The following is a 121,896-nucleotide window of genomic DNA, read 5'->3' on the forward strand; positions in this document are numbered from 1 at the left end:
GATGATATATTTCTTTTTGGGATTATCTTGACCTAATCTCTCTTGGCACAAGCACATTACAAATATTGCTTCCTCTGCATCTAAAAAACTTGATTTTCTCTTTCGTTCTCCGTGTTACCTTTCTTCTGAACAGCTGTTCGCTCTGTATAAATCGCAAATCTGCCCTACCATGGAATATTTGTTTCCACATCTGGGGTAGTACCCCCAAAACCTCTCTCTGGCTTCTAGATTCCATTCAGAAGAGGGCAGTTAGGTTAATTAATGACTCATCTCTAACAGAGTCTCTCCACTCACTGTCTCATAGATGTACTGCTTCTGCTGCATGCCTTTTCTACAGATACTTCCATGGGCCCTCTTCTTCTGAATTGGCTTCTATAATTCCTATTCTCTCTTTCAAAACAGTCCGAACATGTGCTGCCACCAGCCAACATCCATTTACTGTCCAACTTCAAACTCACAGAACCAACTTTTCATTTTCCTCGTTTATTCATTCAACTGCCATTTTCTGGAACAACCTTCCTTCACATCTTTCCTGAAAATTACATTCTACAGAAGTTCAAGTCTAATGTCAACAAATATCTTCTCTCATCTTCTCAACCTCCAACCCAAGCACGGTACTAAGTACTATAGGTTCTAATACCTTTCATGTTTGGGGTTTTCATATAAAAAAAAAAAAAAAAAAAATTGTGAATTAATTACACAATATGAGAGATGCTAATAGGTGTAAGAGTTTTTGATCTAAGTATACTTTAAAGCTTTAAGAGGAATCACAGCAGTTTGTTATTTAAACCATATTAATTACTTATTCAACATGGCAATTCAGTTCTATATTCTATTCATATGGCATGAGGAAAAAGGCTACTTACATTACTTTTTTCTGCACTGTCAAGAAAATTAATGTAAGTTGAATTACTGAGGTCAAACAATTACCAAAATGTTTTCAGTAATTAAATTTTATAAAAATAATACAACTTTAATATATGAATGTATACCAACAAGAGTAACAGAATATGTATATCAAACGTGATTTCAAAAATACTAATTTCAGATTTCCTTAACATTACAGCGCAACTCATGTCTTCTAATAATTTTATTTATAAAACAAAAACAGCACATCAAAACCAGCTTATATTTTATTTATCATCTGAAAGAATCAAATAATTTTATTCCAATAGATAAATGAACTAAAAGCTTTACTTCCCCAAACTCGTAACTGTATGATTACAAATATTTATTATTTTGTTCTGCATATGAACATTTTAGCTACTCAAATTTAATTGCTGTGAAAATAAATGTAATGCATAACTTGCAAATGATAGTAATGCATAATAAATCATGATAATAAAAATGTTTCTTTTAACACAAAAACAGTTTGGCAAATCTTTAAGGTTAATTTATGTTCGCAGGAAGTTTGTTGGCTGAACATAATAAACATTTTCCATAAAAAAAATATTATACATGAAAAATGCTCAATTTCAAACCTAATTACTAAAAAGAAAATTCAGGTTATTTTCTCCATAGTGATGTAATGATATTTACAATGAAAAAGTCAACATGATATATGTTGTCAGCATGAAGGGATATTAACTTTAAAAATAACGATCCTTGTTTGCCTGTACAAACAACTCCCCTCACAATAACATATATACTTTGTAAAGCAGACTATTTAAAAACAAAGCTAGTAATTATTTGCAGCAGGAATTTTGCAAGTGCTTTCATTTCAAATAGAATGCAAACAGGATAACATTATATTCAACAATTTTGCTTTCTCACTAACATATTTACTCAATAAAGAAACAAATTTTACACTGATGTTTGATTTCTAGGTCACATTATAAGTTAATCACAAAATATTACGCTAAAACACTGTAATAACCAATTGCTCCACAATTTTATGGTATTCATATCAATTACCACATGGAAGATTAAATGCAATTAATATTTTTGAAATTAAATTTAATTTAATAATAAGAACAGTCATTCTAGCCACTGTAAAAAATATTCTATCATATTTCACTTTTGAGAAACAATCTTTAACAAAGGATATACAAAAGCATTCATTTAATATAATGAAACTTCATCAGTGCAGTACTATGATGTTAAAATTAAGATTTTAATAAGAGAGAAGGGTTTAGAAAAGATATTCTGACATCCAAAACAATTTCATGAACAACTTATTAATATTCAAGATTAAAAAATTAGAAACCTTTATATTTTCAGATCTATGCAGTCTGAAGTAAAAAAATTCTGACTATGCAACGAAATAATTTAAGGAATGGGAGTTCTAAACAAAATTTCTGTGGCTAAAAATAAAACATTATTAATATGAGCATTCAAGAATTATTTTTTTTAATGTATATAAGGAAAAGGAATGCAGTTTTAATTAGATTTATCAGAATTGTAATAGGTTGAGGAATTTAAGTGCTAAAATGGACCAAAAATATATTAAAAAAATAAAAAAAATTAATAGAACAAATCAGTCCATACTCAAACTGTAATAATTACAAAAAATATCGAGACAAATGAAAAATTTTATTTCTTTACTTATATAGTCACAAGAAAACTTCAATAAGAAGTTTAAGGATACAAGCGAAATATTTAAGATGAATATGAATACCACATGAATATTAAGATCGTTTATTTAGCTAATAACTAACTGTATACATTAAGGTAACATTTTGGGAACCTTGGCAGAACCTATCCCCAGAACATGCATAGGCTGGGAACAGTCTATGTATAGTCTGGTGTTCCTGAAGGGTTTAATTTAGAAAACTTCATATTCCATAGAATGCTTAAATATTTGTGAATAATTTTCAGGAAGAATTTTCTTAAGATATTCTGCAGGGTAGATTCTGGGAATTCTTTAGGTTCTGGCAAGGTTCCCAAAATGTTACCTTAATGTATAGAGATTTAGTTATTAGCTAAGTAAACTATCTTAATATTCATGTGGAATAAGAGTGGTCATTATAGAAAACTAGATTTCATTTTAACCATTACATATCATTCTTCTCCAACTATATTAAACAGATTTTTACAGCAGCTGATTTTAAAGTAAAATATTTTCAAAATAGCTGACTTGACGAAAATCCTTACTTTTTTCAAAGCTAACCAAAATTTTGCAATCTGATTTTGATCATTACTGATTTTCCAACCTAAGAGAAAGAGATTTTCCATTGTGAGTGAACTGCATGATATCATGGTTTCTCCCAAGATTGCTCTGGGCCCCAAAAGCTAACTACCATTGAAGGATGGAAGCGTACAGGGAAATAGATACATAAAATCCCTTGCATCAAATGAAAAAATTTTTCTTATTTTTAATTGAAAATGCTATCTTTGTATAGATACAGTTTGTACAAAAATAACATCTCTCACTGTGATAGCTAGGTTACCTTTAGGACGTGGTTATCATCTCCCCCTCCCTCAACAAAAACCAACCATTTTAATTAAATAAGTCAATCATGGATCTCAAGTATATATAAGACAACTGCATTAACAACTTCATTTGTAACTCCTTAAAGAACAAATAAGAGCAATAAATGATTTTTTTTTTTCATTTGTTTAACCTAATGTAGTGAAAGTACGATGTAATGAGTTAGGCTGTTTAAAGTAGCTATGGAAATTGCCATTTGACATCAATATATATATTGCATGTATATATGTAATGCCTGCAAATTGTATATATTCTAGGCTGTTTAAGTACTAGAGAAAAACCCTACTTCTGCCCTCAAAAAATGCCTTATACAGAATAAAGGTAATGTATATTATACAGTAAAACATCAGTATAATGAAATACCAGAGTACAAAATATCATTTAGATGTTATTTCTGTATAGACAGTGTCTGCTCAAAATAACATCACACAGTGTGATATAGTTGAATCTCCCAAATCTGGCAAGTTCAACTGTATCATATTAATTATCTCTTGAAAAGAGCCATTAAAAATACTGCATTTCTGTGCTGTAACATTGAAGTGGAGCCTTTTTTGAGATCATTAACTTTTGCAAAGAAAACTTTGTAGAGTAAATATGTAGATAGAAAGTAATGTAAATATAAAGTATATATATATCACTGAATAATAAAAATAAACTTATTTTTTTCCCCAAAATCCTCTGCTGTTTTCGGCAGCATGTGGATGAATGTGCATTGTCGATGACATTTATAAGCAACAAACCTAAATGAAGAAGACATGTTGTCTAAATCAAATGAAACTCAAAAGCAAATAACCCATCTATTACTATGCATCACCAATCTCGTCCATGTTGAACAAATAACTAATATTAATATTAAAATAGTAATTAGACAAATTCATAACCTAACATTTCTCAACATTGTTGGAGTGTGGTAAAAACTTATTCCTCTGAGACAAAACCTTGCACAATCAGCTGTAAATCTGCTTTGAAAAATGGGCAATCCAAAAACTAAATTTTCAGGTGTCTTGCCAGATTTGCAGATTTTCCTAATAGCTGGAAAATGGATAGTGCTCAATAATGGATTGTCGTATTCAATTGTATTGAAGTTTTCTCCAGAACTACTTTGGGGCCACTCTTCCTATAAGCTAGCAACTATTTCCTAGTTTGAAGGCATATAAAAAGATAGATATGAGGCAAAAAAATAAAAACATGGCTTGTTGTCAGAAGACTATGGTATTTCATTGTGTTTGTGTGTGTGTTTTTAACTTGAGAAAAATCACCAGAAAGAGAGAGGGGGAAAAACACCGAACATATCCACAGCACTAGCACATCTCTGAGACATGCTTTGGCTTGAATTTTAATCAGTTCAGGTTGCAATGCAGGATAAAATGTTTTTTCAAGCAGCCTTTCACTGATTCTCAAAGAATCTTAAAACAACTTTAGAAGAGAAGCCAAATGAATATGAAATGCTTGCTTGAATATTTCTTCTGTCAACAATAAATGATACACAAAAACTCTTCATGGCTGAAAATGTATGTTTGCCACTGATGGTTTACAATTAAGTTCCTTTTAAGCTTTATGTTTTATTTATTGTTTTAGAATAAACATGCCATTTACAACAACTTTATAAACGCCATAACATTAACTCTAATTGCAAGAACAAACCTTATAGCTGCTACAGTGGTAGCTACATTTATTATATTCCACTCCTTAACTTCAAGAATATGGTGTTGCAGACTGGGTTATTTGCTTAGTTCAACATTAATTACTATCCTTTTAAATCATATCTTCACCCAGCAAACATTTTTCATTTCAATTAAAGAAGTCGTCATGGAGGACTTCAAGCAGATGTAAGAAAACTCCATTAACAACTTCATTTGGAATTTGATCAATGTAATGGAATGTTTATCTGTAACCTCTTAAAAGAACGAAGGATAAAAACAATAAATAATTTTGTCTCACCTAAGTCAGTGAAAGTTCAATGTAGTAAGTTGGGCAGTTTAAAGTAACAGCCAGGGCAAATGGTATTAGACATCAATGTGTATGTGTGTGCATATACACATTGTGCTTCAAAATTGTGTATATTCTAGCACGTTTATGTATACATAAGGAAATCCCTATTTCTGCCTTAGATCAGCTAGGCACAACATCAAAAAAAAATTTTATGCAGAATTCAAACAATCCTCAATGTGATAAAGGTAATTTATCATACAGTAAAAAGTCAGTATAAATGAACACCAGAATAATAAAATATTCAGTGTAATGAAATCACTCCCCATCCAATTTACTATGTATTCTTAGTATCATTGTTTAATTTTAATGAATATCATCATAAGAAAATATCAATTTAGCACTACAAAAAAAAAAAAAAAAATCATAACAAAATTAGTAAAAAGAAAGTCCTTAAGCGATACCAGGTACACTTTTCGATGTTTGGTTTTTAACAGCATTTGATCTGTTTACCTTCCTAACATCTAAACTGAATAATTTTGAAAATAACAAGGATTGTTTTGTGTTGTACAGTTATTTACACTGTATCATTTGAAGACTGTGCTTTTACTTTTTTCTAAATTTAAAAATGGAAAACGCTGTAGTGTCATGTTTAATGGGATTTTTCTTTTTTTTTTTCCAGCCAGAATTAACAAGTTTTGTTTCATTGAAAATAACAAACAAACACAAAATTCTTAAATTCTTCACTTAAAAAATATAAAATTGCATTTAATAAGTACGTTTGGTTAATATTACGTAATTAATTAATTTTCTTTACTGCATTTCCCTGCAATGAAATTTTGGAAGCAGAATTCTTCTGCATTTAGAAGGGAGAAAATTTTTTCGCTGTCAAAATGTTACCATCAAATTAGTCTTCAACTTTAAACTCCCTGCTCCAACCACAGTAATCTATAACACATAAGATTACTGTGGTTGGAGGTTGCCCTTCTTTGAACCCTCTTAAAAGTTGTTATTTTTTTAGGTGTAACCTCCATACCTGAATTGAATATTCCAAGTATGGTCTCATCACCATCTTATATAGAGGAACAATGATACCCTCCTCCTTACTTGAAAGGATCCTATAAATAATTGATAAGGACACCACATGCCTTACCATGCCAATTGACTCTGCATAGCAAAATTTCACAGATTACAGTATCGTAATCTCCAAATATTTTTAAGTCATAAACTACCATGAACCCTCTCCCACCCGAACTTTAAATTAATCCTAGGTTTTTGTTCCCTAGGTGCAAAACATTACATCTGGAAATGTTAAACCCCAGTTGCCAATTTTTTAGATCATTTTATAAATGGTCCAAATAACTTCTAAGTAACATAACCTGGTTCTCACTGTCATCAGCAAACTATTCTGACTTTTCCCTGTACTCCCTTATCAATATCATTAAGTTAATAAAATTGTTTAAATATGTAATTATAATTAAATTAGTAATAATAAAAATCAGGGTGATCCCACTGGACAAGAAGCACTACTATTTCTCACCATCTATAAGGGAGGGCTGAGAGAGGTGATAAAAACTATAAACAAATGAGACCAACTTCAGTGGTGAGAAAGATCAGAGTCTGGTTAAATTCATGCTCTATAGTCCACCATAAAAATTGAACCCTAAAAGGCTAACAGTATGGATTTGTGATAAGTGGAGGTGCATGCCTAATATGGTTAATAGCTATGAGACCATAATGCAGTTAGATACAAAACACAACTTCGTCATTAATTTTATACAAAAACCCAACACAAAAAGGTATTAGAACCTATAGTTTTTAGTATACTGCAAGGATTGATAGATGAGAAGACTGAAGATACCTGCTGATATTACAGTAGGTATTGAATTTCTTTAGATTGTAATTTTCAGGAAATACATGGGGATAGAAGTTATTCCAAACAAAGAAACTGAAAGGATAAAAGAGAAAGAAGAAAAGTTGTTTTTGTGAGCCTGAAGTTGAACAGTAAATGGATGCTGACTGGTTGCAAAAATGTTCAGAAGCAAGTGAGTAAATTATATATGTGAATTCAGAAAAATATAGTGCCCATTGAAGTTTCTATAGAAAAGACATGCAATATAAATGTATTTTCTATGAGCCTGAAAGTGAAGAGATTTTGTAAGAGACTGATCCTAAATTAACCTGAATGCTTACATTTAAATGAAATCTAGAAGCCTGAGAACAGTTTTGGGAGGACCATCCCAAATGTGGGAACAATATTCCATAGTACAGAGAATGCAGTTGTTTAGAAGAAAAATAATGCTAACAGTGAAAGAGAAAACCCCAGTTCTTTAGATGCATATGAAAAAATCAACAAAGATGAGCATAGGAAAATTAGCCTCTTTTCTAAAGCGATTTAAAACTGGACTGGCTTTAGAAAGATTGATATCAACTAATAATGCTTGCAACATTGGAAATTTACCTGGAGATCAGCATTTAAGGAACTGGCACTGGATATTTGAAAAGTTGTGGCTGTTTGTGTAAGGAAAAGTTTGTTAAACTAGAAAGGGAAACACAATGTGCTATCATCAGCAAAACTCTGGATAGAATTTCCAATCAGTAGTAGGTCATTAACATACAAGAGTGGGAGAAAGAATTGAACTGTGAGGAATACCAGCATTACTGGAGAAGTTAGAAGAATGCAGGGCATATGTCTAAAAATTTTCTTTCAGCCAGAGAAAGTGATTGTGTAAATAAACTTCAATCTGTTTTTGTGGAAATGAGTAATTTGAATAACTAAATTTAATAGCTAGACAAATTATTAAGAGGGGCGTGGACAGGTAAGGTAGGTAGCATTTCTTTTTTTGGCTGATGCTCTATAAGCTTGCTTCCTTGTATCATCTACCACTATTAGAGACAGTAAAGCTCAATACAACAGACAGATTTTTTGTAAATTTTTAATGGCCTGTTCTACCAAACCAATGCTAACTGGCTGAGCAATATTACTGTCTAAAACTAATCATATTTTATATTCTGCAAAGTGCAGTAATGCTCAGCCATTATTCAAATATTTTATTTTCATCACTAAAATATCATTCAAAATGTTTCTTAATTCATACTGTAGAAATAACTGAGGGTGATCCTTATGTAAATATTTGCAATTGTAAAAAAATTTTAGTGTTTGCATAGAGGGAATTAACAAGTTGAAGTAATCATAATGAATGGTGCAGAGGATATCTGTTCTGGCTAGGGATGTTGGAGAAGGACTCAAAGATCTATAGGAATAGCTGCATAACTGGAAGAACTGTCCAGTAATCTAAATAAACTTCTTTGTCAAGAGGAGGAGGAAGAAGAAGCATGCCAAACAACTATTTATGGATAATCACATAGAGAATTGAAAATTTATTGATTAAATTAATGTTTATGAAACAGTGTAACTATGAACAAAAAAACCAAGCCATATATTCCATATAGAAATTAATAATAATGAACAGGTCTTGAATTTGTTTCTATCTTTATTGCATCCATTTCTTCTATCAACTAATCATCTTCACAATCTCCAAGGTGTTGATTCCCACGTGTGGGATTTTTATAATTACAGTTAAAAAAAAAAAAAATTTTTACAGCTTGTTATAATTCAAGTTCAATGGAGGAGGATCCAGGCAGTCAGTGGAAATAACTATCCATATAGTAGCCAGCCAATTAGTAATTCTCAGAACACCTGAACTCAGTGAAGCCACCTGCACTCTTTGTGACCAAGAATTCAACTAGCCAATAACGTATTTTCCAATTTTAATAATTGGAGAGTTTAAATTTAAACAAAAAAAAAAACACTTTAAAGAATCATATATATCTGTGCTTAATCAAATTTCTATGGAGAAGGCTTACAGAGATCAGCCAGAACACAACAATGACATACAGTTTAAATCTGTAAGCAATTAAACTTACATTTAAAGCAGTACCTAAGTGTAATCACTTGAAAAATTTGACTACAATGCAGCTGAATTGTTCTTTATATTGAGCAAGTATAATTTACTCACTGAAGGCCTTTTTTCCTATTCAAAAAAAAATTTTGCTGATTAAAGAACAATGATACGTTTTTGCAGTGAGCTTTAATTTTTGTTTGTGATGATATCATTTGTAGTGTATGCAAGAAAGTTTTCCCTTTCTTGCATACACTACAAATAAACAGCACATAAGGAAAGTATAATGCTATCTAGATTTCTATAATGACCACCACTCTTATACGACATGAATATTAGGATAGTTTATTTAGCTATTAACTAAATATCCAAATATTCACGTGGCATAAGGGTGGTCATTATAGAAATCCAGATTCTGTGGGAAACCACCACATAATATCCTTCTCCAACTACATGATGTTATTTATTCATAATGCAGTGTTGTATGATGATGAGAGGGTGACTTCACTAAATATCCAAATATTCACGTGGTATAAGGGTGGTCATTATAGAAATCCAGATTCCATGGGAAACCACCACATAATATCCTTCTCCAACTACATGATGTTATTTATTCATCATACAACATCAAACGCCCCGATTAAAGTAACGACTGAAAAAGCAAAGTAAAGGGGTTAAATTTTATTATTCTCTAAAAGCGAATGGATAATATGCTTGCCTTCCAGCAGAATTTTTTTGTTTAGTGTTATTCTCTGACTATGTAATACTGAAGTAATGTTATGAATAAATATCTTAAGACAGAATAAGAACTTATGAAAGACAAATTTTATAACATGGGTGCTACATGAAAAAAATTCCCCATTATATTTGCAAATGAGCAGAGTACAAAGGCATTTAAGTATCCCAACATTCACTAATTATAAATCCATATAAATCTTTCAAATATTAGTAGTAGCAGCAGAATGACATGTGACAAAGTGTGCTGTTAATAGGTTTAATGTAATAACTAGATATCAAATCTACAAGTTCTTGTAAAATGAGAGAGCACATCTATACACTCCAAACAGATGATAATCACTGCTCTTTCAGTTTGTAGAAAAAGGCACGGACCTTTTTAACATCTTGGCTGAGTCAGTTAATCTCGGGCAAGAAATGCATAGTTTTTGTTTCCAGAGATCCAGATTTATTTTTCTTCTAGACGGACCACACAATGCATGCACTTTGCAGGCAATATATACAAATGTTTTTAAGTTTTTGATATACAAATATATCAAAAACTGTAACCTACAGAATTATCTGTAGGAAAGTGTAATTTTAAATATATGAATAGAAAGAAATGCACATCAAAAATAGGTACATTTCAAAATTCATTCAGCTATAAAGAGTACTGAGTGAATTTTTAAGTTTTTACAAAGGCTCAAACTGAAGGTTTCCAATAAAAAGTAGAACCAAAACTAAATACCATTACAGAATTTTATAAAAGGCCTTCAACATATCCCTTTCAAAATTTCCAGAGGAAAAACCCTTGTACCTAAAACAAAAGCACGGAGGGATCTTTTACATCCAGTAGCATTTATACAAATGAGGATCTTTTCACAATTTCAACAAAGAAACATGGCCACATTTTAGTTACTACCTACTTAGCTGCACTGTCTATGGGACAATATAGGCTAGATAAATGAGATTTTGGGCTAATGAGCGTAATTTTAATAGGTTTTAACTATCTTGCTGTGACATTTTTATGTTGCAGAAAGTTATTACAAGCCAAACTACACAAAGATTTTGATTAGGTAGTGCTTGGGTTTACTTTATTTAATTCTATTTAAAGAAAAAGGAATCAGAGAACTGTACTGAATTAAATTTAAATTAAGTGATTATTATTTTTTTTTTTTGGTTGATACAGAATAAGTTTGCTTCTTTGAATCATTTGGCATGATTAATAATAAATAACCGAACTAGATAAATATTCCAAAAACATTTTCGGGCAACAATTTTACAATCAAAAATACAATATATTGTATTATTTTTTTACTGAGAAAAAGTAGAATATTAATTAAACATTCTTCAAAATAAATTTATACTATAGATTTTTGCACTACCATAATTAAATTTGTTTTAGTACTATACTTAGGAAATGAGCTTCTCACTCCTACATTTAAGCTCTCCTTGTTGCTTGCCATCACAAAATAGATAACTGCAAGAATTTTAAAAGAGCTAGGCTGCAAGAATTTTAATTAATTTATTTGGAGTTCATGTCTAGTAGTGATCACTTTTAAATGATATTACAAGCCTACAGCAGCAAGAGTATTTGTAATAAAAATTATCTTTTTCATAACATTTAACAGCCTAACAAACCAGAGGTTGATATCTGTGATAAAGACTGGCAAACCACTTAATTCAAAAATACACTTATTTTTTTTGCTTCCAGACCTTTGAATTAATGATTAAGTTTTGTATGTCTAAACCATTTTACTAATAACTGCAAATTTAAAATTTCACATATGAATTAAGAAATTAAAACTATAAAATTAAGAAAGGTAGTTTTAAAAAAATGAAACAGATGTATGCAAATAATTTAAGGAAAATGCCACAACAATAAATTTTAAATAAAAAAAAAAAAAAAAACACACATCTCAAATAATAAATATAATATTTTCTGTTATGTTCATGATTATTTTTCCTATTAATAAACAATAATCTGAATAAATTTGGGAGGGTTATTTATTATTTTTTTTTTTTTATAAAAATTGAATTTAAAGCTTTCACTACTTAAGATGCAATTCTTAAATAGGATATAGTTATATATGTGTGCATGTGTAAGTTGATTTTTCTTATTGTCTTTATATTCGCCCGATGCTGAACAAAAAAAAAAAAAAAAAAAAAACCTACCTAACCATGAAGAATGCCTGAGAATAAATTTATTAAATTTCTTCACAACTCCTACAATTACATGTAAAATGTTTGTTTTTTTTCTCCACATTGCATAAAATATTTCAACATAAACAGATTTCTAACATGTGTTTTTATATATATATAAAAACACAACTGTATAATCAAAGTTTGATATACAAACTTTGGCTATATATTTTTTATATGATATATCCATTTCCATTCATTTGGCAAATAAACTAATCAGCATTGCAGTGCAGAATACTATGATATTGTATCTACCAAAATTCCATCTTATAAATAATAAAAACTGTTCAAAAAAAAAAAGCGAAAACAATCTCTAGATAAATTTTGTATAAGTTAATGCTGCTATTAATGTCCCATATAAATTTAAAATTTAATGACAAAATGTCTATAGCAAAAAAATGTTTCAATTCACATTTTAAAAATATCAGTCAAAAAAGTTAATTAAACAGAATGCAGTTAATTAATATTTTTAACACTAAATGAAAGTGAAAGCCTTTTAATAAAAATAGATACTGGAAGAATTTCATGTAATTATATATAGTAACTTAATCAGATATGAATATGAATGATTTTTTTGTATATGTCAGAACAACTATTAAAAATTTAGTGAATTTAAATTATAGCATTAAGAAGACATCTGAAATGATTTCAGAAAAGGTTATGTTAATAAATAAAACATGATATAAAGGAAAAGACCAGCAGGTAAGCTGTTTTGATAGGTCAATAGGTTCAGTATCCATTGATGCAAAATTGGGAGATATTTACACACAAAAATAGTACATTATAGGGAGGGAAATTACAGCAATGTTTATAGGAATAACCAGATGCATAAAGAATATAAATAATTCCTTTTGAAAAAATGAATTTTTCCCATATTAAAAACCAGTATATTACATCTCTATACAAAATATATAAAACTCCTATTGCCTAAAGTTAAAAATGCAGAATTCTGTTTACCTACACTACACAATTAGTCTGAATGTGGGAGGAGTTGTACACTGACAAACAAGGTGATCATTGTCATTCGATACCATGAGCAAATATCATGACTAATCCAGGTTCTAAAAGCATATCTTCATTCATATGATGATTATCACAAGCCATGACTACAACAGCCTGTTTTCCGGGTATCCGCTTACATATATAGTTCTCGTAATAGCGCCGATTCATTTGGCGTGTTTCTAAAGTACTAAGTCCTGGTGGCCACCTGCGTTCATGTGCATTCTCCATAAGCTCTGTGATTATGTGTGGAGGACAGCCACTTTCACTTAATGCTCTCCTAACCATGGCCTGTAGCACAGAGTCAGGTGTAGATATCATTCCTCCCCATCTTGTCACTCTAGCCCTCTGTAAGGAACTTGCCCACCTGTAAAATAAAAAATATATATATAATATTAAAGTTTCGATCAAGTTGCTTAATTACATATACACAATTTTTTTTTTCATAATCAAAAATTTTTACAATATGCAAAGAGAATACTGTAACAGGCTATACTACCTGTATTTTTCTTTCATTTATTCAAAGCACACTTAAAAACCTGCATTTGGTGAAGGGTTAAATTCTTATGGAATAACTTTTGCTGTTTAACTTTTTAAGTTGTTTAACTTTTGCTTAACTGAAGATCTAATGAAATTTCAGAAAATTTAAGGAAGTAATACCAAACATCCAATACTGATTCATATCACTGTAAGCAATTATTAAATACTGAATCTCAAAAAGGTCAATAATAATGAATGTAAATGTTCCTTACTTTTATAAATTTGGTTATTATCACTGATGAGGAAGACAGCATTCTCCAAAAAGGTTTAGCATTAAATTGATATATGTAATTAATGTTTCTAATTTAATAATGAATCAATAGTTTTTATTGATTTCAAAAAAAAAATAAAATAAATAATAATAAAATTATTATTATGTATTATAATGCAATGCAATTAGTTCGTAAAAGCTTCTCACTTTTTGAATAGTAGACAGAATACAAGACACCACTGTAATAAGTTTATTATCACCACATAAGGATTATCAAATCTATGGTGAAAGAAAATGTGAAACCCTGCTGAAATTCTAAGCAATATGCTGAACAGATACAATGATATACACATATGTATGATTAGTACAAGTTTTCAAAAAACCACAAAGCAGTCACCATCAACTATTCACTGTACTGAAAACTCATTTTTGAAAAGGGAGAGTTACAACGAGCAATATTGCATCCAATCTATGTACAAATATTGAAAGTGTAAAATAAATTATCCATGGCTGGATAACTGATAAATTATCCATTGCTAGTCAAAAATGTAGACAGTTTATTTGAATTGAAGGGAGATGCAACCCTGTAGTAGATACCAATTTCTGGTGAGCATAGGTATAGATCACTTCACTTCCTGAGTCAAAAGAGACCAGCATAGAATGCAAAATGGCTCTCTGCCAACAGAAAACAAATCTATTGTTTTTTTGAGATGTAGAAATAATCCCTGTCAATTTTCTGCCATAACATTCAACAATTAGTACATCATACTACAGTAACTTGATAAGTAAGTGCCTACAAAACTGTCAAAGCAGATCATCCTATTGCATAACAATGCAAAACTTTGGGTAGGGAATTCACGGACTATCCCTCCTTAACATTACAGATTTGTCTGTCTCTCAGTGGTTTTTCACCTTTTCAAGCCTGGTAGGGCAGAAATTCCAAATAAATAAAGAATTTGATTCCTGTCCCTTCTCAGTTACAAGCATCAGTGCCTTGCAATAATGTCAGTGAACCTAAATAATTAATTGTAGAAAATACATTTTTTTAAGAATCACAAACAAGTCAAGATTAACTTCGAACAACCTCTTATAATATGAATAGTACAACATATGCATTAGAATAGTGATAGCATTTCTTATGACATTTGTTTCCATGACAATGGAGTTCTAGTCACAGCTTATTTAAAAAAAAAAACAACCCCCCCCCCACAACAGTTTTTAAGAATCACAAACAAGTCAAGATTAACTTCGAACAACCTCTTATAATATGAATAGTACAAGGTATGCATTAGAATAGTGATAGCATTTCTTATGACATTTGTTTCCATGACAATGGAGTTCTAGTCACAGCTTATTTAAAAAAAAAACAACCCCCCCACAACAGTTTTTAAAGTTTATTAAATATTATTATCATTTGTGAACCTGTGAGAGGAGTGTCTACAGAATTTTCATACATAGCACATTCAAAAAATTTCTGGGGATGTTCCTTTTTGAAGGGTAAATGAAGCAATATATTTCTATTAGTGATTGCAAGGTTGTTAAAACAATTCAAGATGCCTCTTTATGCCACTATTATTATCGCTGTTGTTTGCAGAAATTGCAAACTTGCACTCCATTAGCAACTGCTGAAAGGTAGCAGCATGCATCAACTCAAAAAGAAAAAAAACTACAGGCAGCAAGAACTCGTGAATAATGTAAATGCTTTAATACTGTAATAAAACAACATTTATTGAAGGTGAAGTTGTAAAAAAAATGTTTTACAACTTCCATAGCAATTTTTTTTTTTTTTTACATTCACTCTTCAATGATTGTTTCCTCAATATGAATTTAATGTCTCCCTGTTTACATCAACCTAAAAAGGTGAAAATAGCTCCCCCCCCCCCCATTCAGTCTGCCTGTAGATTCCTTAAATACTTCAATCATATCTCACACAGATGCCTAGTTTCCAACTTTGCTCAAGTGAATTTCCACCTTTACTAAACAAATTCCTTCCACCAATTAGGGTTGACTGTTCTGGGAAAAATTTATTCCCATAAGCTTTGCAAAATAACATTTTGGCCTATTTTGCGGCATCTTTCAATCATTACCTTATATTCCATGGCACAAATGGTTACCAACACCAATTTTTGCACCCGATAGACATGTGGTGGCTCTGATTCAGCATTCTTTGTTAGAAAAAATTGAGAAAGATGAATCAGAGATCCTAGTTTGCCTAACAACCGAGTCCCACAGCTAAAATTACCTCATTTGAAAAAGAAAGCAATCCGTGCTTAATGATTCATACTTGAGGCCAACCACCAGTTTTATTACTGTCCAGACACCTTGCTTTCACAGATTTAATCTCCTCCATAATACACCAAGTTTTGACTTTTGATCATTGCACTTCCTACTTCTAGTATAAAAAGTATACTATATAGTAATACTATAACTGCATTAAGAAATGCATTTTCATTAGCTAAAGAATGCTCTGCACATGTGCTACAGTGAGTACAAGCAATAATAGCATGACACAGACAGGTGAATCAATAACGAAAGTTCCAAGTCATGCTATATTTACAAATTCTAGAAGAAACCATATTTACCTCTAGACAATATTAAATTGAAAATACAAGATCAAAACCATTCAACAAAACACTAATTATAATAAATTAAGTACCTCAAAAATATCCTACATTACAATTTTAAAAACAGTAATGTAGATTAATTATAAGTCATTGTAAACTCTTTCCACTAATGATTATCATGCTTTTCATGACTGTGTGAAAGATTTAACTTTTGAACTAATTATCTAGTTTAAAAACTAATATAGCTATATAATCAGCACAAGAAAGGAAATGAAATACCAATAAAATACCAATAAAATTTACTAGAAACTCACCACGTTTTTGCCAAATACTCTGAACTTAGAAAAATGTGGCTGCATCCTTCAGATTCTTAGACTAGATTCAATACATAACCAGAGATGCTGCTATTATGCTCTACTACTAGCTGCATCCAACCCTGATTAATCTGAAATCAAGCAAATAAGATGGCCAAAAAAAACAAAAAAACTTGGGCCATTTTATTTACAAAAGATTTTCCTCTTTGCCTTAAAAAAGAAGTTTGTCGAAAAGTCTGGTTTCAAACCTGAATACTATTATACTACTGCAGTCACACTTGTGTTTCAAAGCTAGAAAGCATCCATGGCTACCAAGCATGAATTAACTGATGCAATAAAATTTCAAACAGTAAATAATTAAAATTAAAGAAAAATTAGTGCTGCTTCATTGAGTGTTCTCATTATGACCCCTTCATGCCAAACTATTATTTCAAAAGGTATCCGGAGTAACAACTAATCATGTCCTCATCCCAATAAAACAAACTGGAAGGAAAAATAATGAAAGCACAACCAATTTTACCAGATACATATGCATAAGGAGCAATGTTACATGAGAGAGATACTAATTGTATATTAATGAAAAATAACAGAATTTCCTATGCACATTTTATTTTTTAATTTGTTATTAATTTTTTAAATGTCTTTAATTATTTGGGGATTTTGCCATATTTCTGTGGGAATCAAACTTTCTTTTATTTTGAGATAGTACCTGTGAGCTCTGAATATACAATGGATAATAAAAACCCAAAACAAATGAAAGACTAATTTTCCTGCTTCCTTTAAAATGACTTAGGAAGGTAATCTTATTTACTATCAAGTGTGGTTTCCAACTTTCCCTTCTTGGTTTTAGTTTTTCCATGCATTAAATGCATGCTATTAATTTATTACTCATTTTAAAAATGTTATGGCTATTGTACTTGAGGATAACTGAGCAGACAAAATACAGCAGTGGTATACCACAACTACGAGTCTGATTTATTTGGCAATAAGGCAGTTCACAGTAAGAGCACACAAAGTCAAGGCATGCAGGTCAGATAGTTTAGTGCACCTAAAACACTTGCTCTTATCTGAAGAAACAGATAAACTGGAGAGTGTCGGTTCAAGTAAACAAAGGATAAGAAGGTGCAGTAATAACTCTGATGGAGGAAACAGAATTACCTCATGTGTCTTCAATGCTGATCACAGTCATGCCATGGAGGGAACAGGCTACTGCTATGATTATCAACAAGGCCGAAACGTTTGTGGAAGCCTAAAAGGAACCGAGTACAGCCAAGTCAGCATAATGAAGTCAGAACAGAATCTCTTCTAGGAGAAAATTGTAATACATTCAGAGTTGTACTCACTATGAGAGAGTAATTATGGGATGTGCAACTAAATGCAATGATCAAGGGTAATCATAATAAGCTTACAAAAATATTGTTAATGTACATGAGGTGGTGAAAGCCCCATTTGCAAATGCAACTAAAAGCAAACTAAGTTTGCCACAATATGCATCAATTTCAACATTGTTAAGCAAGTAAGCACAAGGCCTTACACTTCAAATAACTAGCAGTGCTTAAGGATCACAGTAGAGCAACATTTCTCTTAGGGAGAAATATATTGCTCTGCTATGATCTTTGAGCACTACGTTTTTCTCAGAAAGGGATAATATCTTGTCTTAAAGCTAAGAAAATGAGCAAGTCTTCCTACATTAGAACAAATTTATATTTTATTTCATGCTATGATTCTCTATTCTTTAGTGTATTGTTGCAGCCTCTTTAGTTAATTACAAATGAACTCGCACTGAAAATGACAAATCTGTATTGAATTTCTTAAGAAAAACAGTTCTAATGCAGGAATAAGCATACATTTTCTTAAGTTTAAGGCAAGAAATATGTTGCTAATTATTGAAAGAATTTGGAAGCGCTATGGCCTCAATCTACAGGAAATTCACTTGACATAATGGTTAGTGCAATAACATCGTTTTTATCATATCTCATATTGTGAATACCTTCATGAGTTGCCTGATATTACACTACCTCAAATAAGCAACACTTCACCAGTGAAGAAGTCTGTTGTTACTTATTCTCAGTGGATACCACCACCACCACCCAAGATGGCCAATTCAAGGCTGTTTGGCCTCTCATCGGTAGGTGCCCTGGTGTTGCAGTAAGTGACAACCCAGTTATGAAGTATAGCTTCACAATATGAGAGATGCCAGATGGTATACAACAGTATAGACTGAAAGAATTTGGAAGGGCTGTGGCCTCAACCTACAGGGAATTCACTTGACGTAATGACATCATTCACTTACGTATAACAATGATACTATTGCATTAGCCATTACGTCAAGTGAATTCCACGTAGGTTGAGGCCACAGCCCTTCCAAATTCTTTCGGCTATACCATTGTATACCATCTGGAATCTCTCATATTGTGAAGCTATGCTTCACAACTGGGTTATCACTTACTCCAACACCAGGGTACCTATCCACCCACCAATGAGAGGCCAAACAGCCTTAAAATGGCCGCCTGAGTGGTGGTATCCACTGAGAATAATTAACAACAGTCTTCTCCACTGGTGAAGTGTTGCTTATTCAAGGTAGTGCAATATCAGGCAACTCATTGTGAAGGTATTCACAATGAGATATGATAAAAACTATGCCATTTTAACCATTTTGGTGATTCACTTACATATAATGATGCTATTGCACAAACCATTACATCATCACTAGTTATTTCCAATGTGTATCAATACCCAGGTAACCATTTCAGAGACTATTGCCTTATTGGTGGCTAACTAGGTATTGCCACTTACTTCAAAATATAAGACATACTTTTTATAGCAAATATAGTGGCTTTTAGCTAGGTACACAAATAACACTTTTGCCAGGTAATGTAAATTATTTTTTTATAGTTCTTGCTTTCCCAAAGTTTCTGCTTTAAATTTACTTGCATTTAGAAATATATTCTAATGGATTAGTTTCTTAATTAATTGAGGGATTTTGGTTAAATTTTGATTTATGTGGTGGTAAGGTTACTTTTTCTTTCTGTCAATCATGTGATCCTCAAAAAAAATATATGATCATAGAAGATAGCAGTTAATTTGTAATAGATACATAAAAACACTTAACACAGATATAGCACCTATATAAGTAAACAAAACTGATTAATTCTTTTATCACAAAATTTTCAAACCTCACACAACAGGAGTGTACTATAAATTTTTATATACTATACATATCAATGTGCATAAGATATTACTCTAAAATATTTAAAATTAATATGGGCAGTTTACTTTCAATGTTTCAAAATACTAAAACAGCAGATATATATATATTAATATATTATTGTTAAGAATGTTGATAACAAAAGAAATTGCAATGGAGGATACCAATGCTAAAGATCAACCATTGGAGGTGGTAGATGACTTTCATCAACCGGTGCAATACCACCACTTTGCTTAATGGAGGCTTGAAGTGGTGAAACTCATGTTTAGTCTCTAGAGCAAAGTTTCCGGCATCCCCCTCCCCCCATACTTCTCCTTCAACCCATGCACGGTACTAAGTACTACAGGTTTTGATACCTTTCGTGTTTGGGGTTTTCATAAAAAATAAAAATAATAAAAATAACATAACAAAAAAAATGCTTGATTGATTACACTTGCCCATATTAATTTTAAATGCAGTCAATTTTTATGCATAGATTTTAAAATTCTTCTTAAAATTTCACATCACATCACAATTTCTATAAATACAGGTTTTTGTGTTTACCCATAATATGTATATGTTACTACAACTTAATATGATATGATACTTATCTGTTGTATTACCTGCAAATAATAATGTTCAACCTTGTCTGTATGATTCCTACCTCTGCCTTTAAGTAACAGAAAGACTGTGGGTATATGGAGTTTATCTGCATATCTATTTCATAATTTTTTTTTTTTTTTTTTTTTAAACAACACAAAAGAAAAACTTTCTATTGTGTTGTTTTGCTTAGCATTGTATTGTTAAAATGTTTAGGCAAAAGCAAAGTATATCACTTAGTTTGTGTCTGAATCACCCTGACAATTTCTGGTCATCTGAGTATAACAAAAACTGAGGGGAAGAATGCATACAACATTACTAACCATGCATATTCTTTGTACTTTGGTTGCAAGACTGGTGATCAGGACAAAACATTAGCTCCACATATGTGGAGCTGTATTACCTTCATTACAAATTTTAGGATGTGGTTAATTTGGAAAATTAAAAGTATGCCTTTTGCAGTTTCTGTGCTGTGGAAGGAACCATGTTTACAATGGCTATTTCTGCATGACAAAAAAATCAGGCATGTCCATAAAAAGCACAACACCGAATATCCTAACATATTATTTGCAATAAGGCCTGTTCCAAATAATGAAGACATACCGACACCAGAGTCCCCCCCCCCAACCAAAATCATGGAATGTAGGAAGCAGTGATGAACAGAATGAGGATTCTTGTGCTGCAGATTCTGTGAACCATCCACTTCATGAGATTTGGACTATGAACCAGAAAATTATAACAGGCAGCACCAAATTAAGAAGAATTATATCACTTAGTTTGTGTATGTAAATGCAATTTAAGAGCAAGCAGAACGCCTTTGTTCTACGTTACAACAGTGGAAGTTACTTGAAGCAGAAACTAAAATTACAGTACATCAAAAATGCAGTGTTTTGGAAGATGGTATGTGTTTCTTTAAAGATGTTAGTGGTCTTCTGAACAAAGTGGGCATTGAACACAATACTAATGAATGGCATATATTCAATGATGCCTCAAAATTAAGTTTAAGGGCAGTTTTTGTGCCCAATGAAGGGAATTTCCACCAGTTTCTCTATGTCATGCTCTTGTCTTGAAAGAAACATATGAATGTATGTAAAGATCCTGAGTGCAATAAAGTATCATAACTGCTTGGAATGTCTGTAGTGATCTTAATGAAAATGGATTACTCACTGGTCTATAGGAAGGTTTCACAAAATACTGTTGTTTTCTGTTTGTGGGACAATTGCGCAACAGAAACACATATTGCGCAGCTATGGGAAAAGAGGGAGGAATTTTACTAGGGAGAAGTAATATAAAATATTTTCCACTGGTTGAATAAAAAAAGGTTCTTCTTCCACTTGGATTAATGAAAAAGTTTGTTAAGGCTCTGGATAAAGAAGGAAGTGCTTTCTGCTACCTAAGGGAGGTGTTTCCCAATTAACAAAAGCAAAACTGAAAGGAGGAATTTTCACTGGGCCTAAAATAAAGAAAACACTTGAAAGATGATGTGTGTGAAACAGGATACCAACTTAGCATCTTCATAATCATTTAAAGCAGTTGTATTGGATTTCTTGGAAGAAGGAAAGAAGATAATTATAAATCTCTGATGTCAACTTTATTGGGTTGCTGAATGTCTTTTACAACTCATTTCATTCATTCTCATCCCAGTTTTTTCCCCCTCAATTTGGAGATATAAATGTTAGTAAGGGGAATGTTTTCATCACGACACATCAAAATTGAAAACAATACCAACATTGCTGAAATAGCACCATGATGGGAGTTTACCGCTAGTTTCTTAAGAGGGAAAGAATAATGGACTATAAGAAAAACTCTGAGTAGCAAACATTTCTAAGGAAATAATAAGTATGGGGTACATTATACTATTGATTAAAGTATTTCAAAATGATGTACAACTTATTTTTAAGATAGCATATATATTATTGTATGATATTTGAAACTGGTTGTTCATTAAGTTATTTAAATTTATGTATATCTTTCAATGAATAGAGTCATTATCACTTCACCACTGTATGTGTGCAAGCATTGTCCTGCTGGAAAAGTATTTTGTGTGTAACACAGAAAGGGCAGAAGCTGTTCTTAGAATGATTTCAACATAAAGTCTTGCCATCAATGTGCCACCATTAACAGACATGAATGGCTATGTAACTAATGGCTCCCCCATACCATGATTCCATGTATTGGCTCAGTATGCTACCTGATGCAGGCTGGATTACATTCATCCCTGGGCATATCTTCAGATGCACATCACTGGATCCCACATAGAAGCATGATTCATCACTAAAGACATGATACCATTCCTGTCACCAAAAACTTTCCTCTGCACAACTGCAGATTTTGAATTTATCTGATAATGGAATCAGATGATGAAAACGTGGGGGTCTCACTTCTTGCAGTTGTTTGCTAATTGCCCACCCACCATGGGCATGAATGAGGATGGCATTATGATGTTGGAAATCTAGAGGACTATGGCAGCAGAACTGTTGTTACTCAGTGGATTTGTGAATCTTTATGTTGTGTTCTTCTGATGCCAGCAAAACCCTGTTTCCAAGTGCCTTCCTGAACCCACTGTGACAGAAGCATCCAATGGTTTGGGCACTGCAACATACATAAATTGAATGACAAGTGCATGTTAAGAGGAACTGCACACTCTTACATGGCAATTTCCTCTCCATTTTGTTTGCCTGCTGCTCACCTTTTTATAAAAACGTGAGCAGAGTCAACCCAAAAACTTTTAGATTTCTATATCAGACATCAGGGTGGTAATATATGAATGTTATTGCATGATCAGCAAATGCTCAGAATGATAAACAACACAAAAAAACTTTCAGTACATATGATACTGTCATCTTCACTTTCAAATGGCACATCTATTTTTTGCATTTCTTTCTTCTTACCACAGTGTTCTTATCCTTATTTACTTGAAAATACCTTATTACATTATATTTCTTGCCAATTATTAAAAATCGCATCTACATATAATTTTTATGTATAACAAAACATGTATAACATAACTTACATGTATAACAAAAAAAAAAAAAAAAAAAAAAGCAAAAATCTTTTCCAGATTTTATATGGAAAGTCTGGGATATATATACAGGAAACCCTTGATTAATGCGGTTTTGAACAATGCGGTTTTAATTAGTGCGCAAAATTTTTTTGATACTATCCCCTTAATATATGCGTTATCAAATTTGATTAGTGCGCTGTTTTTTTCTTGCGGTGCTTGGCAACTCACAACGTCGCCTAAAGCGGCAAATACGTGATACGCACTCACCAGGGTCTTCTAACTTAAATGAATGGGAATCGACTCCAAAATGCTCGACAGCAGCACCCCATACCACTCTGAAATTGAAATTTGCTCTGGTAACTCATATTCTTTTATTATTAATATTAAACTTCTTTAATATTATGATATTAAAGAAGCAGTTGAGAACATACACAAATCGTGGGAAGAAATGACGAACAGCTGCATGAGAGCTGTCTGGCAGAATCTTTTGCCTGAATGCGCAAATGATTTTTGCGGTTTCATTAATCCTGTCAACAAAGTTATTGATGAAATTACTACAATTGGAAAAGACCTCGGCTTTGAGGAAGTAGATTCAGAAAACGTTAGAGAATTATTGGAATCGCATTCAAAAGACTTAAGTAACGACGATCTTCTTGAAATTGAGCATCAACATGCATACGAGGAAGAAGACGAAAATGAAGCAGAAGAAAAGCAATTTGCTCCCAAAGAAATTTCATTCAAAAAACTTGAACTATTTAATACACTTTAAAAAGCAAAAGAACTCATACTAGAGATTGATCCAGATGCAGAGAGAAGCATGAACGTTCGTTGAGGGTTAGATAAGCAAATTGATTGTTATCGCAAAATCATGGAGGAAAGGAAGAAAGCTACCACTGTTCAATTGAAGTTAGATAAGTTTTTTTTGCAAAAAATAAAATTTAAATCATACTATCTTTTTTTAAATTTATTCCTTAATAATTTAAGAACTATGCAGTGCATTATAGGTACGTATTGAGTAAGAAAAAATATATTTTTACAATTTCATAATTTTCAAGGATTCATTATAATTATTCCCATTGTTTCTTAAGTTTGATTAGTGCGGTATATTTCAAGGATTCATTAACTGCACTAATCAAGGGTTTCCTGTATATATATATATAAATATATATTCCTAAATACTAAATCATTTCTTTGGCATATTGAAGGCAATTCAAAATCAAATTTAACCCCGTACAACACATACACAAAGAAAATGGAAAATGTGGTTTAACAGGAGACATAATAACATGAAGACACATTTAACATTTCATTCTGCATGCCATACATTTTATGCAAACAGAATAACACACCTGATGGTCAATTCACTTACCAGAAACAAACAGTAAAATTTCATGCACAAATTTGCAGGGTTTTTTTTTTTTTTTTGTATAAGACAGGGAGAAAAATTGTCAGATTATTCTAATTAACATGTAAGAATACTCATATGTTTGATATCTGCCAACTCACAAGATTTATGACAGTCTCTAATACCATTCAATATAAAAAAAAAAAAAAAAAAAAAAACTGCAGTCACTATCAACCCACTGCAGGATGGAAGCCTCCTCCACAAAATATGTTGAGGGAAATGGACCATAATCTGCCACACTAGTCCAGTGCACGTTGGCAGATCAACCATATTTAGCAGTCAGGGGCCTGAACCCCGGTCTACTCAAGGAGCGTGTGCTACTGCACTCCCGCTCCAGACCACTCGCTATAATATATCCCTTTAAAAAAAAGATATATTGAATGGTGTACAATATTCTTATTCCCACTCACGTAACACCTTTTTTTATCCAAAAAAAGCTGTCACTGTTGACACTCTTTTGTACTTAAAATATACAAGTTTTCAAATTATATGCCTTGTACTACTAAAATAATAGGTATTAAACTATTTTTATCCTATTTTTTTTTAAAAAAACTGAATAGTAACCTACATGTATTTGAATGGTGAACCTACATGAAACTGAACTACATATACCAAAACATTTGCTGGCATGCTTTTTACATTTGAGAAGATTGCTTAATGGTTAAGAGAAGAAACATCTGCTACTAAAACTGCATGGATGTGGCGAGGCATACACTCCACCAAATTTATATAAATTTCAGTCATGATTCACTCATTCTGCTGCCAAACAATCCAAAAATTAGTAAACAAAGAGTCAAAGTGATATCTCTTTCCAGCTTTAGAAGAAGTTCTTGTGTCTGATGGCAGACCTAGGATCTAGTCTGCCATCAGACAAGCTGTTTGTTTTGTTTATTTGGTTTTTAGGAGCATTAGCAACTAAGGCCATATTGCTCCGTGATATGCGGTGGTCATTCCCTGGCCTTTCCGCATCCTCCGTATTTGGTGGTGACTGGTTTGAACCCCGGTCTAAACAAGAAGCGTGTTCTACGCACTGCTGCTCCTTCCCACCTGGCTACGGAGGCACCCATCAGACAAGCATGTAAAATTCCATGCCGGTCTGATGGAAAATTCCATGTCAAGCCAAGTAAAATGGCCACCATCAATCTGATCCTTTTTGAATTGCATCATAAAAAAATAAAGTGGGCATTAAGTTCTTATGGGGTCCAAATCTGGGATCTAGAGTGACCTAGGCATAACCATGCTTGTCTGATGAGAAATTCCATGTCAAGCCCAGTGAAATGGCCATTTTCAATCTTTTTGATTTTCGTCGTAAAAAAAAATCATCGCAATCAGACTCCACCTCAATGCAGTTTTGAAAGCCACACAAGAATACAAAATGAATTGTTATTCATTTTATACAAGACTTGAATACATTTTCCCAATTATAGCCCTCCGAGTCAAAGATCCAGAGTTCTACGAATAAAATTAGGAAAAGTGTGAAATTTTGAAGTTTAAATAAAATCTGTATTTTACAGTCTCTAATTAACACGGACACTAACGGTTTGCATCACATTGAATCTACTGATCCACATGGTCTGAATGATGCAATGTCTAAAAATTGGCATGTCCAGGATCTGGAGACTGCCAGTTTTTGGATGATAAATTTAATCATGCATGAAGTGCCAAAATCTGAGCACAGGGAAAGAAAAAAAAATGTAATGGCAGCTCTGTCAAATATTTTTTGCCAACTAATTTATTTTTTCATAGCATAAAATAATATGCTATGAAAAAATAAGTTAGTTTTTTTGGTCAAACTCTGCAAATGAGAAACTCAAACACACAATTATGTTATCAAAGCATCTAAAAAAAAAAAAAAAACCACTTAAGTCATGTTTTATCAGAAGAGATATATAAGATAACTAGCAGTAAAAAGTCAATTAATTAATAGAAATAAATACCACATGAGGTAAACTCAGCTGTAACATATTTCCATGAAATTAGTTTCTCTATAAAAAATTCAACTTGAAAAACCACATAATACAAAATGCTGTAAATAACACATCTCTTGATGAAGTACCAATTTAGCCATTTTTCAAATAACTTTATCAATAAATATATATTTATTTAAATACACTGACAATGTATTGATCAATTACCATGACAAACAGATGAAAATTTAGTTTATAAATATTTTATGGAAGTACAGAATATTGCTATATGTATCTGTATATTATTTATATGCATTTAAAATAAGAATTCCAACTTAATTCAAATTACCTTACAACTTCATCTTGCTCGATAGATTCAACAATGGCTGGTACAGAAGGACTGGATAATCGTATGGCACGTATACATTCCTGGAGGTTACATAAAACAAATTAATTCAGATTACAAGATGGACACTATAAATCTGTCAGTATATTACTCATTAAATAACACTTAGATCACTGAAATTATTATTATATTACTTTAATAATACAATATAGGCAAGAATTTTAATAATTTGAATTTTAATTCCCATATCACCAGTCCTGGGAAAATATTTGCTTTTATAATATAACATAGTAAACTTCAAAAATCCAGCTCTAAACACCAATTTCTTTCTCTTTTACATATTTTCTAGACTAATTGTTAGAATATATTTGCAATGTATAAAATCATTCATTTTGCAAGGCACTCAACAGTTCACAGTATAGAACTTAATAGTACAATACTATGTATTTAGTTTTTAAGACAACTTGATTGCTGAAATTATAATCACACTATTTATACCTAATATTAAAAATTATTGGATAATTGCAACATTAATACTGGAGGCATCATTCGTAACCACAACCTTTATTCCTTACACAAGTACATTACCCTCTGACCCAATCCAGCAGTATGGATTAACATTTTGGCTTAATGCTAGCAACTATCATTCTGTGGAGATTATGGTTTTGGAATAATAGTATTATTAGGTGTAGTGGCAAATGATGCAAATTTACCGGGCATTTAAAAGAAAAAAAAAAAAAAAACACACAGAAACACTTCCCATTTCACCAGTCCATCTTATTCAAACTAACCACTTCTGAAGCATCAGATGGAATTTGCAAATGCCTAACATGACAAATTTGAGAAAAGCAAATCTATAATCCTTGTTCTGACTCATTAAGTACGTGAACAAAAACGTGTGAAGTAAAGGGTTTGTGGCATGATACTCATTTATTAAAATTATTTATCATGGTTTTATAAAGTGTTTAAACAGTTTATTTCTAGTTTTCAAGATGTGAGTTTTTTCCAACAATTAACCTACCCCAAGAGATTTCACACATCTATCCAGCAACTAACCTGCCTCAGCAAGAGGAAGGATCTCATCAGCACTGATCTTACGCAATCAAATTTCTCACAAGTGCCTAGTCTCCAAATGCTGCAATTTGCAGAGGTGCAGCCTTTCTTGGTAAGAGCAACCTTTTGTTCTCCTCACTAATCTTGCTAGTCTTCTTCTGCACCTGTTCCTTCAAATCCACATTTTTCCTAAAATTAGTCTTCCAGACCTGTGTGCGGTACTGAAGATGAGGACTAACCATTGCCTTATACAACGGGATAATCACCCCTTATCTCTGCTGGAAAAATTCCTGTATATTACTGTCATGAGCTGAGGAGCCCATCTGCAAAGCTCAAAGGACTTCATATCTGACTACACAATTATCCCACAGATCTTTTTCATTCTCCACTATTCTGAGCTTGGTACCACACAGTTCGTACATTATTATGAGATTACCATTACATATATGCAATACCTTACATTTCTTAATGTTATACTTCAACTGCCAAGAAGTGGCAGTTGAACTGGTCTTAGCAGCATACATTGATTATTGTTATTTTAATCCTGCCAGCCTTCATGGCACCTGAAAATTTGATATTGGCTTCATCAATATCATTAATAAATACAGAGAACAACACTGGGTCCAGCAATGAATTTGGAGAACTCCAGTAATAAAAGTAGCCCATTGTTAACCATTCTCTGTCTTCCCCCACTCTCCTATATATATATGTATATATATAGAACTTACCCCTAATGCCACCCTGCTCCAATCTGTACAGCACTCTTTTACATGCAATATCATGTTATGAAATCTAATTATGTAATGTTAGAATCATTATTTTGCATCAGTTCCTTTGTTACTGTATCATAGCTTACAACCATGCTATGGCATTATCATAATTTACAACCATGCTATGACATTATCACAGTTTACAACCATGCTATGACATTATCACAGTTTACAACCATGCTATGACATTATCACAGTTTACAACCATGCTATGACATTATCACAGTTTACAACCATGCTATGACTGCAATATAACTGCATTCCTGTCTAGACAATCTTGCATTACTTCTTTTATTTTTCCTGGAAAAGAAGTCAAGCAGTTTTGTAATTACTCATGTCGCCCTTGATCCCCTTTGTGATTAGCATCTCTACAGTCCAGACTCCCTCAAAGCAAGAATGTTCCTATAATGTTCCTCCTTTGCTACCTCGCTTAATATAATTGGATAGATTCCATCCACTGAAATCTATACAATGGATGGAATCACTGTTCACAGTGATTTATGTTTAGTTTAAACAATTTCTCTTCCACTTTCTTCTCAGTATCACAAAATCAATTACTTCCCTTTTAGAATTTGATACACATCCTATCCCTAAACAGTTCTTCAAATAGGCCTCTGGGGTTGGGTATATTCATACTATGATTTTTTAGTGTTTCTCACCATCCATTGAAGTAAAACGAAAGACGGAAAACCAAATTCTTAAAATTTTTAATATTTACAATAAATTTACAAACAAAACAAAATACCATATTACTGATGATAGTAATTTTAAAATAAGACAACTGTGATATACAGTAAATATACAAATACTGAATTTAAAATACAATAAAATATACTAGGTTAAAAGCGCTAAAATATAACTGAAGCTTTCAAAGGCTTCTGCCTTCTTTCTCAACAGTGTACTTCTATTCTGCGGTGCATGATTAAATACCAGCAGGTTCACGGTGCGTATCTCACGTAAACGTATACTGTTCCCGTCGGAACCGGAAGTGGCTCGGGAGCGTTTCAGGCAAAAACGTTCATCCCCTCCAAGGATTACCGCTTACCGCCTCAAAGAGGGGATGAATGCATGTGCCCCTATCTCTATTTATATTATTCTCAATAGAACTAATTCGTAAGCTCTCGAGCCACTTGCGGTCCCAAAATCTATGCGCCCGATCGGTGATGACAGCTTCGTCTGGGGAGATTTGATGTTGCTTCTCCCAGAAATGTTCAGCTATGGCGGATTTACCATAGTCTGCATTTCTTATTGCATTTGTGTGCTCCCCCCAGACGATCTTTGAGATGCTGTTTTGTTTCTCCCACATAACACTCCCCACACTCCGGGCATTTAATACTATATACGACCCCACTCATATTTTCATTTAAGACAGGGTTCTTCACCTGTGACACAATTGTGTGCAGCTTCCTGCCTGGGAGCTGCACACAACGTGTCTGGTAATTCCTTAATATACGAGCTAAACGCTCGGATAGACCCGGATAGTAGGGAATGTATGCGGTGGCTATTGGCGTGAAGGACTCACTTCTACTCTGCCCTCCACTAATGTATTTCTCTATGATCCTCCGGGGGTAGCCACACTTCAAAAGATCCGCCGTAACACGTTCATACTCCATTTTTCTATCCTCTGAGGTACTACAATGGGATTTTGCCCTATCCACTAATGCTCTTACCACACTGTTCCTGTGATGATTAGTCTGAGCTGAGTTGTAGTGTGAGTATTGGCCTTTGCACATAGATTTTCTAAATACTTTTGTTTTCAAATGCTAGCCTTCCCTACAAATCAGCACATCCAGGAATGGCAAAACCCCTCCTTCCTCTACCTCAGAGGTGAATTGTATGAACGGGGGAGAAGCTATTAAGAAAATTCAACGTATCATACTCACTCCCTTTCCGAATAACTGAAAACGTATCATCAACATATCTTTTCCACGGACGCATAGGGAGAAATGTAGTATTAAATAGTCTAGACTCGAGCTCCTCCATCGCTAAATTAGCTATGATGGCACTGATGGGGGAGACCATAGCTGCACTGTTAACCTGCTTGTACATGGTGTTATTAAATACCATAGTAGTATCTTTTGAAGTGTGGCTACCCCCGGAGGATCATAGAGAAATACATTAGTGGAGGGCAGAGTAGAAGTGAGTCCTTCACGCCAATAGCCACCGCATACATTCCCTACTATCCGGGTTTATCCAAGCATTTAGCTCGTATATTAAGGAATTACCAGACACGTTGTGTGCAGCTCCCAGGCAGGAAGCTGCACACAATTGTGTCACAGGTGAAGGACCCTGTCTTAAATGAAAATATGAGTGGGGTCGTATATAGTATTAAATGCCCGGAGTGTGGGGAGTGTTATGTGGGAGAAACAAAACAGCATCTCAAAGATCGTCTGGGGGAGCACACAAATGTGATAAGAAATGCAGACTATGGTAAATCCGCCATAGCTGAACATTTCTGGGAGAAGCAACATCAAATCTCCCCAGATGAAGCTGTCATCACTGATCGGGCGCATAGATTTTGGGACCGCAAGTGGCTCGAGAGCTTACGAATTAGTTCTATTGAGAATAATATAAATAGAGATAGGGGCACACGCATTCATCCCCTCTTTGAGGCGGTAATCCTTGGAGGGGATGAACGTTTTTACCTGAAAAGCTCCCGAGCCACTTCCGGTTCCGACGGGAACAGTATACGTTTACGTGAGACACACCGTGAACCTGCTGGTATTTAATCATGCACTGCAGAATAGAAGTACACTGTTGAGAAAGAAGGCAGAAGCCTTTGAAAGCTTCAGTTAGTATTTTAGCGCTTTTAACCTAGTATATTTTATTGTTTTTTTTTTTTTTTTTTTTTGATTTGGTAGTTGTTGGCGCATCGGCTGCTGTGGCCATATTGCACCTCCCAAGGTTTTTGCAGTACTTTGATCCAAGCCCGAGGCGGGAATCGAACCCGCGACCTTTGGGTTGCCGGGCAGGTACTTTACCCACTCGGCTAGCCCGGTCGGCTATATTTTATTGTATTTTAAATTCGGTATTTGTATATTTACTGTATATCACAGTTGTCTTATTTTAAAATTACTATCATCAGTAATATGATATTTTGTTTTGTCTGTAAATTTATTGTAAATATTAAAAATTTTAAGAATTTGGTTTTCCGTCTTTACTTCAATGGTTGGTGAGAAACACTAAAAAATCATACCATCCCTAAACAATTCCTCATGCGGAATGTAAAATAGATGTAAAACAACTATTAAGTTTGGTAGCAAACTGAGCAAGATCATCAACAGTTAAATCATTCATATCCAGCAGATGAATTATAATTCATCCTCTTCCTTCTAGTTTTTTCAGAGACTTCTCGTAATCTATCTTAGTCTGTCTAACTTCCTTTCTAATTGGATGTGGACTATGTTGTTTGTTTGTTCTTTGGTTTTTAGGAGCATTAGCAACTAAGGCCATATTGCTCCGGGGATATGCGATAGTCACTCCCTGACCTTTCCGCAACCTCTGTATTTGGTGGTCAAGAGCTCGAACCCCGGTCTAATCAAGAAGCGTGTGCTACGCACTGCTGCTCCTGCCCACCTGGCTATGGAGGCGCTTCGATGCGGACTAGTTTATATCTACTGTAGTCAGGATAATATAAATTATCATCTGATAATTTATATGCATCCCATGCTACAAGTGAACACTGGACTGCATTTATGTGGTTTAAGACAACAAAAACAGAACATACAATTCTGGCACAGTCAACAGGATCAAAGATTTGGATTCTGTAATTTTACTCAATTGCTTATTGGATTTGGATAAATTATTACTGCTTCATGTTCTGAACGTTCAAATTAAATATTTCACAGTAAGTACTGAATGCAAACTTGCAGCTAAAGGTCATCAAGTGCAGGTCACAATTAATATAATGGACACATGAATGATGTCAAGCAAACAACCAAATTACTCATAAATAACATAGAATAAATTTATCTAAACTAAAAATTTAGTTAACAAAGAATAGTTATGTTCATTCACATTATTTTTAACTACCCTTAAGAAATTAACTGTTACTTATTTTAGGTACTTCAAACTTAGGTGTGACAATTATAAATAACAGAGAATTCCTTATTATTAATAATAAGGAATAATTATTCCTAATTATTCTTATTAGTAAAGTAAAAATTTATCACTCTGCACAAAATTTTATAAGAAAGAAAAATATAATAAAATTAATAATAAAATATAATTATTCTTACCTTGAGTAAATTAATCTCTCTCCTTTGTTCATTTAATTGAAGCTGCATTTCATTTAACTTTTGTTGCTGATTCTGAACCATTAATCGCAATTCCTTTACACAGTTGTGTTCCTATAGTCCATTTAATATATAAAAAGATATGTTACTCTAAAACTTTAATATATTTTTAATAGTAAAAATACCCCCAAGTTTGGATATACTATGTGAATATATTGTTAATAAATGCTATCCTTAATTTCAAAATTTATATTAAAAAGTTATTTAACCTTTGCTGCTAGAATGGCATCTCACAGATGTTTACTCTTAAAATTTTCTTTTTTATTTGTAAATGAAGTCAAATCCTCCTATGTACTTTTGCCCGCCAGTATTCTCTAGCTGGTTATACAGTATTTTTTTTCTTGCAATTTATTTGCTATGAATTATGAGAATTTTTTTACATGGCATTTAACAGGATGCCAGATGAGTAAAACTGTCTACATTTTTCCTAGGCAATTCCCATTCCCACATGGTATTTGAGATACCGCAACAGTTGTCTAATCCTGCAATAGAGCTTGGTTTTCGCTGGATTAACACCAACAGCTGAAAAAAAAAATATGGGAATTTACACTGCATCTGCCAGATCCCATGGGAGCATCTGACTTTCAGTGACTTTAAATTCTAAAAATACAATAAAAACATTTATTATAATCAGTGCTTTTTTTTGTAAAAAAAATAGGTGCCAGTACTCATTCCTTGCTATCAGGAAAAATTGAAAATTAAAAGGATATGAAAAGTACTCTAAAAAGTTTTTTTTTTCTGATATTACTTTAGTAGTAATGTTTTTAGAATAAGAACAACAAATTAAGTATATTAACACAGTTTATTAAGCATAAATTTATTATTCAAGTATATAAAAAAATAAGCATAAAATAAGTAAAAAATAATAACATACGTAAAAATAATTTCATAATAAAGTTTTTGTAGAATATTCCAGATTTTTATTAAGTTCTCAAAATTCACATTAATAGATCATTTTAAACAAATCACATTCAATCCTGGAATGTGATTCTCTCGTTCATCCTCTTGACATATCCAAACCATTTCAAACAGGACCTTTCAATCTTTTCTGGAGTTTTTAAACCTGAATTCTCTCCCTAATCACTTCATTCCTGATTTTGTCGCATCTTGTCTTTCTGGCTATGTTCCTCACAAATCTCATTTCTGCCAAACTTGTCATACTGTTTCAACTTCTGCACTAAAGGTTCTTGCAGGTGTATTGCCATTGGAACCTTCACGTAGCTTACAGAGGTCTTTGTTATAGGTTAAAAAAACAACTATCAACTGAATTTATGGCTTTGGTTCTGAATATTCATTCAGATATTAAGCAAGAATGTAATCGTTTGTGGAATGAAATGATAAATATGTGGCAGACTTGCTGGGATATGTCATCTGTCCGATCTGTTACTAGGACTTTTTTCCCTGAGGTGAATTTTTGTGTAAAGCAGAAACCTGTTTGGTTCTCTTTAGACTTATATACACCCTTCCTCTTAACGGGACATGGATCTATTAACGAAAAACTATGTCGTTTTGGTCTTTCTAGGATGGAAGCTTGTCAATGCGGGGAAAATGAAAATTGGAGCCACATTTTATTTGAATGTCCGCTGCATAATGACTTTAGAGATGTTCTTTGTTCGTCAGTTTCTACACTCTCTCATGGGCATGAAACTTTGCTAGTGGGAGACAAGAATTCTTATGTTGCGCTTCAGCAGTTTGCATCTGATGTTTTCACAAGAAGAAGAATTAATTATACGGCTATGAATAATTCTACTCCTTTGGCTGGTGGAGCTACTCAATAGGGAGCAATATTCCCTATTTATTTTTTTATTATCATATATATACAGTCCATTCCGGTTATTTGAGACACATCGGGACTTTTTTTTTTTTTTTTTTTGGTAGTTGTTGGTGCATCAGCTTCTTTGGCCATAATGCACCTCCCAAGGTTTTAGCATTAGCATTAGTAGAGGCATTTGATGCAAGAAAGCAAGCTTATGCAGCATCAGCCAAAAAAAAAAAAAAAAAAAAAAGTAACATAAATAAATAAAAATAACCACTTCCACTTCACCCCTCTGTTCGTTCGAAATACCTGTCCAGCTGAGCCTTAAACTTATTTAGGCTATCAACTTCCACGACAAGGGATGGAAGTCTGTTCCACCCACCAACCACCCGCTGGCTAAAGGCAAATTTCCGCACATCTATCCTACATCTGTCTTTCCTCAATTTGAATTTATGCCCTCTCAGGTGATTTTTCTGAGCTAGAGGAAGAATCCCATCAGCATTGAGCATGCTCAAACCATTCAAGGCTTTGTACACCTCTATCAGATCACCCCGCTGGTGCCTAGTTTCCAGACACTGTAATTTGCAAAACTTAAGCCTTTCTTCGTAAGAGAACCCCTTTGTCCCATTCACCAATCTAGTTGCCCTTCTCTGTACTCGTTCCAGCAGCTCTACATCCTTCCTGAAATGAGGCCTCCAGGCCTGTATACAGTACTCTAGGTGTGGCCTGACCATTGCCTTATACAAGGGAATAATCACCTCCTTATCCCTGCTAGAAAAATTCCTATATATCATTGACAATACACCATGAGCTACTCTTGCAGCTCGTCTGCACTGCTCAGAGAACTTCATATCTGCCTGCACCACCACCCCCAGGTCCCTTTCATTCTCTACCACTGTCAGTGTAGTACCACAGAGTTGATACGTTGCTCTGGGGTTGCTGTTTCCCATATGTAGTACTTTACATTTGTCAATGTTAAACTTCATTTGCCACCTCGAAGCCCATCTGCTCAACCTTTCCAAATCCTGTTGCAGCAGCATAGTGTCAGTAGTGTCCTTGACAACCCTGCCAACCTTCGTATCGTCTGCAAACTTGGACATTAAGCCTGATATACCATCATCAATATCATTTATAAATACAGAAAACAATAAAGGCCCCAATACTGAACCCTGAGGGACTCCACTAATAACATTAGTCCACGATGAGCAGTGTCCATTGATTACCACTCTCTGTCTTCTCCCCCTCAACCACCCCTTTATCCATAGCAGCAACTTGCCTCCAATGCCACACTGCTCCAATTTGTGCAGCAGTCTTCCATGTGCAACAGTATCAAAAGCCTTTCTAAGATCCAAGTATATAATATCAAAGTTATTCCCTGCATCAGTTCTTTTGTGACTGCATCATAGTATCCAATCAAATTGGTCAGGCAAGACTTCCCCTTAACAAAACCATGCTGTGTCCTAGCTATAACTGAAGTCTTGTCTAGATGATCCTGCAGTGCTTCTTTCACCAGTGCCTCCATTAATTTTCCGGGAACAGAAGTTAAACTCACAGGTCTATAATTACTTGTGTCAGCCTTTGATCCCCCTTTGTGAATTGGGGTCACATTTGCACATCTCCAGTCAATGGGTACCTCCCCTGAGTCCAAGGAAGCTCTCAAAGGAAGTTTTGGCAATACTTTGATCCAAGCCTGAGGCGGGATTCGAACCCGCGACCTTTGGGTTGCCAGGCAGGCACTTTACCCACCCAGCTAGCCCGGTCAGCCACATCGGGACTGCATTTTGGCCCGATTAAGCGGCTGCCCCAATTATCCAAAGTTTCACGCAAATAGTTAAAAATACCATGTACCCCCCGCTTTTTTACAATTGGTTCACTGTACAATCAAATCACGTTATGACGAACTCAACATAGTAAAGTACCATTCACTATATGACGTGCAGTAAGCGCTGGTCATTGTGATCACGTTTGTGAATTGAATTTTAATTCTATTACACAGCGATTCTAATTAGCGAAAATAGGAGGAAATTATCCACAGGCTATAAAAGCAAAGATATATTAAGCAGAAATTTACCCTTTATTACCTTACCAATTAAAAAATACATGAAAATCAGAAGAATATACGTGATAATCGGAATAATTAATACGTACTGTAATATGTACGTATGAACTAGTTGACATTTCTGTTCACTGACATTTGTGGTGGGTGTTAAAATTTAAAACAGTAAAAAGATAAGCAATCAATAACAAAGAACATGGCACACACAAATTGCAAGTGAGAACGGAGTAACAAGTTACAAAACTTTAAAAATAGGAATGAAGAGAAGATCTGAAAATTAATTTTTTTATATGATTGAAGATTTCATGGAAGTGTAAACACATTTCACCATAATAACCCACAGAATTCCAGCTGTCGGTCGCAAATTCAGTAAGATCGAATTTACTGTCCGTTTATGATAGATTTCACTAACAGAAAAGCCCAATAAACAGGTGACTGCTAATTGTTTTATCGTTGTGACCTCCAGACAATCATAGGATAATCTCCAGTGCTGCAGTCTCCTGCCCCGATTAAACGGCATGCTGGCCCAATTAAGCAAAGTAAACCCTGGCTATTTTCTCAATTGGTTTCTGTTTTTTAAGATTTGCCCCAAATAAAGGTGCCCCGATTAACCGGAATCCACTGTATATATTTTTTATTTATATATTTTTATTTTAACACCACGGGAAATCCTTTTTTTTTCTCCTCTGTAGGAATCTGGCCCATCTTTTGCCAACATCAGGTGGGCCAGAGTCTCAAATTGAGACAGTGCGAGCTCCATTGGGACTGGCCCATCTTCCCGTGGTGTGGACAAGTACTCAGAATCATCTGTCCAGGTAATTCATGCTTCTGAGTAGCCAGAAGCATCAGTTACCTGGACTGATACTTCAGACACAACAACAGAACACAGACATAATACACTACTTATTTCTGGCCCTTTTACAGTGGTACTGTTCTTCACAGAGATATGAGGCAGAGATGAACTGACGTTCCAGGTGCCACCCATTACAAAAGCACATATCCACATGTATAAGGTGATGGTCAGGCCACACCTTGAGTACTGTACACAGGTCTAGAGGTCTCATTTTAAGAAGGATGTAGAGCTGTTGGAATGAGTACAGAGAAGGGCAACAAGATTAGCGATTGGAACGAAGGCTTAAGTTTTGCAGATTACAGTGTCTGGAGATTAGGCACCTGTGAGATGACCTGATTGAGATGTATAAAGTCTTCACCAGTGAGGAAAACTACTGTTACTTATTCTCAGTGGATATCACCACCCAGACTGCATCATTTGAAAGCTTGTTGGCTTTTCTTCGGTGGGTGGACAGATACCCTGGTGTTGCAATAGTGTAACTTCACAATATGAGAGATGCCATCTCTCATATTGTGAAGTTATACTTCATAACTGGGTTGTCACTTACACCAAATTAATTGGGCCTTTTTCATTCTTTGCGTGAGGAGGGGCTTCTTAGGACAACAGGCTACAAGTCCATTTTTAAAGAGGTGTCTTCTGACTGTTACTACACTTCCTACCACTCTGTGCTTCAAAACGCAGTCATGTTTTGGCATAGACTCGTTTGCATCTGGTTCCTTTTTTCCTATCAGCAGAACCAGTATTCTTAAGTTTGGAAAGAAATCTACTCGCTGTCGACTGATTATAAGACACTGTATAAGAAACATGACAGGAAGAACATCCTTGCTCATGTAAAGCAACAATAGCACTCTTTCTTCGTGGCATCAACTGCATGTAACTCACCATCCTGACACGAGCAAGAAATGACTGCAACTCTTGTGGAGCGTGCTTACATAGCTGAAAGTAACAGCTGATGCAATATTACATCATCACCTACATGTGTCAATCTTATCTGATGCAATCTGTAAGAAATATTGCCACATACCTAAGTTATTCAGACAACAATTACAATTTTCAGTGGTGATGCACTTTCTTTGAACACCAGTGTATATTAACACAGAATCACATTAGATATCTAAATGATATTTAGCTACTAGATTAATTTATTAACTTAATTTCTTTTTTTTTTTAAATGCAGAATACAATCTAAAACTTTCTGAAGTCTCCTATTTTAAACATAGCTGATTCTAATCACCTAGGAACTCTTAATCTCTGTCATTCTGAGATATAATCAAGACTAATTTACAAACCTATTCAACAATAAAATTGTTTAAACATAATACTATTATTAATTAAAAAACTGCTTAATCAGTATTGAATAAAAACACGTTTCTATACAGAAAAAGACTGTTCAATATAAATAGATACCTTCAGTTCATCTTTAGGTATTACAAGCCCACAACCTTGCTCACATGGCACTGGTCTCTTAGGATTGTGTTCACATTCCTCTCTATGAGCAGATAGTCTATCTAGCTTAACAACAGCTGTGCAACCAAAAGTTGAATTATCACATGAAATCTGTAATCGTGACAACAAGTTACGTAGGATACGGGGCACAGGTTTCAAGTCTGCCGAAGTAATTGACTGACGGTCTACTGGACATGACGGTTGACGAGAAAGCCATTCCTGAATACATTCTCTACAGAAGGCATGTTCACACTGAGGAGCCTAGAATGAAAACTTTCATACTAATTACTAATATATTAAGACATATCACACACACACTCACTCACTCACTCACACACACACACACACACACACACACACACACACACACACACACACACACACACACACACACACACACACAGTTTTATATTAAAAGAAATATTTTGCCAATTAGTGGTCTCAATCTTGCTTTAATGAGGTAGCCTCTCAAATTTTTTTCATTTTGAGACATAATTAAAGTAATGATTTTTGCAAAAGGACAGTGTTTTTACACAACAACTCACTTTTCTAAATTAAATTTTATGTAATGATTTGCTTTCCAATAACTATCAGATTCAAATGCTAAGAGTTGCTGGTGTAAATTTTACAGACTTGAGAGAGAGAGAGAGAGAGAGAGAGAGAGAGAGAGAGAGAGAGAGAGAGAGAGAGAGAGAGAGAGAGAGAGAGAGAGAGAGAAGAATTTGCAGATGAAATTAAGACAGATAGATAGTTAAAATTTGTCCTTTCCCATCTGCTTACCTGTAATGGTTCTTCCAGAACACCAGAACAAATAGGACAGATTAGCTCTTCATCCACCTCTCCTTGGAAGCGCCCAATATCATATCCCATAGCGAGATCTTCATTAAAAGTGGAATAAATGATAAAAAAAAAAAGCATTAAGAAATCAAACTGCATTCTTTAAAAGAGGAATAAATGAGGAAAAGCAGGTTAATATAAGTTATAAATTCAAAATTAAATAAATTCTTTTTTTTATACTCTACTACAACTCAGAGAGAGAAGAAAAGAAGAACATTAAAGCTTAGTGACAAACTTGATATAATCCAAACTATTGCATTAGGTTGCCTGGAAATTTAATTCATATACCCATATGTGCATTGTGCCTATAAATTGCGTCTGACCTCTGGTCGATTTGCCTGTTTTGCTGGATGAAAAAACTCCAGTTTCTGGGGGGAAAACCTTGATATCCAATTTATACGACATTGCAGCTAATTTATACGATATGTATCGTAAAAGCTCAGGAATGCAAGATACACGTACCGAACAAAAAATGTATAACGAACAACATCTTGGAACAGAACTGGTTTGTAAACCAAGAGTTGCCTGTATATTATTATTATTAGACATGGATGTAAACTTGTTAGCATAAGACATATTAATGCTGCATAACCAGCGCATAGTGTTATAATTGCATTTAAGTAGATTACTTAAATGCAACAATCTCAGAGTGTAACAGTCTCAATTAAATTGAATTGGAATGGAAATCATGCCTCAGACCACAGCAGCAAAGCAAAGGGCTCAAAGTAGCAGGAGTGGCGTGCCTCAGGGGTGGAACAACAGCCCTCTGAATCATGGCCTTATGAAATGCACTACTTGTTTGATGTTTGTAGATCTATCTGGAATGGGATATGATATAGCTACTGGTCCCACAGGAGGTAGCTATTGTCAGTGACATTTATACTTGCATGTACACCAATTCCGGGAGCACAAAAAATAAATCTGATGAATTTAGAGTGCTGGTCAAGTCATCAATTGGACATTGTGAAGATATCAGATGATATTACTCAGATTATAAGGAATGCAAAATTTGAATATGGAGAGTATAATGTATACAGAGAGGCTGCTGATCTCAGATGTGGGGGGGGGGAGAGAAAGGGTTATGCTCTTAGTTACAAAGCGCACAAAATCTAAGGTAGTGCTTCCAGTTGACATGAGTAAAAGGTTGAGTAAAAGTGTGCTATTGTAAATTCTATACAATGGGAACAACATATATTAGAAACAATAAATCCTAAATGGGAAAAATCAAGGAAACAATCATAAAAGCTACAAGGCTTTTCATACCAACTAAGATATACTGTTCAAGGCTTAGAAAAATGGATGTCATATGAACTATTGAGAAAAGTGGAAGAGAAAACAAATGTATGAGTTGCATACAAATTATCATGTGCTATAGGAGCTAATTGTAAATATAAACTAGTCTACAATCAAGTCACAAAAGACGTTAGGCAATCCAAACCAGATTACAAGAAGTCTCTGGAGAATTCTTCAGAATACCAAGGAAAGTAACAAAGACCTCTTTATTTACATGAACAGTAGAAGGAAGGGGTTGAATCGCATTGCTCCACTTGATTTCAATGTTTAACTGCTGATGAACACACTTAGGTTGCTAAGTGTGTTCATCAGCACACACATCTATAAACTAGTCTACAATCAAGTCACAAAAGACATTAAGCAAGCCAAACCAGATTACAAGAAGTCGCTTTTTTGCATCTACATTCAAACACGAGGAATTTTTTAGGGATAAGGATGCCAAAATGTATCAAATTCTAAAAGGGAGGTAATTGATTTTGCGACTTGTTTAGATTAAACAAGACAAAGAGAAATTGTTTAATTTAAACATAAAAAAACGGTACCAAGTGTGGATGCGATCTATACAATTATATTAAGGGAGAAAGCAAATCCCTTTGCCATAATTATAAGAGCATCTCTGGATTCAAGGGAGGGTTCTGTGGACTAGAGATGTGGGAATGTATCTCAAAATACACAAAGGGGAATCAAAGGGTGACATGAGTAATTATAGACCTGTAGCTTAACTTTTGTTACAGGAAAAATAATGGAGTCACTGTTTAAAGAAATAATGTAGGACCATCTGGACAGAAATGCAGCTATGCTGCAATCAGTATGGATATATTAAGGGGTGACCTTGTCTGACCAATATAATTGGTTGCTCGGTTTCTTTAACAAAGGAACTGGGTGCAAAAAATAATTCTGATATCATATATTTGGACTTAAGGATTTTGATACTGTTGCACATATGAGACTGCTGTTCAAATTGGAGCCGTGTGGCATTAAGGGAAAGTTTCTGCTAGGGATGGCTCAGTGGAAGAAGACAGTTTTTATCAATGGACACTGCTCTTCTTGGACTAATTTTTTCAGTGGAGTTCCTCAGGGTTCGGTTGTTGTTTGTTTGGTTTTTAGGAGCATTAGCAACTAAGGCCATATTGCTCCGGGAATATGCGGTGGTCATTCCCTTGACCTTTCCGCATCCTCCGTATTTGGTGGTGACGTCAGGGTTCGGTGCTGGGCCCATTGTTGTTTCTGTATTTATTACTGAAACTGATGAAGATATATCAGGCTTAATGTCTAAGTTTGCAGATGATAAGTAGGAATTCCATTGTATAAGGTCAGGCCACACCTTGAGTATTTGTATACAATTCAGTTCTGCAATCACTGTCTGGACACCAGGCACCTGCGAGGTGATGTGTTGAGGCATAAGGTTTTGAATGGGTTAAGAAAACTTAATGCTGCTTCCTCTTGCTCAGACTACATACATGAGGGGGCATACACAACAAGAAAGGATGGTTACAGAATTGATGAGGAAGCTTTCCTTTAACTAGCAGGTGGACTGCTGGAACAAACTTCCATCTGATACTGTGGACGTGGATAACTTGAATAAATTCAAGGAAGAACTAGACAAAGAACTGTAGGAGGTGATAGATAGGTGAAATGGGAAGTTTTTTTTTTTTTGGCTGATGCTGTATAAGCTTACTTTCTTGCACCATTTGCCACTACTAATACTAAGATCTGGAACAATTTCAGCAGCTGATTTTCCTCAATCTGGAATAATAAAAAAAAAAAAGTTCATACGAACAAGTCCAATTATGAATAATTAGTTATTTACAGACTCTCAGCAAATCACCACTGTAAATCACATTTGTAATAACTCTTATGCACACGCAATCTTGATTGAACATAGCCTGTTAAAACAAAGGCAATGTGTAGAGCAGTCATATACAGTCTCATTCCATTTGTTACTTTAATTGTCATTCAAACATATACAGCTATCCATTTGACTTCTGACATTCCCTTGTTGCTTCCTTTAAATTCACTAAAAACTCCAACTTGGTATGCAGGCAAGTGAACCCCAGGCATATCCCAGAATAGCTGTGTATGTGGGAGGGGATTGAAGAACTAGCAACATTAAATTAACTTCAACAAATGAAATTAATCATCAAAACAATTAATTGACAAGAGAGTGATATCAAAGTGACTGCCGAACAAATACTGGAAAAGATATCTGCCTAGTTAAAAATTCTACTTATCAGAAACTCTACACCTGCTACCTGCATAGCAAGTTTGGTTTCCTAGTGATTATAAAAATTATTCATTTCATCAACACATAATTTGTAAACTGTGAAGAAATTAACTACATTTCTTATCTCACCTTATGCTAATACTGACAACATATTCAAACAGATTCTAAAACAAAAAATAACCTCTTTCACTAATGAATAAAATATATTCGAACAATGCATGCTTAACATAAATTTAAAAAAAAAAAAAAAAAACTTGGATACACTTAGTGCAGATAATAACCATGCAAAACAAAATAAGAGCTGTAGTAATTTTTTTAAAGAAAGAGAGGCTGAACATATACAGCTACCCTATAGTAGCTGCTTGACATTAATCACAGTTTTTATAGGAAACAATTCTTTATAATTTCCATATCCCTATGCTCAGGTTTGTAAGTTTCGCCTCATTGTGAAATCGGTTTTCACATGTAAAGAATAATGCAAGGTAATCATACAAGTCATCAGCTACTTTATCAATGATTTTCCTGAATCCATTACATAAGAAGCTAGTCTAATTTTTCCTGTTCTCTGTGTATCCTCCTCTATATATGTGTAAAACTTTTTGTCTCCCTCTTATCTTTGCTCTGTTAGCCTGTGATTCAGCCAGAGTTAGTCAATGATAAAATGCAGAGGAATGTCTTACAAAAATAAAGTAAATGTAATTATTATTTTTTTTTTTTGTACTACTTTACACCACTGTATACTTGATCTGATTTTGGTTTTTTTTAATGGCACACTGGCAACCAGGGCCATAATGTACCAAGTCAAGCACTGTACATATTACTAGCAGTTTGAAACTTGTGACATATAACCAAAAGTAGAAAAATTATTTTTTCCTTCTATTATTACTATAAATAACACTTAATATATAATAAATAAACTTAGAATTCATATTTTACTGAGACCATCTGTAATAGTGTAAATGCAAATACAAGCAGCATTCAAATCCAGCAGACTAATCACAAGAAACTACATTGCATTTTTATAAACATCAATTAATTTAAAAACAAAATTTAAATATGTATCTACCTATTTTAGAATCCATTATATTCTGCTCTTTCACACTCTGGCAGACTAAAAAGTAATGATGAAAACACTAGCTCACACTTTTAGATTATCCAATGTTTATTATTTTTCCAGTTTGTGAAATATGTTAGCATAATTTATTATGTCATGTCAACACACAAGTACTTATCACATCAGAGATTATTTTATTACTCATTTGACAAAAATCTGATAAGTGAATCAGAGATGGTTTTTTTTTTTTTTTTTTTCTGAGATTCAAACTTTGGTGGTGTGTATTGGGAAGTCAGTTCTCTTTAAATAAAACTGATTTTTAAAATGAAATGCCCGAATTAAGGAAACTCTATATCAGTGTTGGCATTTAGACATAAAAAACCAATTTTATTTTTGGCAGTACACAACTTCTATTACTGTGAGTATTTATAAAAAATAAAAATTTTATTTTTATTTATAAAAATAAAAAAATGGGGCTAAAATACCTTGTACAACTATTTCCAGCTATATGAATCTACTGATAGTTTCAGATATGAATTATGCAAAATTAATGAAATAAGAAAAAGGAACCATGCTCAAATTTTATATATTTTTTAATTTATAATTAGTGTGATTCCAAGTCTGGACAAGTTTGAAAATAAAATTCCAGTGAAGCAGAACTAATGGAGCATGACACAAGAAGCATTGTAAGTTCATAAAGTATAAAAGCTGCAGCATCCCTAAAGCCTTCACTTTTAGAAGGCCTTACCAACATGTCACATACACACTGAAATAGGAAAAAAAAAAAAAAAAAAAAAATGCCCGTTTCCTCAGTTTTGGTATGTCATTAGAAGTAACTAACCATTTCTTTTCTTTTGGCTATTTGTAACGAACTCAGCACTTGAGCTTACACTTCTGCAACAGACAGCCAGCCCAGCAGCATTCCCAATGGCAAAAGTGCTGATCCTAGAGCAGGGGTCAGAAAAATGGCAGCTCGTGAGCCGCATGCAGCTCTTTGAACATGTGGAGTGTAAGGCTAAAATGCCTTAAAACTGAAATTGAGGATTTGGAAAGGCAAAAGGCTGCCCTTACATGTCACATACACACTGAAATAGGAAAAAAAAAATGCCCGTTTCCTCAGTTTTGGTATGTCATTAGAAGTAACTAACCATTTCTTTTCTTTTGGCTATTTGTAAAGAACTCAACACTTGAGCTTACACTTCTGCATCAGACTGCCAGCCCAGCAGCATTCCCAATGGCAAAAGTTCTGATCCTAGAGCAGGGGTCAGAAAAATGGCGGCTCGTGAGCCGCATGCAGCTCTTTGAATATGTGGAGTGTAAGGCTAAAATGCCTTAAAAGTGAAATTGAGGATTTGGAAAGGCAAAAGGCTGACCTTACAATTCTACACAAATGTACGGTGATAGATGAGTTGACAAAGCAAGGCCAAATTGTGCTCGATGCATGAAGTAGCTTACTGGACAAGTATATAAATTTGAAAATATTTGCATTTGGCCTTCTGTTTTTTGTTCAATGTATTTCTCCGGGCAAATATTTTCAAACATGAACTATATTAAAAATAAATCAAGAAACCATCTGAACAATACGAGTCTCTTGGCATGTTTAAAGATGAAAATTATGACATACTTGACTGATGGCGAGAGACTCACTCAGGTTCAGCAGCAAAAGTCACTAATTCGTACCTAATTCTATGTTTGTTACTTTTTTTTTTTTTCAGTATTAAAAAATAATATTTCAAAAAAACTTCTGCCTGCCCCCTCCCCCCAGGTTGAGCTGAGGTGCGGCTCTTCATATATTGGGCTTGGCAAACCCAGGGTCCTGAGCTGGATATCATCATTCTTCTCTTTCTTGGTGATGCCTTCTACTTGTGGAAGTTTGTATTTAGGTAGCAGGTAGTTGGTTGTTGGGACAGACTTCCATCTTTTGTTGTGGAAATTGATAGCCTAAATAAATTTAAGGCTGAGCTGGACAAGCATTTGGAACAAATGGAGTGGTGAAATGGGAGCGTTTTTTTTTTTTTTTTTTTTTTGTTTTGGCTGATGCTGCATAAGTTTGCTTTCTTGCATCATATGCCTCTACTAATTCTAATGCTAATACTAGCACTACTGGAAGAAGAGCAAGTTCAGAAAACATCCATAAACTTAGCCAGAATTCACCCCAGTGGCTCAAATGTGGTGAGTATGGGCTTGGCAAACCCAGGGTCCTGAGCTGGATGTCATCATTCTTCTCTTTCTTGCTTTCTTGGTGATTCCCTTCTACTTCTAACTCTCTCTCTCTCTCTCTCTCAGGGTAAGACGGGAATTTTTTTTTTCTTTTGGCTGGTGCAGCACAAGCCTCAGGCTTCCTTGCACCATAAGGCTAATAATAATAATAATAATAATAATAATTACTTTCTCTCTCACACACACACACACACACACACACACACACACACACACACACACACACACACACACACACAGGGGGTAACTCTGGAATTTTTTTTTTTTTTTTTTGGCTGGTGCAGCATAAGTCTCAGGCTTCCTTGTACCATATGGCTAATATTAATAATAATATTTTATTTTTTTTTTTTTTCATTAGATCAAAAATGGCTCTTCACTCAAAAAAGGTTGCCAACCTCTGTCCTAGAGGAATTAGCTATTGTTAGTGGCTCTAGAGGGACACAGACTAATAGTTAGTCAGCTGTACCAGAGGTGAAACTAATCTCTGCACTGCTTCTAATGGAGCATGCAGCAGCCTGAGAAGAAAGGAGCAAGTTAGCATTAGTTGATTTCTATAAGCTTGCTTTCTTGCATATGATGCAAGAAAGCAAGCTTATAGAGCATCAGCCAAATAAAAAAAAAACTTCCTATTTCATCCATCTGGTCACCCCAAATGTTTGTCTAGTTCAGCCTTGTAGCTCTTGAAATCCCCAGCCCTGCTGCTCATTACAATAGAAGCAATGCAAGAATTGCTTTTGCCTCTGCCTACTTTTAATCTTTTAATCTGAATCTCCCCCCCCCCAAGCTATCAGTTTTCCAACCCACCTAACACTGCCTCAATAGCAATAGCATCAGCAAATATTCTTGGACCCTTTCTATTTAAGTGTATCCCATCCCTGTAGAAGCAGTCTCTCCTGTTAGAAAGCACAGACGACGCTTAAAAAAATTCTACCCCATGAGCCTTGCACAATCTCTCCAGGGCTGAATTGATTGACAAGGCTCTCACATATACTCTCTCCTATCGTGTCTAGACAGAATTGCAGCCACTTTCAAATTCAACCTTAGCTCGCGACTTTTTTTCAACGTTGACCAGTACTTGTTAATTAAATCTGCATATCTCTTAAGATCATTAGTGCTAACAATATCGCCTTTTGTGCCATTCAAAGTTGATATCTGCTCTACGTCATAAACTTTTGCCCCTGGCAGACATGCCCTGGTCCTGTTCCACCTATCCTTTTTAAAAACAAAGCTGCTGTGAGATCTTTCTGGGACAACCAAATATATAGTCTTTTTTAGGGTCTTCTTCTAGTTTTCTGCCTTCAGGCAGGTTCAGGGCTCCACTGATACCATGATTCTCTATCTTGTACACGCCTTTTAATACCTACATAATTTCCTCTTCCCATCCAATCCATCATTCCAATTCTTCTTCACCCTACACCTGCCTTCCCACACATTTTCCCCTCAATAACTTTCCTCGACATGCTTTCTATAAATAGTGTTCTATAAAATTTTTTATGGTAACTAAGCACAAAAAACAGGCAAACACATACTTGCTTGTACACTAACACACAGTGCACAGAACGTATTGAAGTAATTTGAAGTAGTAGTAGTAGTAATGGCATGTGATGCAAGAAAGCAAGTGCATGAGCTTATGCACCATCAGTCAAAAAAAAAAAAAAAAAAAAATCACACCATTCCCTCTAAATGCCTGTTCAGTTCCTCCTAAAATTTATTTAACCTATCAACTTCCAACAACGACAGATGGATTTTGTTCCAGCAATTAGCCACCCACTGGCTAAAGGCAAATTTCCGCACATCTATTCTACATCTGTCTTTTCTTAATTTGAATTTATGCCCACTTAGGTTCGTAATCTGAACAAGTGGAAGTATCCCATCAGAATTCAACGTGCTCGACCCATTCAAGGCCTAATACACCTCAATCAGATCACCATGCAGGTGCCTAGTCTGCAGCCACTGCAATTTGCAGAACTTAAGCCTCTCTTCGTAAGAGGATCCCTTCATTCCCCTCCCCAATCTTGTTGCCCTTCTCTGTAAGCTTGCTTTCTTGCATATGATGCAAGAAAGCAAGCTTATAGAGCATCAGCCAAATAAAAAAAAAAACCTCCTATTTCATCCTATGTTCAAGCAAATCTACATCCTTCCTGAAATGAGGACTCCAGACCTGTACGCAGTACTCAAGGCGTGGCCTGACCATTGCCTTATACACAGGGACAATCACCTCCTTTTCCCTGCTAGCAAAATTCCTATATATCATTGACAAAACCCCATGACCTGCCCTGGCAGCCTGTCTGCATTGCTCAGAAAACTTCATATCTGACTCCACAATTACTCCCAGGTCTTTTTCATTTTCTACCACCTTAAGGGTAGTACCACACAGTTGGTATGTTTCTCTGGGGTTACTTCTACCCATATGCAGTACTTTGCATTTGTCAAGGTTAAACTTCAGTTGCCACTTCTTAGCCCATCTGCCCAAATTTTCTAGATCCTGTTGCAGTAGCACACTGCCATTACTGTTATTAACAACCCTGTCAACCTTTGTATCATCTGCAAACTTCTACACTAAGCCTGATATACCTTTATCAATATCATTGATAAATATACAAAACAGCAGTGGACCCAACACCGAACCCTGTGGGACTCCACTAATAACATTAGTCCACAAAGAGCAGCACCCATTGATTACCACCCTCTGTCTTCTCCCACTCAACCATCCTTTTATCCATTGTAGCAACTTATCCTTAATACCATTCTGCTCCAATTTGTACAATAGTCTTCCATGCACAACAGTGTCAAAAGCTTTCTTGAAATCCAAATATATGATATCAGAATTATTTTTTGCATCCAGTTCCTTTGTAACCACATCCTACTACAATAACTAGGACTGGCTTTAAATAATTATGTACTACCACCTTCTCTCACCTTTAGGTTTCATTGTGTGGCTATGGAAAAATTGAGATTTAATCTCAATTTTTCCAATGAGATTTTATCTCCGCTTTTAGCAGCGATAAAATTATTATTATTATTTACATGGTACAAGGAAGCCTGAGGCTTATGCTGCACCAGACAAAAAAATATTCCAGAGTTACCCTGAGAGAGAGGCAAAAGTAGAAGGGAATCACCAAGAAAGAGAAGAATGATGATGTTTCTATTCAATTAAATCTCATCCCTACAAATACTCTTGTCAATAAATTAAAGTACTGGAATTAACTAACACCGAGTGTGCGCTCATTAAAAAAAAAAAAAAAAAATTGCAAATTTTCCATAAGTAAAATGCAGTGAAACACTTACAAAGAAGTGAAGCATGGGCATAAATTTTAAATGTTAGATCTTTAAAAGGAATGATTACATTGAAAAATTCAGAACTGTTCATTTAGAAATCAAAGCTTAGCACTGCTTTTAATTCATTATACTATTATTTTAAAATGTATACATATACTTTTTTTTTTTTAATGTACGCGTAGGGCTAATGCAAAAGAGCTACTAATAGATGGTTTGTGTGTGGGTATATATTTCACAGTTTGTACTTCACAAGTCCCGTACCGAAACAATTACAATAACGTGCATTTTTTTTTTTTAATTCTTCCTAATAAACTGCATTTGAATCTCATATAGAAAAACGTTTAGGCCCAAACGCAAATAACATCTGGTTAAATAGCAACTTAACATCTTACCTTGAATTTATCACAGAAATTTATATATACCTTCATCACTGAATTCTTCTCGGCTGTGTCCTATACTTGAACATCACTAGAAGTATTTATACTAACTGTTTTGCCTCATACAATATGAACATGTGACGTAATTTCGAATTATGATACACTTTTCCATGTCTATATTCTACTGAAAATGTGACTTCAAAATGCAACTTGGAATATAAACAATGTACACTTGAAGAGATGGATCGCGAGTATAACTTTGACGAACTAATCAGCTAATGATAAGATAATCGTCTCTCGCCAATAACGATTGAACTGTAAACGATTATACTTGCATTTAAAATCATTCAAAGAAGGCTATTCACTTCCCCCAGTCTCCATAACGACAAAAAAATTAATAAAAATATAAAATAGAAAGAAATGTATGGTACCGATCTTTTGAAGCGCCCTCTCTCTATATACATGCATATATATTTTTTTCTTTTATTAAATACATGTAGTAAAAGGGGAGAAAAAGGTGTAAGCATGTCATTATTAGTTGTTTTCTTCGTTTTAACTTCAAAGAAAATTAACAATCAAATGCCACGACTACTACTACTAATAATAATAAATGTAGCGTCAGTACACCGCGTCTTTTCTATAGCAGCTTTGACTGTTTTGTTATTAGCATCTAAATTAGCACAGGCGTCTGTTGCCCTGGGCACTTTATAGTGACGCCTGTGCTAATTTAGATGCTAATAACAAAACAGTCAAAGCTGCTATAGAAAAGACGCGGTGGTTTTTGCCAAGGTTTTCGACGACCTTGGCAAATTCGTGGCTACGCGCCTTATTTCGATAATTGGTAAAATCATAATAAATAATAACTACAGTCGGGCCTCTGTTTAACAAACTTCTTTACAGCGAATGATTCTATTTAGAGATAAATGTTTTCTTTTCACCGAATATTTTCAGAATTCGCTAAATACAATTTTATTCTTTGCCAAATTTGTTTAGAATTTTTTTATTTCTTCGTTTTATGGAAACGAAAATTTTCCATATAACGACTGCATTACGAGACTTACTGGGTACACATCGTTCGCACCCGTGGCCGTCAAGCAAGCAATAGTGCTGTTGTTACGCCCGAATTAAAAGATAAATAGATTACCATTTGAAACTCAGTGGGACCCGTAAAACCTATCCGACTACCTGTCCAACATACCGACAAGTCGAGCTGGTCAACCAATTTCTGTGTACCCATAACCAGACCAAGGTGTATTAAACATTCGGACAATAGGCTCTGGTCAACCTTCTGTTGTAAGCACCCTGTTAGAGATTTAGAAGAGATTGCGTTTCATTTCTCGTGACAAGCGGTCATCTATTGTTTCGTGGAAGTGAAACGGCACTGTTTCAAAGCTATTGGCCTATTATCGAGCGCAATGTGAGATACAGAGGAAATGATGCCTCCCACACTAGTATCGTAGTTTTTTATTAAGAGTTATCTATGGTGTATCCACACCGATATTATATAGATATAAAACTAAATAACTAAATGCAACAAGGCATAATATGTTAAGAGTAATAGTTTTAGCATTAGCATTAGCATTAGTAGAGGCATATGATGCAAGAAAGCAAGCTTATTCAGCATCAGCCAAAAAAAAAAAAAAAAAAAACCCTCTCCCATTTCACCCCTCCGTTCGTTCGAAATACCTGTCCAGTTGAGCTTTAAATTTGTTTAGGCTATCAACTTCAACAACAAGTGATGGAAGTCGGTTCCACCAACCAACCACCCGCTGGCCAAAGGCAAATTTCCGCACATCTATCCGACATCCGTCCTTCCTCAATTTGAATTTATGCCCTCTGAGGTGATTATTCTGAGAAAGATGAAGAATCCCATTGGTTTGAGCATGCTCAATGCCAATGGGATTATGCCTTGTTGCATTTAGTTATTTTAAATTATTTCACTTCGTACTTTTGTTGCTAACAAATTAATAAATTCATTCTGAATTTCTGGAGATAAATAATTATTGTGGTGTTTAATATGCGATTCCAGAGCAATTTTCATACTAACGTCAAATTGGCTGACAAATTTTATTAAGTTTAAAAATACGCCACAATTTTTTTCTTCGGTATCGATATTGCTAGCATGTCTACGAAATGCCAAATTATTTTCAACACAGAACAATATACATTTCAATATATGACGCCATTTCGAAATTTCGCTTCTTAGTGCTGCTTGCGTAGCTTCGTCAATTAGTCCACCTTTTTTGAAGACCCTATTCTAATAATTTCCATTTTGTGAAATTTTTATGTGTAATGATTTCTCATGAAAAAGAACGTTTGGATTTAGATGTTTCCAATCCTTAAATCCATCTGAGCTTCAAAATGGAACATTATTTGTGCCAGATACAAATAAGAGGCACAGAAAATAGTATACGGGGTGTCTCAAAAATACACGGCATAACTTCAGGAATGAGTTCCTCATATGTAGACAATAAAAATATTTTATATCAACATAGTTCCGGAAATGCTTGGTTCCCGAGTTATTAACCGGAATGTCTTATCTCCCGCAGGTGATTTCCTTCATCACAAGTACTGACAGAATCTGGTGGTTTCCCATTCCGACCATGTACTCAAATCAATAGCAAGCGGATATGCACTTTATATACGGTTTGGCGGACGGCAATGCTCTGGAGGCTCGTCGTTTGCACCAAGAAAGGTTCTCAGAACGAAGATGTCCAGACAGGAAAACGTTTGAAGGTATCCATCGCCGCCTTTGTGAACATGGGACCTTTACCCCTCATGCTGCCGACAGAGGACGACCAAGATCTACGACCCCTGAAGTACAGGGGTGGACCAACTGCCTGGCCTCCACTCTCAGCTGATTTAAATCCACTAGATTTCTTCTTGTGGGGCCATTTAAAGTCATTGGTGTATTCAACTCCGGTAGGTGATGTGGAAACTCTCCGCAATCGAATTGTGGTAGGTTGTGAGACAATACGAAACATGCCAGGAATTTGGCATCGTCTTCGCAAGTCCATGAGATATCGATGTGGGGCCTGTATTCAGGCAGAAGGTGAACATTTTGAACAATTACTATAAGGTGATGTGAACAGTTAAGTGTCATAGACAGACCTTCAAAACTCGGAAACCAAGTATTTCTGGAACTATGTTGATATAAAATATTTTTATTGTCTACATATGAGGAACTCATTCCTGAAGTTATTCCGTGTAATTTTGAGACGCCCTGTATATCATCTTTGTTTTTGCAATAAAATAACCATTTCCTCTTTTTTTTTTTTTTTCAATACCTTCATTTTTGTATTTCCACGAATTATTGAAATATCGGCCATTAGCGACAGGACAATATTTAAGGTTAGTGACTGGACATATTTAAGACAATACGTTCGGGACCATGTTGCATCATAAGAGATCTGTTTTTGTGGGTATTAAAGTTCCATGTTAATATTATTGCTGCCATAATTTTCTTCTGCCAACTGTTGTTGGTTATTGTCCACACTTTCTAATTCTTTTAAAACAACTTCAACTGTTTGAGCTTTTTCTTGGTCTTCCATTTCAGTGGCATCATTATTTGTTTCATCTTCATTCGAATCATGTTCGTTTTCTTTGTCACTTTCAGGTTTGGAGTGGCTTATTGTAAGCCACCAGTTTTGTAAACTAGTGGAATGTTTTTTTCTAATTTCCTCTTTATGCAATCTTTCTACGCGGTACTGATGTCCACTTTATTTCTTTGGTGGCATGTCTAAAATTAATTTGGCCTTTATTGTTTTATTTAAATTGTAAATCCCAATATTCACGATTACCTGTTATATAGCAATCACGAAAACACTACAACTTATTCAGTTTGTATAAAATGCGTGAATTGCGATGATGAAGTATGTACTCAGATGTAAGGATGCATGCAGGCTTGAATCACCTTGTGAAAATTAATTTTCACCCTCCCTGTGCTGTCATCTTGATTCAACATCATCGACGGGCGCTATTTCGTCAGCTAGCCTCGGGTGTCGAAATAGCTTGACACTATACTGATATGGCCTGTCAGTGACGCTCTTGGCACCTGCCCTAATGCCAAGGCATTCCTACGCTACTGAAGAGAGCTCCGTTGCAGTCTGGTCAGCATGATAAATCTAGTCTGCATTCATTTAGGGATCAACCTGCAGGTCCGTCACAGTGAAAGTTGGGGGAGGGGGAAGCGGTTGTATTCGTATAGTGGCAAAAGAATACAGAGAGGCCCGTTCAAGAAGCCGTAGCCGAGATTTAGTAAATGATAATTCGGGATCCATCTCGATAAAAATGATAATAATGTGCGCATAGCTCCATTGCATGTAGCTGTGCACATAGCTCCATGCAATGTCGTAAGTAATTTTAAACATGACTTAAGGAGTATAAAAATTGAAATTTATCTATTTTATTCAATTTCGCGGTAGCTCGTTTTCCCAGTTTCGTTACTGGTGGTTTATTAGAACAATCTAACAATCATTCCTTCCAATAGCCGGCAAGGGAATTCTTTTAAATCTGTGGGGAAAAAACACGTACGGTTTTTGAAAAATATCCCACAATAAAAAAAGTACATAAGAAATATAAGGGGGAAAAGTTGCAAATTAACTGGGTAAAAGTTTTGGCAAGCAGAACCACTTTTCGCAGCCAGCAGTTTTGTGTGTTTTGATTTGTATGATATTTGGTTACAACCGATGATAATAATGCTAGAAATTCGGCATAAATTGCGTAAAATTATTAAACTGTGACATCACGAGGAAGCTTCATCACTGAATAAGAGCTACTCCATTTATATGGCTGCGGCAGGTTTAGTAGATCGGCAGCTTAAATCCCAAGCCCGGATAAATGGTGAGGGTTGACATCAGGAAGGGCATCCGGTCGTAAAAACTGTGCCAAAACCAACAGATGTGTTCCGGTTAAGAAGTTAATCCAACTAGAGGAGAAGAAGAGGATGTAAAGTGTGAATTGGGAACATTGAATGCCGACCCCATATAACGTGGGAAAAGGTGAAGACAAAGAAGATATAATGTGAACATAGTTCCATGGAATGTCGTAAGTTATTTTCAACGATCAAAATCAAAAAAGCTTCAAACCAGATTACGTCATGATTAGGTAATAAGCAGGAACCTGAATAAATAAGATTATAATGCAGTCTCATAGGTTCATAAGGATGAACCTATTTCATAGGTTCATCCTTATGAACCTATGAGACTGCATTCTTGTTTAAGGATGAACCTATGAAATAGGTTCATCCTTAAACAAGAATGTTTAAGATCTATATCAGTGGGGAGCTATAGTGGGCTCGCGAGAGCCCATTGTTATTTTTTTTGAAAATTTGCGAATATTTTACAAATGAAATCCTGAATGCAATTATTGAGTATCCAGAGCCGAAACTACGGCTCTGGATACTCAATAATTGAGAATGAGCCGAAACTACGGCTCTGGATACTCAATAATTGAGAATGAGGCCCCGTTGGCCCCACCTACGGTGGGGCCAACGGGGCCTCATTCTCAGCATTTTAATGGCGCAATCGATCGGTTATGTATTTTAAAATTGCTTAATTTTTGATTTCATTACAGCCGGATCTCTGTTTAACGAGATCTGACTTCTTTGATTCCCCTTGGTTTTATTATATTTAAAATAGTTTCCGTTGAACGAAAAAAATTTCAATGTAACGAACGAAAATATAGAGACAAGTTTGTATGCGTTGTTCTCACCTCTGGCCTTTAGGCAATTTATATAATTAGAAATCGCGAATTAAGGGTGAAGGGGATTACCGTTTCGCAATGTTAGTGGTGTCCATAAAACCTATACAGTAACATACCAAGAAGTCGCGCAAGTCAATCTGCTTTCCATAGCCAGTCAGAGGATTAAGAAGATTTCCGACACGGATAATAGCCTCTGGTCTATTTGTGTTGTGGTTCCCTTTTACTCCAACAAACAGGCATATGTTTTACAGAGAAGTGAGTGATCTACGCCTTCCAGTAAATTTCTTCCGTCTACGTTTACTTGGTCATAGTAGCAACGTAGAGGGGGGGGGGGTAGAGGCAACTAAGTTATATAAACTTTGCAAAGATGAAATGTTGCCAGATTTTGAAACTTTGTCGAGCTTTCACTGTGTAGAAAATGTTCTAAAATATAAGGCATATAAGCAATAATTCAAAACAAAACAAAACTATATTATCAATCTCCAAAAAACTAGCACGAATTAAAGTTATTTTAGATAGACCTTGGATCGTTTTACACATTCATTTATATGCATGGGAGTAATAAACCGCATCTGTCCACTCCCTAAATTCGCCCCTGACTGGAGGTATCATATCGGTCAGGAAAAATGCGTCACGCACTCTAATCACACTACTAGTAGTGCGAGCGTGGGAAGAGCCTCTGGTGGAACCCGCGGACGACGTCACTTCAATGGCCGAACAAATTTACTGGGTATAAATCGGAAAAACTAGGGGCCCATTGTTAAAATATTCACAGCTCACCACTGTCCTTAATACGACCCTGGTCTTTGCAATATCTCCATCACAAAAGGTCACTTAGTTCCAGGGCCAGATTTACGCATAAGTTAGACAAGATACAGGCCTGAAATTACAAGGGGCTTCGGGGTCAGTATAGAAATTTATAAATAATCAACGTCACTATACAAAAATTATTGTAGTTATTATAGACTTTTCGTAAAAAACAATTTATCGCATATACTTTTGGTTGTTTTTACAATGTGCGCCTTTATTTTTTAAACAAAAATAATGTCTTTTGTTTTATTATTAATTTTAATGTTATTAATATAATTTAATATAGTAAATATAATTTACTGATATTACTGTTATTATTAACAGTATCATAAAGATCTGTTTTTTTAACAATTAATAAAAACGTATGTATTAAACCTAAAATTTACTCAGCCATGGGGGGGGGGGCTCTCAAAAGTTGTAATTTAGGGGTCACAACAACCTTAAATCCGGCAATGCTTAGTTCCATGAGTTCTTGTGATCGTTCCTAAGTGATCTTTTGTGATAATGTCACAGCTAACCATAAAATTCTGTGATATATCCGTGACTGTTGATTTTAAGAATTATTTTGATAAAAGAAATAGTTCAATCAACATTTATTTGATTGCCAGTGGAGTTTTAGATGAAAGGTTTTTGCTAATTTAATTAATTTTGCACATGCTTTGTTTTCCAAAGCTTTTATTAATTTGCTAGCTCCCGAGATTTTGTTAGATAGGCACATGGGTATTAACTGTACAGTTCGATAAATTGCATTATAAACTTTTAATACATTTTTACTAGGCACAGTTTTACGAAAGTATAAAATAACTACAGTAGTATTTACAGTATATTCAGTTAAATGTGTTATTTATAATTTCAATGCTAGGTTTTGGTACCAAACCGTTAACGACAGCTACTTAGTCAAAAGTATAACTTTTGATATACTTGTTTGATTTAAAAACAATTTAGAGCACAATTAAATGGGGGGGGGGGGAATCTCCGTCAAAAACTTACTAACTTATCTAGAAATGAAGAATAATCGCAGGGGCTCACATCTGGTGAGTATGGGCTTGGCACACCTAGGGTTCCGAGCTGGATATCATTATTCTTCTCTTTCTTGATGATTCCTTTCTACTTCTGACTCTTGTTTTCTCTCTCAGGGTAATTCAGAAATTTTTTTTTTTTTTTTTGGCTGGCGCAGCATAAGCCTCAGGCTTCTTTGCACCATATGGCTAATAACAATAATAAAAAAAAAAAAAAAAAAAAAACCGCACCTTATTCCATTTTCTCCAAAGTTTGAGAAATTCGAAAGAAAGAAGCTATATTATGTACTTATAACTCCGTCTTCCGTGTTAATCAGTGCGCATTTCCGCTAGCAAACATCAGTAAAAGGAACATAATAAGCATTCACATTCTCTCCAAGAGTTGTCAACCTTTTATACAGAAAGTTTTACTAATAATAAATGAAGATAGTGGATCCATACATCTGTATAAAACTAAAATATATATATTGGATACCTGTGACTCCCATTAGTGGAATATTAAAGATAGTACGGACTGGTAACATCCTTTACTAAAATCCTCGATCGCTGTCGTTGTAAGTACACTTCCTATCTGAAAATGTTTTTATTATATCAGATTTTACAGATTGAATTATTCTATATATTTAATTCCTAAAATTAAATGTAAACATGAAACCACATATTAAAATCTTTAACATTTAAAAAACAATAAAAGTTATTCTAAAGGTTCTTGTAAATAAAGACTTACCGAACTAGATAAAATTTACAACTGACTGTAAATTTAGCAGACTATTAAGAATGGAAGATGGGACTTATATATATGCTTATGAACAATACATAACCTAGAACAAAAATACAAAAGCATTGCAGATGCAGTGATTAAAATGCAATGGTAACGAGAATAAAAAAAGGGATTAATGACTAATAGGAGATTTTGGGGACGTATGAATGAATATATAGCCGGGATTCAAAGGACGAAAGCGTTGTGTATTAATAGGATTAAGATATTATGGTTGCATAGCTAAAGATGCAAAAATAAAATTAATAAATAATCTTTGTTACTAATAAATATCCTTATTATTAATTACAATGTATTAGTAATATAAAGCTGGTCCAGTTGCCGATAAAGTATCTAAAATACTAAAATATAAAGTAAAAATAGTGTAATTTACGAAATTAAAAATTACAGAATTTTCATAAAATTAAACACTATTGTGTTTAATTTCGTCAAAGTATTGTGGCTGACTAAATGCAATGCTAAAGAGTTAGTTTAATGAAAAAGTAAATAAATTTTTTTATTTCTACAATAGAAAAGTAATACGGCGCAACTGCTGCCTAAACCACCTTCCCCATTGAACGAGCGTAATGGTTAATTTATGGACATAATGCACTGTACAATGACCCACAATTTTTTTTATAAATTATCTTATTTGGGCAACCTTATCCGCCCATGTGCATTATGTCCAAAAAACTGAAACTATTATATCAGGGCCATCCATAATTTCTTACATGTGCCCACATATGTATTATATCTGTGAAATGCGTATGTTCTGTGGTCGGTTTTGCTGGACGAAAAAAAAAACCCAATTTATGGGAAGGAAAACCTTGATATCTACACCTGAGACCGACTAACTCAGCCACGGGGTGAAAAAGGACATTAAAGTTTCTCCCGTCATCGAGGGGATTCGAATCCAGGTATTTTCCACCCGGAAACGGTTACGATACCACTGTGCTACCGCCCGGACTGTGCATTTATGTACAGTGCATTATGTCCCTAAATTGTCTGCCTTCTCTTATCGGATTGTCTGATTTATTGCACAAAAAATTAGAATTTATGAAAAAAAAAACTCACTGTCTTCGTCAGACACCGACTAACTCAACTATGGCATGAAAAAAGCCCATAAAAGTTCCTCGCGTCATTGACATTAGAACGCGGAATTTTTGCACCCTCTTTTAGGATGACAGTGATTATAATTACTCTGCAAACTGTGAGGATATATACTTAAGAATGCAAACTGTGAGAATATATACAAATGAAAATTTACTGGAATGACAGTGGCCACTTCTTCCAGGAGGCATCGGCCCTCTGAAAATTCCAAAACACTTGCATTTTTCGTCGCCTATTAGCAAAAAAGAACAAAAGAACGATGTACTTATGTAAACGATAAAGCCTTGATTCAGTGACAACGCTTAGAGACTACTTAAACTGAAAATACGTAAGATGAGCGAGGGTTGACCATTGTTTTAGTTAGTTTGATTTGTTTTCTAATTAATGGGTTAATCACATGTAAGATTTGTTTTCTGTTGAATGTCTTGATCACTCAGATATGAACATTCAGTTGCCTATTGCTCTTAGCAGACCAGGACAGAAATGAGGGTTTGTGAATTTTCAAAACTGGCGTAATTTTTATTTCTAACATATAATATTTTGATTATGTTATTGGTTTTTAGGAGCATTAGCAACAAGGCCATATTGCTCCGGGGATATGCGGTGGTCATTCCCTCTCCTTTCTGCATCCTCCGTATTTGGTGGTCATGGGCTCGAACCCCGGTTTAATCAAGAAGCGTGTGCTACGCATTGCTGCTCCAGGCTACGGATGCGCCGACATATGATATACACAACAGGCATGCGCCCAGTTAAAGTGTATAACAGAGCAGAAAAAAAGATAACAGAACAAAGATTATACAAAACATAAAAATAAATAGTAGAATAATACACTCTGTACAGTGTAAAGTGTGTTAGTCGACTGACGGTACGGGGGGGGGGGGTTCCCTATCTCCGCCTTTGTACACTGGTGTACAAAACTTAAGGACCAGTCAGTTTTTTATCTGTAGCTTCTCATAGGAGTGGCCTGGATATGGGAAAAGGAACCGTGTGAGGTACAGAAAATGAAGGACACAACAACGGAAACAAAACGGCACAGAGGGATTTTATTCAAAAATGGCAACATAGCACTGGCTGCCATGATACAGATGCTGTTGTTGTTGTTATGGGCGTTTAATGGCGCATAAGCTACTATGGCTTTAATGCGCCTATTCAATTTTTATATAGGGAAATCACAAAGATACAGATGCATAACTGCCAAAGATGGAAGAGGTGGTCCTCAATAGGAGATATGGCCACCCCTAATATCGATGCAGGCTTTGCACCGCCTGTCCATACTTAGAACAATGACGTTGTCCATTCCTCTGTCAGCGTATCTTTTTCTGGTGAATGTGGACGTGCTCTGGGGAGACGCCTAGCGGCTCGCTAGGCGTCTCCCCAGAGCGTGCCATATGTGTTCGATGGGATTTAGATCGATTGAACGGGCAGGCCAATCCATACGAACAATATCCTCACTTTCCAAAAGCTGCAGTGCGATGGGGTGTGACGTTATCATCCATAAACACGAACTCGGGGCAAATGGCACCTCGGAATAGACGTACATGGGGAAGGATTACCTCAGTACAGTAGCGTGCACCGGTTACAGTATCGCCTTCCAGTATCTGGAGTTGTGTACGTCCATCCAAGATAACACCTCCCCAGACGAGAACACCTCGACCGCCATATCGATCCCTTTCAGAGATGTTTGCAGGGTGATACCGTGTGCCAACCTCTCGCCAGATCAGCTGACGTCCAGAATCGCTGCTGAGACTGAATCTACTCTCATCGGTAAAGAGTACCTTATCCCATTGCGCTGCTGTCCAGGCCTTGTGTTCGATGCACCACTGTAAACGGTGTCTCCGATGGGCAGGTGTTAAAGGGACACAGCATACTGGCCGTCGGGCAAACAGTTCACCTTTGTGGAGTCGCCTGTCCACAGTAAACCGCGATATCCTGCGTCCTGTGCAGTTGGTTTGCAATGGATCCCGCTGTCTGGCGTCGGTCCCTCTTGGCCTGTAGGAGTATATAGCGGTATCATTGGGCGCTGATTTTTGTGGATGACCACCGCTAGTCCTTCGAACAACTGTGCCTGTCGTTCTGAAGGCCGACCATGCACGTGAGACGATGTTATGGGCGATAGCGAACTCTGCAGCCACACTTCGAGCTTCCCAATTATTCCATCCCTTGTAAAGTCATCCAGATGTTATCTACTGGCGATTTCGTTGTCTGTAGCACTGTATGAAACCAATCGAATGTCTGCAACAACTGTGCTCACCATTCGGCAATTTGCACATAACTGCTGCTTTTATTTTGTGACTTTTATATGTTTATGTGAGCCCTCTCATCACGATTCAAATTTTTGCATGTGCACCAGCTTTCTACTGAACGGCCACAGTTATGCAAATCGCCACAGGCTGTTTCGCGTATGTTCTATGTATCGAATGACAGAGGTTTAAAAGTAATGTATGGGTCATGTGGTATGTAGTTTGTTGTGCCCATTGTTCATCCGGCCTGTTGACCGCCGGGCCCCTAGTGAGACCCGGAGTTTCCATACCTAGCGATGGGGACGCCTGCTGGGTGTACCAAGAGACTAATTATACTCTGGCAGGTCCTGCCACTTACTTTCCTGGGATTTCGGTGGCTAGGACCTAGAATTAAGGTTAGAACGATCGCGGTTGATTTCGGTAAAACTGCATTTAGAATGCGCTGCGCGGGGTTTTACGCTGAAAGAACTATTTCTACAGAGCCGAAAAGGTCGGGCAAAATTTGATATGATTTAAATTTGGACATGTGGAGCAGTCGCTGTACAAGATAAAATGTTGGGAGGGGAGGGTGAAATAGGAAGAAGTGGGGTAGGATAGGAAGGTGACCCCCCCCCCCCATTTTCAGTGGGCATGCCTATGCCTCACCAGAGTGAAAATCTGGGGAGGCGAGAAGGGGAGTAGAGAGACGGGGAAAAAAAGCCTCCCCCCCAGGAAATAGAAAAAAACATATCCGCACAAAGGAGTGCGGTTTTGGGTCGCCAATAGGCCATATCACCTAAGGGAGGGGAGCAGACGGGAACCGTCCACTCCCCCTGCCAGGGGTTGGGGATTTAAAGAAACCAGGTTAGGGCACCGAGTTTAGATCGCCAAATGGCAGAAGGTCAGATTTAGGATGTGGCTCTTCCTAACACCCCGACTGGGGGACTAGAAAATCGTTCCATTAGTTGGTATTTGTTATACTTCAGTTGTATTTCGAGTTCTTCCATTTGCTAGTTTCGGGTTTGGTAGGGAATCTTGTACCGCTACTTGGTGCATTGTGGGTAGTCAGTTCTGGTCCATCAGACATGAGGCTGATTTGGAACTTATCCATCACCAGTGTCGTGTCGCCATAGGCATCCTCCTTTGTTCATTGCCTTTTCTATTTAATAGCGTCAAATTTAGGTGTCATTTCTGGGTGTTTAGTCAGTAAATATTTGTTGATAGGGGCACCATTCCCTTACTTAGGTTCCCTGCTGCTGTTTTCTTGCTCATTTGGTGCGGGTCTATGGTCTACTTTGTTAATCTTCTGCGTTGTTGTGCAGCGCAAACAATGTCCTTCTCCTTGCGAAAAGATCCTGCGCAAACTTACTGAACTCTTTGTATTCTTCTTCCGTGTCCAGTAAAAGGTGTTCCCGATTACGAGGAAGGTATGTAGTCTTGGTTATCAGGATGCTTCGGAGATCCTCATAATATTCACATTCATACATTACATTATGTGTTGCCAAGTCTCTAACTCTCCGCATCCACAATTTGGGTCGTCTACAATTCCCATATTATTTAGCTTGGCATTTAGGGCACCATGACCTGTCAGTAGGTATGTAGTGTGTAATCCTGGGAAGAACCAATGTGGGGTTCTGGGGTACACTCTGCTGACTTGAGGTATGAATTTTCTTGTGATTTCTCTTTTACAGGAGTTTGACCATCTCACTTGCCATGCCTGCCGCAGGTGCAGCACCAGCCGCATTTTTTCTTGTTTCCGATTATTCGCCGGATCTGTTGTGTACCCTATGAATGTTGTTTGGATTCATCTTGAGTGCATGTACATTGAAAGCGTACATGCACCAGTGTACAATGAAAGTTCATACAAACGGGAAAAGTCCAATTCACGGAAATAAAAAACGGGTATTCATGACGTCAGTCCAGTGCCATGAAAAATCGCAGAGAGCAGGTTGCTGCAGGAAATATCATCATCACATATACACGAATTAATGAGGACATCTTTAGCCCAGAACTCATTCGTCAACCTACTCCAAATAGTTCTGTGAAACTGTTGTTCATGGCCATATCCAAGTCAAACTTGTTCATAAGTGCCAATGTTCTTTTGAAGAAGGAGTTCCTGGATATCTCTAATCTAGAGTTACCGATGTGGGATGTAGTCTTCTGTAGGTATCCTTGAAGATTCAGCAGGTAGGTATCCTTGAAGAAATAGCCAGTAGGGTTCTCTGTAACCCTCCGTTTGTGTTATTCTTCTTAAATGGCTGTATGTATTTGCCCATTAGGTGAAGAGGGGTTACAAATTTTCAGAGATGACAAGCAGGACAAAAAATAAATAAATAAAGAAAATAAAAAAAAAGCTGAACTATTATATTAGGGTCACCCGGGAAGTTACTTTCAACTACTCATGTATGTTGTGTCTGTAATTTGTGTGTGTTCTCTGGTCAATTTTTCTGCTTTGTTGGACGAAAACCCCCCAGTTTTTCCGGCGTAAAAATATTGCTATCTACGCCTAAGCCCGACTAACTCATCCACGGAATGAAAAAAAAAAAAAAAAACCCATGAAGTTCCTTGCGTCATCGACGATGCCACTGTACTACCAGCAGACATGACAATCGGGACAAAATGAATTCTGGAGATGAAAAAATCGGTACAAAGCATCCGGGAGAATAAAAATACGGATATTTCTTGTACTCATTTTTAAGAACCATGCAGGACCGTACTTGTAGGTACATCTGGCACTAGCATCTGGCTTCACCATAGAGGGGGACCTCACAGGGGCCTCTGTAATCTAAAATTTTAAAGCGATTTTGGTTTTTTTAAAACCCCGATCCAAACTAGGGCCCACTTATACCTGCCATGTAAACAGAGACAGGTGAAATTTATTGAAAGTGTGGATGACTCATTTATGCAAAAAAAAAAAAGATTAATTTCCAGAATAAGGAAAATCACTCTCTCTCTCTCTCTCTTAATTCTCTAATAGGGTGTAACATGAGAACCCAGAGGCTCACATCTAGTGAGTATGGACTTTGCACACCCAGGGTCCTCCTGAGCTGGATATCATCATCCTTCTCTTTCTTGGTGATTCCCTTCTATTTCTGACACACACACACACACACACACACACACACACACACACACACACACACACACACACACACACACACACACACACACACACACACACACACACACACACACACACACACACAGGGTAACTCATAAATTTGATTTTTGCTGGTGCAGCAAAAGCTTCAGGCTTCTTTGCACCATATGGCTAATAATAATAACACAGGTTGACCATAGCGTATTATCTGCGTTGGGAATATGCCTTAATCTTTTCCACTGGCTGTGAACACAAGAAAGCAGCTGACCAGCGCGACTTCTCGGTACAATATATGGGAGTCGGTTGTAAATTGTGAAATGTGCCTTTAGTTCTTAATTTCGCATTCTACAGCAGCAGCTCTTTTGCCAAAAAGCCAGAGGTACGAATAATGCGCGACATAGAGTTTAGTTCAGTACTGTTCTATATATTTCGCAGTATGACAACGTTTGTGTTTAAACAGATAAAAATAAAGGTCGAAAAAATAATTGTTTTTTTCTGATTATATTTATATATGCAAGTTTTTTTGTTTTTTTTTTTTTTTGACTTTTGTATCGTTAAAGGGGGCCTCGCAATAGCTTAACGCCTCGGGCCCAAGAAATGTAAGTACGGTCCTGGTATAACGGCGATGTAATTTCTACTGTCCTGACTTTCCTAGGACATTTAATATTAGAAAATATTGTTTCATAAAAACAGTGCACAAAAAAGATTTCAAATTTAATTTTTGGTTCAAGTCAAATACCTCAATCAGTTAATTGTGAGAATGCTAAAATCCTAATTCAGGTACAATTACGGTAGAGTTACAAGATCTAGAATTCAAAACCTAGGACAAAATAGGAAAAAACTAGGATATTTTTAGTTTTAAAAACGAGGACATTTTAAAAATTCTATTTATTACAAAAAAATTAAATACGCATTTATTGTTACTGCCAATCATTTTCAGTTAGTCTAGATTACAAAGTAAGTAATCATAAAATGTTTTACGATCAGTTTTCAAATTATAAAGGACTAACAGAATAATTTTCACAGTATTTGGTTCCATTTTATTTCTAATGTTGCTCTATTGATTGATAATTAATGAAAATACACTCTCTACCTTCCCATTGTGGGCAGGTAGACTACCTTCCCAATGTTTTTAAAACTCGGAATTCTTGCATTGATTAAAATATTCAGCCCACTTTCTGTGGGCTAACAAGTTTTCCCAACTTTTTATCATCTTTGTGTTTCTCAGAAACAAATTCCTTAAAATTCATAATTTGGTCAAATATCATCGATTTTCACTCCTTTTTCAATAAAAATCAAAAGAACTCTATATATCATCCTATTTTGGAACATCTTTTAATTCCATGAATTGTAATATTTTAAACTGTTCCAAATATTTGTCCATATTTTTATATATGCGTATACATACGAGGGGTTTCCGAAAAGAAACACATTTTTTCTCTCGATGATGTTTAATAATACGAAGTTGAAATTACACATGAAATAAGTGAACATGCACTACTTGTCCACAAAATCTCCAGTTTTATTGATGCACTTGTTCAACGATGGATCAGTTTACCAATACCAGTACTGAAGAAGTTCGTGCCCACATGCAGTAACCAACATCGCACCGCCTGATGAACTTCCTCATCCGTGGTGAAATGCTTTCCTGAAAAGTGTTTTTTCAAAGGGCAGAACAAATGGAAGTCTGAAGGCGCTAAGTCTGGGCTGTAGGGGGAATGTGACAGAGTTTCCCAACGATTACGGCGCAACCATTCACGAGTGGTGTGGGCAGTGTGTGGAGTTGTGTTGTCGTGCAACAAAATCACGCCGCTTGTCAGGAGTCCTGGTCGTTTGCATCGAATGTTAACTTTCAGTTTTTCCAACGTTGCACAGTAAAGCTGTGCATTGATTGTTCCTCCCTTCGGTAAGAAATCCACCAACAGAACGCCTTGGCGATTCTAGAACACTGTGGCCATGACTTTTCTGACATTGGAAACAGTTTTGAATTTTTCGCACAGGAGATTGTGAACGCTTCCCGGCCATGGCGTCTTGGTTACTCTCACGGGTAAAGTGATGAACCCACGTTTCGTCTGCTGTGACTATGCGAGCGAGAAAATCCTCTCCGTCGCTGTATCGCAACTGGTTCTCCAGACACATCCCCATACATTTTGCTTTGTCCTCCTCTGACAATTGTCGGGGCACCCAGCAGCAGTGCACCTTTCGAAAGCCAAAGACATCGTGAACAATCGATTTACTACCTTTCACGATTTGTGCAATTTCACGCACTTTCATCTCGCCTGTTTTCAAGAATGCCCTTAATGCGCGAAATGTTGTCTTCTATCGTGCTCGATGAAGGCCTGCCCGCCCGATGTCAATCTTCAATGTCAATACAGCCCGCTTTAAATTCATTGCACCAAAAGCAAACCTGCTTCTTTGGCATAACCTTTTCGCCATACACAGCAACCAGTTCACGGTGAATGTCACTTGGTGAAGACCCTTTTGCTTGCAAAAAAGACTACTCCAACAAAGAAATAAAGACAGGTGTTGTATTGAAATTGGAAAATAAATGTTTCCGAACTGGGATGAACTATGTAATGTTGAGAACAATCAGAAAGAGCTCAGTTCTGAACCTTATATTTATTGTAAATATTACTTCTATTTTAGTACTGTTTCATTAGTTAACGAAATAAAAGTTTGTTCACTTGCAGAGACAATTTATTGGTAGATTCCTCTGGTTATCTTTGTACGGAAGCACGAATGTATATAATTTAAGTTAATAAAGAATCCTATCATTATAAAATGAGATGGGCACTTCCGTAGCCAGGTGGGAAGGAGCAGCAGTGCACAGCACACGCTTCTTGATTAGACCGGGGTTCGAGCCCGTCACCACCAAATACGGAGGATGCGGAAAGGTCAGGGAATGACCACTGCATATTCACGGAGCAATATGGCCTTAGTTGCTAATGCCCCTAAAAACCAAATAACAAACAAACAATAAAATGAGATCAAAAGAGTAATCGGAAAAATGCTGAAGAATATCCACTGCAACAGTACAACTAATGTCGGTGTTACCAAAAAAGAATTACGTGCGGTCACTGTCTTCTTCTTCCAAAACGAATTTTGAACCTTTCGTTTCAAACATAACTTCGGTGTCTTTATTTTTTGAAAAGTATTGTGAAAACAATGAAAGCACGCAGTAAGCCATAATGTCAAGTGGTGGGAAGCTAGTAACAATATAGGTTTTTTTTATGAGAAGTCCCATGCAGTAAAATCAAACAGGAAGTTACCCTTTATGTTATCGAAAGTAATTTTGTAAGACTCGAAGTCTTACAAATAACTTAATCTCTGAATAAGAATAGCTGGTAGAAATAAAATAATTTTACAAACAAAGACAACAACATTTCAGAAATATTTAAATTAGTGGGAGTTGGCCTGTCGGTACAGCACATAAAGCATAGATGTTAATATTGGTATTGATTTCCTTATCATGGTATCAAATTTTGCATTTTTTTTTTTTTTTTTTTTCACTAATTGACATTAGAACTTCATCAAAACTCTATAATGACATTCTGTAAAATAAAAAAAAAACTTCTCGGGAGACTTCTTGTGTGTTTCAAGCATAATATAAAACTGTCCTGTTTTTAACCTATTTGAATTTGTTGGATGAAGCTACCATCGTTGTTTTATCTTTCTACTCGCAATCAGCACTATATATAAATGCGCAATACATCCAACTTGAACAACATCCATCTTGAAACTGAATAAAAAAAGTGAGTTGATCGAGATATCCAATGAAACGAACACTGGGGTGCAAAATTTAAGGACCAGTCAGGTTTACACCTGTAGCTTCTCGTAGGAGTGGCCTGGATATGGGAAAAGCATACCAAAGGAACCTTGTGAGGTACAGAAATGATGAAGGAAACAACACCGACACAACAGCGGAAACATAACGGTACAGAGGGACTTGTTCAAAAATGGCAACATAGCAGTGGCTGCCATGATACTGATGCATCACTGCCAAAGATGGAACAAAGGGAAGAGGTAGTCCTCATTAGGAGATATGGCCGCCCCAAATGTCGATGCAGGCTTTGCACCTCCTGTCCATACTTAGAACAATGTTATTGATAAGTTCTTCGTCCATTCCTCTGTCAGCGCCATCTTAAGCTGGTGAACATTTTCTGGTGGGTGTGAACATGTCGCTAGGCGTCTCCGCAGAGCGTGCCATATGTGTTCGACGGGACTTAGATCGGAGGGGGGGGGGACGAGAAAGGCCAATCCATACGAACAATACCTCACTTTCCAAAATCATATCAACAGCTGCAGTGCGAAGGGGTTACCATCCATAAACAAGAACTCGGGGCCAATGGCACATCGGAACAGACGAACATGGGGAATGATTACCTCAGTACCGTAGCGTGCACCGGTTACAGTACCGCCTTCCAGTATCTGGAGTTGTGTACGTCCATCCAAGATAACGCCTCCCCAGACGAGAACAACTAGACCGCCATATCGATCCCTTTCAATATTTGCGGGGTGATACCGTGCCAACCTCTCGCCAGATTAGCTGACGTCCAGAATCGCTGGTGAGACTGAATCTACTGTCATCAGTAAAGAATACCTTATGTAAAGATTTTGTGGTTGTAACCTTCAGAAATAGTGTTGGTCCTTAAGTTTTGCACACGAGTGTAGAAGCATTAGACGTCTAGTTTGAAACGATCCGACATTAGGAGCGCTATGTGTAGTTTGTTGTTTTGGAGGCGTTCACAACTCCAGCTAACGCTGGCGCTAGCTGGAGTTGTGAAGCACTCGCTTCACAACTCCAGCTCAAGCACTCGTCTGGTATAGCGTAAAAAGCAGTGCCGGACCAAAGTTTTTTCGTACCCCGGGCAGAAAGATTTTTCGGCATCCCCTTTATCAAGATATATATGATTCGTAAAATTTGGTGTCCCGGGCAGGGGCCCTACCAGCCCGTGCTTTAATACGGCACTGGTAAAAAGCTAGCAGTTCTCCGCCCCATCTATCGCTGCCTAGGACCGTGAATAACTGCGCCACTATGTCACCATAAATACAACCTTGATCGCATCCAGAAAAGCTAGTTGCATGTTAAAACACTGCATAAAATTGAACCCACGTCTAGCGAAATTTTACTGCCGTACAACTATTGCGCCGACCGGGCTAGCCGAGTGGGTAAAGTACCTGCCCGGCAACCCAAAGGTCGCGGGTTCGATTCCCGCCTCGGGCTTGGATCAAAGTACTGCAAAAACCTTGGGAGGTGCAATATGGCCACAGAAGCCGATGCGCCAACAACTACCAAATCAAAAAAAAAAAAAAAAAAAACAACTATTGCGAAATTTAATCTCATGTCAGCAACGAAAATATTACTGAGATAGGGTGCGCCACTACTCTGTGAGGTGCGCTGTTACACAAAATTGGGACTATGGAGTAGTAAAAATGCTATAGGTTATGGAAGTTTGTTATTAATTGGAAATGACGGAAACTGAAGTGAGTACTGAAGTTAATCGGTTTAATTAAGAGAAGTTTTTTGTGCTTAATTAGCTTTCTACGATATAAAAATTGGCCATTTTGTGTTGTTTTGTACAGTACGGCTGATTTACTATTAGTGAACGATACGAAGAAGCAAGCGTATAGGCATTGGTACAATTCAAAATAAAATAAAACGACTCACATCATCTCTCCATTCCCTCTGGTAATTTAGATAATCCTTAAAATTTATTCAAACTATCCACTTCCAAAATGTCAGATGCAGGTTTGTTCAAACAGTTACTCTCGGCTGAAAGAATATCCAGAATTGTTAATATCTAGTATACGGTATATAGTTCGATCATGGTGTGAAGCAGTGACCGACAAGCGTAGCTCTTCCTACCCGTTGAATGGTTGGCTACAGGTCGGTAAAATGCTAAATGTTTAGGATTTTTATTTTATTTTTTTTCGTAAACGCGATTTTTACTCTCCATAAAAGAAAAAACCCCACACTTCTTTTTCTTGAATCCGTCCTGAATTAGTGGCGTCATGCAACCTAACTTTTTTTTTACTACAAAAATTAAAATCTATTAAAAACCCACACTTCTTTTGCTTGAATCTGTCTCAAATTAGTGGCGTAATGTAACCTAAATTTTTCTACAAGACAAAAATGAAAGTCAATTAAAAAACCCATTTGCTTGAATCTCCCGAATTACTAACCTTTCCTCTTGCTCAGATTACGAACCTGAGGGGGCATAAATTCAAATTGAGGAAAGACAGTTGTAGAAAACTAACTCAATCTTTTTTCACTAGCCAAAAATGAAAGTCCATTAAAAACCGACACATCTTTTGCTTGAATCCGTTCCAAATTTGTGGTGTAACATAACCTAAACTATTTTCACTAGACAAAAATTAACATTAAAAACCCACACACTTCTTTTGCAAATCTAACCTAATCTTTTTTCACTAGACAAAAATGAAAGTTATTAAAAATGTGACCTTTCTCTCTTAGTGTTTTTGCTTCTAATTGCAACTATTTTTCCTAGTTCAGGTCGGTCATGTGTGACATGAGGAGGGGAGGAGCAATCACATCCTTCACTTCAACTGTTTGTCAGCCATACCCAGCGGCACCCTATTCTAAATTCAGCCCTCCGTGGATCCCTTGGGATCTGCAGAGGACAACTTTAAAACAGTTTCCAGGGGATCCGTGGATAATTTCTATAATTGCTACTTTGAATTTTACTTATTTTTTAAAACAAAATCTAAATATCGTTACAGACTGGATGTTGCACCACCCAACATGAGAATTCACTCCCAACTTTAAAGGAATTTGTGAGACAAAAAAAACAACATTCTTCACACTATTAGCCTATGAGGTACGATTGATTGTATACTCAAATAGTGAGTTTATTATTCAGTTATGTTTTGTGTGTGTCAGAAAAAGATAGATTGTGAGATAAAATGTGTCAGTCAGAAAAAGAAAGTCAGATAAAAAATAAATTAGTTCTGAGGTATAAATTTTTAATTTTGGATACCTATCATCCAGATACCCCATATTTAAGTGAGCTAGGATGTGAGGATCCATGGTTATTTTTCGATGCCAGGAATCCGTGAGCAAAAAAGTTTGGGAAATAATGCCCTAGGTTATTGTGTTTAGTCTTGTTTTTGCTCGAATCCCTCCAAAATAGTGACCTAACATAACCTCACTTTTTTTTTTTTTGACTAGTCAAAAATGAGTCTAGTAAAAAAAAACAAGAAAAAAGTCAGGTTTTTTTATGCCACTTTGGGAGGGATTCAGGTTAAAAGCAGAATAAACAAACTAACCTAAAGGGGTTATACAGGATGTTTCAAAAGTGATGGTCGATAATTTTAAGATGAACTGTACAGACTACAATATGCAAAAAAAGCCTAGTAAACGTGGGTCCTTAAGTGAATCGTTTTTGAGATATTGCACATTTCTAGTAGGATCCTACATTCTGATCAACGCCCGATTTCGCTCATCACTCATGGACATTCGTGCCATGAGGGGACCTGATTGCGGATCTGATCACTACCTCATCCGGGCTAAGGTACAGCTCAAATTACGGCATGCAAAAAGGTCATCTCGGTCAGCCAAGCTGGACTGGAGGCAGCTAATGAATGCTGCCAACAAAGGGGCATATCAGATCGCCCTATCCAACCACTTCGAGACGTTAGCCGTGCCCGAGGATATAAATGAAGAAGAAAAGCAGATCTCTGATGCCATCCTGGAATGTGCCAAGCCCCTATGTCCACCTGCCTGACGTCGAACGCAACCATGGATATCAGATGAGTGCCTCGACCTCGTGGACAAACAGAAACAGGCAAAGTTGGTCGACTTTGAACGGTACCGGCAGCTAAACTGAGAAGTCCGACAGAGGATGACAGCGGAAAGAGAAGCATACTGGAACCAAGTGGCAGACGATCTTGAAGTGGCGGCATCCAAGAACGAGTACCGCACTCTCTACCGCACCCTCAGATGTCTGAGTGGAAAGACCAAATTGACTAGTGACAACATCAGAATGCTGATGGGACCTTCGTGCGATCACCGTCCGAACGCCTGCAACGGTGGAGTGAATTCTTCAAAGCATTGTATAATCACGACCCACCTCAGGGACCGCCAGAAGCCGCACTATTGATCGATCCCCCTGAAGTCTCCATGGTCGATGTTGAGCCTACAGTAGAAGAAGTGAAAGCAGCCATACAATCCCTAAAGAATGGCAGGGCACCAGGAGTGGGCCAAGTCACCACAGAAGCGATCAAAGCCGGGGGAGATGTACTGCTTCGCCGACTACACTCCTCAAAACCATCTGGTGCACTGAACAAATTCCGCTAACATGGAGGAAAGCCATTATCGTACCGATCCACAAGAAAGGTGATAACCGGGATTGCAAGAACTACCGTGGCATCAGCCTCCTTTCCATCATCGGAAAGGTCTTTATGAAGATCATCCAGCCAAGGCTGCAAAAACATCGCGAGCAAACCAGTCGTGAAGAACAGGCGGGATTTAGACCCGGGCGAGGATGCTGTGATCAAATCTTTGCCATCCGTCAGCTGACGGAGGAGAGGATCCAGTGTGGACAGCGAACCGTCATTGTTTTCATTCACTTTAAGTCTGCTTTCGACTGTGTCCATCGGCCTGCCTTATGGAAACTACTAGAGGTCGAACGTGTCGAACGTGTACCTCGAAAAGTCATCACACTCCTACAAACTGCATACAACGGTTTAACCAGCCAGGTGCGCATCCAGAATGATTTATCTGAGGAATTTACCATCCAAACTGGAGTCTGCCAAGGGGATGTAGCCTCCCCGTTGCTTTTCAACATCGTGGTCGACGCTATTATGAGGCAAGCATTCAGAAACAGACGGGGCATACAATATGACAAGGATCACTATGTGACTGACCTGATGTTTGCCGATGATAGTGCTATCTTTGCTGGTAACAACTCTGAAGCCACGGACATCCTCTACGACATTGCCCGCATTGCCCGGCCATACGGTTTGAAGATCAATGCTGATAAGACAAAGGCCCTGACAACAGATGGGTCGCAAGCCACCATCTATCTCGAAGGCGTCCAGATCGAGCAAGTGCAGGACTTTAAATACCTTGGGTTGCTGGTCCAGGATAAGAAAGTTGCATCCACCATGGAAATCCACAGCAGAATTGGACAGGCGGCCACTGCGTTCACCTCGCTCAAATGGTGTCTGTGGAAGAGGACCAACATTTCCTCAAAGACTAAAATCCGACTCTTCCGGACTTTGATCCTGCCCATTCTCCTTTACGGATCAGAAACATGGATTTGTCTCAAGCTAGATTTAAACAAACTTGAGGTATTCCAAATGCGATGCCTGCGGCAGATTTTGGGCATCTCACTTCGTGACCGCATCACTAATGATACCATCCGCACCAGATGCCAACAGCAACCAACCATTGCCGACCAAATCCAGAAGCAAAGGCTTAGATGGTTTGGCCACGTATGTAGAATGGGCATGAACAGAATACCATCCACACTCCTTTGGAGACAACGACCCACCCAATGGAACATCCAACGGACCGCGCCTAGGAAAACGTGGGCCAAGCAAGTGGAAAATGACTTGAAGAGCCGACGTCTCGACCTTAACCAGGCCAGGACTGACGCCATGGATCGTAAAGTATGGAAGAACATCACAGAGCAAGTCCGAAACCCTGCGGCACCTACAGCAGCATACTGGTTGCGTGGCCAACCGCCTCCCCCAGCTGCCAGCTAAGGACCAAGAAGAAGAAGTAGGATCCACCACTGACAAGGTGAACTGTACAGACTTGTTTGTTTAGGTTAGGTTATGTTCATTCTCTCCCTTTCCCTCTCTCACTGTTCTGAGACATAGCAAGCATACTAGTACATCAACGTCTTAGAGAACATGGGCGCTTCGCACATGGAGTATGAGCAAGTAGGCCCAGAAACATAACATCTGATGTTAAGGAAAGGGTGTTAGAAAGAATAGAACAAAATCCAGGAATTTTGACAAGGAGGGTTGCTTCCCAAGAGCGTGTACTGAGTCATAGCAGTGTGTGGCAATTTTACATTGCCAATTACTGTACCCCTACCATATCCAGCGTGTACAAGGTCTCAGCAATACAAACTACCCTCCCAGAGTGCTCCCATAGTCAGTGGCGGATCTTAACAGAAAATGTGCATTATCTCGAAAACGGTTCATTTGCGGCCTGATGTTCACTGGGACTTTTTTTGCTTATTTTAGTTTGTACTTTTCACCTTTAAATTATTGACCATCATTTTTGAAACATCCTGTATATCTTTAATATATGGCACCCTTTTAGGTTAGTGTTTTTATTCTATTTTTTTTTTTTTTTTAACTAGATTTTCATTTTCGGCTAGTCCAAAAAGGTCAGGTTATGCTACTATTTGGGAGGGATTCAAGTGAGAAATAGAATGAACATGCTAACCTAAAGGAGTACCATATACTAAAGATTATGAAACAAATGTAGGTTAGTGTTTATTCCATTTTTCTCTTGAATCCCTCCCGAATAGTAGCATAACATAACCTGACCCTTTTTTTTTTATTTTTAACTAGTCTTTCATTTTGCCCAGTAATACTGTAGTATTGGATCATGGTGGCTGGTCAAAAAAATTCAGTTTAGATTATACCACTATTTTGGAGGGATTCAGCTGAAAAATGGAATAAACACTGTGTTTATCCGTAATCTTTAGTGTACAGTACCCCTTTGGATTAGTACGTTCATTCCATTTTTCTCCCGAATTCCTTCCGAATAGGCACGATCCAACCTCATCTTGTTTTTTTTGCTAGACTTTCATTTTTGACTAGTCAAAAAAGGTCAGATTATGTTAAGGCACTATTCAGGAGGGATTCAAGCGAAAAATGAAATAAACATACTAACCTAAAGGGGATACTATTCGGGCTACTATTTGGGAGGGATAGTAGTATTCGGTACATGGTATCCCTCCCTACTACTATTCGGGAGGGATACCATGTACTGAAGATTAATCCAAACACTCAACAAACAAGGGAATAAACACTCTAACCTGATATCGTTGGCCTATAGCCAATCACTAAGAATGCATAGGAGGAGCTACACTTGTCAATCACTGCTTTATGCCAAGCCTCGGCCAACTGATTGAAGTGTATACCATATACTAAAGATTAACTGTATTGTTATGCGTACCAACTGAGAAAGAGTAAGGATACCATCAGCATTTAGTTTACTCAATCTGTTTAGCTTGAAAAAACATTTCAATAACATCTCGTGGGTCTCTAGTTGTTTCTAGATGCTGCAATTTGGAGAACTGAAGTCTTTTTTTGTGTGGAGTAGCCCTTTGTGTCCATACTAATCATATTGCTCTTCTCTTCATGCCTTCCAACATATGTACATCCTGAAAGGAGTCTTTGAGACTTAGTATTGGCAAATGATGCAAGAAAGCAAGCTTATAGCATCAGTCAAAAAACCACCCTCCCACATCCCCTATCTATTCCCTGCAATAGTTTGTCTAGTTCTTCCTCAGATTTATTTAAATTACCAACATTCACAGTAGCAGACTTGCATGCAGTACTCAAGATATGGCCCAGCCATTTCCTTGTACAATAGTATAATCACCTTCTTGCTTCTTGTCCCTGTTGGCAAAGTTCCTGTATATTATCGACAGGACCCCATGAACTGATCTAGCAGCCTGTCTGCACTGCCCAGAGAACTTCATGTTGGACTGTATAATTTGCCCTTAGGTCTTTTTCATTCTCTGGTACCTTTAGTGTGGTACCACCAAATTGGTATGTTATTTTGGGATTTATTGATTTGTGTAATAAGAACTACTTCAGTTTTTGTTTGGACTTTGTGGTCCACTTATTTATTTTCATTTAATTTGGTTGTAAAACTAACTTAATTATAGCAGTTTTTGTGTGGGAGGGATAGGAAAAGGGTGGGAGGTGATAGTTTTTCTGTGTAATCACATTAGGTTACCAAATGATCCAGTTTTATCCTCTTGTTCCCAGTGGAATATTCCCTCTTAAATCAAACATATCACATTTGTTATTAATAGTTTGGTCTTGTTTGTTATGTATAGGACATAACAGGGTATTATAGTTGTACTATTCAGATTTGTGGCTGAATAATCCCACTGTGATACTCTGTAACCTGATGATTAACACTTTTTTTTTTTTGTTTGTTTTGGACACATTTCTATTTATTTTTTCCTAATAAAATTGAGATTTCATGATTCTTTTTAAATGAGGTATATTTTCTTTCAAAATAGTAATAATGTATTACATAATTATTTGCATTGGAATCATTTACAGATTACTATGCATTTTTTAAAAAATTGAGATGTTTTAATTGGGGGAAATGTAGTCATATTTAAAACATACAAGAACAGCTATAGAAATCACTGAGATGGAGAAAAGTGAGAAAATGTTTAACTTTACACCCCAAAATAAACATATTTCTAATGATGGGGAAAAATATGTTATTCATAATTGTAGTCTTTATATTTAATGATTACCTACTTTTATTTATGTTAAAGTTCAAATTTTTCATTTTTCAACTTTTGTCTGGTTTTAGAGGAAACTTTCCACTGTGCTGCCTTGAAAAGACCTTTCTAGACTATTGAATGTCCCAGTTTCACAAACCAGTGTAAACCTGTACTTTATAATCATTAAATCGGAAGTTATATTCTCATGACAGCTGTAGTCTGTGATTGTGCTGGCTAGTCACAATTTGAGACTGCTATTAGGAGCATGCTTTTGGTGTAAGAGAGGGCAGCCCTATGAATAGTGAAATGAGCAAGGGGTATATTCAAAGTATAGGTGGGGGGGGTATAGTAGATGAATGTGGGAGAAGGGAAGAGAATGAGGCCTTTTCCCCAGGAAATGCAGTGAAGAGAATAGGAGGTAGAACAAATCAAAATTTTTTGGGGTGCATCTTGGACCTCCCCCTCCCCAAAAAAAGGTAAAAAAAGGGATGAAAAGAGAAGGCTTCTTTGGGATAACCTAATGGGAAGAGGAAAGGGGAGACGGTACAAGAGGCATTCACAGATATTTGGAGAGTGTTTTAATTGTCACTTGGCACAATTAAACACCAAGTTTGATGGTTATGTGCAAATTTTATATGAATATATATATTTGATAGTATATTAGGATATAACAGAGCTATGATGCTCAATGCATTCTACACTCAATATATGTGATGTTCTATATATACACCAATGAACCAAAACATTATGACCACCTACCTAATATAATGTTGATCCTCCATGTGCAGCCAAAACAGTTGGTACCCAGCGAGGCATGGATGCTACAAGATTTCTAAATGTGTCTTGTGGTATCTGGTACAGATCAGTGATTCAAATGTGATTCTAGCCATAGAGAGGGAAACATCCCAAGGATGCTCTCCTCTTCTAAAGCTTGCCTTTTCTACTCATTTTCATAGTCACACCAAAAAAGGTCAGGCTGTCTATTTCTGAAAGTAATAATCAGAATATTTTTAAATTGTATTTTGAGAGGAAGTAAAATATATCTTTCAAAGTTGGATAGAAACATGGATAATGAAATAATTCACACAAGAAAGTGCTCTTTTTTTTAATAGGTTGCAGATTAGGACAACTACTAGCCTTGCAAGTGCTTGAGAACATCATTCCAGTAGCAAATATGGTGAGTAAAAATAGAGGAAGTGAGTTGAAAAAGTGGGAGTGCATATGGAAATTTGAAATTAGTGACATAAAAACCTTATTAAATGTTCCATCATTGACAGCTAGTTTAATTAAATTCCATAAATTTTTTTTAAAAATAATACAAAAATAAGTAAAATAATAAAAATATAACTGCTCAATACTAGAAGTAAAAAAATATTACTTCCAGTATTGAGCAGTTATATTTTCATGTGCAGAATCAAATATTGTTTCTCAGTTGCATCAAATGTATTTTATTTTACACTCTTGCCTAAAAGTTTGGAATCATGTTTAATTTTTCTTAATTTTCAAAGTTTTTACTAAAATAGGACCAACTCGTTTACTAAGTTTTATTAAAATATTTTCTATTATGTATAAAAATGAAAAATATTGACATAATATTTAAGAAATTTCTAGAATATTTGAGAATATTCTAGAAAGGTTTAGAAAATTGCTGAATATGGTAAAACAATAGAAGATTCTTGAATGTGGTAGAACGTTGTACAAGATTCTTGAATGTGGTAGAACATTGTACAAGATTCTTGAATATGGTAGAACATTGTAGAAGATTTCTGAATTTGGTAGAATGTTGTAGATTAGTGTTTCCCAAACTGGGGTTCGTTCCAGGGGGGGTCTGCAAAACGGACCCTCTGGAACTGGTCAAATTATTCGTTCTATGTATAGGAAATTGATGATAAAGTTATTATTATACATTTATATAAAAATAAGAATAAAGTTGTTGTTTTAAAAATAAAACTTTCAATTTTCTTTTTAGAAAACCCATGTGTTCATGATACAAAGGTTGGCAGGGTTGTTAATGACAGCAATGGCAGTGTGCTACTGCAACAGGATCTAGATAATTTGGGCAGATGAGCTAAGAAGTGGCAACTGAAGTTTAACCTTTACAAATGCAAAGTACTGCATATGGGTAGAAGTAGAAGAAAAAGAAAAAGACCTGGGAGTAATTGTGAAGTTAGATATGAAGTTTTCTGATAAATGCAGACAGGTTGCCAGGGCAGGTCATGGGGTTTTGTCAATGATATATAGGAATTTTGCTAGCAGGGAAAAGGAGGTGATTGTCCCTCTGTATAAGGCAATGGTCAGGCCACACCTTGAGTACTGCGTACAGGTCTAGAGGCCTCATTTTAAGAAGGATGTAGATTTGCTTGAGCGTGTACAGAGAAGGGCAACAAGATTGGTGAGGGGAATGAAGGGATCCTCTTACCAAGAGAGGCTTAAATTTTGCAAATTGCAGTGGCTGGAGACTAGGCACCTGCACGGTGATCTGATTGAGGTGTATAAGGCCTTGAATGGGTTGAGCACGCTGAATTCTGATGGGATCCTTCCACATGTTCAGATTACAAACCTAAGGGGGCATAAATTAAAATTAAGAAAGGACAGATGTAGACTAGGTGTGCGGAAATTTGCGTTTAGCCAGCGGGTGGTTAACTGCTGGAACAAACTTCCATCTGTCGTTGTGGAAATTGATAGGTTGAATAAATTTAAGGAGCAACTGGACAGGCATTTGGAAGGAATGGTGTGATTTTTTTTTTTTTTTTTTGGCTGATGCTGCATAAGCTCATACACTTGCTTTCTTGCATCACATGCCACTACTACTACTACATGTGCATATTTATATATAAAACGGTCTGCAAAATTTTTTTGATTTTTGAAGGGGTCCGTAAACTTTTTGTTTTATGAAAGGGTCCGTAGATCTCAGCAGTTTGGGAACTACTGTTGTTGATGATTCTAGAATATTATTGAAAGCGAGAGTATTGTTTCAATATTATAGAAGATTGTAGATAATTCGAGTGTTTTTGCAATAATAGAAATTGAGGAGTAAGAGCCGCAACTTATAAAATCGAACACCTATCATTCAGAAAGAGTGTTTGGTGTGAGATTTGTTTCGGGATAAACATGGCAAGAAATAAGGAACTGAGTGTTGAAAAAAAAAATACTATTATGACTCTGTATAAAGAGAGAGATTCCATGAGAAGCATTGGCAAAATACTAGGTGTTTCATTTAAGGGGCACCTCCGTAGCCAGGTGGTCAGGAGTGGCAGTGCATAGCATGCTTCTTGATTAGACTGGGGTTCGAGCCCGTGACCGCTAAGTACAGAGGATGCAGAAAGGTCAGGGAATTGACCACTGCATGTCCCCGGAGCAATATGGCCTTAGTTGCTAATGCTCCTAAAAACCAAATAACAACAACAACAACGTTTCATTTAAAGAAGTAACAACTACCATTTGACCCAAGAAGATTGGCAGTTTAAAAGACAAACAATAATCAGGACAACTGCAAGTAACAACAGGAGCACGAGAAAAGAGCATTGCACTGACTTCTAAGTGCAATTGATGACTTATTGCACCTGAAATCAGCCAAGTTCAGTAGAACAAAGAAACTCCCATGTCTACATCCACTGTAAAATTTTGTCTTAAACAAGCAGAACTTCATGATTATGTAGCAGTAAGAAAACCTTTATTAAAACCAGAAAATTGAAAGAAACGGTTGGCTTGGACTAAGAGCCTCCAACATTTGACAACTGAAGAGTGTAAAAATGTACTGTGGACAGATGAATCCAAATTTGAATCTAGTCTTGAAATCTCTATAGCAACCACACAAATATTTGGTTTCTATCTGACAATTATTATTATTTTTTTCTTTGCAGGGTTGAATGAAATGGTGTCACAATAGATAAAATGGAATACAGTTCAGTAATTCGGTTCTTTTTCTGCAAGAGATAATACTGAAAACAATCCACAAAGACAGGGTAGCTAAGATAAAGAATAGGTGCATGTATACTTGTGTGTACACCAATGCTAGGAGTTTGGTAAATAAATTTGATGAATTTGAAGTATTGCTCAAAGCACCAAAGGCGGATATTGTTGGGATATCAGAGACGTGGTGTCACACAGATATAAGGAATGCGGAACTGTAATTTGGGGAGTACAACGTCTACAGAAAGGATAGACAGGATAGGAAGGGAGGAGGGGTTATACTATTAGTTAAGAAACACATAAAATCCAAGAAAGTGAAGCCAGTCGACATCGCTGGACAGTGCAGTGTCGAGTCAGTTTGGTGTGACATAAGCATTGGGAGATCAAAATTGAGAGTAGGAGTGTGCTATAGGCCTAATGACTCTGATGAGTATAATAAGAAACTGTACAGGGAAATAGAGTGGGCCAGTAAATCAGAGAGTCTTATAATCGGGGATTTTAATTTCCCAGATATTGACTGGAATTGTGGGTTGGTCACTCGCACACTAGCAAGGCTTTTGTGGATTTATTGGATGATTGTTTTCTACATCAGCATGTTCGGGAGGCAACTAGAGGGAGTAATACTCTTGATTTGATTATCAGTAGTGATTCTTCATGCATTAAGAATCTGCAGATAAATGAACCACTAGGTGGCAGTGATCACAGTGTGCTGAAGTAGGATTTACTCAAAGAGGTAACTACCATCAGGGGTAAAGGGAAGGGTTATTGCTTTCGTAAAGGTCACTACGATGGTCTGAGACAGTATTTAAATTCTATACAGTGGGACCAACTGATGATGTTGCCAACAGCAAATTCAAAATGGGAAGCATTCAAAGAACTTATCTTGGAAGCTACTAGGCTTTACATACCAACTAAGAAATATTTTTCAAGGTTTAGGCCTAAATGGATGTCAGATGAACTAATGAGACATATGGCAGAGAAGAAAAATGCATGGGATACATATAAATTAACACGTGACACAGAAGCCTATGATAGATATAAGTTGATCTGTAACCAAGTTACAAAGGAGGTTAGGCAGCCGAAGGCAGATTACGAGAAATCTTTGGCAAGGGATGCAAAGAAAAACAGCAAAGAGTTCTTTACTTATGTAAACTCTAGAAGGAAGGGGATGAATCAGATTGGTCCACTTGATATCGATGGTTCAACTGTTGATGATTCTGCTCAGGTAGCTAACAAACTAAATGAATATTTAGTTTGTTAGCTACCTGAGCTAAATTCACACATGAGGAGTTATTCAGCGAGGGGAATGCCAGAGGTGCATTCAACTCTGGCAGTAAGCTAGATAATCTTGTAATAACTGAGAGTAAAGTGGAGGAGAAATTGTTGAAGATAAACACAAGAAAAGCACCTGGGGTGGATTTGATCTCTCCAGTTATATTAAAGGAGGCAGCAAAGGAAGTAAGCAAACCCTTAGCCATAATTATGAGAGCTTCCTTGGACTCAGGGGAGGTACCCACAGACTGGAGATGTGCAAATGTGACCCCAATTCACAAAGGAGGAACAAAGGCTAACACAAGTAATTATAGACCTGTGAGTTTAACTTCTGTTCCAGGAAAATTAATGGAGGCACTGGTTAAAGAAGCACTGCTGGATCTGTTTGTTTGTTTGTTTGTTATTTGGTTTTTAGGAGCATTAGCAACTAAGGCCATATTGCTCCGGGATATGCGGTGGTCATTCCCTGACCTTCCCGCATTCTCCGTATTTGGTGGTGACGGGCTCGAACCCCGGTCTAATCAAGAAGCGTGTGCTACGCACTGCTGCTCCTTCCCACCTGGCCACGGAGACGCCACTGCTGGATCATCTAGACAAGACTTCAGTTATAGCTCGGACACAGCATGGTTTTGTTAAGGGGAAGTCTTGCCTGACCAATTTGATTGGATACTATGATGCAGTCACAAAAGAACTGGATGCAGGGAATAACTTTGATATTATATACTTGGACTTAGAAAGGCTTTTGATACTGTTGCACATGGAAGACTGCTGCACAAATTCAAGAGTGTGGCATTGGAGGCAAATTGCTGCTATGGATAAAGGGGTGGTTGAGGGGGAGAAGACAGAGAGTGGTAATCAGTGGACACTGCTCATCGTGGACTAATTTTATTAGTGGAGTCTCTCAGGGTTCAGTGTTGGGTCCATTATTGTTTTTTGTATTTATAAAAAATATTGATGATGGTATATCAAGCTTAATGTTCAAGTTTGCAGATGATACAAAGGTTGGCAGGGTTGTTAAGGACCCTACTGAAGCTATGCTGCTGCAACAGGATCTCGAAAGGTTGAGCAGATGGGCTGAGAGGTGGCAAATGAAGTTTAACATTGACAAATGTAAAGTACTACTTATGGGAAACAGCAAACCCAGGGCAACGTATCAACTCTGTGGTACTACACTGACAGTGGTAGAGAATGAAAAGGACCTGGGGGTAATTGTGCAGGCAGATAATGAAGTTCTCTGAGCAGTGCAGATGGGCTGCAAGAGTAGCTCATGGTGTCTTATCAATGATATACAGGAATTTTTCTAGCAGGGATAAGGAGGTGATTCTTCCTTTGTATAAGGCAATGGTCAGGCCACACCTTGAGTACTATATACAGGTCTGGAGGCTTCATTTCAAGAAGGATGTAGAGCTGCTGGAACACGTACAGAGAAGGGCAACAAGATTAGTGAATGGAACAAAGGGTTGCTCTTACGAAAAAAGGCTTAAGTTTTGCAAATTACAGTGTCTGGAGACTAGGCACCGGCGAGGTGATCTGATAGAGGTGTATAAAGCCTTGAATGGTTTGAGCATGCTCAATGCTGATGGGATTTTGCCTCTTGCTCAGAATAAACACCTGAGAGGGCATAAATTCAAATTGAGGAAAGACAGATGTAGGATAGATGTGCGGAAATTTGCCTTTAGCCAGCGGGTACTTGGTTGGTGGAACAGATTTCCATCCCTTTTTGTGAAAGTGAATAGCCTAAATAAATTTAAGGCTCAGCTGGACAGGTATTTCGAACGAAAGGAGGAGTGAAGTTAAAGTTTTTTTTTTTTTTTTTTTTTTGTCCGATGCTGCATAAGCTTGCTTTCTTGCATCATATGCCTCTACTAATGCTAAGACGATTGATGTGTATGGTGAAGACTGCCAGGTTACAGTGTTGCTGCACATTGCCATAAACAATTCAAATATGGAAGAACCTCAGTTCATGATGAAGAAATGCTAGGATGCCCAGCAACTGCTGTAACATAAACTTTGCTTGCTTTTCCTTGCTAGGAAAAGCAAGACAAGTTTTTTCATGACTAGTCACCTTAGATGAAACTTGGATCCACCACTATGATCCCAAACTAAACAAATGTCAAAAAATGGAAGCATGCAGAATCATCTTCCATCCCCCAAAAAAAAAGGCATAGGTGCAAAGAAGAGAGTGTTACAAAAATTGAGGTATTAATCCTGGAAGATTGTCATATTAATGTCAAAGAACTAGCTGCAGAGCTGCAAATTAGTGTAGAATCTGTGGAAAATATCGCCCATCAATAGTTACTTATGAGTAGAGTCTCCTAGATTGGTTTCCAGATTGGTTTTTTTTTTTTTTTGGTTTTTTTTTTTTTTTTAGGAGCATTAGCAACCAAGGCCATATTGCTCCGGGATATGCGGGGGTCATTCCCAGACCTTTTCCGCATCCTCCGTATTTGGTGGTGACGGGCTCGAACCCCAGTTTAATCAAGAAGCGTGTGCTACGCACTGCTGCTCCTTCCCACCTGGCTACGGAGGCGCCTGGGTTTCCAGAGTTCTGACCCTTTATAAAAAGGGCATATTGTGTACGTGAAATGTTGTCAATGTGCTAGGAAAAGCTAGACAAGTTTCTTCATGACTAGTCACCTTAGATGAAACTTGGTCCACCACTATGATCCCAAACTAAACAAATGTCAAAAAATGGAAGCATGCAGAATTATCCCCCATCCCCCCAAAAAAAGGCAAAGGTGCAATCAGGTGCTGGCAAGGTGATGCTGTAAGTTTTTGGGATCAGTATGGTGTAATACTAACAGGTCACCTTCAAAAGGGCTGTACTGTCTTGGCAAAGTATTATTCTAACCTCCTCATAAAGCTGCATACTGCTATAAAAGAAAAAAGACAGGAAAATATGTCAAAAGGTGTGTTCCTCCTCCACGATAATGCCTCTGCACATTCCTCACTTGCTTCCTCTTGCATCCTCAGATTTCTTCATCTTTCTTGCCTTGAAGTCCTTTCTTTGTGGACAATGCTTTGTTTCTCATGATGAGGTGATTTCTGCTGCTGAGTCGTTGTTTGAAGAACAGTCAGAGGACTTGTGAAAGCGTATTGAGAGGTGGAAAATGTGTAATTTTGTCTGGTGACTATATGAAAAAGTGTAATACGTGGTATTTGTTTCAACCCTCTATCACAACTACTTCTGGGTGAATACAAATCTTTTTTGTATTCTACGTATATAATTTAACATTATATACTTAGATTTGTGTACCACATGTTCATGTGATTGTTTAGATTGGAGCGACCAAATATGGAGGATGCGGAAAGGTCAGGGAATGACCACCGCATATCCCCGGAGCAATATGGCCTTAGTTGCTAATGCTCCTAAAAACCAAATAACAACAACATTAGATTAGAGCAATGTGGCATTAGTGATATGTTACTACTATGTATGAAGAGATGGTTAGATGTTAGGAGACAAAAAGTAGATATAAATGGCCATTACTGTTTGTGGATTAATGCGATGAGTGGGATTCCATGGGGAATCAGTGTTGGTTCCTCTCACTGTTTGTAATATTTATTAATGATATCAATGTTCTTATTTCAAGTTTGGTGTCTAAGTTTGCTGATAATACAAATGTGGGCACAGTATTACAGTATTCTGGGTGTTTTCAAGTTTGATGTCTAGGTTTGCTTATGATACAAAGGGGCAGAAGGTTTCTAGCAGGAACAGAAAAGTGATTATCCAGTTATATGAGGCAGTGGTTAGGCCTCATGAAGAATACTGCGTACAGGTTTGGAAACCTTTTTTTTTTAAGGAAGGACATAGAGCTGTTGGTAAGGGTGCAGAAAAGAGCAAAAAGATTAGTTGTGGGCAGAAAGGATATTCTTACCAAATAAGACTGTGGTTGTATAAATTGCAGTTTCTGTAAAGTAAGCATTCTTGTGGTGACCTAACTGATCTTTATAAAGATTTATTTATAAATCTTTAAAAGAGTTAAGTAAATTAAATGCCAATGGCACTTTCTAAGGCAAAACACAAAAGAGAGGCATAAATTTGAAAAGGATTGTTGCAGAATGTGTTTGTGGAAATTTGTATTCAGCCAACGAGTAATCAGCTGTAATAAACCTCCACCTGATATGAATAAATGTAAAGGTTTGAACAAATTATTTAAAAGAATGGGAAAATGAAGGGGTTTTTTTTTTTGGCTGGTGCTGTATAAGCTTTGCTTTCTTGCATTATTTGCTAATACTAGAGAAGATAAAAAAAATCTATTTCCTTTTCATAACCATTGAATTTAGTTTAAAAAAAATCAAGGTTAATCTTTGTAAATGCAACTTTATTTTCAATGTATTGTTGTTTATGTTTTTTCCAAAATTAATATTAAATTGACTCTTTTGATCATTTTAAGTTAACCTAAATAAACAATTATAATATTTGATTCACATATAAATATTTTGTAGATGTTTCTTAACATATATCGGATGCTGCACACTGGGACTAGATATATGCTGAATCAGAAATCTGCTCTTGCTGAGCTTCGTAAGAGAACTGGTTATCCTCTTCTTGGTTGCAAAAAAGCTTTAGAAGAACAAGGAAATGATTTAGAAAAGGTAAGTTTATGGTTACTGTGCTTAAGTAATTTCTTTCATTTTACATTCTCTTTTTACTAGTATGTGAGGTAACCCACATGAAAATATTTGTTTTAGATTTAGAAGTAGAGGCATTCTTCTGCTTCTAGAATGTGGAACAAAGATTGTTTTTCCCTTATTAAAATTTCACAAAGCAGTGTCTTCTCATTATTCTTTTGTATCTAAAGTATTTTCAATAATTTAGATACAAAAGATTAAAGGGGATCAAAAAATTGAGGAGACTGTTCTGTTCTGTTCTGCATATTTTGTGGTCAGCAGGATTTTAAGCTATAAATGGTGTCTTGTATTTTAATTTAAAATAACAGACTAATCTTTTGATGAGGTTAGTTGTTTAAAAGTAGTGTTTCTTCAGACAGCTTATGGTAAAGGAAGTTTATTCTATCCCATGTATTAAGACTATACCATTTACTTGTGACATGAAATCTTATATTGGTCTTAAAAGACAAATGTAATCCTGAATGTATTAATTTATTTCACAAGCCATATAGTTGTTCCTATATTAAAATAATCAAAACTTTATATACAGAATTCCAAAATGTGGCATAGTTCCTTTTCGGTGGTATTTTTTATTTACAGCTTAACAATCTTCAGTATATTTATTTTAGCAATAGTCTCAGAACCAACTATTTCTAATTTGTAACTGTTAAAAAAGCATGAGTTGCAAATAGGTTTTGCATGACATATCAAAAGACAGTGACCACTTGGTGTATATTAAAATAATAAGGATCTGGATCATTATGTTGGAATAACCATTATATACTGCTAGGAAGCTAGAGACTTTTGCTGCGCTAGTCAAAATAAAAAGAATAATAAATATAAAAAATAAATCACAAATAAAAAACATGTAAAAAAGAAGGAAGAAAAATAAACAACCAGAGTTTTTCCCTCTTCACATAGGTAACTACCCAGCTGACCTTTGAATTTCCCTAGCTGTTAGTCTTAGCTATCTACGGAGTAGCTAAAACAGTGTAGCTATGGAGCTAACTTATTCCAGTTAAAAGAAAACTGGCTAAAAGAAAACTTTCTAAAATTCAGATTTTTTTTTAAAATTCAGTTTGAAGTATACCAGTGCTTGAACTTTTCATAATGAATTGCACTTATTAAATGCATTTTCAGGAAGTAAATAATTTTAAAATATGGTTCATGATATTTTATGATGACATGTAATTTTCTTTTCTGTTATATGATATGCATTAATTATTTATTACAAATGTGAACGAAGACTTTTCTCGACATCAACGAAATGTCTCAGCACCCTCATTGTAGCTTGTGTTATAATTTTAAATGACTTTATGACTATATTGGATCTTATTAATTTGTTAAAAAAAAAAAAAAAGTCCAAATTTATGAATACGCTGACTAAATGCTGGAAATTAGTGAAATAATGAGCACTTAAACCTGCATGAAGTGTAATCTGCCTTTAATTTCTTAAGATTATTTTCAGATTGCAGATTATCTTAGACGAGCAGAAGAAGAATCACTTTTGCGAGATATAAGACAGACTGAGTTTTAGAAAGATTGAAATCAACTAAGTTATCTTTGTCCCACTGGAGAATTACCTGGAGATCAACATTTAAGGAATTAGTAGTGACTATTTGAGAAGTTTGAAGTTATTTGTGCAGGGCAAGGTTTTGCAAACTGGAAGGTGGAATGCAGTGTACTATTATCAGCAAAACTACGGATAGAATTTCCGGTCAGTGGAAGAAGGTCATTAATGTACAAGAGGAAAAGAGTGAGAGAAAGAACCGAACCAGCATTAGTGGAGAAGTTAAAAGAAGAGCCATCTACCATTACCACAGTGAGCGGTCAGGGAGAAAACTGGATACCCAATTACAAAAAACAGTTGGCAAACCATAAGATGGAAGCTTATTTAGATGACCTTTATACCAAACATGAACAAAAGCCTCTGAACTGTCAAGATCTAGTGCTTGAGTTTCACAAAACTTTTCCATTGAATTTGTCCATAGATGGATAACGTATGATAGAATATCACCAGTGGATTGACACTGATGGAATCCATACTAGTGATCATTGATCAGATGAAAGGCTTCTAGATAGTTTAAGAATTGGCAGTCAATTGATTTCTCCATTACTTTAGAAAGAGTAGAAGTAAGTGCAATGGGACGATAACTGGATTGAAGGGATTTGCAAACTTTTTAGGAAGGAAATGGCTGGATATGTGCAAATTTCCAAGTAGAAGTAAAAACACCTTTGGAATAAGAAATTTAAAAAAGTTCACATAGAACAGGAGTAAGCTCAGGAGCACAGGTTTTGAGAACAAATGGAGAAATACCATCAGGACCTGGAGCTTTCTTAGCATCAAGATTTTTCAAAATCATTCTGACATCCTTTTGATGGAAGACCACAAGAGGCATTGAATGGATTGCATTAGCATTAGTAGAGGCATATGATGCAAGAAAGCAAGCTTATTCAGCATCAGCCAAAAAAAAAAAAAAAAAAACCACTACTCCCATTTCACCCCTCCATTCGTTCGAAATACCTGTCAAGCTGAGCCTTAAATTTGTTTAGGCTATCAACTTCAACAATAAGCGATGGGAGTCTATTCCACAAACCAACTGCCCGCTGGCTAAAGGCAAATTTCCGCACATCTATCCGACATCCGTCCTTCCTCAATTTGAATTTATGCCCTCTCAGGTGATTATTCTGAGCAAGAGGAAGAATCCCATCGGCATTGAGCATGCTCAAGCCATTCAAAGCCTTATACACCTCTATCAGATCACCTCGCCGATGCCTAGTCTCCAGGCTATGTAATTTGCAAAACTTAAGCCTTTCTTCGTAAGAGCAACCCTTTGTTCCATTCACTAATCTTGTTGCCCTTCTCTGTACTCGTTCCAGCAGCTCTACATCCTTCTTGAAATGAGGCCTCCAGACCTATATACAGTACTCAAGGTGTGGCCTGACCAATGCCTTATACAAGGGAATAATCACATCCCTGTCCCTGCTAGAAAAATTCCTGTATATCATTGACAAGACACCATGTGCTACTCTTGCAGCTCGTCTGCACTGCTCAGAGAACTTCACATCTCCCTGCACAATTACCCCCAGGTCCTTTTCATTCTCTACCACTGTCAGCGTAGTACCACAGAGTTGATACGTTGATCTGGGGTTACTGTTTCCCATATGTAGTACTTTACATTTGTCGATGTTAAACTTCATTTGCCACCTCTCAGCCCATCTGCTCAACCTTTCCAGATCCTGTTGCAGCAGCATAGTATCAGTAGTGTCCTTAACAACCCTGCCAACCTTGGTATCATCTGCAAACTTGGACATTAAGCCTGATACACCATCATCAATATCATTTATAAATACAGAAAACAACAATGGACCCAACACTGAACCCTGAGGGACTCCACTAATAACATTAGTCCACGATGAGCAGTGTCCATTGATTACCACTCTCTGTCTTCTTCCCCTCAACCACCCCTTTATCCATAGCAGCAATTTGCCTCCAATGCCACACTTCTCCAATTTGTGCAGCAGTCTTCCATGCGCAACAGTATCAAAAGCCTTTCTAAGATCCAAATATATAATATCAAAGTTATTCCCTGCATCCAGTTCTTTTGTGACTACATCATAGTATCCAATCAAATTGGTCAGACAAGACCTGCCCTTAACAAAACCATGCTGTGTCTGAGCTATAACTGAATTCTTGTCCAGATGATCCTGCAGTGCTTCTTTAACCAGTGCCTCCATTAATTTTCCTGGAAAACCAAAGTTAAACTAACAAGTCTATAATTACTTGTGTCAGCCTTTGATCCTCCTTTGTGAATTGGGGTTACATTTGCACATCTCCAGTCCATGGGTACCTCCCCTGAGTCCAAAGAAGCTCTCATAATTATGGCTAGGGATTTGCTTACTTCCTTTGCTGCCTCCTTTAATATAACTGGATAGATCCCATCCACCCCGGGTGCCTTTTTTATGTTTATCCTCAACAATTTCTCCTCCACTTTCCTCTCAGTTAGTAGAAAATAATCTAGCTCACTGCCAATGTTTACTTCACCTACGACATTCCCCTTCCTGAATAACTCCTCATGTGTGAATGTAGATGCAAAATACTCGTTTAGATTGTTAGCCACCTGAGCTGGATCCTCAACTGTTGAACCATCAACATCCAGTGGACCAATCTGATTCATCCCTTTCCTTCTTGAGTTTAAATAGGTAAAGAACTCTTTTCTGTTTTTCTTTGCGTCCTTTGCCAAGTATTTCTCATAATCTGCCTTTGTCTGCCTAATCTCCTTTGTGACTTGGTTACAGACCAACTTATATCTATCATAGGCTTCCATGTCACCCATTAATTTGTATGTATCCCATGCATTTTTTTTCTCTGCCATATGTCTCATTAGTTCATCTGACAACCATTTAGGCCTGAACCTTGAACAATATTTCTTGGTTGGTATGTAAAGCCTGGTAGCTTCTAAGATTAGTTCCTTGAATGCTTCCCATTTTGAATTTGCTGTTGGTAACATCATCAGTTGGTCCCACTGTATAGAATTTAAATACTGTCTCAGACCATCATAGTCGCCTTTACGAAAGCAAAAACCCTTCCCTTTACCTCTGATGGTAGTCAGATTGTACTGGGAATGGTAGGTCGTAGTTTACCAAGATCGTCAATACATGAGTTAGAAGAAAAGTAGGATGCTAGCAGGTCAGATTTATCCTTGGCTGAAGTGGCAATAGAACCATTTGGTTTTAAGAGAGATGGGAATAGATATGGGCAAAAGTTGTGGCCAGTAGCTTTGGCAAGAGACCAGAATGCTCGAATACCATATGACAAGAAGAAATTTTTCTACTCAGCCTGTTCGAAATTAGTTTGGATTGATTAATAATTGCTGTACAATTGTAAGGAGCTTTGGTGTAAGCAGAAAATGAACCTAGAGATTTAGATACAAGCCAATTGCGATATGCAACATTCTTCTCTTGAGTAGACTTTGCAGATTTATTGGAAAACCAAGGTTTAGTTAAAGGACGTGATTTTTGGTGGAGTGTAGAATAAAGGATTTCATCCCTACAGGAATAATTTCACTGACATGATCTGAGAATATTGACATTAGAAGATTTGAAATAGTAATCCAACCAAGGAAAAGAAGAAAAGAAATCTTGGTCATCCAGTTTTGCATTCTTGTAATGCCAAACAGCACAAGGTTGAGAATGGCCATGAAAGAAAGGCTCCATTAAAGAAGACACCATCGCCAAGTTGTTATATGAGGTACCTAGAGGACCACTCATCTTGACCATGTACTTTAGCATTAGCATTAGTAGAGGCATTTGATGCAAGAAAGCAAGCTTATGCAGCATCAGCCAAAAAAATTGAAGTAAAATAAATAAATAAAAAATAACCACTTCCACTTCACCCCTCTGTTCGTTCGAAATACCTGTCCAGCCGAGCCTTAAACTTATTTAGGCTATCAACTTCCACGACAAGGGATGGAAGTCTGTTCCACCTACCAACCACCCGCTGGCTAAAGGCAAATTTCCGCACATCTATCCTACATTTGTCTTTCCTCAATTTGAATTTATGCCCTCTCAGGTGATTATTCTGAACAAGAGGAAGAATCCCATCAGCATTCAGCATGCTCAAACCATTCAAGGCTTTGTACACCTCTATCAGATCACCTCGCTGCTGCCTAGTCTCCAGACACTGTAATTCGCAAAACATAAGCCTTTCTTCGTAAGAGCACCCCTTTGTTCCATTCACTAATCTTGTTGCCCTTCTCTGTACTCGTTCCAGCAGTTCTACATCCTTCTTGAAATGAGATCTCCAGGCCTGTATACAGTACTCTAGGTGTGGCCTGACCATTGCCTTATACAAGGGAATAATCACCTCCTTATCCCTGCTAGAAAAATTGATATATATCATTGACAATACACCGTGAGCTACTCTTGCAGCCCGTCTGCACTGCTCAGAGAACTTCATATCTGCCTGCACAACGACCCCCAGGTCCCTTTCATTCTCTACCACTGTTAGTGTAGTACCACAGAGTTGATACGTTGCTCTGGGGTTGCTGTTTCCCATATGTAGTACTTTACATTTGTCAATGTTAAACTTCATTTGCCACCTCTCAGCCCATCTGCTCAAACTTTCCAGATCCTGTTGCAGCAGCATAGTGTCAGTAGTGTCCTTGACAACCCTGCCAACCTTTGTATCGTCTGCAAACTTGGACATTAAGCTTGATATACCATCATCAATATCATTTATAAATACAGAAAACAATAATGGACCCAACACTGAGCCCTGAGGGACTCCATTAATAACATTAGTCCACGACGACAGTGTTCATTGATTACCACTCTCTGTCTTCTCCCCCTCAACCACCCCTTTATCCATAGCAGCAATTTGCCTCCAATGCCACACTGCTCCAATTTGTGCAGCAGTCTTCCATGTGCAACAGTATCAAAAGCCTTTCTAAGATCCAAGTATATAATATCAAAGTTATTCCCTGCATCCAGTTCTTTTGTGACTGCATCATAGTATACAATCAAATTGGTCAGGCAAGACTTCCCCTTAACAAAACCATGCTGTGTCTGAGCTATAACTGAAGTCTTGTCTAGATGATCCTGCAGTGCTTCTTTAACCAGTGCCTCCATTAATTTTCTGGGAACAGAAGTTAAACTCACAGGTCTATAATTACTTGTGTCAGCCTTTGATCCTCCTTTGTGAATTGGGGTCACATTTGCACATCTCCAGTCCATGGGTACCTCCCCTGTGTCCAAGGAAGCTCTCATAATTATGGCTAAGGGTTTGCTTACTTCCATTGCTGCCTCCTTTAATATAACTGGATAGATTCCATCCACCCCAGGTGCCTTTCTTGTGTTTATCTTCAACAATTTCTCCTCCACTTTACTCTCAGTTATTACTGAGAGTAAAGAAGGTTTGTGAGAAAAAGTTCAAGCATGTTGACTGCATGGTCAGGATTGTCTGGTATTCTGGTAGGTAAATGAACAATCTGTGCGAGGTCATTAGTAGTTGCAAAAGCCTCAGTATCTCAACCAGCTGGGTGCGTATGACTAGAAAATGGAAGCAGCTGGAGTTGTGAACATTAAAATTATCAAGGAAAATTATATTACTGGATGGAGAAAGTCAGATTTCAAAGAGAGGAAGTCAAAAAAGTTACAAGTGATTAGTGGAGTTGGGAGAATAATAGAGGCAACAGATGAATTTGACAGAATGTGGTAGAGAGATTTTTAAGCCAATAAAGATCGGAAAGAGGAGATTCTGAATTACTAAGCCTCTGACGGGGAATGTCACAGGGACATAATTGAAGTGAAAGAACATACAGCGAATAATTTGGACAAACGAGATGGGTAGTGGTGAATCAACTGATAATTAGGATTCTGTCAGAAAGAGTACATGGGATTTGGCTGACTGTAAGTGGAAATGGACATTATCAGCAGGCTTCCTTCTGTTGTTGTGGAAATTGATAGCTTAAATAAATTAAAGGCTGAACTAGACAATCATTTGGAGTGACCAGATGGGCGGAATGGGAAGGGGTTTTTTTTTTTTTTTTTGATTGATGCTATATAAGCTTGCTTTCTTGCATCATTTGGCTCAACTAATGCTAATGCTAATTATTGAGATTGGAACTGAGACAACGTATGTTTGTAAAATGAATGGGGAAGTGTTTGAGAGGTTTAGATCTTTTCACAAATAAGTTTGTTCTATTAGTTTGACAATTTATGATGCATTCAGTAGTAAGAAAAGGTGGTGGGGACACATGCTGTATGAAGTAATGGAATTCTCGGATATGGTGTACACATGGTAAGAATGTACTCAGCTCCTTGACATAACATGGCCTCGACAGTGCCCTCCCTCCCTCCCTCATACACACTACTCGGACTCTCTCCAGTCACTATCTTGCACATTAGAGGCAGCGAGATTATACACTACCTTATCTGGAAGCCTCATAGAGAATTACCAATATGTCCACTCTGCTCAGCTAACTAGTGGCTGGCTTGCATACCATTTTTAGAGCTGTATCTTTGAAATGTAAGGAAGTCTTGATCTTGCTAAAATGTCCATTCTAACCTTAAAAGACATCAATCATATTGAATAATGGAAGAGATGGGAGGGTTAGTACTACTTATATTTTTTCACATATATAAATAACAGATAACCTCGGAGCACTGGTTTTGACCATGGACAACATAAAAAATGAAAATTGCTTTTATACAGTGCAAATTTTTGCATTACATCGCCTAAAACCTTGTATCTCTTTGTGTTTGGAAATTTATTCATATCCAGCCAGTTCCTAAAAGGGTGACAAATCTCTCCTGTCCGGTTAACATCCCATTGCACTTCTACTCTTTCTAAAGTAGTAGAGAAATCCATTAACCATCAACTCCTGAACTATCTTGAAACCTTTCATCTAATCAATGATCCACAATATGGATTCTGTCTGTCATTCCACTGGTGCTGGTTTGGCTTATGTATCCATTTATAGACAAATTCAGTAGAAAAGTTTGGTGATACTCAGGAAGTTGCTCTTGACATTTAAAAGGCTTCTGAACATGTGTATCATACAGGTCTTCTAAATAAGCATCCATCTTATGGATTAACTCTTTTTTTTTTTTTTTTTTTTTTTAAATTGGGTATTAATTTTTTTCTTTCACTGCTCACTGCAGGTGATAGTAGAAGGCTATCTGTCATCTAACTTCTCCACTAATTCTGTTTCCCCAAGGTTCAGTTCTTTCTCCTACTATTTTCCTCTTGTATATTGATGATTGTAAATCCTATCCATAGTTTTGCTGATGATGGCGCATTGCATTTCATCTTCCAGTTTGTGAAACCTTGCCCTGCACAAACAGCTTCAAATTATTGAATATCCACTGCCAAAATGATAACTTAGTTAATTTCAATCCTAAAACTCATTACTGTTCTATATCTCACTAAAAAAGGATTCTTCTACTCTTATTCTCATCTTCGAGATTTCTGGACAAGATCACACATCTCTATTAGGGATTACCCTAACTTCTAATCTCTCTTGGCATAAAAATCCAGTATAAAAGACCAGGTTTTCTCTTTTGCTCTTGGTGTTTTTTTTTTTTTTTTTGCCTTCTAAACAGCTGCTCACTCTGTACAAATCTCAGATCCTGTGTACATGGAGTATTGTTCCCACTGGGGATGATGCTCCCAGCCATCTAGACTCCATTCCAAAGAGGGCAGTTAGGTTAATTAATGACCCATCTCTTACAAAGTCTCTCCACAACTTGTTTCATAGACATTCTGCTTCTGCCACAAGAGGTATTAGAACCTATAGTACTTAGTACCGTGCTTGGGTCGGAGGTTTAGATGACGAAAGAAGATATTTGTTGACATTGAACTTGAACTTCTGTAGACTGTAATTTTCAGGAAATACGTATGAAGGAAGGTTGTTCCAGAAAACGGCAGTTGAATGAATAAACGAGGAAGATGAAAAGTTGGTTCTGTGAGTTTGAAGTTGGACAGTAAATGGATGTTGGCTGGTGGCGGCACAAGTTTGGACTGTTTTGAAAGAGAGAGCGGGAATTATAGAAACCAATTCAGAAGAACAGTGCCCATGGAAGTATCTGTAGAAGAGGCATGCAGCAGAAACAGTACGTCTGTGAGACAGCGAGTGGAGAGACTCTGTCAGAGATGAATCATTAATTAACCTAACTGCCCTCTTCTGAATGGAATCAAGAAGCCTGAGAGAGGTTTTGGGGGCACCACCCCAGATGTGGGAACAATATTCCATGGCAGGGCAGATTTGTGATTTATACAGAGTGAGCAGCTGTTTGGAAGAAAAGTAATGCTGAGAGCGAAAGAGAAAACCAAGTTTTTTAGATGCAGAGGAAGCAATATTTGTAATGTGCTTGTGCCAAGAGAGATTAGAAGTCAGAGTAATTCCCAAAAGAGATATATCATTTTGCCTAGAAATCGGAGTGTCACTAAAGATAAGCATAGGAGCAGAAGAATCCTTTTTGCGAGATATAAGACAAGACTGAGTTTTAGAAGGGTTGAAATCAACTAAGTTGTCTTTGCCCTGGATAATTACCTGAAGATCGGCATTTAAGGAATTGGTAGCAGATTTTCGAGAAGTTGAAGCTGATTGAGCAGGACAAGGTTTCTCAAAATGGAAAGTGAAAAATGGAAAGAGCAACTACTTGTGTTTCACCGAACCTTTCCATTGAATTAGTCCATAAATGGATAACGTAAGCCAGAACATCACCAGTGGATCGACACTGGCAGAATCCATACTGGCGATTGTTGATCAGACGGAAGGTTTCTAGGTAGTTTAAGAGTTAGCATTAGCATTAGTAGAGGCATTTGATGCAAGAAAGCAAGCTTATGCAGCATCAGCCAAAAAAAAAAAAAAATAGAGTTGGTGGTTAATTGATTTCTCCATTACTTTAGAAGAGTAGAAGTAATTGCAATGGGACAATAATTGGATGGGAGGGATTTATCACCCTTTTTAGGAACTGGCTGGATATGAGCAAATTTCCAAGCAGAAGGAAAAACACCTTTGGAATAAGAAAGTGAAAAAAGGCGGCAAAGAATAGGAGTAAGTTCAGGAGCACAGGTTTTGAGAACAAGTGGAGAAATACCATCAGGACCAGGCGCCTCCGTAGCCAGGTGGGAAGGAGCAGCAGTGCGTAGCACACGCTTCTTGATTAGACCGGGGTTCGAGCCCGTCACCACCAAATACGGAGGATGCGGAAAGGTCAGGGAATGACCACCGCACCGGAGCAATATGGCCTTAGTTGCTAATGCTCCTAAAAACCAAATAACAACAACAACAACCATCAGGACCTGGAGCTTTCTTAGCATCAAGATTCGTCAAAATCCTTCTGACATCCTTTTGATGGAAGACCACAGGAGGCATTGAATAGATATTTCCACGGGCATTGTTCTTCTGAATTGTGTTATTTAAACCCCCCCACCCCTCTCTCCCAAATCAGTTCAAACATGTGCCGCAACCGGTCAACTTCTACTTACTGTACAACTTCAAATGCACAGAACACGTTTCTTCTTCCTGATTTAGCCATTCACCTTCCATTTTCTGGAATTATTTTCCTTTACATGTATTTCCTGAAAATTACAGTTTACAGAAATTCAAGTCTATATCTACTTTCATCTTCTCTGCTTTCAATCCATGCACAGTACTAAGTACTATTGGTTCTAATACCCTTCGTGTTTTGGGGTTTTCATATAACAAAAAAGATAAAAATTAAAGAGAAATCTCTTATTTGTTTTTAAAAACCAGTATTATAAGAAAAATTTAATTCTTATATGTTTTAGGCTTTTGAGTGGTTACAAAAGGAGGCTTTGAAACAAGGTTGGAAGAAGCTTAGTACTGGAAGAGCAACTTCTCAGGGTGTGGTTGTCATAGACATTCAGGATCACACAGGCATTATTGTAGAGGTGAGTTATATTTGTGCAGGTTCCAGTTTTTCTTAATTTCAAAACAACTAATATTCAGGTTAATATGTGTATTTGTTTTTTTAAAGGATCAAAGATCGACATCTTGAATAATTAATTGAGTACGATTCAAGTGTTGTGAAAAAGAACGAGTTGGGATTAAAGTATGAGAAATATTAGTAGCAGCAAAATGATGCAAGGAAGCAGTTTGGACTGATGCTGTATAAGGAAGCTTATACTGCATCAGTCATATAAAAAAAGAGTGAATATGGATATTTGAGGTAGAAGACTAAATTTATTACTTTGATTAATAATGGCAGATTTAACAAGGTAGATAGACATTTCATTGTAAATTTCTTTCTGAAAATGTCTTGTACTTAAAGGTATGTTTCTAGAGACCCTCTTGGAGGAAAATGTTCCAGAGTATGTATATATATATATATATATGTTTTTCCTATGTAGATCCCAAGGAGTATGTATGTGCATGTTTTACAAATAATGTGCTCATTTATGTATGAATTGTCTTCTAGTAGTGCTGCCGTCCCTCATCTGTGCTTCCAAGTAATTGTAGACACAGTTTATAACAGATGGAAATGTGAAAATAGATTTTAAAATCAGAGGGGGAAGGAAATCACACATCAGCCATTGTTGTCCAGTTTGGCTTACAGAAGCCAAAATTGGACAACAGTGGACAAAAATAGATGTAGAAGATCAGACAAAAATATATGTAGAAGACCAGACAAAAATATATGTAGAAGACCAGACAAAAATACATGAAGAAGATAATATTACATAAAAGAAATAATAGTGAGTTTTAAGTTCTTTTTAATTTGTTTACAATTTTTTGCAATTTTTAGCATTTTTTTAAAAAATTCTGATATGATGTTTGACAGTAATACTGACCAACATGTAATGCAGTGGTTTTCAACCTTTTTTCATAATGGCAATGTAATTAATTTTATTTTGTAATTTATTTTAATAAATTACAAAATAAAATTAAATAACACAAAATAAAATAAATTACCTCTGAGTAATTTATTTTATTTTGCAGCACCCCTACTCAATTTTCTCAATATGTGTGTGTGTGTGTGTGTGTGTGTGTGTGTGTGTGTGTGTGTGTGTGTGTGTGTGTGTGTGTGTGTGTGTGTGTGTGTGTGTTATATGATAGTTATTACAATAATATAATTATAAAAATGACATTTCATAATACAAATTATATATATACAGTATATAATTTCATTCTTTATATAGAGGTACTAAGTAAACATCAATTATAGATCACCACAAAATTAAAAAGATTCTGTACACCTTTTTATAATGAAATAAACATATAAATTAAAAAATAATAAGTTTAAGTAACTTAAACCCAAATTTCGTGGCACTCCTGGAATGTTGTTGCAGCACCCTGGTTGAAAACCACTGATGTAATGTTACGAAAACAAAAATCTTGACTAATTTTATGCTGCTGAACATGAAAATTACATTAAAATTTGTCGATTGGCTCTTGTTTTCAAATTACAGTTGGGGTCTCATATTAGCGAGTTACTCTACATTATCACCCTATGGCTCTTGGCAAAATGCATGGCAACACCACAGTTTCAGTACCACCACACTCTTATCACATGATCGGGAACTATCGCCATACTCTGCATCATTGATAAATTGTTGTTGCCTCAAATGTGTCTTCAACTCTATTTCAGTAATCCTCGAATACGGCTAAGTAATGGGTGATGATTTGTTCTCAGTTAAAGATTGTTCTCTATGAGATTCCTACTTTTTTTCGCGCAGTATTTGTGTCGTGTAAGATTAATATGCCTTGTAATTGTGCGAATGACTTCTGTTACACATGTGGAGAAGTTACTTTAGCTTCAAGAATGCATCCCTTAACTCGAGCCATAAAAATGGCCTACTTCTTTGGGTGTAAAGTAGGTGACCTGGACAAGAACTGGGTTCCATACATATGCACTACCTGTTCATCAAACCTCAATGCATGGGTGAATTGAAGGGGATGGTTGTTGCCTTTCGCAGTGCCCGTGATATGGAGGGAGCCGACAAATCATGTCACAGACTGTTACTTCTGTTGGTACCTTCTATTAGAAGGTAGTGAGAGTAATAGTGTGTTAGAGGCCTAATGACTCTGATAAGTATAATGAACACCTGTACAGAGAAATAAAATGGGCCAGTAAATCAGATTGTCTTATAATGGAGGATTTTAATTTCCCAGATATTGATTGGGACATATGGGTTGGTCACTCACACACTAGCAAGGCTTTTGTGGGTTTATTGGATTATTATTTTCTACCGCAGCATGTTCGGGAGGCAACCAGAGGGAGTAATACTCTTGATCTTGTAATACTCTTGATAATACCCTTTATCTGCAGATTCTTAATGCATGAAGAATCACTACATTAAGAATCTGCAGATAAAGGAACCACTAGGAGGCAGTGATCACAATGTGCTGACGTGGGATTTTCTTAAAGAGGTAACTACCATCAGGGGTAAAGGGAAGGGTTTTTCTTTCGTAAAAGTGACTACAGTGGTCTGAGACAGTTTTTAAATTCTATACAGTGGGACCAACTGATGTTACCAACAGAAAATTCTAAATGGGAAGCATTTTAAGAATTAATCTTGGAAGCTACTAGGCTTTTCATGCCAACTAAGAAATATTGTTCAAAGTTTATGCCTAAATGGATGTCAGATGAACTAATGAGATATGAGAGATCATGTGGCAGAGAAGAAAATTTGCATGGGATAAATATAAATTAACAGGTGACACAGTCGTTCCAAGGTCGTCCAACTATAAGAAGAGGAGTTGGCCTCAACGAAAATCATTAACACCTGGAATGAAGAACATAGCGTTCAAGGGATCCCCATTTTTTCCAAACTTTTATCCTTCCGAACCACATAAAATCACAGAAATAGCTGATTATTGTTAGTAGATCCAAATAAAGTTTTGCTTCAACCACTTCACATCAAACTGGGGTTCATGAAAAATTACTTTACTCAATCCATTCAAAGCCTTATTGATGTTTAAGGCTTTGAATGGATTGAGTAAAGTAAGCTGAATGTGAGTGGCATTCTTCCTCTTGCTGAGACTATACATGTAAGGGGATATAAATTTAAGTTGAGGAAGGATGGTTGCAGGATAGATGTGTGGATGTTTGCCTCCAGCCAACTGGTAGTTGATTGTTAGAATAGGCTTCCATCTGTTGTTGCAGAAGTGAATGGTTCCAGTAAATTCAAGGAAGAACTAGACATTCTTTTTTTGTGTGTGTGTGTGTGTGTGTGTGTGTGTGTGTGTGTGTGTGTGTGTGTGTGTGTGTGTGTGTGTGTGTGTGTGTGTGTGTGTGTGTGTGTGTGTGTGTGTTGGCCGATGCTATCTATATAAGCTTGCTTTCTTGCATCGTTTTCCACTACTGTTACTACGATTTGTAGTGCCTAACTTCTGTCTTGATTTTCCAAAGTGGCATCCAAAATATGGATAATAAACATAAGATAATGGCATCCAAAATAGAAATAATAAGCATGTTTGACTGCTTTTATTATAGATTGACCTTGTTATTTTGGTGTAAACTGTCATAAACACAAAAAATGTCCAGTGAATTCACAAACTTGTTACTGCAGATTTTCGTGACAAATTACAAATAATTATAAGTCATTCCCCTCTACTCCTCTGTTTTGCCTTCATCCAAATAAGCTTTACTTATTTTCTAATGTTTTCATTGTTTTTCTTTATTCTCAAAACTCGAATTTCTGTAAAATGTCTAGATTACAAATGAACATAACAGGATTAATTTAAAAAGTTATTTTTCTGTTTGGGTGATTAAAATGATGCATTAAAAACTACCTTGGTAGTAGAAATGATGTGTGTGCATCACTCATGCATAAGTAAACTCCTTCATACTCTTAGGCATTTAGCCAAGAAATATATTTTAGATTAAACCACACAGCCAACTATCATACTAGGCTGAATACACCGGTTCTCGTCCGATCACCGAAGTTAAGCAGCGTTAGGCCCGGTCAGTACTTGGGAGGGTGCATTAAACCACACACCATCAGGCATCTCTCATATTGTGGAGTTATACTTCATAACTAGGTTGTCACTATTGCAACAACAAGGTACCTGCCCACCCAGTGATGAGAAGCCAGTAAGCTTCAAAATGGTGCCGTCTGGGTGGTGGTGTCTACCGAGAATAAGTAACATTAGTGTTCTCCATAGGTGAAGCATTACTTATTCAAGGTAGTGCAATAACATGGCAATTCATTGTGAAGGCATTCACAATATGAGATATAATTAAAATTATGCATTAAAACTTCTTCATACATAATCTTAGGCATTTAGCCAAGAAATATCTTTTAAAAATAATAATGAATATTCCAAATGAATCTTTCAAAAAGATCTAGTTTATAACTGTTGAAAACCATTAATAATCATTAGATTGCATGGAGAGTTATAAATAACTTGAACTATCAACAAACATATAATTCTAAGTTTCAATAGTAATCAGTTTCCTGTGTTATCATTACTATAAGATGAAAAGTAGAACAAACGAGGTACAGCTGTACCTGCTGGGTGCAGTTACACTATAACTCTGGGAGAATGATAAATTCAAAAGTCATACCAAGTAAAAATTTGTCTGTATTTAGGAATGTACAGAAAACCAACAAGTAGGCCTGATGTAGCCGAGCGGTCAGGAGGAGGAGCACAGTAGCACGTGCTCTTTGAGTGGACTGGAGTTCAAGCCTGTGACTGCTAAATATGATTAATGTTTGTATTGATTGATTTATTGTAAACTCCACTGACCTGGTGGTCGTGCCAGAGTATAAACAAGTAACATTGGGCTCATTATTTTAGAGTTAGACCTTACAGGCGTAGTGCCAACACTTCAAGGTTAAACTTTTGGATTTTGGAGTAAATGTTTACTTAAGCTTATCCCTTTTCATTTGGGATTGAGGGAAGGGTGATCCTGTTTTTGATTGGATTAAAAAAAATAGCTTTTATAAATTTACACAGTATTCTTTACAAAAAGACTGCAAGTAATGTTTTAATTAACTTAATTTTGTTTTTCTTGGTGTCATAGGTAAACTGTGAAACTGACTTTGTAGCAAAGAATAAAGAATTTCAAGAATTTGCATCTAAAGTAGCATCTGCATGCTGCGTGCATGCCAGAAACAAGGTTGTTGAAGAACAAGACCTATTAAAGGTATATTTAGTTTTTTCTGTCTTCTAAGAGTATCACTTGAAGCTCATATATCTGTGTAGTTTAAAATAGTGCTGCGGTAAATAATTTTCATAATCTTTTACTAGTAGAACCATTTAAGAAAAATTCTCATTGTGTGCTTACGTTGGAATTGTTTTCTGCTTCATTATGAGGGGTAGTGATTAGCCTTCTACTTCGGTGATCATTATGTTTATTGATAGTAATTTTCCACTGTTCTTTATCCTTTCTAAATGCTGTGATATGTGCCTGTTTTTTACTCGTTTTCTATGCAGTAGACTTGCAATTATCTGGGATGGTTGGGAAATAAATTTTCCTGAATAATCTGAAACACTTGTAAAGTTCCCTATTGTGCTAGTGACACTATCAGAAACTCTAGAAAATATTAATTTATCCTTATTTTTTAACATATCATGTATATGTTGCTCACCAAAATTGTACTATCTTATTAAAGTTGACACTTTTGCAACGTTTTTTCACCTTGACTGTTTCATGAACAAGCTTTTGTTCAAGACAAAAACATTTTTCAATTTTAACTTAATGAATGCAAACAAGTGTAAATTTAACAAAATAATAAATAAATTTGAGAAGGATGTTAAAATTTAAACCATACAGTAAACTGAAGGATTATTGAAATTTGATCAGTGTTAACTAATAGGCAGAAAAACAAAGGTGTGAATTAGATTTGAAAAATTCAAGTCTTTCCTATGGGAACCTTATAAAACCTTATAAAATCTGAATAAATTTAGTTATATATGTCTTAGAAAACTGGCATGAAAATTAGTTACAGAAAAACAAAAGTTATGGAAGCTGCAGTAGATAACGAAAATTTAGTTTGTAGACTAAATAACCAAAAATGGAACAAATGTATGTAGTTGTTCAGTAGTAATCATTCAGAGAAAAGACTGGCAAACTTTCAAAACAAGCAGAACTTGGACTATGAATGTTAATGATAAGCAGAAAATCTCAACAACCAGAAAATCTCAACTTATGCATATAATATCACATCATATGTGATATTATATGCATAAGAAATCCATATCAAATATCCTTCTAAAGTTGCCCAAAACTGCCTTTTGAAATGAACTTTCACTAACCAGAAACCTGTAGTTTCTGGTTAGTGATATTTATTATTAGCAATATTTATTTATATAATATTGCCTTGATTTATTATTTATATAAAGCATATGATTTTTTTATATCTGTTATGTAGTGGAAGTTGAGCTCTGAGGAGTTGAGTGTGCTATCCTGGGATAAGAAACCTCTTACAGATTTAATGGCTCTGTGTGCAGCAAAAACTGGAGAGAACATGTCTCTGACCAGAGCTACTTGCATGAAAGGAAATGACAGAGTTTTTATAAGTGGATATATTCATCCACCTACCGCTTCTAAGGAAATGATAGGTAATTTCTCCTTATAAATGATTAATATATGAAGTAAATGCGATAATAATAAAAAAAAAATTGTAATTTTTTAATGTATTTTTAAATATAATATTAACAGTGTGTATGATGCACTAGAGAAGTCACCTGAAGAAGTTGTTTTATGAGGTTTGATGTTGAAATAGCTGTAGAAAATGACTCCACCAATATATTCTTAAACTGATAATATTGTTATTTACTAAAATAAATGAAAGGACTGCTTCAAAAGTAAATCCTCAATTTTTTTTTTCCCACTCTTGACACTTAAGAACTCAACACTGGTGTTACTGAGTTCCTGAATACAGAAAACATTGTATCCTTTTATATTCACCAATTTTTGAAGAACATGTATGTAGCTCACACCAGTTTATGTGAGCACAATTAGGTGGTGGGTTAGGCATGTTGATGATTTTGAAGGACATGCCATAGTCAGCCACTGTGGCAACAGCATAAAATGAGGAGAGAGAGAGTGTAAGAGTGGATAAACTTATTTGTCAAGATGTATTAAAAACAATTCTGGACAATCTGGATTATAGGAAATTGTGTGCCTGGTGAGATTCACAAATGCTAATGCCAGATCTGAAGGAGAAGAGAGAGAGAGAATGCAGGCTCGTGCCATCTCTTGGAGCAGTATGTTACTATGGACAGAGATTTTCTTAACAGCATTTCCACTGAAGGTAAGACCTATGTATGCCACTCTATGGAGCGGTGACAAGGATTTGCTGATAAAGAAGAAATTCGAGGCTCAGCCATCTGCTACAAAAATGTGTTCCATTATTCATGACAGAGGAGGGTTATCTTTGTGGATTTCCTGGACATGACTGATTTTGCTTGCTATGAAAGAGATACCAAAGAAGCTGAAGACATGAAGCTTCTATCACATTCCCCCTTACAGTCCTGAACTTGTGCCATCAGGCTCATCTGTGTGCCCTATGAAGCATTTTTTCTAGAGAATGCTTCACTGATGACAGTGCTCTCATTGCAGCTGTCAAAAAGTGGTTCTTGGAGGCTCACAAGAACTTTTATGTGAGAGGGATACAAGCTCTGGTTCAGCAATGGAGAAATGTATACAGAGTGGTGGTACAAAGTACAGTCAGTCCTCGTATAAAACGGGTTTACACAAATTCGATCATACACGATTTATAAATAGGGGAACAATGTCACATATAATATGAACTGAATTCACTTATGCACTGTTTGCTTTTTTGTTTACAAGAAATGGCAGTCAAATGCGGCAAAATCACCCCAACTGAACACAACACTTACTGCACTGTTTTCTCAGTTGCTACATGCATACTGCTTTGTTTGTGTGTATCAAGCATGCCTCTTCATTTTTGTTCTTTTAATATTGTAATTGTGCTTTATTCCCTAAAAATGAGGAAAATACTTGAAAAAATTGTGAAATGGAAGCATGCTGGTGAGAAACTGCAGGTTCAGAGAGAAAAAAAGAAAAGCAATATTGATAGAGGAAAAAAAAACAAATTGCAAAATGCTTTGAGCGGAATGAAAGAACATGTGATATTGTGCAAGCTACAGGCCTAAATGAGTCAATGCTGAGAACATTTAGAAGAATGCAGAGAAAATAAAAGCAACTTTTATAGCAGAAATAACCCAAAGTGTAACAAAATCCATTAGATCAAGACATAGAAGAGATGGAATGTCTGTTATCTGTTTGGATAGAAGATCAAACAAAGAAGAGATAAGGAACAAGTTTGCTTATGATAAAAGCAAGAGCATTAGCAATAATTGAAGACCTCAGAAATAAAAGCTAAAACCCCCCAAAGAAGTGTCTCTCTTTACTGCCAGTAGTGGCTGGTTTAATAATTTCAGGAAACATCATGCTTATTATAATGTGAAATTATCAGGTGAAACTGTGAGTACAGATGAAGAAGCAGCAAAGGCATTTCCACTGATACTGAAAAAACTAGTTGAGGAAGAGGGCTATACACTGGACCAAATTTTCAACTTTGATGAAACAGGGCTATATTGGAAAAAAATGCCATCACAAACATATATCTCAAGAAAGGAAGCACAAGCTCCAGGCTATGGATAGATTGACTGTTATGTTAGGAGAAAATGCAAGTGACGAATTGAAACTGAAGCCTGTTATTGTTTATCATGCAGCCAATCCACAAGCATTAAAAGGGATCATAAGGTTTAACCTGGGCGTGTACTTTAGGGGTAGTAGAAGAGGGTGGATGACAGGACAGATCTTCATTGATCTTCTACTAGGTGTTTTGAAGCTACTGCAAAAACAATAATTTGGATTTTAATTGTTTTATGCAATGCACCAAGTCACCCTCCAACCCTTGCTGAACTGTTACCAAACATCAAAATCCTGTTTTTACCTCCTAACACAACAGCTCTTATCCAGCCACTTGACCAAGGAGTGCTGCTTTTAATCACTATTATAAAAGATGCACATTTAAGATGTCGATAGCAGCAACAGAGGACGAAAATGCACCAACAGTTATGGACATCTGGAAGCAATTCAACATAAAAAATTGCAATTGACATAATTGTGGAGGCTTGGAACAAAGTGACAAAAGGCTGCTTGTATGGTGTTTGGCAGCCTCTTTTACCAGATTTATTCCTGATTTTGGAGGCTTTGATTCTGTAAGGAGCTTCCTATATTAAAAGCACATTGTGTTGCCCTCACAAAGCAGGTTGACTTTGAGGAATTGGAGAAAGAAGACTTAGAAGAGTTGCTTCAATCCCACGAAGAAGAACTGCAACAACTTGTGGCTGAAGGGCAGGTGGAGGGTGGGAGACGAATGCCTGCAAACCACCATAAAATAGCTTTCTGCTTCAGTTTTGAAGTTAGAAGATAACGATTACAATGCAGAAAGAAGCAGAATAGCACTGTACAATTCGATCTGCTTTGGCACTGCTTGCCGACCGGGCTAGCCGAGTGGGTAAAGTACCTGCCCGGCAACCCAAAGGTCGCGGGTTCGATTCCCGCCTCAGGCTTGGATCAAAGTACTGCAAAAACCTTGGGAGGTGCAATATGGCCACAGAAGCCGATGCGCCAACAACTACTAAAAAAAGAAAAAAAAAAAAAAAAGCACTGCTTTGTGAAAGAAGAAAGAAGGCAAAACAACAGAAACTAGATGTCTTTTTTATGAAACACCCAAGAAAGAGACAGAAAACGAGTCACAGCCCTGTAGTTCTGCTGTGTGATAATGAATCACAGACTTGTAGTTCTGTGCTCCCAGTTCCGATAATGATGACAACCTTCTGCCACTTTCTCGATAATTACGCTGCCTTAACCCTTTCTCATGCCCATTTATTTTTATTTTCATTTATTTCTCATTTATTTTTAATGTAAGAACCTAAATTTAAATGATTAAATTATGAACTTAACATTTTTCAACTGTGGAAGTATTTTATTATGATTATTTATTGTGTTTGGTAATGTTTTGGTTACAAATGTATGTTCAATCTTGAGTGGTTGGCATCTAACCATATTTTTTCCCATAAGGCCTGTTATTTATATTGCAAGATTTTGCATTGCACTAGGGTTTCTAGTAACACAACTATTGTGTTATACGAGGACTGACTGACTAAAATATGCGTCCTTGTATATTTTAATACAAGGCCCACTCCAAATCATTAAGTTCAGTCCCCTGATTTTTTCTTGAAATTCTTCTTCCCAGCTAGTAGTAGTAGTATTTTGGTGATTTTTAGAAATGTGGCCATGAAGAATCCACAAATATTACAACTGATACTGTTAATATAAAGAAGCAACTACAGGGCCAAAGGTGACCATGCTTATAATACAATGTATATGCTCATTCCAGAGCTTTATGTTCGACATACAACTTCAGACCCAAAGAAAAAATTTTTCAAGGAATTTTTACTAGTGTAAAAGCCATGTCTGTGGTCTAAGACTAAACAAACTAAAGTTAGTTAATCTTGGGGCCACAGACATGGCTTTCTACTGAGTTCTTCAAGTGTCTTTCCCACTTCTATCAGTAACAGAAAAATTAACCATTGTGCATACACCATACATGTAGATTAGAACCTTTTAGCAATAAACTGTGGTAATGATCTAAACTCAGCTCCGAGCATCATCAACAAAATATCAGAGATTCAGCTGCTGGAAAGAAGAATTTCAAAAACTCAAAGTTTAGTTTATTAAGTAAAAGCTACTATAACAGTTTATGATAATTACATCCCTCCCCAAAAAAAAGACAAGTACATGCTATTTATTTGTAATGTCTCTAAAATTTGAGCTCCAGCAAATAGAGAGGTTTTGCTTTTTTATTGACTTAAATTGGCATATTAATTTATTTTTTAGAGTTGCTTTATATTCCTAGTAACAATACTTTAGTTTAATTTGAATTTAGATAGAGATTTTGTAGGTTATTAGTATCGGTAAGGGTATCAAATCCACGTGTTTAATAGGTTTTGCAGCTCCTGCGAACACAAAAGTTTTTAATTATACTTAGTCACTTCATTGACTTAATTGTTAGATTAAATTATTTTCTATAAGTAGTTTATAGACCTAGTCAAGCTCTGTGGTTTATTTTGAATTTATATAGCGTGGTTTGGAAAGTAAATAATACCTCGTGTCCTTAGATTAACCATTTGTAACTTGCCGCCATTGTTATACGATACAATGTGTGCACCGAACTAGATATCATAAGGTCTAACAGAAAACTAGATAGCATAAGGTTTAATGGAAAATTAGATAGCGAGTATAGTAGTATCAGTTAATCAGTAAAATTTAAAATCTTATTAATTTCATTGTCAATTGAATTGTTTTTACAAACGTAACATCATAAATTAATACATATAAGTTGACAGGGGATAAGAAAGTCATATAACGTAACTCGGAGATAACATTGATACCGAACATATAGAGTTATAACTGCATTGGGATATGTTTAGGGTTATATTTTGTATTGGAATTTTATTGAACTTGAATAGAAATCATGACTCAGACCAGAGCAGCAAAGCAAAAGGCTCAAACTAAACTTGAAATGCACTGCTTGTTTGATGTTTGTGGAGCTATCAGGAACAGGACATATTGCCAAGGGGTATGTCTTTGTGTGTGCGCGATGTAAGGAGTGCGAGGAAATCAGGCGCCACCTCACCATTGTTATGTGCTTATACGAGAGCTTGAAGGACAGGGTAGATGCCCTGGAAGGATTTAAATTGAGGGGCCCATCAAGCTCTTAGCTGCCCACATCAGTGCCAGAGCTTGCACTTGAACATCAAGCAACAGTGGCAAACCCCAAGGCAGAATGCTCTGGTCCCAAAGGAACTAGCTGTTGTAGGTGACTCTATTGTCAGGGAAATGGGGAACATATTGTGCAAAAAGGATAGATTAAACAGGACCAGGGTATGTCTGCCAGGGGCAAAGGTTGATGACGTAGAGCAGATACAGTCTGTCCTCGTATAGCACAATAGTTGCGTTCCTAGAAACCCTCGTGCAATGCGAAATCGTGCAATATAAACAACAGGCCCTATGGGAAAAGTAGGGTTAGGTGCCGACCACCCAAAATTGAACACACATTTGGAACCAAAACATTACCAAACAATAAATAATCGGGTAATTTTAATCGTTATAAAATACTTAACGTATTTTATAACGATTAAAATACGTAATAAAAATATTATAATAAAGTATTTTTAGTATTTTTTAATACTAAAAAAGTATTTTTTACGAATAAAATACGTATTTTATTCGTAAAAAATTTATTATATTAAATAAAATAGTCGTAATAAAATACTTACGTATTTTATAATACGTAAGTATAAATTATAATACGTAAGTCGTAATAAAATATTGCTAATGCTTTTGCTTCTATTGTAAGCAAACTTGCTTTTTGTTTGATTTTCTATCCAAACAGATGACAGCCGTTCCATCTCTTCCAATTCTTGTGTCTTAATCTAATGGATTTTAATTACACTGAGTTGTTCCTGCTATGAAAGTTGTTTTTATTTTCTCTGCATTCTTTGTAATTCTCGGCATTGCCTGATTTAGGTCTATAGCACGTGCAATATCACATGGCCTTTCATTTCGCTCAAAGCGTTTCACAATTTCATATTTTTTCACTATCGACAGAGGCGGACAGAAGCCTTACGGGGGAAACCACGGTGGGCCAGAGGCCAGTGTGAGTTTGGCCATAAACCGTAGTATGAGGCCACTATAAATTTTCCCGATTAAGAATTTTTGATCCAGTCCGCCTCTGTTTATCGATATTGCTTCTTTTTTTTTTTTTTTTTTTTCTCTGAATCTGCAGTGTCTTAGCCAGAACGCTTCCTTTTCACACCTTTTAAGTATTTTACTCATTTTTAGGGAATAAAGCACAATTACAAAACGAGGAGGCACGCTTGATACACATAAACAAAGCTGCGCGCATGTAGCAACTGAATAAACAACACCGTAAAGGCCGAGATACACTATTAACACCTCACATTTTACTAAAGCACATTTCTGGGGGTTACTACCATAAAACAATAAAAACAATTTACAGTTGCGTTTCTGCTAGTGAAATCTGTTATAAACTGGTAGTAAACTCCATCTCATTGCATTTGCTATTATATCGATAACTGGAATTGTGTTGGTTTTTACGTTATTATGGTGAAATGTGTTTCCCCTTCACTGATATAAAACACATAAATACATTTTCAGAATCTTCTTCATTCCTATCGTGTTGCGTTCAGTTGGGGTGATTCCGCGTTCGACTGCCATTTCTTGTAAACACAAAGGCGAATCGTGCATAAGCGAATTCGGTTCGTGTTATATAAGATAACGTTCCCCTATTTATAAATCGTGTATGATCGAATTCGTGTAATGTAAACACGTGTTATACGAGGACCGACTGTATCTTCTTTTAAGGGCACAAGGGATGATATTGTTGTACACGTTGGCACTAATGATATTAAGAGTAGGAGACCAGCGGAATTACTTAAGCACAAGTACAAGTCAGTGCTGAAAAAAAGTTGTGAGTTAGAGTTGAATTTGAAAGTGTCTGCAATTCTGCCCAGACACGATAGGAGGGAGTATATGATGAGAGCCTTGTCGATCAATTCAGCCCTGGAGAGATTGTGCAAGGCTCAAGGGGTAGAATTTTTCTCAGCCTGGTCTGTGCTTGTTAACAGGATACACTTAAATAGAAAGGGTGCAAGAATATTTGCTGATGCTATCGAGGCACAATTAGGTGGGTCGGAAAACTGCTAGCTTGGGGGGGGGATACACGGACTAATAGATTAACAGTAGCCGCTGGCAGAGGTAAAAGTGATTCTTGCACTACTTCTATTGAAATGCAATTGAGCAGCAGCCTGGAAAGCAAGACAATGGGAATTTCCAGAACGGCTGGGAGTCATAGTGGAACAAGTAAATACATGGGCTGTGTTAGGGTAACTAAGATTAGACGCCATGAGCTACTCTTGCAGACAGTCTGCAAGAGTAGCTCATGGTGTCTTGTCAATGATATACAGGACTTTTTCTAGCAGGGATAAGGAGGTGATTATCCCCTTGTTTAAGGCAATGGTCAGGCCACACCTTGAGTACTGTATACAGGTCTGGAGGCCTCATTTTAAGAAGGATGTAGAGCTGTTGGAATGAGTACAGAGAAGGGCAACAAGATTAGTGAATGGAACAAAGGGTTGCTCTTATGAAGAAAGGCTTAAGTTTTGCAAATTACAATGTCTGGAGACTAGGCACCTGTGAGGTGATCTGATTGAGGTGTATAAAGCCTTGAATGGTTTGAGCATGCTCAATGCGGATGGGATTCTTCCTCTTGATCAGAATAATCGCCTGAGAGGGCATAAATTAAAATTGAGGAAAGACAGATGTAGGATAGATGTGCGGAAGTTTGCCTTTAGCCAGCAAGTGGTTGGTTGCTGGAACAAACTTCCATCTGTCGTTGTAGAAGTTGATAGCTTAAATAGATTCAAGGCAGAACTTGACAAATATTTGGAGTGAGTGGATGAGTGAAATAAGGGGGTGGGTTTTTTTTTTTTTTTTTTTTGGCTGATGCTATATAAGCTTGCTTCTTACATCATGTGCCTTTGCTAATGCTAATATGTACTTTATCAACTGCACTTTTTATTTATAACATGTATTATTTGTTTATAATATAAGGAATATTTTTAATATATTTTTTAATAATAAAAAAGAGGTTTATTAACTACAATCTTTATTTATTAATAGAATTTTTACTCATATAATATTTTGTTTATTCACAGTATACAATTATGCTCCTAACAAAAAATATTACAATAATATTATTGTCCGTTAGTTTAGTGAGTTCCTCGTGGATTTCACTAATTTCTTTTTTATATTAGTAATAATTTTATTTGAGAAGTGAACTTTTCGTGGCCCACTTAACAGTTTCCATGGCCCCCAATTTTGCGACTTTTACCTGTGTCCCTCCCCAGAAATACGGCATGGCCCACTGGTGGGCCATATGGCTCCCCATTGAGAACCACTAGTCTAATAGATAAACCAAGATAAAATTGACAATTCATTTCTTTGATCCCGATGTAAGGAGTGTACCGATCTCAAATTAAAACTTGGTACATTAGTAATGAATAATTTGGGATAAAACTCAAATTAATAATAATTAATAATTATTTTATAATAAAAAATAATTTGAGTCACAAAACAGGTGCTTGCCTTAGAAACAAATATAAATGGGAGCTTGTCAGGGACTCTAGTGACTAGTGATGTGCCCCCAAGTCCCAGAGCAGAATAGTCAAGTGCATACTATTCTGTTTGAAGGAGATTTAGTTTTAATGGGAGACTATTGTCATGGGTAACATTTTTTGTAATAAAAGATAGCTGGACCAAGGTGTGTTTGCTGGGAACAACTGATGTGACCAACAGATTGTCAGATTTTAAGAGGGGGTAAAGAGAGCATTATTATATTCGTGTGGGAACTAACAACATTAAACATACACTACCTGATAATTAGAAGGGATTATATGCTGGAATCCTTGTGGATTAACTCAAGACTTTAAGGGCTCTGGAGGAAGGAATTTTTATCAGCATGGCTTATGCTTGTAGATAGAAGCAATCTATTTTGTAGAGATGGTATTCATTTGAACAAAGGTAGTGCAAGCGTTTTTGCCAGTACCACTGAGGATACTTTAGGGTTCAGGGAGAATTGCTAATTGGGAGAGGGAAGGAATATAGACATGTTTATTTGATGATGTCAGTCAGAGTAATGCTTGCACATATCTCAAAATTTCTTGTTTGTTGTAGTAGTAGTAGTGGCATGTGATGCAAAAAAGCAAGTGTATGATAATATTTAACTTCTGTATAGAATTAGAGTATAACTCTTTGCCACAAGTGAACAAATTACTTGTGATAAAAAAAAAAAAAAAAAAAATCACAAATTAAAAAAAAAGGTAGATATGAGCTTATGCAGCATCAGCCAAAAAAAAAAAAAAAAAAAAAATCACACCATTCCCTCCAAATGCCTGTCCAGTTCCTCCTTAAATTTATTCAACCTATCAACTACAACGACAGATGGAAGTTTGTTCCAGCAATTAACCACCCGCTGGCTAAAGGCAAATTTCCGCACATCTATTCTACATCTGTCCTTTCTTAATTTGAATTTATGTTCGTAATCTGAACAAGTAGAAGGATCCCATCAGAATTCAGCGTGCTCAACCCATTCAAGGCCTTATACACCTCAATCAGATCACTGCACAGGTGCCTAGTTTCCAGCCATTGCAGTTTGCAGAACTTAAGCCTCTCTTGGTAAGAGGATCCCTTCATTCCCCTCACCAATCTTGTTGCCCTTCTCTGTACATGCGCAAGCAAATCTACATCCTTCCTAAAATGAGGCCTCCAGATCTGTACGCAGTACTCAATGTGTGGCCTGACCATTGCCTTATACAGAGGGACAATCACCTCCTTTTCCCTGCTAGCAAAATTCCTATATATCATTGACAAAACCCCATGACCTGCCTTGGCAGCCTGACTGCATTGCTCAGAAAACTTCATATCTGACTGCACAATTACTCCCAGGTCTTTTTCATTTTCTACCAACTTAAGTGTAGTACCACACAGTTGATACGTTTCTCTGGGGTTACTTCTACCCATATGCAGTACTTTCCCTTAACAAACTCATGCTGTGTCTGAATTATTGCTGCAGTCTTGTCTAGATGATCCTGCAGTGCATCTTTTACCAGTGACTCCATTATTTTACCCGGAACAGAAGTTAAACTAACTGGTCTGTAATTACTCGTGTCACCCTTCGACCCCCCCCCCTTTGTGAATTGGGGATACATTTGCACATCTCCAGTCCGTGGGAACCTCCCCTGATTCCAAGGATGCTCTCATAATTATGGCTAAGGGTTTGCTTAGTTGCTTTGCCGCCTCCTTTAATATAACTGGATAGATACCACCCACCCCAGGTGCTTTTGTTATGTTTAACTTCAACAATTTCTCCTCCACTTTGCTTTCATGGAAGAGTCCAAATGGATTAACAGCTAATGAAATCGACTTCATCCTCACTAACAGAAGTTATATTGTGAATGATGTTACCGTCCTGAATAAGGTAAATGTTGGAAGTGATCACAGAATGGTAAGATGTACACTTGATATAGATGTAGGAAAGGAAAGGAAAAAACTGACTCGAATAAATGATACAAAGGTCTTTGAGATAACAGAGGAGGAGAAAAAGCAGTATGTACTGGAACTTAAGAACAAGTTTGAGCTTCTGCAGACTGCTCAGGACCAAGATATCGACGAGGAATATTACAACTTTCTGAAAGTGATAAAGCCCAAGAAACCTATAGGGAAAAAGAAATCCAAAGAAGAAAAAATTATTCAAGAAACACTTGTCATGATGAACCGAAGACGACAAATGAAGAGCAAGAAAAACACTGACAGGGAGAATATTGAGTATACTGAGTTATGCAAAGCCATTAGAAAGAGACTTAGAGAGGACATAAGAAGATTTAACACAAGAAAAGTAGAACAAGCATTAAGGGAAAACAAAGGACTTAAATCAGCAGCCATGAGCGGTAATACAGAAAGACAAATGATACTGAAACTGAAGAATAGTAATGGTGTACTTATAAATAGCAGAAAAGGCATAATTCAAATAGCAGAAGACTACTATAGAGAATTATACAAGGAACGAGGGAAATGATGCCAGCAGTGGGGAAGATGGATCGCAAATTAGCAACACATACGACATACCCAATATTCTTCCTGATGAGGTAGAACATGCATTTAAGAAAATGAAGAATCAGAAAGCCCCAGAGGAAGATGAAGTTACTGTAGAGTTGTTACAAGGGAGGAAGAGACATAACACAAAAACTGGCAAGGCTCTTCACAAAGTGCATTAGAAAAGGTGTGACGCCTAAGCAGTGGAATAATGCAATCATAGTTTTGCTGTATAAGAAAGGAGATAAATCAGAAATTGGAAATTATAGACCAATTATCTTGTTATCCCACATCTACAAGTTGTTCACAAGGGTCATTACTAACAGATTACAAAGAATACTTGATGAGAATCAACCGAAAGAGCATGCTGGCTTTAGGACAGGATTCTCAACTATGAATCACCTTCACGTAATATCACAGCTAATGGAGAAAGCAAATGAATATAAAACACCATTATGCCTAGCATTTGTGGATTATGAAAAGGCATTTGACTCCATACAACATAAGGCAATGTTTCGGGCACTGGAAAGACAAGGCATAGATACCCCATATATTATGATTTTGAAGAAAATATATGAGAGTGCTACCTCCTTTATTAGACTAGACAAAGACAGTAGGAAATTTAAAATCGAGAAAGGAGTTCGACAAAGAGACACAATATCTCCGAAGCTGTTTACTGCTGCCCTTGAGGAAGCTTTCAGAAGATTAGACTGGTTGCAGAAAGGAGTCAATGTGAACGGAGAGTACCTAAACCATTTACAATTTGCAGATGACATTGTGGTCATAAGCCACGATCCCTAAGAATTAGAGGAAAATCTTAATCAGTTATGCACAGTTAGTAAGGATTTTGGACTAAAGATGAATAAGGCTAAAACAAAAGTAATGATGAACAAGCATGCCACAGAAAGGGAAATAATGATTGAAGGAGCAGTAATTGAAAAGGTAGAGTCATATACTTATCTGGGACAAGTTATTAGCTGTAATAATGATAAATGGCTGGAAGTCAAGAGATGAATAAATTTTGGATGGACAGCATTCAGGAAATATAGTCACATACTGAAGAGCAATATCACAGTTTGTCTGAACGTAAAATAATGAACCAATGTATACTCCCCACCATGACTTATGGAAGTGAAACTTGCTCACTCACCAAAAGAATGGACGAGAAGCTGAGAACTACACAGCAAAGAATGGAACGAATTATATTGGGAATCAGACTGTTAGATAAGAAGAGAAACACATGGATTAGGCAGCAAACTCAAGTCAAGGACATTCTTATCAAAACTAAAGAACTAAAATGGTCTTGGGCAGGACACATAGCTCAAAGACATGATGACAGATGGACTAAGAAAATAACAGAATGGTACCCAAGAGGAGCTAGAAGAAAACCTGGAAGACAAAGGCGGAGATGGATAGATGAAATTCATGAGTTTTTGGGTAGTAAATGGATGGCCAGTGCTCAAAACAGAAGGAACTGGAAAGTTGCTGGAGAGGCCTTCATCCTGCAGTGGATTGAAAATGGCTGATGATAATGATTACTTCCTTCTAAACAATTTGTATAGATATTAGCTCTGTACAAATCTACTCTACCATGTAATATTGTTCTCACATCTGGGGTGGTGTACTCAGAGCCCCAATCTCTCTCTCTCTCTCTCTCTCTCTCTCTCTCTCTCTCTCTCTCTCTCTCTCTCTCTCTCTCTCTCTCTCTCTCTCTCTCTCCCCCCTCCCCAAAACTCCTAGATTCTTTTATTTATATATTTCCATTTCTTTTCCCTAAGCCAGCAGACTAGGAGAAACTCCATTGAATGTTGAACTATAGCATTCATTGTAGTTCAACTGCAGATCTATTGTACTTAATTCTTATTATTCATTGATGCCCTCTACTTGTGGAATATTTTTTATTTTTGAATTTCCCAAAAAATTAAGAAAATGGACTTCAAGAAATTGAAGTCCATTTTCAACAATCATCTTCTAATGCCATATACAGGCTGTTTTCTCAGCTCAGCCTATATATGGTATTAGAGTACTATATGAGATTTTAGTAATTATGTTTGGTGTTACTAAAAATTACCAATGAGTGCCGTTTGACCTAAGTCCAAAGCACCAGTTTTGCTTTCTCCATTTGTTTGGGAGTATTTGTTCCCTTTGATATATTTGAATGAAGTGTAATTATTTCCCTGTGCAGTTTAAGCTCTGAAAGGCAAATTAATATAAAAGGACAAGGTGATCCTGTGCTTTTAACAAATAAAATATTTATTGTGTACCATGATTTCTGAAATACAACAGCAATTGTTGGATCTACATTTTTGAGTCTCTTAATCATAAGATGGAGTTTGTTATCCACTACGACTACTGGTTTGATTAATAACTTCTTGACACCTGGATTGGTTAATGGTTAACGTAGTTACAGGTTTCCTCTGACCTAACAGTAGATTTTTATTATTTGTGATAACTAAATGCTTTTATGATGAAAATAAGGAATATTTTCACTTGGAAATGGCAAATAACATTAGTGTAAGAAAATTTATGCATGAAAGATTCCAGAAAGAATGGAAAAGAATGATTCATAATGAACTCAAAAGAGCCAACATGTATTTAGTGTATTATTATATGGAGATTGGTAGAGAGCTGGTATATATTTAGTGTATTTATACACATAGTACTAGAGAGTTCTATAAATTTTAGTAACCTATAGTGTTTGGGGGGGTTACTAAAAATGACCATATGACTACCATTTGACATAATGTGGACATCATGTCATATGAATAACTTGTTAAATGATATGTATCTTCTGTGCTTTCAGACTATTGGAGCAATTCTTGCTGTTTTATCTTGAATGTAATTGGCAATAAGATTTTTTTATGCTGTTGTATTTCTTAATTATCTCAGTAAAGATAACATTTCTTTTAGTCAGCTAAAATGTAACCAGAATCATAATCTAATCTATCCTTTGTTTTTAATCAGTGTTAAAAAAAAAAATACCCCTTTTCTTTTCTTATCCTGTTTAGGTAAATATGGCAGTTTGGTTGCATATCAGCAGTCTAGTCCACCAGGAGAGACTCATGATGCTTCATTAAAGGAACTGGGCTATCGACTAAGCCAGCATGTTGTGGCAATGAATCCTAAAATACTGGGCTCACTGGAGGATGTACCTTTACAAGAGGAAGAAATTAGTTCAGAATCAAGGGAAACTCATACAGAGGATGTGAAAATGAATACTTGCACTGATAATATGGAAGAAAAAACTGATTCAGAAGATGAACTTTTTTTAGACAATGTGAAAGAAGAACCCCGTATGATGTGTCAGAAATTTGTAGGTGATCCTGAAGTAATTGTATCTGAAGTTTTAGTTCAGAATGGCATTGAAGTACTTGATTTTGTGAGATATATGTGTGGTGAAGAACTAAAGGAAGAAAATTGTCTTGAATCGAAGTAATGAATCATTTGTGAGATTAAAGTTTTTTAGCGATTTGTGAATTACAGCTACATACCTTGTAATATGCTACACATTAATATAATTCATTAAAAATATTAATAATCAGCAGAACTGACTTCTATTGCCTTAGTGATAATACTATACTTCTATGCTTGCTAGCACCACGTCATGAGTTTGGTTGGTCAGCTGTCTGTAGTAACATTTGGAGGGAGATATGTTTGTGCCCTTTGATTCGTCATCACAAGGAAGTGCAGTTATGATCATTTACTCTTATTGAATGTTTAGGTTTTCTTTACAGTTCTATAAGAACAAAATTCGTAATAAAAAATAAATGTTTGTGATTATAAAATGTTTATCACAGTACATTCCAAAAATACATTTTCACATTGGAATTAGTATAGAAAATACATTACAGGTAGGCCTTTTTCAGTGGAAACATCTTGAATTTCCACTAATCATTAAAGGATTATGCTAGGTGGATGGTGGTGAGTGAAGGGTGCAGTGCATTGTAAAGGCTCTGCCTGCACAATTAACCCCAGGTCCCTTTCATTCTCTACCACTGTCAGTGTAGTACCACAGAGTTTATTCGTTACTCTGGGGTTACTGCTTCCCATATGTAGTACTTTACATTTGTCAATGTTAAACGTCATTTGCCACCTCTCAATCCATCTGCTCAACTTTTCTAGCTTCTGTTGCAGCAGCTTAGTGTCCTTACCCTGCCAACCTTCGTATCATCTGCAAACTTGGACATTAAGCCTGATATACCATCATCAATATCATTTATAAATACAGAAAACAATAATGGACTGAACCCTGAGGGACTCCACTAATAACATTAGTCCACAAAGAGCAGTGTCCACTGATTACCACACCTGTCTTCTCCCACTCAACCATCTCTTTATCCATAGTAGGAATTTGCCTCCAATGCCACACTGCTCCAATTTGTGCAGCAGTATCAAAAGCCTTTCTAAGACCCAAATATATGATATCAAAGTTATTCCCTGCTAATCCAGTTCCTTTGTGACCACATCATAGTATCCAATAAAATTGGTCAGACAAGACTTGCCCTTAACAAAATAATGCTGTGTACAAGCTATAACTGAAGTCTTGTCTCGATGATCCTGCAGTGCTTCTTTAACCAGTGCCTCCATTAATCTCCCTGGAACAGAAGTTAAACTAACAGGTCTGTAATTACTTGTCGCCCTTTGATCCTCCTTTGTGAATTGGGGTCACAATTTGCACATCTCCAGTCCATGGGTACCTCCCCCGAGTCCAAAAAAGGCCTCCTTTTATATAACTGGATAGATCACATCCACACCGGGTGCCTTTTTTATGTTTATTTTCAACAATTTCTCCTCCACTTTCCTCTCAGTTATTACAAAATCATCAAGCTCACTGCCAATTTAATTCACCTCTAGTATTCCCCTCCCTGAATAACTCCTCATGTGTGAATGTAGATGCAAAATACTCATTTAGTTTGTTAGCCACTTGAGCAGGATCATCAACAGTTGAACCATCAGTAT

The 121,896-nt window shown here is 36.3% G+C and overlaps 2 protein-coding genes across 3 annotated transcripts; one reads left to right on the forward strand and one right to left on the reverse strand.

Moving 5' to 3' along the window:
• Window positions 1-13,110: 13,110 nt before the first annotated feature.
• Window positions 13,111-50,939, reverse strand: elgi (E3 ubiquitin-protein ligase NRDP1 elgi). 2 transcript variants are annotated; one of them, XM_090387191.1, is made up of 6 exons: window positions 50,813-50,939; window positions 40,264-40,361; window positions 39,445-39,744; window positions 33,316-33,426; window positions 27,258-27,337; window positions 13,111-13,543 (listed from the first exon to the last, which is right to left on the reverse strand). In XM_090387191.1, exons 2-6 carry the CDS (start codon window positions 40,351-40,353, stop codon window positions 13,198-13,200), a joined length of 927 nt encoding a protein of 308 aa, XP_090243317.1. In that variant the 5' UTR covers window positions 40,354-40,361; window positions 50,813-50,939; the 3' UTR covers window positions 13,111-13,197. The 2 variants fall into 2 exon arrangements, with proteins under 2 accessions (XP_090243317.1, XP_090243316.1); XM_090387190.1 differs by having other exon boundaries at window positions 50,783-50,861.
• A 19,942-nt stretch (window positions 50,940-70,881) lies between these two features.
• mEFTs (elongation factor Ts, mitochondrial) lies at window positions 70,882-120,437 on the forward strand. Its single transcript, XM_090387098.1, has 7 exons — window positions 70,882-70,969; window positions 79,056-79,120; window positions 87,577-87,726; window positions 99,041-99,163; window positions 104,242-104,364; window positions 105,593-105,782; window positions 119,946-120,437. Exons 2-7 carry the CDS (start codon window positions 79,118-79,120, stop codon window positions 120,371-120,373), a joined length of 1,017 nt encoding a protein of 338 aa, XP_090243224.1. The 5' UTR covers window positions 70,882-70,969; window positions 79,056-79,117; the 3' UTR covers window positions 120,374-120,437.
• Window positions 120,438-121,896: the final 1,459 nt, after the last annotated feature.

Source organism: Mastigoproctus giganteus, chromosome 13 (assembly GCF_048544385.1).
Source record: "Mastigoproctus giganteus isolate SK-2022 chromosome 13, ASM4854438v1, whole genome shotgun sequence".
NCBI lineage: Eukaryota > Metazoa > Arthropoda > Arachnida > Uropygi > Thelyphonidae > Mastigoproctus > Mastigoproctus giganteus.

What these genes read in the sequence shown, in the direction of transcription:
- elgi (XM_090387191.1), bottom strand. Translation starts at nt 40,353, where the DNA reads ATGGGATATGATATTGGGCGCTTCCAAGGAGAGGTGGATGAAGAGCTA. An exon ending in GAGAGATTAATTTACTCAAG is followed by an intron (nt 27,338 to 33,315) that starts GTAAGAATAATT and finishes TGTAACCTCCAG; the next exon opens with GAATGTATACGTGCCATACG. An exon ending in GAGCAAGATGAAGTTGTAAG is followed by an intron (nt 13,544 to 27,257) that starts GTAATTTGAATT and finishes TTTATTTTACAG; the next exon opens with GTGGGCAAGTTCCTTACAGA.
- mEFTs (XM_090387098.1), top strand. An exon ending in ACACAGGCATTATTGTAGAG is followed by an intron (nt 99,164 to 104,241) that starts GTGAGTTATATT and finishes TTGGTGTCATAG; the next exon opens with GTAAACTGTGAAACTGACTT. An exon ending in AAGAACAAGACCTATTAAAG is followed by an intron (nt 104,365 to 105,592) that starts GTATATTTAGTT and finishes TCTGTTATGTAG; the next exon opens with TGGAAGTTGAGCTCTGAGGA.